Here is a 144,179-nt window from a genome sequence, read left to right on the forward strand (position 1 = left end):
AATGGCCACCTACATTGTATTCTTGATAACAAAACTGACTTGTAAATTTTTCTTCCTTTAAAAAAAAAAATTGGCGTAGTCATTTCCTAGTCTTCTCTTATCTAGGTTCTCACTGCGTCCAATTCATAGAATACAAAAGAGTTAGACTGGTTCCCATATACCAAACAAAACAGGGAAAATCCTAGAAAGAGCTTCATAATCATTATGGATAAGGCACTATCCATGTGGTATTTTTTTTTATAACCATGACTAAAACGATTCAATAACGGCATAAAATGACTTCCGGCAATTTTTGCTAATGCTGCTCAATGTGCACAGTGATTGGAAAATATGGTGGATAACAGACACAGTTGGAGAATTTGCTGAAAATTGCCGTATATAAACAGGTTTCAGCCCCTCTATGATTCCGTACTGAAAGGAATTTCAGTCAGACATAAATATTAAGGGGTTGTTATGTATCTGGAGCATGTCAATCGCATATTAGGGATCTTTAAGACCGTATTTCTCTCTTTTATACAACTGAGTGACTTGAATGTATTTTGAACTGGAGATATTTCGTAAGTGCAATCAGGTTTGAGAAATAATTTGACATTGCTTTTTTTGCTTCTATCTATAATGATCAGCTCAATATAACATCTTGTATGGGAAGTGTCTGCAACTTAGTTTGTTTCAGAGGGGAGGAAAAAGCAACATGGGAAATCAGACTGTGAATGTAGATTTTTACTGATTCCGCAAAAGAACATAAAGTCACAAAGGGTACCAGTTTCTAGCAAACTTGTTCTGATTTCAAAACGTTAAAGAGCATCACACTTAATGAGCATTTGAAGCCAACACTCTGGAAGATAGGCTTAAGACACAGAAGGATCTTGACAGGCTTAAACATTGGATGCTATCCAACAATATGAAATTCAATGGTGAAAAAAGTAAGGTTCTACATTTAGGCAAGAAAAACAAAATGCACAAGTACAGTATATGTGGTATCTCGCTCAATAGTAGAAACTGTGAGAGGGATCTTGGAGTCCTAGTGGACAATCACTTAAATATGAGCCAGCAGTGTGCAGCAGCTGCCAAAAAAGCCAACACAGTTCTGCATAAACAGAGGGATAGAATCAAGATCACATGAACTGCTAATGCCACTTTATAATGCCTTGGTAAGGCCACACTTGGAAGACTGCATTCAGTTTTGGTGGCCATGATGTAGAAAAGATGTGGAGACTCTAGAAAGAGTGCAGAGAAGAGCAACAAAGAGGATTAGGAGACTGGAGGCTAAAACATATGAAGAACGGTTGCAGGAACTGGGTATGTTTAGCTTAAGAGAAAGAAGGACTAGGGGAGACATGATAGCAGTGTTCCAATATCTCAGGGGTTGCCACAAAGAAGAGGGAGTCAAACTATTCTCCAAGGCACCTGAGGGTAGAACAAGAAGCAATGGGTGGAAACTGATCAAGGAGAGAAGCAACTTAGAACTGAGGAGAAATTTCCTGACAGTTAGAACAATTAATCAGTGGAACAACTTGCCTCCAGAAGTTGTAAATGCTCCAACACTGGAAGTTTTAAAGAAGATGTTGGATAACCATTTGTCTGAAGTGGTGTAGGGTTTCCTGCCTAGGCAGGGGGTTGGACTAGAAGACCTCCAAGGTCCCTCCCAACTCTGTTATTCTATTCTGAAAGGGTTCCATCCATGTATTTACTGGGAGATGAGCTTGAATAAGAATGGCTTTGAACTCTAATCATGGCATAAAGGCTTCTTAGCAACCTTTCCCCTCCATATCTACCTGACATTGCTGCCCTAGCAATTTATAGCCCCTTCCAGAGCAGTGTTCCTCAATCTTGGCAACATTAAGACACGTGGACTTCCACTCCCAGACTTTCCCAGCCAGCATACTGCATGCACTGCTGTACAGCCATCCAGCCATCTGTCTTTCTACCGAAATGACAATAATCCTATCGCTTCAGTGATGGCTGGGTAATACTCCTGGCCACTAGTGCAGAAATCAGTCTCACACACAGCCCGTAAATAAGGCAGCTTAAAGTCATCCTTCACTGCTGTGGAAATGCTCTGGCACGCTTCACTGCCTATTTGGTTGCTGACCCAGTCAGAGGATGGAGCTGACCCTGACCTGTAGAGGGAAAAACAAAGCCAGGCCCTGCCAAATGTGTGTTGTTCGCTGTTACTATTCAATGCATCACAAGCTTTATGTTGCTTTGGCTAACATGGGATTGCTCAGCCATACTTTTTAAAAAAACTTTGATTTGCTCTGAGGACTTATACAATATAATACAATACAATAGGAGAGTTGGAAGGGACCTTGGAGGTCTTCTAGTCCAACCCCCTGCCTAGGCAGGAAACCCTATACCCTTTCAGACAAATGGCTATCATTGTGCAAGAGTACTGTGGCTCTGTCTGTGCAACACCCCAGGGTTGAGTTCAGTAGAGCTGCTGTTCCTAGGACTGTATGTGCAATGGTCTTCAGCTACACAAGTGCCCCCATAGTGATGCTGGTGCCTTGTTTTGCCTGTTCATTTTGTATCTGATAGCACTGAGTCCCACAAAGATGACTGTTGTTACCAGCAAGCCAATTCTAATTCTGAAAGTCTAACTCTAGTACATATCTTCATTTTATCTATCCTTAGGCTACTTCCAGATGTTGCCAGCTGTAAAATCAGAACTGGGTTCTCTTTATCACTCATTGCTGCCACTACCATCCTTCTACTGCACTAAACAAGGGGGAACTTGCTTGCTATCAATCACTCCCTCCTGCTCTGCCCTGCAACCTCTATTGTCAGGCAAACTAATTTTGAACATGGGTTTCATGGAAGACTACACCAGTTTCTTGAAATAACCTGATGGTCAGTGTTAAATATAGATGAAAGAGCAGGAGCCTAAGGAGAGTTCCTTCTACTTCGCTCTGTATCCCCCTCTTAGTTCTGTCACTGGTAAATCAGAATTTAGCAGATGACTAAATCTGCTATTCCAAATGTCTGTTAAAGTCCCATATTAGAAGACGGATTAGTAGTTGTTTTTCAGCAGGCAAATCAAGCTGACCGACTGGGAAATGAAACCAGGGGACATTTATCAATTGTAGAGAGTAAGGAAGAGGACCTTTGCTATATATATATATATATATATAAACTGTTAGCGAGGCAAAAGGGGATGGAACATTTTTTAAGTCCAGAAAGAGATAACATTTGGAAGTGGCTCAGGCAGACACCTCCCTAAGTCACTGGGGGAGTATAAAAAGGGGGAGAAGGCACAGATTTGCCAGAATCTGTTATTGTAGCCAATCTCAATAAAGCAGTTTTACCTAATGGGGTGGACATAATCCCTTCTTTAACTGGCAGCAGTAACAAAAGACAGTTTAGTTTGCTGAACTCCTTATAGATCGACCACAAGGGCAGCAACATTTACGCCATTTTTTTCAACTGGCTCAAATTAGTGGATAACACTAATTTGGACACAAGCCCTTGATCTAAGGGGGAATAACTTCTTGGGTGTTTTCAGATATATAGATATGTATTTGTGTGAGCTCAGGAGAGAAATAAGTTAGAGAGAGCTCTGGCCCAAAGAATTTATGACACAAGTCATACAGAATTCACTGGCATCAACAATTGTAGAGGAGCTATCAAAAGTTCATTCCCACTAAGAGGTTTTTGCCCAGTTCTCAACTTGAACTGTACTCAACTCGAGTTGGCTGTATGTTAAAATGAGGCAAGGCATCCATCACATGGTTGTGCTATCATTGTGACCTTTTTTTGACATGCAACTTCATAGACACTCCTGGCCAATTTCATTTTTCCAGAAAGGTTGCCCATTAATTTAAAAAAATAAATAGTGGGTCAACTTGTTACAAACAGCCATGGAAAGTGATGGGTGCAGCACTGCAAACATTGTGTACACTACTAGAACTTCATGATCTACCCAGAATCTGTTGGAGTTAAGCAGCAAATAATATCCAACCAATCAATCAAAAGAACCTTGCCAATTAAGTAATGATTTTAAATCGGTGTTTCTCAACCCTGGTAGCTTGTAGATGTGTGGACTTCAACTCTCCAAATCCCCCATGCTGGCTATCCACACATCTTCAAGCTGTCAAGATTGAGAAACACTGTTCTAAACAGTATCGTGTGACTGTTAGTGGAAAAGGAGACAGCAAAGGGAACGAGATTATCTCTTATAACCTTTTCCCAGAGGCAAGATTTTTAGTCCAGTTATGTGGTGGATTTCCTTGTCATTAGAAATCAAATGTTTGTTTATTAGAGAGAAAGGCCTACCTGGGGTGGCAGCAATTTGGACGTCCAGGGCATATCCTGGCCTTAAAACCACCATCCTAATGTTATGAAACAGAACAACAATTGAGTAAATTGGCTTTATAATTTACTACTGTTTCGTCATGTCATTCATGGCCTCTCTGGGAATGTCCAAGAGGTCCTTGTTTACGTCCCTCCATCCTCTCCAATTCCACTTGAAAATGGTTACGATGGGCCTGAATGGATTGTCAGCCTGTAGCACTCACAGAGAATTGACAGGCAGCAAAGATGCTCTCTGTCTCTGCCAGCTGAGCCCAGAGAATGGCAGGCCTTACCTACTACCCAGGAATTTATTGCCTCCCATCACTCCCTGTTGCTTTCTCTTCTTAAACAAAATAAATCATGGTGAATCCCTTACATTTTTACTGGCCATGGTGGCAAAGCGCCACATCCTTTAAACGTCACCGTGGGGCTAAGTGCAAGAGGCTGGATATGTGAAACTCTCTCCCACCCCACCTTCTTAACAGCGCCGAATGTCCATTGGAACTCCTGGCAGCAAAACATGACTACTCCTAAGCAGGTTTCTCTTGTTGGAGGAGAGATGATAACAGTCACACAAATGTGCTGGGAAACATCGGAATGGCAACTGTCCAGCTGCAGTGTCAGGTGATCATCAAAGATCTGGACTTCCATCTGGAAGCGTCCCAAGTTACAGATGTGCTTGTTTTCATTACAAATGGGAAAGAAGGCTATGCAATGTCTTCATTAATTCATTGTCGTCCCCATTAAACACAATATATTTTGGGTACAGCCCTTACTCAAAAGCTAAGATCTGGTATATCAGACCGGCACAAATGAAGCCTCCTAACAATAAAGTGTAGACAATTAAGAAATAAGCCAAAGCTCTTTGGAGTTCTTGAAGAATGTCAGCTACCAGCCTTGTGAGCTTCTTCTTTCCAGGCATATCTTTTGGTGCAGATATCTCCAAAGAGCTGTGGAGCGTGCGGCCTTCGGGCGTCCGTGGCAGGAGGGCCGGGGGATGAATTTTGAGATCACAAGAAGCCAGAGACTATGCTTTGCCTTCACTCAGTTTCCATCATCTCTGGCGTGGGATCTTCCTGCATACATACAGGGAAAAAAATGATGTTTTATTTCAGCCCTTCTCTGTCTTCTCCAGAATGGTGAGCAGACGATATGGAAGAACAAGTGAGAGAATATGATTGCCTTCTTTTTTTACAATAAAAATAAAAACTTCCCAACTTTCTCAATACTTTTCATGATATAAAGAAAATGAATGTTTTTGTAAAAAAAATATGAGTGTCTGATAAAAGAGAAAGTTGATATATCAGTCCACTGATAGGCTTTCTTACAATCTGAAATAAGTGAAAGCAATCCATGTTACTGTTTAAAAGCTCCTCTCTCCTGTAAGAACATTAAGCTCATAATCTTAAGGTTAGCTGCATTGCAAAGACTGGGAAAATCTGGATCTCTTATTTAAACCTAACTAAATTCCATTGTCTATTTCCACAACAAAGATACTTCTGCTATCCAGAAATTTAGCCTCCAGAGATTCTTCCCTCTGACTTCCATTTATGAGGGACAGCTGACATCAACCTTATCTGTTTACTAGAGAATGCTTGACCCCTTGGGCTATTGTTTCAGAGATATTTCCTTCCCAGATTCCTCAACGTGGGTCAACAAAGGCATACTATCTAATGTACTGGAAAAGTTGTCAAAAATTCAGGGAGATATTCAGAGATGTGTCTGCCCTGGAAATAGCCCATGTTGATCTGCATAGCACAGTCAAACAACAGAAGTTGACCATAGAAAATGTTTGGGGATATTTTATAACATTTGCAAAATTTCAACTCTGTGGGAGTCTTGTGTCCCAGATTTTGGATGCGTTCAGTAACTTAGCTCATTTGAGGTACCTTGGTTGAAAAAAAATCTTGCCCAATGATGCATCATTTCAAGTTACAGATATGAGAATTTTAGTGGGCATATAGACTGCTAGGTTTTCATATCACCATAGTCAGTGGTTGGATACAGTCGGTTCGCGCTGGTTCAGATGAACCGATTGTTAAATTACACCACCACCACCCCTGCTATCAAAGTGGATCCTGGGCGCTGTGTTGCAATGGAAATGGGAAATGGAGCGGCCAGCATGAGGGAAGGAGGCTGCTTTCCCTCTTTCTTCTCCCTCCTCGTTCTTCTTCCCTCATGCCAGCTGCTCCGTTTCTCGTTTCTCCATTGCAATGCAGCACCCAGGATCCACTTTGATAGCGTAGGTGGGGGAGGTAATTTAACAACTGGTTCACCCAGGGTCAGGTTGGTCATTGGGGGTGGCTCATCCCGCATGTGCAGCAGAGCTGGAGGACAGGGATGGGCCACGCCTCCCACAGCAGCCAACCTGACCCTGGGCGAACCAGTTGTTAAATTATTTGAATCCCACCACTGATCACAGTCAATGCAATAAAAACATAAACATTAACATAAATATACAATTCATAAAACAAACTGTAAAACAATGAGTTTATATTAACCACAGTCTATCCCAATCCATGATCCTCCAAACGTTATCCAAAAAGTTCAGTTGAAACCAATTTCCATGGAGTTGTCAGGATGGATGTCAATCTGGTCTCTGACTACTAGAGACTATTCCATAATACAGGAGCCAAACACCCCAGCATCCCCAAAATTGAGAAACCATCCAAGAAGAATGTCCTTGATGGGTTAATTCTACTGGATGATTCCTTTGAAGAAAAAGCGATTTCATATTTTAATAGCACCAAAAAGCTTATTCACGAATTGTGACATTTGATTTAAATTATCTCTCTGTATACTATTTTGGGCCTGGCCCTAGCTACTTTTGGAACTTATCCTCTAGGGCTCAAACCCCATATCCAGTCCCAAGTTCAAAAAAAAAACACCTGCACAGATGTACAATTATCTCCATCTTTATTCATATAAAAGTTGTTTGGTTTGTCTCTTCTTATTTGCGGGATCGCATCCTACCCCATACATCCCTGCGACCAATTCGCTCTCACAGGGACTCCTCCGGGTGCCATCTGCCAAACAATGCCAGCGGGCGACGCCCAGGAGTAGGGCCTTCTCTGTGACGGGCCCGACCCTCTGGAACGACCTCCCCCCTGACATTAGAATCATTACTGACCTCCGCTCCTTCCGTAAGGAACTCAAGACCCACCTGTTCCGATTAGCTGGCCTGACCCAATCGCAATCATGATCTAATCCCTTGATCTTCCTGACTGGTTATTTTAAATTGGGGTATTTTAATTTGGTTTTAATCATTAATTAATCTAGGCATTATTGTACAGACTTACGTTTAATTTGTTTTATGGGGTTTTGTAATTTGCTGTATATAATGTTTTTTATAATGTTTTTATTCTGTCTGTACACCGCCCCGAGTCCCCTAGGGGAGAGGGAGCGGTTAATAAATCCAATAAAAGTAAAGTAAAGTCTTCATCTTGTTCCAACCTTTTCACTGGAAAATGGTTGTTTATGAAGACAGTTTTGAGTAACAAGTTGATTTTATATTTAAAAGAGGGGTGGGGTGGACAGTTTGGTTCTTTATTTCTGAAACCTGTAGGAGAATTTTAGATGTCCCTTGAAATCATTTCTGCACTTCAAATTATATCCAAATTTGAATACATATAGTCATATGTCCACTTTCTTTGTTGAGGCCTCAGATGCAGACTTTTATAAGATGGTTGGATGACACTAGCAATCCAGTCTATAAATTTTACAGAGATAATGCACAGTTTGCCTGTCTGGAAGCTTGTCACAACTATATTTAAAAGTGTTATGTCTTGAATGCCAACAAATCACCCTTTTCACACTATTCACTATTTTGCCCAATCAACCATTTGGTTGGTCTTTGAGTTGTTCTAATGAAATGACTGCCTTAAGATTTGAAGTTCTCTTTTTGTTAAAGCTATTGTGACTACTTTTTTATGCTTTAGTCATTACAATGCTTTTATTTAAGCTTGCACATCTAGTATCCAAGCCCACTTCCTTCTAGTACCCAAGCCCACTTCCTTCTATCTATAGATGGTATATAAAAGCAATAATATAGAGAATATATTCTCAATAGTATAGAGAATTAGAGATATTGCTTTAAGCCACCAGGATGCAATACAATACAATAGACTGATGCTGCTCCATCTTTTTTTTAAACAGCACTTTTCCCCCCTAAAAGGATGCATGCCCATGTCCAGTTTAAAGAAATCTAAAGTAAAGATAGAAATAGTCAGAAAGGCATGGAGAACAAAAGCAGGACATTCTGGATTACTCTGTTATATCCATTTATTTACTTTTAAAACCCTCATTCTCTTCTTTAAAACAAACCATTCCCAGGATTGCTTACAGCACAGTAAGTTAAAAAAAAAAGGTTAAGATTAGTTGTTGAAAATGAAACAGAGGAAGCATAAACAGCAGGCACTGAGTAAAAGTTTCATTGCAGGATAGAAATATAAGAGATGATATCAACATATTAAAATGTTTAATAGAACAAAAATGCCTTTATTCTGTTTGATACATTAGGGAAATGATCTGAAAGCAAATGAAATGTATCAGAGACAAATGAAAGGTGGGTTTTTTTTCCCCCATTTAGGGAACAAAAATCAGATGCACAGGTACACAAGGCTTGGCTTATAATGAGATTTGTCAAAACCAGAATTGATTGCAAACTGAATGTGAGCTGGCAATATGAGGCAGTCGCAAAAAAAAAAAAAGGTAAATACAATTGGAGGCAGCATCAACAAAAATATAATTTCCAAACATCAGAAATATAATTGCTTTGCACAGAAACCCCCCCTCCCTTTGAGCGCTCCAGCTCTGGGCAGCCTACTTTTAAAAAAATCAGAGAAATCAGAACAGGTTTTGGGGTAGAGCAATGAGAACAATCTGGAAAAGATATTCTCTCAAGAGAAATTGCCAGAACTGCTGGGTATGCCTTGACTGGGGGGGGGGGGGGGTAGATCTTTACAGCTCTGGACTGTAAGCCATCCACAGTCACTTTATTGGGGAGATGAGTGCCATATAAATTTAATAAATAAAAAAAATTTAAAAACAGATGGGAATACGCTAGCAATCTTCAAGCACCTGGAAGGATGTAATCTAGAAGGTCAAGACCTGTTCTTCATCATTCCAGGACAAAATAATGGATTTAAGTTACAAGAAGATTATGGTACAATACTAGACAAAAATTCAAAATATCAGAGCACTTTTGACCATGGAAACAACAATCAAGATAGGTAGTGGGAACCCTTTTATTAGAGGCATTCTACTGAAGCCAGGTGACTATCTATTTGGTCAATGTTTTAATGTGGATTCCTGCAAAAGTAGGTGGTAGGACTTGATACCCTGGATCAATATTTCTCGACCTTGCCAACTTGACGATATGTGGGCTTCAACTTGGCATGCTCGCTGGGAAATTCTGGGACTTGAAGGCTACACGTCTTTAATCTGCCAAGGTTGAGAAACATTGCAAGATTACTCCTTCCAACCAGAAGATGCCAGAGGTTCATTCCAGAGCCAAGTGGCTACCACTGAAAAGGCCATTCCTAGATTGCACACTTTTATTTTTAATCGCCATTAGTCGGGATTTTTAATGTGCATCTTTGTCTTCATTCATTGTAAATATCAGCATTCAACTGCATGTAAAATCTAGCAAACTCTTAATCACATGTAATTAAGCAGGTACAAAAATTAGGCATGGGATCTATCTGGTGCTTCAGGATAGTGGCTTTCCTGATGGTGCTCCAAGCATACCATTCTGGGAAGCTTGTACATTCATCTATTTGGAGACTGTGGCTCCTTCTTCTCCAGCCTACCCTTGCACTGCCCCTTTAAAAAGTCAAATGAGAATAAGCACAAAAAATAGCAAATGTTTACATATACTGCACTGCCAACATACCCTCCTTTCAATTACATGGGATGAGGTTAAGGCAAAACTGGTATGAGAACAGCCATGCTGCTTCTGACAATGGTCCATTCAGTCTGCTAGGAAAGCCCACAACCAGGAAATTAAGGTGGTGATGTCCCTTTCTCGCGGTTGCTTCATAGCAAACAGCATCTAAAAATACACAGCTTCTGGACAGGAAGGATCCATCTGGATGGCAGATCCCTCCTTTCATTTTCCTTTAAGTTTGGTTCTGCCCACCTAACTGAGTTAAATAGGAAAGATGAATTTGGAAGCCGGAGAATCTCCAAAGGCCCTTTGACCTGCGCAAATCAGACAAGCAAAAATAATACAGACACACACGCACCCCCCCCCCCCCATCCCCAAAGAGGAAGCCCGACAAGAGGTCTTTAATGAACGTTCGAGCCTTTCGCTTACCTTTCCTTGCTCCTGAACTTTGGCCACTTGCATCCAAAGATCTCCTCCTTCAGATCCCGCGTTGGGAAAACCGGAGGTGCCCTCCCATTCTCAGCGTTTTTCCAAGCCTCCCCTGGGCAATTAGGCAGGATGCTCTCCTCGGCTGGCTTGCAAACGATCCGCTCTGCTGTGCAACAATGGGGCTGGGTGAGCGTTCAAGGAGGGAGCCAGACAAAAGGTGGTGGATCCGAGCCACGGGATGCAATTGTGTAGCTCCTAGATTCCGAGGGCGAAAAAAAAAAGAGGTGGTGATTTACTGGCTTCTTCTGAATGCTGCTTCTTTCATCTGCCATTCCCCCATTCCCTTTCAGAGGAGCTAACTGCTCTCGCCGCCGTTGCTTGGAGACTCTGCTACAGCATTGCCTGTCCGACGCACCTCCTCTCCTATTAATCTCCAGAGTCCAGAGTGATCGATGCCCCAAAGAGAAAAGGGCTGCCCGCTTTAACAAATGCTACAGCTTTATGTCGGACTGCTGGCTTGGCTTTGGGTGAGATGATAATCTGAAGCCTGGATCAGGAGAGGGCAGATAATGCACTGACTGAGTACTCCACACTGATCCCATGGCTTTCTTCTAATCTCTCCTAAACACCACAGGCAGCAGTAGCAGCCCTTGCTAAGATCTAGGATGAGGCACAGCTTCCATAATGATGGTTTCCAAGATTCACCTGTTTGGAAACACGCATATTTTTTCCAGCCCATTTATGGACCTCGTCCATTTTAAGGCAACCGCAAAGATGTTTCGAAGTGTAAAAGTTGTGAGGATTTGGAAAGGGAAGGTGAGGGCAACCAATCAGAACCGGGCACAGCTGGCTTCTAAACCACCAGCCAATCAGAAGGCTGGAAGGAGAGCTATCTTGTATATTATTTCATTTCCCCAAGGCATGCTCGGGGCTAAAGGCAGCCCAAGAGAGAAGACGTCAGGCATAGAATTAAAATATATGGAAATGACTTGTTTAAAAATAAGGTGCAGCAGGGCCAAATTAGAATAAAGGCCCTTAAGACAAAGATATTTTGTTTAGACCTGCTAAAGCATAATATTATGAACATGATGGTGTGCCTTAGACTGAAGCTTTTCTTACTTATTTCTGGTTGTAAAGAGAAAAAAAAATCCAAGGACGTTAGTCAATGTTACTTTCTCTTTTTAAAAAAAGAAGAAGAAAAAAGCATATAAAACAACACAATCACGTTATTGAAGCTCCAGAAATATTTAATAATGTGGTTCCTACCAGAATGGACTCGATCTGACAAGGTTAGCATGCTCCATGCTCCTTCCATTAAAGAATGCTATTCTATCAGGATCCAGAAAGTAGGCTTTCTCTGATGCAGCACCTGCCTTCTGGAAGAAAGTTTCCTCTGAACTCTCATTGGTACCACCCTGCTGGCACTCTGAAGCAGGGGTCTCCAACCTTGGCAACTTTAAGCCTGGAGGATTTCCAACTCCCAGCTTTTCTGGCTGGGGAATTCTGGGAGTTGAAGTCTGCCAGGTTTAAGGTTGCCAAGGTTGGAGACCCCTGCTCTGAAGAGCCATAAAGACCAGGCTCTGGGCTAGCATGGTTTCTGCCCTTTGTCAATTGCTAGTGGGATCTTCTGGGGTTTGCTGGGTTTACAGCTTCCTCTTGTAGGAAGTTAGCACCCACCCCTCTCCTAGAAGAATGAAATATCCTAGACCTAGGAAATATTGAAAAGGCAGCATATTATACTTCCCTGGATAAGAAATGGAGAAACATGTTTTAGTCAGGAAACAGACTCACTCTTAATAGCCCCCACCTTTGTCAATGGGCCATTAAAATGCCTGAGCCAGTCTATTCTACATAACAAATATCTCCCCCCTTTCAGCTCCAGGGTGATGGGATTAAGGCATGATAGTATTAGCCCTTTACCCATCTCAAGACAGGGCACCTGGGAAGAAGCAATGATCAACCACACGTGGACTCAAAACACAGCCTAGAGAGTTGCCCCTGCAAGGCCGCATGGGAGTCTGACAACCAATCAGAATACATTTCTTACACAGGAACAGGAAACAGAGAGGTGGAGGCCGAACAGAAGAGTATAAAAAAACTCAGGAACTCTCAGCAAACCTCTTCTTTTTCTTTTTCTTCTTCACCCAACATTTTGAAGAATGTGATCATCTTTTTCCCCAGGACCTCAAACCATCTGGTCCTGTCCACCATTGAAATCATCTTTCCAAGCAACCTCCATGTTTCCAGTGACTTTTCCCCCACTTGGAACGGAACCCAGAAGGACATTTATTCCAACACTGTCCTTTTGATTTTGTTGTTCTTGATCTTTATTATATGGCTTTTATATTGTTTTGGTGTATTGTGAGCTGCCCAGGGCTTTTTAGAGTCGGGCAGCATCAAATGGAATGACATAATAAATAAATAATAAGTATCTTATTATACACTCAAATGATCTTCACACATAAGCAGCACACATTTCTCACTGCTACTTTTTTCAAAAGATATCAGGCATAATTACAGAGGGAGGCACACACGCTCCAACAATTATTCACAGATTTCTTGTCCTAACGAGAAAGTACATAATTCAATGTCCCCTGGGGGGGATAGGTAGGATACAAATAAATATTATTGTTTCAAAATTCTGAGACATACAGTAGGTCGTTCACCTGCAAATGTTGTTTGTCCTCTTGCATCCTCTGATGTTTCTTCAGGTACTGTCTTTGCAGTATCTTCTGATGTTTTCTATCATTTATTTCCCAGAAGAAATAAACATTTCAACAGGTGAACCATACAGTGACAGAATGCACCTTTTGTACCTTCTGGATGGAACATAAGAAAAAGTAAAGTAATGTTCTCTGCTTTCCAGATCTCGTGAGTTTAAATTAGTGGAGCACCAAAACTAACTAAATTTGATCATTGGATAAAAAAATATTTTGATTACTTCAACCATGGACTTACACAGAGAAAACAGATGTTCTCACTGGAAATGCTTTTTTGAAAAAAAGGTTTTTTTTTATTTTTTGTTCTCTGTATACAATTATAGATATACATTCACAGTTATTCTTTTTTACATTCGTCTTTCGTATACATTTGTCATTCCATTTACAGGGTTATAACACAGTTTGAGTTGCTTTGTTTACCATCCCTCGCTTGTTTTGACATCACCTTCTTTTCCCTTTCTTTTCTCCCTCTCCCTTCTTTACTTTCTTCCTTCCTCTCTCCTTTTCTTTCCTTCTTCCCTTACCTCTCCCCTACTCTTCTCTTCCTATTCCCCTTCCTACCCTCTCTCCTTCCCTCCTTCTCCCTTCCATCTTCCTCTTCTTACCTCCATCTTCCTTCCCTCCTCTTCCTCTCCTCTCCTCTCCTCCTCTCTTCCTTCCTTTTTCTATTGTTGTAGGTGTCTCTTCCAGCTCTTAATTTTTATTTTCTTGGGGTGGTATTTCCGCAGACCCAAAAATAGTTGAATATCATTTCTTGTTCCCTTTCCTTCTCAAAGCTATCCTGATTGTTTCCCCCCCTTTGTATCTTACTTTTGAATATATACTTATATACTGTTATTTTCTTTCCTCTTCCCCCCCTTCCATCCCCTTTCTACTTAATGGGGTATCGTCTGGGTTTCATATCTTTTCCTTATTTTCTTCTCTGTATGTTTTTCTCTAACCATTCATAAAATCTTCCCCATGTCTTGAAGTACACCGATTCCTCTTTATTTTCAAAGTCAATCTGTTCATCTCTGCACAGTCTAGAATTTTACTGGAAATGCTTGAGAACATTCTTACTCTAGATGTTCCAACCCTGGAAGTTTTTAAGAAGAGATTGGACAACTATTTGTCTGAAATGGTGTTGGGTTTCCTTCCTGAGCTTCCTGAGATGAGTTGGATTAGAAGACCTCCAAGGTCTCTCCCAACTCTGTTATTCTGTAGATTTTCTATAAGGACCAGAATATTTTCCCGCACTACCAACTCTGTGATTTAGAAACATGAAACCTTGTGGAATAAACTCTGTAACCAGGGTATATAAGACAACAGAATTCACTTGTAGAAGGTGCTCTTTCCTACTGGATGTTATCAAGATAATATCCATTTGTTGTGCTGCAATGCCACCTTTATGGTGGCCAAGGCTGAAACTGCAGCTTTTCAGTCCAGTCACGGTTCAGCTGCTAGCAGCTGGATTTTGAATTAATTTCCAGTTTGCAAGTGCTCTTCAAGAGCAGACTCAATATATTGCAGTAACACATCTGGTGGCTAAATCAACTGTTACCAAAAATATACACTTTCTCATTGCCCAGTAGTTGTACTACATTAAAAGCATGAAATCTTTACAGATGATTCATCAGTACAAATAATTCTTGCTAGATTGCCTGTGAAAGAGCAGGCATAACTGGCACTACACAGGCAATCAATCATACAGAGAGAACCAGTTTGATGGAGTGGTTAAGGACTAGGACTAGAACTAGATTTTATTTATTTATCAAATGTATTTGCCATCCATCTCGTGGTTCAAGGCGACTCTGAGTGGCTTTAATCACAAAACTCCCTTAAGTATCGTAAGAAGTTAGCACTCCCCACCCCTCCTAGAAAAATGAAATATTCTAGGAAATATTGAAAAGGCAGTATATTATATTTCCCTGGATCAGAAATGGAGAAACATGTTTTTAGGCAGGAAATAGACTCTTAATAGCTTCCATCTTTGCTAATGGGCCATTTAAAACACCTGGGTCAGTCTATTCTACTTAACAAAAACCCTTCCCCTTCAGCTCCAGGGTGATGGGATTAAGGCAAGATAGTATTAGCCCTTTACCCATCTCACCACAGGGCACCTGGGAAGAAGCAATGCTCAACCAAACTTGGACTCAGAGCACAACCTAAAGAGTTGCCCCTGCATGGCCCCATGGGAGTCTAACAACCAATCAGAATACATATCTTACACAGGAACAGGAAACAGAGAGGTGGGGCCGAACAGAGAGAATAAAGCCAGGAACTTTCAGCCGTTCTTTCTCTTTTTTCTTCTTCACCCAACATTTGGAAGCATGTGATCACCTTTTCTGTTCAGGAGCTCAAGCCATGTGGTCCTGTCCACCATTAAACCTTCTTTCCAAGCAACCTCCATGTTTCCAGTGTCTTTTTCCCCACTTGGAGCTGAACCCAGAAGGACATTTCTTCCAACAGTATAAAAGCTGGCTGGGTGACTTTTGACCATTCACTCCGTCTCAGTCCAACCCATTTCAAAGGGTTGTTGTTGTTGCAAGGAAAATGGAGGCATAAGTATTAGATATGTTCACTTCCTTGAGTTATATACAAAAAAAGTATAAAATAATAATAATATAGTAAGATTTGCCATGTCACAGAGACTTCTAATGACAATGCTGGGTCAATGAACGGTTGTATTCAAGCAACACGTTTAAAGACGTTGCTGAATTAACATATTATCTGGGCCATGAATCACAAACTAATTAAACAAGCTAGATTTGCAGGACATATCAATGTGCTGATGTACAATTTAAGAGAGAGAGTGTGATTTTTTTTTAATTCAAGGGATGTGCTTTGGCTTGGTGTGCCTTATAAGGAAAAAAGGGTAGTCTTTGATATCAAAATTTGTTTTTATAAGAACTTCCCTGCTTTGTCCCTGCCAAACACCAGCTGTTGTAAAAAAAAAAAGCAGTTTTGAAATGTAGGGGGGCAGTTTATAAGAATGCATTTTTGTGCTGACTTGAGGATTTTTAATTATTTGGTTTGCCTGAGAAATCTTGCAATTTGAGGGGTGTTGTTGAATGCAGGGTCTTTAACCACTTGCTGTTTACCTAGGTCGGCGGTTCTCAAACACTGGATGGTAGAAGTAATGTATATCTACTGAAAATCAGCGCGAAGGCATTGTAAATTACACAAAGAGGTAAATATCTTACTGCTATTGCTTTCCAATCCAGCTGGAAGCATGCAGGTGGTAACTTATATTACAAAGCACGTTACCCAGGCAGTCTCTGGGGGAATGGCTGCGTTAGATAATCAGAACCTCCATTTTCAAAGGCATTCTACCCATTTCAACTTCCCGATGCCACCGACTTTCAGTCCTGCATAGCGATTTCTCCATCTTGTACTCCATAGAAAAGAAACTCCTGCTTGATGAGATAAACCACCAGCAGGTCTTTTTTGATAGGCATCAATTCAAGTACATCTATCTTGTTTCTGCCTAGCGGGGCTCATCTGTTTTTCATTTCTATGCAGCCAATCTGGATCTGCAAACAAATCCCCTTTGAAATAAACTGACAGCAAACAGAACTCCTTACTAGCAATGATGATGCTACCTACTGTATGGTGGTACAGTAGTATTCACTACTGTATAGTGAAATATAATGCAATATCAGGGGTTTTCAATTCAATTGTATAGCATGTGAAGAATGATAAGGTGACCAATCATCCACCTTTAGGGAGGACAGTCCTTCTTTTGTAAGTTCTGTCCTCCCTCGAAAAGTGTCCTCCTACATGTCCTCCTTTTCGATATTTGAAGACTAATCTGTTGCGCGTTATGTGACGTATTTGTATTTGACACGACAACTCCTCAAGGCTCGGTATAGTGCGGCAGTGATGTGCAGTCAGGTGAGGCAAGTGAGGCAGAGCCTCACCGCTCTCATCATGAAAAGAAAACAAATGTAAAAGGAAAAAGCTGAGCTAGTTGCTGCCTCACCATGGATGACTCTGCTTAACTGTTAAAAAAAGCCTCTTAAAAAGCGCCCTCTACTATGAGGCAGGAGAACTGCATGCCTCCTCTAGTCTGACTTTAGGTGTTTTATGATCACTCGAGCAGAGTTAAGCAAGGGTTAAAAGCCTAAAAATTCCTGACGTAGGTGAGGCACGCAGTTCTCCTGCCTCATAGTAGAGGGCGCTTTTTTAGAGGCTTTTTTTAACAGTTAAGCAGAGTCATCCACGGAAGCCAGGCAAAGACACACACTTTCCCCCAGTCTCTTTCTTTTGGAAGGCTCGGATTGGCCCCCCTCCGGCTTCTCTGCCTCTCCTCTCACTCCAGCCTGTCAGCAGGAGGTGAGTGGGTGGGTTTTATTGCATTCCAGGCATTTCCCACCAGACAGCAGGCTGCATTTGCAATGGTGGAGGTGTTTGGGGAAGGCAGTAGGGGAATGGGGGGATGGCAGAGGAGCTGCTTTCGAGCCACTGGAAAATATATCCAATCCAACTTTTGTGTGTGTGTGTGTTTGTTTGAGAGTGAGTGAGAGAGGGAAGGGGGTAGGAGAGATAGTCCAATCCAACTTGTGTGTGTGTGTGTGTGTGTGTGTGTGTGTGTGTGTGTTTGAGAGAGGGGGAGGAAGGCAGAGAGAAACAAATGCTGTCATTTTAAATCGGAACTGAGCATGCCTGGCTGTGGAATTCTGGGAGTTGAAGTCCACAAGTCTAAAAATATTTGAAACCCACCACTGTCAGTGCCTCACCAGCCATAAACCTCACTGCACGTCACTGTAGTGCGGTATAAGACGTGATTATGAGACGCATGCGCTCCGCACGGGAGACCTTGAGAGAGAGCGCCGCGCGCAAGTGGCTTTGTTTACTTCTTACCGAAACACGACATGGCACATACGCACGCAGTAGACTCACAGCACGTCGGCAATTGAATGACTTACGGTAATTATTTCTTTCTCAGTGAATATTCAATTATACAGAGGTAAGTACATTTCACATTTTATTAATTCATTATCTATTTAATAATTTCCAAATATGTATAATTTTATTTACAAGTTTATACAACCCTGTTGTCAACAGAAATGTAAAATAATTTAAAATTAAATTTTAGTAAAGTTTATTTGCTTATGTTATTAAAGTTTCAGTTGTAATAATTAATTTTATTTATTCATAATGTGCTTGCATCGTTCGTGTGGCTTTATATTTTATTTTTAATTTTAAATTTCATTTGGGGATGAAAAAATCAAAAAAGAGGAAATGCCATTTCAACAATCAATTGAAAAAGGAATTTCCATTCCTCATATCAAAGAAAGATGCCATTGTTTTCTGCAATATTTGCAGAGGAGAATTTTGTATTGCAGTTGGGGTCAGAGCAGCTATAACGAAACACTTGTCCACCAACAAACATAAGCAATCATTAGATGCATCAGCTTCCAGTCGTAAAGTAACAGGTTTTTTTAAAACTTCAAATTATTCTGAAGATGAAAAACAGTTACTTGCAATGGAGGGAACATTTGCATTTCATACCATAATTCACATTGAAAAAGTGTCACAATGCTAAATTCTCATGCACCAGGACAAAATGCGAGGCTATTATTAAATCAGTATTTAAAAATTACTGTGATAAAATACTTACAGCAGACTTGAAAATTGCAGCATTTGTAACGGTTTTATCTGATGCATCAAATCATAATGAAACCAAATTGTATCCAATACTAGTAAGATATTTTAATGTTACCAAGGGGATTCAAGTAAAAATTTTAAATTTAGAATCCATTGAGGGTGAAACTGCTGAAATTTTGACAAACCATCTATACAGAGTAATAAATGAAAACAATTTGAAATCCAAAGTTGTTGCACTAACAGCTGATAATACAAACACAAATTTTGGTGGGCGAAGACACAAAGGGGTGAATAATGTGTATGTAAAATTACAAGATTTACTCCAAAAGAAAATACTAGGAATAGGTTGTAATGCACATATTTTGTCAAATGCAATCAACATGGCGTCATGTGCCATGACAATTGATGTAGAAGTAATAACAACTACAATTTATTTGTACTTTAGTGTTTTTACCGTTCGTGTGGCTACTTTAAAACAATTTTGTGAAGAAGCGAATGTTGAATACAAAAACTTTTAGGATATTCAAAAGTTAGATGGCTTGCTCTAACACATGCTGTAGAGCATGTTCTACAATTATTTCAGCCTCTCTGTTCATATTTTTTAAGTTTAGACAAATGTCCTAAAATCCTGGAATCGTTTTTCAGTAATGAAATATCTGAGATATTAATGTATTTTGTACATAATCAAGCATCTATTTTTCACAAAACGATTGAAAAGATTGAAGGTGAACACATTTCAGCTACAGAAGTTAGTCTTATTTTGAATGACTTTATCCTTCAATATAAATCTCGATTTGAAGATAAATTTCTTCCTTTAATTATAAAAAGAACATTTTCAGACTTAGAGGAATCAAATCTGGGCATAATGGAAAAGTTTATCAAAGAAGTGCAGAATTTTTACCAAACATGTTTTCAATATATCGAAGAATGATCTGAAACAAACATCACGGGAAAACAGTTTTCAATGGTGTTTTTTGACTTCATCGCAAGTATATTGGACAGATATTGAATCTTGTATTGAGTTTTTATCTAAAGAAATGCCAGACATTAAAATAGATGACAATTGTCTCTTTGAAGAAATTGGAAGACTGAATGTATATTTAAATTCTGAAAAATTAATACAATGGGAAAATCAACACGAAAATGATAAAAGATGGGTGGATATTTTCAGCCATTTCAAAAATGAACATATTCCATGTGAAAATTTATTTATACTTGTTCAATTTACGTTGTGCTGCCCTGGAACTAATGCAGCAGTTGAAAGAGTTTTTTTTCAATTGCCACTGATTTTTGGACAAGTGAGAAATCGAGATTGAATGTTGATACTCTAGCTGCAGCACTTGCTGTAAAATTCAATATGAAGGATATTTCTTGTTCAGATATTTCCAATATATTGTTAGAAGATGATATATTGACAAAAAATATTAATTCAATGGAAAAGTACTCATTTAAATAATAATTAACAGGCATGTAAGCATAATTACAATATAAAACGTTACAAATGTTTTATTATGCATATATCATATTTTAGTGTATTATTGCTGCAGTGAATAAAATATTTCTTTTATTTATGATAATTTTTTTCCAATTTATTTGTCCTCCTTTTCATTGTAAAAAAGTTGGTCACCTTAAGAATGAATGTGTTTTGTTCATTTTATTTTATTATAGTTATTACTGTGTTTCCCTTTTGACCCCCAGAATAAGCACTTGGCCTTATTTGGGGGAGGGGGTGTCTTATTATTTTTGAGGTGTAGGAGGCAGTGAGCGTGATCACCTCATGGCTGCTGCTGTGTTGCAATATTTTTCAGGGAGGTCTTATTTTCGGGGAAGGTCTTATTTTAGCACATGCACTCAAAAGCCCAACAAGGCTTATTATCTGGGGAGGTCTTATTTTCAGGGAAACAGGATATAATGTACACTGAAGATGGCATCTAATTTCGTTGTACAAGGTGCAGTGACAATAAAGTAAACTACTATAGTCTAGTTTGGGTAATGATTTCTTGGGTAATCTCCAAGAAAAACACAAGCATAGAGAGCACCAAGGAGCCCTCATTTCAACCCTGGGCTACAAATATTCTCCTTTATTGGTGCCCTTTGAAATAACCAGGTGACTCTTCCCTTTTCTTATCTCTATGCTGCAAGTTTCCCTCAGCCAAAATTAACACTATCGGACAAAGACACTCTTGCCTCTGCCGCAAAAGACGAGTCCCGCTCGCCTTTTGCGACATTCTGAGACGCTCGCACCCGTTAGGTTATCATGGCATAGACTCTTAGCTCTAGGCGGCTGTGATTTTTTGCGACTCTGCCACAAAATGAGGCCAGCCCTCCGTTGCTGTAGAGACCCCCTCCTCCCCTTGCTCAGGTTTGCGGCGTTGCCGAAAAGCGATGCTATCACTTTATTAGACGACAGGGGGCCATCTTTCGCCGTGCCGCTCGGGCCCTGGACCTCACCATATTTTTCAGCTCTGCTGTACGGCAGGGTCGTAAACCGCCACTGGGCGAGCGGCCTTTGCGACGTTTGGGCGGAAATGTGTCCTGAGGGAAGAAGACGCGCGAGAGAGAGAAAGAGCGAGGCGGCCCTTCCTGATCCGTGACAGGAGTTCGCCTGAAGGGAGGGAGCCGGAGGGCATAAAGGCGGCCCGAGGGCTTCATGGGGAACGTGGGTAGCCACAGCGAGGGCGAGGAAGAAGAGGAGGAGGCGGCAGCGGCAGGAGGGGGAGAAGGAGGAGGAGGAGGAAGAGGAACGGCGAGCATCGTCACCTGGAGCAATAGTAACGGCAACTGGGCCGCTGCCACCAGCGAGTCCCCTCCACCGGGAGCTATGGAGGCCGCCTTCCCGGGCATAGCTTCCCCGCCGCCGGCTTCGTCGTCGTCGCCTTCCTCGGCCGCCTCGACCCTCCCGCCGCCGGCGGTGTTGCTCGGACAGGCCCGGCTGCGCGAAGAAGCCGCCGCCCGCCTGCGCGAGGTGCCCTCGGCCGAGCCGCTGCTCTCGCGCCACCACGCCGCCCTGGTGCGCTGGCTAGAGGAGCGCCTGGGCCGCGGGGAGCACGCCATCAGCCTCGAGCAGCTCTGCGAAGCTCTGGACATCCGCGCTGGACCCGCGCAAGGGACGGCCACCGCCGGGACAGGAGGGGACTCTGCGGACGCTGCGGCCGAGGAGCGAGTCAGGAGCGAAGAGGTGAGTGCGGGAGGGAACGGGAAGCTCAGGCCGGCTGGGGGTCAACTGCACCTGCAAGGGCGAAAGGGCTGCTAGCGTAACGCTTCTCTTCCAAGACTGGCAAAAAGACTTGTTGCGCTCAGAGAGGCTTTCAGGGCAACTTTCCGTTGGGGCATCTTTCTTCATGTATATGATACCAGAATCATCAAACAATCAGAACAACACAGCTGACAGGGACCTTGTAGGTCATCTAGTCCAACCCCACTCCTCCCAAGCAGGAGACTTACACCATTTCTGACAGATGGTAGTCCAGTCACTTCTTGAAAGCCTCCAGTGATGAAGGTCCCACAACTTCTCAAGCTAACTTCATTGATCAATTGTTCTCACTGCCAGAAAATTCCTCCTTATTTCTAGGTTGAATCTCTCCTTGTTCAGTTTCCATCCACTATCCCTTGTCTGGTCTTCAGGTGCTTTGGAAAATAGCTTGACCCCTTCCTCTCTGTGGCAGCCACTCCAGTATTGGAAGACTATTAATCATGTCTCCCCTGGTCCTTCTCTTCACTAGACTAGCCCTGCTCAGTTCTTGTAACCATTCTTCCAATGGAATAGCAATCAACTAGTGAAATAGTTTGCCTTCAGAAGTTGTGGGTGCCCCAACACTGGAGGCTTTTAAGAAGAAACTGGACAGCCATCTATCAGGAATAGTATAGTTCTTCTGTGAGAACAGGGAGTTGGACTAGATGACCTCCAAAATCCCTTCTAACTCTATTACTGTTACTGAACTGCAGTCTAGAGCTCACTTCCTGCCAGCTTCCACCATGCTCAGACCTAAAGAACAATGTTCAAAATAACGGAATGAACTCACTTTAAAAAAAATCAGGCTTTGTGTGTGTGTGTGAGACAATGTTTTTGTTTTCCACTAAAGTTGCACGGAGCGACTCATAAACTCTGGGTTACATTTAGTACTAAATGTATTATTGGAATTTCATCTTTGACTTTCTCCTGAACCAATTAGCAGGCTTCAAGCATGTGCAGTTTTCACCAAGGATGCCATTAGGGAATACATTTGAAATAATGAGATATGGAATGCCTACAAACATATTTTTAAACCATGTCTAGTTGAACGGTAAAGAAATGAAGACCAATTGTCAGTATGATTTTAATGGAGCCCTTTCAGCATGTTTATTTCTAGATAAATACAGAGTACTAATCCTAGTGCTTCCTTTTGGGGCATCAGTGTTATGTTGAAAAAAATAGTGAGCAAAATAAATTAGAATCTACTGGAGTTGGCTGACAGTAAAATTTAGGTTGAGTAATGATGGCGATAAGTGAAAAAGGTAAGTAAAATCTAATGAAAATATTTATACCTTTTCCACCTTACCTATCATGTTTCTACTATGTCTGTATACTGTCTCATACATTACTATTTGTTCTTTAATCCCACTGTATTCAACTTTTCATTTTTTTTCTGACCAACTCTTTTGTATAACAACATAGTTAGAAGCATGTTCTTATATGGCATCATTTTCTTCTTCTGGTAAACATTCATTCACAAACCATGTATTTCCCCTGCCTATCCATTTTTCTTAAATTTCTATCTATTTTCTCAGGTTTAATAAATTTTCTACCAAATTAGACAAATTTCATCTACTTATTCTATTTTTTTATTTATCTCTAAAGCTGGCAATTGTTTACTGCATTTTCTTTGTCCAACACATTTTTGTTATATTATTGTAGATCCATATTCTTTGTCGCATCATATAGTGCAATATTTGTGGCAACTTCTTTAGGTTCTTAGCCAACAACTTCATTGTTGCATATAAAAAGTACAAACCTGTTTATGTAATCAATGACTCACACCAAATAGCTGTTGGCTACGCTTGATAATATTCTCTTTATCACAGAGAAATGATCTGATAACAGGAGGCTTTTGCACCAGTTCTTGTTATAGGCAGATCATTCCTCATGACAAAGAGTTTAATGGGGGTTGCTAACTTCCACAGGGAGAAAGCATTGATTTAAGATGACCTGCCTGAAGTGCTTGATGAACATACAGGGTTTTCAGATGGGTTTGGGGAATTCAACAATTAGGGCAGCTCTATGGAAAGTATTGATAGCCTCTTGAATATGAAGGCGGTAAGTATACTACTTAGGGCTGCTTCTTTCAGAGTGACTGAGTTTTCTGATGAGTTTTGGGAAATTAAGAAAAGAGATACTTGGAGCAAGCTTGGGGAAAACTAAGTGTGAATACAGCTGAAAATAGGCATGAGCAAAAATTTGAGCCTGCCTCATGTAATAAGGGCAACAAAGCAAGATTACATTTCTGTGAGATAGGCAACATATAAATATGATTCAATAAATAACTTTTCACTCTTGTTTTGTCTGCAGAATATTTGCCCATTCACGGTGTCCTAAGCTCCTCTATAAAATTATAGCTAGAAGTCCCTGCTGGGAAACTGCAATTACCTGGCTAAGCATTTCAGGGTGCTCAGATTTCTCTTTGAAGCTGGGCAGATAGTATCTTGCTAACTACAATGATGTTATATCTAGTAGGGTAATGAAACATCTGCAAGAAAACAACCAAGCTCAGGGCACCAAGGATCCCACAGTATCTTAAAATATTGCAGAAATGACATATTTACCTGAGTTGGTCTTTGGGCCTGTGGCATTTGAGGAAGTGAGGAACTTGTTGACAAAATTGTTGGAGCAATAATTAAAGCTCTGGAAAATATGTGATATCTGGCAGTTGAGAAACAGGCCCCGGTAAGGAGAAAAACTGATTGTCCTCATGGTTGTGGGCTATCATGATGACTGTCCTTATCCTCTCAGTGATAAATACTGTCAAACACTAGACTGTCTGTGAGGATAGGGAATTGGAGGCATTTTTGATTGATTACACTTTTATTTGAGTGGGTGGATCTGACCCTGGCCCCCAAAACCCTGGCCTTATGCTTGGAGTCTGTTAGACCCTTGATAGGAAAAAAAAAAGGTTTATACTTTAGCCAAGCAAAATGGAGTGGATGTTAAGTCAGAAGCCAGCTGAATCCAAGTTAATAACAAATATAACTTTTTGCAGGGTTATGCTTACTCAGCACAGGTTTACTACCACAGGTTTCTTTTGGATTCATAGTACCTGCTACAAAAGCAGATGGAAGCTGTAGCCTATACTGCCTTTTGTTCAGCTCCAGTCAATGCACAAATTGTAGATTGGATTACTATAATTTGTTCTTAATGGAACTGCTCTCAAAGACCACCCAGGAACTTCAGCTGGTCCTGAATGCATCAGCAACAGCAGTTAAACTTACTGAGAAATCTAGACATTGCAAAGTTACACTACTGTTCTGAGAGCTACATTGATTAGCATGTGTTTTCTGAGTGCACCTTAAGTTGTTGGTCATTAAAGTTCCTTTTGGTTTGGAGCCTCAATATCTAAGACATCTCCTTTCCCAGTTAGAGCCAATTCTGATGACTGAGATGGATGCTAAAGATTCTTTGGTTTTAAATGATTATAACCAAGAAAAATGGCAAAAGCACCTGAAGTCTAGATTAAATCAAGTAAAATTGAATCTGCAAAATATTTTGTTGCTTTTGCGGGAAGGGCGTGAAAAATAAATAATGTAATAAAAGATAATGTCAAGAGAAGTGCAGTATTGCTTCTGGGCAAAGGTTCAGTGGACCACACCCTGTTAAAAAACAAGTTATTCAGATAGGAAAGCTGGTTGATTTACATGCCTTCAAGCTGTGGCAAATGGCAAAGTTATCTTCCTTACTTATATTTTTGGAGTCCATTTCTGCAAATCCAATCATGCTATGGAATTATGCTATGAAATATATTGAAATGAGGTATGATCTTTAAAAAGTATATCTAAACATATATCTAGTTAATTAAACATTAGAAAATTCAAATGCAATTCACAATATATGGTACATGAAATATTAAGACATACCATAAATAATGCTTGCAAATAGAAATAATCAAAGCAGCACTGTAGCAGACAAAAACAAAATTATTGATTATTAAGTAGATAAAATCTACCAGTACCTGAACAGAGAGAGCTCTGAATAATAAATATACTGCCTACTCTGTTTACATACCATTGATATCAGAAAATTGCTGCTTAAGGTGTGGTAGGTGCTGAATACAGGTGAAACAAATATATTCTGTATAAATAGTTTTAATTACACTACCGCTAAATCCACCCAGAGCCAGGTAATTATTAGTGTATATTTCTTCTTTGTTTCCTCACAATATCCCTTATGATCATTTTTGTGGATTGAGACAGATTCATCAGAAATTACCCAAACTTTCAAGTCTTGTGTCCTCCAGCTGGGCTTTTTTTTTTTTTTTTTTTTTTTCAAGAAGTTTTATTGGTTTTTTTAAAAACATTTATGCGGAAAAGGGTAAGTGGAATAGTTACAAATTTTGGCAGTTGCAAGTATGGCAGACGCCCCCTCCCTCCAGACTCCTAGGTTACATCAAAATATCAAACCTTATTACATAGTCATAAAAAAAAATCAGCATATTAATTCTAGAAAAAATACTTTTCAATCAGTTTATATAATTATAATATATAGTCTAGTTGTAAATTCATTAATACTTTCGGTCTGTTTATAACATTGTGGTTTTCTTATTTATTTTTGTGATCTGAGCTTTCTTGGTGTTGCCCCTTCACCCCCCGCTGGCAGAGCTCCGGCCCCTCCCGTGTCCTGCATAACCGTTGTAGTGTCATCTGTTTTTTCTAGGTTCGCTTTGTTTTTTTCCATAAAGGCCTGTGCCTCTATGGGTGTGTTGATTCTGATTCTTGTCTCCTCCCAGAATATCAGCATACCTTCAGGCATCAACCATCTAAACCACACCCCCTTCTGGTATAATTTATTCGCCAATTGCGAATAGCTTTTCCTTTTTTCCCTAATTTTTTTGGGAATCTGCTTTAGAATGGTTATCTCCCTATCGTGGTATGTCAGTGTTTGCCCCCTTTGTACACCCAGAATTTCATCTCTTGTGGTTTTCCTAAGAAATTTAATATGAACCTCCCTGGGTACATTATGTGTTCTGGCATATGCTGAATTCACTCTATAAGCTAGATCTATCTCCCATTCCATCTGCTGTTTATCTTTGTGTATGTATTCAGCTAAAATGTTAGTCATAATGTCCCTTATATTTTCCCCATCTGCTTCTATTACATTTTGAAATCTAAGATAAAAGGACATTCTTTCAAACTCTGCTTTCATTTGTTGGATGTCAAGTTCTTTGTTCCCCTTCTGTAAGGCCTCTACCCCCCCCCTCGCCTCCGCCACCCCACCCTCCACAAGGTCCAGTCTCTGTGAGTTCTTAAAGATTTGGGCTTGATTCTGTTTAATTTCATCTTTCATTTCCCTTAACTGTTTCTTAATTTCCTCCTGGCCTTGTAAAATTTGTTGAAGCATTTGTTGGAAGTCTATCTCTGTAGTCTTGGGTTGCATCAGTTCTGATATCTTTGACTGTGTAGCTGGACTAGACGTTGCAGACGTTGGAGCAGAAGTAGCAAAGCCAGGCTTTCCAGGAGGTGGTCTTTTTGGAGACATGGTTTATGAAGCAAGGAGATCAGTCAAAGTAGAGACTGGGCAGCTCCTCCAGCTGGGCTTGAACTATCATAATTGCCATTCATTATGGTTACCATTCTCACTAGCAATTCTTAGGTTTAGAGTTTTAACACATTTATTTGGAGAACACATTTCTATGTTAAATGAATGTCATCTAACACAGGAATGGATAGGCTATAAATGTTCTCCAAGATTATTTGCTTTCATCAGACCAAGCAAATCTGCTCAGCAGTATATTTACATTCATTGAAGATAGAAACTTAAATAAATAGGAGATTCTCTCAAAGAGTCAGTTCTTTGAGCTGAAACTGCCATATTCAAGGTAGCAAAATATATATTCTTATGTTAGACCATTGTGATATCAGTTAATATATTGTTTCATATATATTATATTTATAAAGTTTAGTTGCAGCAGCATTCTGTATGCATCAGTTTGCAGTGTTGTGATCCCTGTGTCCTGACAATCAGAATTTATGCTGTTTGGAAAACAACTTAACATGTTTCAGAGAAAGATCTTTGAATGCTTTATTTCTTGTCATCACATATTTGCAGTCAGTAAGGGTACTGTAATCTAAAATTGTGGTTTACAGTTACCTTAACTGCAGAGATCAGAAAATCTGAGGCCTTCATCACTATTAATATCAATCCTTTCTGGGTTGGACTGTGGTAAGTGAAAATAGGGAACAGTTGCCAGGAGAAATATGAGCATTTGTTTCTTCAGGCTGGGCATACTGAAAACCTGTCACTCAAGTTTGTATATGTTGTGTTTTGCTTTGCATATTATCTCAGGAAAACTAATTGTCATTTATTTGTAATGACTGCAATTCTTGATTTCTCCTGTGAGAGACCTTTTACAGAATTTAATTTTTTAATAACTATTGTGAGTGCTATTATTATTAGAGATAATTATATGAGAGTTATTTCTTTAGAAACTCAGGAAAGTGTTTGAGCAAGATGGTGTTAATGTTGACCAAATTCTAATCAAGAATTTGTTGGTTTCCAACTGCTGATGGATATGATAAGTACTGAGAGGCTTTTCTAACTTTTTCCCCCCACTAGGCTTTAGCTCAACTTGATCCTGAGGGTGATGGCACAGTGGATGTGGAAAATATGCTGGAGGTTCTCAAGAATTCCAGTGGTGCAAATTTGCAAGGAGAGCTTAGTCACGTAATCCGGCAGATGCAGAGTTGTTCACTTATTCCAGGTAAGAAAGAAGGAAGGAATATGTTCTTGTCATTTTCACTTAAATTATCTTTGATTTATGCACTGAATAAATCTTTTCACTGAGGCCTTGGAGAGTCCTGGTTTAGATGGATACAGCTTTTAAGAAACGTGATGTTTCAAGTTGTGTACGTGCATATATACTTGTCTACTGCCTGAAATAAAATATTATTTAAGTTCATGGAGCTCTTCCAAATTTCTAGAGAGAAGAGTGGAACAAAATTATATTTTCAATGTCCTTATTTTATCTCCAGTTTTTTTTAAAAAAGCTAACTGAATCTTACAACTTAGAACCTGAAACTTTTATAAAAATGCCTACAATTATGACAATGTGTTCATAGGTCCTTCTAAGATAAATTGGACCAGGAATTAATTGTCAATTTAAGATATTAATACTGTGGAACCATTTATTACTTTTTAATTTTAATTTAATTTAATTAGCACTTCTAGACCGCCCCCTCTCCCAAAAGGGACTCGGGGCAGTGTACAGTCCATATCAAAAACATCATACATAATAACAAATTAAAAATTATTAAATGGATAAATACATAAATAAGAGGAGGATAAAATAGACAGAACTGTAATTGCTAAATAAATAATTTAAAATATACAAAGTTTAAAACCCCAGTGTCTTATAAAATTAAGTCCCCTAAAAAACCAGTAGGAAATATATATGCCAGGAGGTAGACGTTAAGAATTATGCCAGACCAGCCAGTCGGAACAGGTGAGTCTTCAGTTTCTGCCGGAAGGAGCGGAAGTCAGTGGTGGTTCTAATGTCGGGGGGGAGGTCATTCCAGAGGGTTGGGCCCATCACAGAGAAGGCCCTACTCCTTGGTGTCGCCCGTTGGCATTGCCTAGTGGACGGCACCAGGAGAAGCCCCTCCCTGTGAGAGCGAATTGGCCGCAGGGATGTATGTGGGAGGATGCGATCCCGCAGGTAACTAGGCCCTATGCCATGGAGCGCTTTAAAGATGGTGGTCAAAACCTTGAAACGCACCCGAAAGACCACAGGTAGCCAGTGCAGCTCGCGCAGGAGCGGTGTTACGTGGGAGTACCTAGTACTCCCCATGACTGCCCGCGCGGCTGCATTCTGGACTAGCTGCAGTCTTCGTGCGTGTCCCAAGGGAAGCCCCATGTAGAGAGCATTACAGTAGTCCAGGCGAGACGCCACCAGTGCATGAGTGACCGTGCGTAGGGCATCCCGGTCCAGAAGGGGGCGCAATTGGCGCACCAGGCGAACCTGGTGGAACGCCCCCCTAGCCACGGCTGCCACATGGTCGTCCATTGACAGCCGGGCATCAAGGAGGACGCCCAAATTGCGCGCCCGTTCCACAGGGGGCAGTTGTTCGCCCCCTATGGCCAGCGTTGGAGTCAGCTGACTGAACCGAGGTGCCGGTAGCCACAGCCACTCAGTCTTGGAGGGGTTGAGTTTGATACATAATCAAATCACGGATAGCATTTAAATCATAAGTTCCTGCTAAGCAATAATATCAGATTCCACACAGTCAAAATTAACCCATGCATTTATTATAGCATTTATGCTTAAAATAATCTTTTCATGAGTTTTACCAGAAATAGCTTTTCCCTCTTTTTTTCCAGCTCCATTGATTGATTATGTACTATAAAGTTGTCAATTCAAACACCACATAGATAGATTTTGATAATCTGTCCCTAACCTGGTTTTTTAGGTCATCCAATGATGCGCTCAAAGCCACTATAACTGAGTCCATCTCTTTGACTACTAGTCATCCTCCTCTTCTTTCTTTCCATCTTTCCCTGCATTAACAGTTTTCACCAGAGAGTTAGGTCTTCACATAATGTGTCCGAAATAGGATGATTTGAATCTGGCCATTTATGCTTTGAATGTGAACTCTGATTTTGTTTGTCTTCTGAGGGTATTCTCCAGCACTCAATTTAAAAGGACCTATAATTTCCATTTGTGATGAGGTTTTATTAAACTCCCAGAGTGAATATATATGGGAAAGGAATAAAATGAGTAGAATAAAATGAGTTTCCCCACCAACTTTTATATGCTTTTCCTTAGGGATCTTTGCTTTTTCTTGCAGGTTTTATAGATATATTTTCAGACTCAAATGAGCGCCTTAGTCTTCATGCTACTATGATTCTTAGATTCCTGCATCGGCATCGTATCACCAGCACTGTTATTCCATATCCCGTCTTGGAATACTTTAACAATATTTGCACTATGCGATCGTCTGTGCTAAAGGATTCTTTAGATCGACTACTCCTAAAAGAAAAGGGTATTAAAAATTAATTTTTAATAGATTTACTTTGGGCTTGCTTATTTAAAATATTTATATCCTGTTTTTCTGTTGCTAAGTCTTGAACATAGTTTTCAAAATTGGGTACCAATGCAGTCTATATTGAACTGACCATCAAAAAAAAACATCAATTGCAATTGATTTGTTTATCTTTGGAATGCACCACTTAAACACACATACACATACCCGTTCTCACTCCTATGTCCTTCATCTCACGATGGCATCCTAAATATCAGCATCCAATGCTGATATTACAAAAAAGACAGGCTTATATGAGAGAAGGAATTTGTTTAGAAATTCTGTCATGAAAGTAAGTATCAGGCTGACAGTTGGGATTTATAATAATATGACTTTTGTATTTGGTTTTGATAAAATTAGTTAGTGATATGTTGCCCTATGTGCTTTTCTTCAATTCCCCTAATACTTACGAAGACAATGATTCAAAGCAGGATTCTCCATAGTGGTCAGTATCAACCCCCAAGGGTCAATGAGGGTTGACCAAAACTGGCTGATGATACCATTATTATTTATATTATTAGTTAAAGTAGTATTTATTAAATTGTTTTCATATAATAAATGTTTGGGGGGAACAATCAAAGAACAATCTCAAAATTCATGAAAAGGTTAATGAACTGAAAAATTTGGGGATCCCTGATTAACAACATACTTATAGAATTATTTCCCCCTCGGTGCTCTTTTTTTCCTGGAAGGATTGTGCAACTAAAGAAGCAAGCTGCAGCATTGTGTAATTGTTAATTTAGGAAAGTGGATTTGAATGCTTTTAAGTGGAGCAGAGCCAAAACCACTTAGTGTTCTAGGTGTTTCCTTCTCATTCCTCTTCTAAGGTAAAGGCCATTTTGCAGAATTTTCCTTAAGGGTTCTGCAGCATTTTGGCCATCTCTTTACTTAAAATGCCCTAGAACAATGCTAGGGTTGAAGCATGAAGGAAGCTACAAAGCAACAAATACTCCGGGACCATAGCTAGTGCTGTCCTTTGCTCCTTTCCTTCTTGAAAAACTTTAGAAAAAGAATTAATTTCTCTTTCATTGCAACAGAGACCCATTCCTGAGAAACCATTAAGGAATGTTTCTCACACTCTGAAAAACTGAAGTAAAATTATTCCATACATTCCTTTGCCCATAAATAGTGTGGTAAAATTTGATTTGCGCAAATCAGTCAACAGTTTCATTTGGGTTTTTTGTTTCGTTATTCAGACGAGTGCACATTAGTCAGCAAAACTGGGGAAGAGGTACTTCCTTCATTTTTTTATCAAACTGAATAGAGACAGCTAAAGATGTCAAAAACCACAAACAAGAAAAATATTAAAAATTAAATGTAGAAGTAGTAGGCTCAGTAATCGCTATACAGGGGTGGTGGTGAAATTCTTTTCTTCAAATTTTAGTTGTATTCCCTACGGGCTGAGGTGAACTTTACAATTTGTGAGAATGCAATTTTTATAAGTTTTTAGCTAATGGCTTGCACACTGTATTCTGAGATTCTGGTGCCACATTTTGAGAGTAACCACCATGAAATGAGAAAGTAGACATTCACAAAGAACAGCGAACAGATTTATCTGTCTGTCTGTCTGTCTGTCTGTGTATCTGTCTATCTATCTCAAATGCATATCTCTAGGAAGTTAACAATAAAAGCAAACCAGTATGCAAATTAATAGTGAACTCTGTTGATAATGAGTGCTTCCGATTCTCCTCTTTGTCCCTATATCCGATCATTTTACAGAGAGCCCTAGTGATTTAAATGGAAACCAGGAATTGGACAAACTCAAATCAGTTTCTAAGTGCTACACCCATATAGAAACCTCCTCTAATTCAGCCGATATAGACAAAATGACAAATGGAGAAACTTCCTCCTTCTGGCAATCGGATGGGAGTGCTCGATCACACTGGATACGGTGAGGCCTTCTTGCTAAATATTAACGAACTGCCTAAAATGGCTTGAATAAAATCTGACTTTCATGGAAGTTGATCTATAATTTTGTCAATAAAAGACTCCTAGATGTTAGGGGTGGTACAACTGGATTGTGTTCATTTAACCAGCCACATTTGTATAATACTCATAGATTGGTCCTAGCCCGAGACTAATGCTGGCATATACTTAAAACATGAACTCTGACCAGATAGAAATCTGACCTGGCCAAAAAAAACAGAAATCATTTCTCTCATACCAATTGATGGATCTGAACTAGCATACTATGATTCTCTTTCAGGACTATTAATTGACTGCTTGATATATTAAATGACAAATGTTTAAATGACAAATGTTAAATTTGCATAAGAGAAACCTTTTTCTAATGGGAAAAAACTTTTCTCTTTTTACAGTCTTCAGAATTATGCCTTCTTGTATCAGAGAAAATTGCAGTTTTAGCTTGATTTTTATGCGTAGTGTATATTATATGCACACATATAATATACATGCTATTTATTACAAATAATTTGATAGAATAAAAATTACAAAAATATTTTAAAGGAAAAGCAGGAAAATGATAAAAGCAGTGCATTAAAAGACCAGGGTTAATGACTAACACACATTTGGAATTTTTAAAAGATTAAAAGATTCTTTAAACATGTAACTTTTATCAGTCTACAGTGCAATTCTATACATCTCTGATAACCTGCTTTAGGTAAACGGAATTTTATATTTTTGAAAGTGTGTGCTTGTTTCTTCTGTTTACATGGCAACCCATCTCCGATATATGACTTTAGGCAACTGGCAAGAAATTAAAAGAGTTAAAAACATAATAGCATAAAAAACAAAAACAACAGCCATGATAAAACCATCCATCACAATCGGTCAATATCAGGGGTGTGTTTGACCTAAGGGGGGCCAGGGGGGCATGGCCAGCATAGGCATGGCTAGCTTGACGTCACTCGTGTTGGGGGCACTTGTGGAGACCTGAGTGCTCTGTCATCAAAAAGGGAGCAAGTTGTATTTTTGCTGGCAGAGGTTGCAGGAGGCACTCCATTTTCACTGGCAGAGGCACCGCGGGCCAGTCCTTCACTGTTTCCATGGTGGCCCCGCAGGCGAGATCTGACTCACGGGCCTTGAGTTGACACCCCTGGTTTATATATCTCTATATATTTATATCTCTAAATGTTGCAGCCTTTTGTTTTCTTAAGATTCATTGAAATAGAAATATTGTAATAGATATAGTCACACTTGCTATATTATACTGTTTTCTGTCAAGTTGACTACAGTTGAACCTATTTTTGTATTGGTTACTGAGAAAGATGAGTATCGAAGGCATTCCTCTTGATTTCTTCATGTTTTCATGAATAATGCTTCTATTAAAAAGTTTCCATAACAGTGATGTATCATCACACCTTAATTGTCCTGTGCTTGTGTTTTCATATTTCATATATTGCATATATTCTTACTTTGTGAGCCAGTGAGGCCTCTGTAGTTGCAGTTGATAGATAAATTCTTTTCTTTCTGCCTTGCAGTTTAAAGATGAAGCCAGATGTCATTCTGAGGCACCTCTCCATTGCTGTCGCAGCAAACGACCAGAGTTACATGCCCCAGCAAATTACAGTAGCAGTTGGAAGGACTCCCAACAATCTCCAGGAGGTCCGAGATGTTCACATTCCCAGCAATGTTACTGGATACGTGACATTGTTGGAAAACGCTAACATTAGTCAGATGTGTGAGTCAATAACAATACAATTGGCTTTTTTTAACTTTTTTTTAATTTTAAGTAAATTACTGAATGACTTGGAAGCTAAAGGGAGACCTTTGCAAACAAGGTTTTAAAATATTGCTTTTTCAACCAAATTATATGAATATAATCGCAAATACATTATTTGTGTTGCGGCTTACTCTTCCTGTCCCTGAATAGGAATATGTAGGGAACTTGAGGAAGGAAGTTATATTTGATGCACTTTTAAAGAAGGCGCAAGCAGCCATTGCTGTTATTTGCTAAAGCTGAATGAGAAAAATCACTTTTTTTCCCTTCACCCTGGCTTTCTCTACGCGAAAGAACATTTCTTTTTTGTTAAAAGTTTGAAGGAGATAGAAGCAGCAAAGCACTGCTGTGGCTCTCTGCAAACGTGGAACCTGAGGAAGCTTCTCCATGGAGAAAATAGATGGTTTTATCCCTGTAAGGTTAGCCTTTTCAGAAGCATCAGGTGTGCCAATCTGCCATTCCTTTTCTTTGTAGAAGGTAGGGAGCTATGGGTGCGTTTTCTCTCTTCCATTAGAGTTTTGCAGGCAAGAGCAATGAGGTCCAACAAATACTTTGTAACGGTGTTGATAGAGAAAAATCATCTTTCTTTCTGTTTCTTGAGTAGGAAGTTAGTGGTAGTTGAGTCTTTCTGCAAATTGGGCTTTTCAAGAAATTGAAACCACTATCTCCTGTTTGGCTTTTTAGAACGAAAAAGAGACTGTCCTCAAAATCTTTTTTCTTTGTGGTCATGTTGGTTTTTTTCAGGAAATACTGTAGCTGAGTATTGCGTTCTTTAAAAAAGGAGCCTGTAAAATAGAAAATAGTTTCTTTTCTGAAGAACCTGAAAGGAAAGCGGGGTGGGAGTTTCTCACAAGTAGGAGATAGACATACAGATGTAAAAGGGGTTCATCTCTTAATCAAGAGATGACAATGTGTTCACCACCTCTTCCATCAGATATTTTAATTACAAATATGTTTCCTCCTAGCAGAACCTTCATCCGTTCGTAGAACCTTAGAAAAGTACTTGCACAAGTGAAATTATTTGTCAGAATTCTGTCCTGAGATTGTAGTTTGGTCCATTGCAAGCATCATTATCTGTGCAAACAGCAGCCTTGAATCTTCGGCTGTTTATTTGTGTAGAAATGGAATAGGGCCACCTAAAAATAAGATAGTGACTTTTACATAAGCAGGCACTTTAGTAGTAATAAATGATGTCAGTGGAGACAGTGCATAGATTATTGGGAGCACTAACACGAGAACTACTCTGGGTTTTATAATACCCAAATATGGTTATATTCGGGACTCCATATGCATACGTGTGTACACATCTCTAAAAATAAGAAAAAACTCAAAAATTATTTTGAACTTTCCAGTATCTACAGAATGTTGATATACCAGTTTGTTGTAAGGAGGAAAATTTCCCACACTTAAATAAGTTTGGGTTTCTCTCGTATGTTTCATAACGTAAGAAGAGGGTGACAGCACCTTCTGTTATTTTTTGAAATCTCCCTCCTTTGAACTTTTAGGTTTTCAAGGTCAATCAGCTCTAAACAGGATGATTTTTTACATATAGAGCTATATTGGGACACATGATTGCAGAACAAACTCAATTGTTTGTCTAAATTCTTGATTGTGTGAATATGCCTAAAACATTTCAGGGATCACTAGAATTTCTCTTTGGGCAATAGTCATGTATCATAATTATAACTAACCCTTAAATATATATGCTGGCAGTGACAATCAAAAACAAAATCCTTTTTTAAAAATCATGAAATGGTTGCCTAGGCTGGATAGATCAGTAATGTTCAGAATCACTCTATGAGATCACAGACAAGAGAAGTCCCATTGGAATAGATATGACAGGGTTGAAAGAATTACATTATGTGGAGTATTTCTTGGGTTTGTCTAAGAAATGTTTTAACTTTAAAGAGTTGTGGTAGTAGTGGAGCCCTGTTTCAGAATAATTAAACAATGATACTATAGGAATAATGGAGGCCAATCCATTCTGTTCCCTTTTGCCATTTTTTTAAAAAAAACTATACTATTATCTCCCCACCCCAATGCATTATTGCTGGGTGTATACTTTCCTCTGTGATTAATACAATGCAATGCAATGCAATGCAATGCAATACAATACAATACAATACAATACAATACAATACAATACAATACAATACAATAGTAGAGTTGGAAAGGACCTTGGAAGTCTTCTAGTCCAACCCCCTGCCTAGGCAGGAAACCCTATACCGTTTCAGACAGATGGCTATCCAACATCTTCTTAAAAACTTCCAGTGTTGGGGCATTCACAACTTCTGGAGGCAAACTGTTCCACTGAATAATTGTTCTAACTGTCAGGAAATTTCTCCTCAGTTTTAAGTTGCTTCTCTCCTTGATTAGTTTCCACCCATTGCTTCTTGTTCTACCCTCAGGTGCTTTGGAGAATAGTTTGACTCCCTCTTCTTTGTGGCAACCCCTGAGATATTGGAACACTGCTATCATGTCTCCCCTAGTCCTTCTTTCTCTTAAGCTAAACATACCCAGTTCCTGCAACCGTTCTTCATATGTTTTAGTCTCTAGTCCCCTAATCATCTTTGTTGCTCTTCTCTGCACTCTTTCTAGAGTCTCCACATCTTTTTTACATCGTGGTGACCAGAACTCAATGCAGTATTCCAAGTGTGGCCTTACCAAGGCATTATAAAGTGGTATTAACACTTCACGTGATCTTGATACAGTCCCTCTATTTATGCAGCCTAGAACTGTGTTGGCTTTTTTGGCAGCTGCTGCACACTGCTGGCTCATATTTAAATGGTTGTCCACTAGGACTCCAAGATCCCTTTCACAGTTACTACTACTGAGCAAGGTATCATCTATACTGTACCTGTGCATTCCGTTTTTGTTGCCTAAATGTAGAACCTTACTCTTTTCACCATTGAATTTCATTTTATTAGATAGTGCCCAATGTTCAAGTTTGTCAAGATCCTTCTGTATCTTAAGCCTATCTTCTGGAGTGTTGGCTATTCCTGCCAGCTTGGTGTCATCTGCAAATTTGATGAGTTCCCCATTTATTCCCTCATCCAAATCATTGATGAAGATGTTGAAGAGTACTGGGCCTAAAACAGAGCCTTGGGGTACTCCACTGCATACTTCCCTCCATGTAGATGCAGTTCCATTGAGGACTACACGTTGAGTGCAGTTGGTCAGCCAGTTACGAATCCATCTGGTCGTGATGCTGTCTAACCCACATTCTTCTACTTTATCTAGTAGTAGGTTATGGTCTACCTTATCAAAAGCCTTACTGAAGTCCAAGTAAACTATATCGACGGCATTCCTCTGGTCCACTAATTTTGTCACATTATCAAAGAATGCAATAAGATTAGTCTGGCATGATCTGTTTTTGACAAATCCATGTTGGCTTTTGGCTATTACTTTGTTTGCTTCTAGGTGTTCGCAAATTCGTTGCTTGATTATTTTTTCCAGAATCTTTCCTGGTATTGAGGTCAGGCTGATAGGTCTGTAGTTTCCTGGATCTAATTTTTTCCCTTTTTTGAAGATGGGAACCACATCAGCTCTTTTCCAGTCCTCTGGTAGTTCCCCAGTGTTCCAGGATCTCTGAAAGATATAGTTCAGTGGTTCTGAGATCTCGTCTGCCAGTTCCTTCAGAACCCTGGGGTGTAATCCATCCGGTCCTGGTGATTTGAACTCGTCTAGGGTAGACAGTGCTCACTTACCATTTTCTTCCCTATTTCAATTTGTGTTCCTAATCTGATTTTTGTGGTGCTGCTTTTGATAGGTTGGACTGTTTTATCCCTTTGTGTAAAGACAGATGCAAAACATGAGTTAAATAGTTCTGCTTTCTCCCTGTTGCTTGTCACCTTCTTGCCACTTTCTCCTAGCAATGGACCAATTGTTTCCTTAACTTTTTTCTTGTTTTTAACATGTTGGAAGAAGCTTTTTTTGTTAATTTTTACTTTTGTGGCAAGCCTTTCTTCATTGTGAGCCTTAGCTTTCCTCATTTCATCTTTACAGGCTCGGGCTATTTGCTGATATTCTGCCTTAGTTATGTCCCCCCCCCCCCCTTTCCACTTTTTATACTTACCTTTTTTGTCTTTCAGTTTGTCAGATAGTTCTTTATGCATCCATGCTGGTTTCTTTTGGGAGCTGTTATTTTTCTTCTTTTAGTTTAATAGTTTGAGGAAAGGTAATTGGATCAGAAAAAATAGTGCAGGTTGACTTGTATCCTGATCCAAATGGAATTCTACTTCCCTTTGTAATTTCTGGTTTTATTTCTCCCCCTAAGTGACTATTTTAGCAGATAGTCTGGCCATCTGTCAAAGTTCTTGGCCTACATCCATCTGCTGTTTTGCTGTTGATATAATATACTATCTTAATTCCTTGTAAATTTGATTGATTACTTAGATGTAGGAATTTATTCTTAATTTTGGCAATTGAGTGCTGAACTCCAACCTTATAATCATTGAGAGGAAATAATGTTCTAATAAGTCAGAGATGGTAAATTAGTTGTTCTGGTTCCCCCCCCCCCTCTTTTTTTTTTAGTACAACTCCAAGAATTGAACTTGCAAACATAAGACACATCAGCCTCAAGTGGCAGAACATAGTTCCTACTAAGTTATCAGGGTAGTTCTCATGGTGCTGGGACATCCATTTGTTGAAATTTTGGGGTGTTGTGCTTTTTATTTCAATAGACTCATTCAGAAGGATATACCAGATGATTGAATTTGTATTAATCCAGTTAGAAAATTGCATGCCATTTTGCAATTCTCCAAAGCCCCAAAACTAGAACTGACATTGTCACAGGAGTATTGCTGGTCATTTAAAACTCTTACATTTGACAGACGTGGGAACTATGTAGGTTTCCTTTACTTTTTTGCCCTTAAATCATCTGTATCTTTTCCCATTTAAATTCACTGGGGGATGTTGAGTATTTGTGTTCAGCACATGTACCGATACAAATGTACCCTGCTGGAGATGATGTTGCAGTGTGTGCTTCCCTTTAACTTGCTTGCATTCCCACTGTTAAAAGATTGATGCTTCCTATGAAAGCATCTATTCATTACTCTTGGCATGAGAAATGATTAGAAATCAATATTTAGAATGACGTCCGAGAAAAAAAATACTATTACTACAACAACAAAAAAACAAAGATGTGTAGTTTTCCCATTGTAACCTAATTATGAAAATGGCTAGACGTTTACTTTTTCTAGATTATCAATTTTTCCCACTGCTTCAGGAGCACAATCTTACCTTTCACATTCCCCATACAAACTGTCTGACAGAGGATCTTCAGAAAGTAGTCCTGCCTCAAAAGACACCATGAGCCAAATGAGCCTACCTTTGGTTAGATTTGCTAACTAGGAAGACATATTAGTATTGAGATTATACCTAGATGCAATTGTGTCTTTTAAAAAGATTCATTCAACTGTGTAGCTACGTGCCTTCAGAACTGTTCTTAAATGATGTATCAAGAACTGGCTGACTTCTGAAATTTTCAGTTTGGCCCTTGACTGGAAGAAATTACCCTTGTTTGATATTCTTGACAGATGTACAGATTAACATCAAGCGTTGCCTTAGTGATGGATGTGACACAAGAATTCATGGTCTCAGGGCCATTGGGTACCAAAGAGTGAAAAAAGACTGTGTCTCTGTATGTGATGCTTCAGCAATCTGGTATTGGTCACTTTTGACTTCTCTGGTCACGGCATCCATGGAAACCAACCCTGCGATTGTTCACGCCATTCTGCAAAATACCCAGTAAGTTCTCTCCTCTTTCAGCATGTTAACTCTCCTTAAATCACTTTTTTTTGTTTGGTCATTGTGTACCTTCTTATGTATTCCTTTATAGCATTAAAGAACACTATTCATCTATATTCACATTTAACCTAGGTCAGGGGTGTCCAAACTTGGGAACTTTAAGACTTGTGGACTTCAACTCCCAGAATTCCCCAGCCAGCTGGCTGGGGAATTCTGGGAGTTGAAGTCCACAAGTCCTAAAGTTCCCAAGTTTGGACACCCCTGACCTAGGTATTCAACCAGGTCAGCCTTCCCCCAATTTGGCACCTTCCAGGCTTTAACTCTTGGCAGTAATCATGCTGGCTGAGAAAATATGGGAATTGGTTCAAAAGGTTGCTCTGCAGCTTATGTTAGGAACTTTGAACTACAGCATGTAAATATCTTTAATCCAGAGATGCAAAAATAATAATAATAATGATTGGTTCGGAACAGTTTTCTTTATTCATGCTTCTCATAGCCCTACAGCCTATACATTTTATAAATGCATGCTTCACTTTTATTAATATAGTATAAACCTTCAAAATGAAGCAGGCAATATTTAACTGCTCTTGTGCAAATAATAAGATAGGAAAATCAGGTGTATTATCCTCTGCTGGTTTGTCTGCCTTAGAAGCAATGCAGCTCATTAAATAAAATACCCATTTAGAACGATCATTTTCAAGTGATTTTATTTTATGCATCATAATGAAAGTTAAAGCTCCAAAACAGTTTTAAAAATGTAAGCTATTATTTTCAAAAATAAAATTTATAAAGTTATGCAATTAACTTAACCACTAACTATTTTTTTCCCTGCCTCCATGGAGTGGAGGAAAAGCTCCAGGCAACCTAAAGATATTAACTGCTAGCCTAGTGGCCAAAAAATTCAAGGTCTATATACTGCAAATGCTACTTTATAGATAACCACGTTGATGATCAGCCAGTTTTTAAATGCACCTTCGGGGCAATACTAAGAATTATATCACAGGACTGGATTGCATGGATTAAACCAATTTGATCGCAAGCTGGGATTTTTTTGTTTCTTATAGAAGTTAATTTCCTTGAATTCTCTGTAGAATAAGCTCTCGTGATTGAGCCTGTTATAGGGCAGGTATCCGAGTATTCATTAACAATCTGCTTTTAGGAACCTGAATGGCTAAAAACAAACAGAGGTTGCTAAAACACAAAGTAAAAGCAAATGTAATTAAGTGCCTTATTCCTTTGTTGCCAGATCCTTGGGCAAATATTACCCATTGTGGCTGTCTTTTTGTGATGGGCTTGAGGCAATTACTGATGGCCTCCTTTCTCTTCCCCTCTAGGAAGGCATTGCAACATATGCCACCTCTGTCTCTGTCTCCAGGCTCCACAGATATTTCAAGTTTCTTATCTTCCAATGTTTTGGAAGAAGTGGACAATTTTCTCCTGGGAATTACCAGGTATGATAAGGTTTAAGCTGGAATATAAAAAAGGGGGAGTATGGTGGCAAGGTAGAATTTTTTTTTTTAATTTAAACTTTCTTTTTCCATTCCAGTTACTGTGCCTCTCCAGAAGTAGAACTTACGCTGCTAGCTTTTTCTCTGGCCAGAGGGAGCCTGACCAAAGTGTTGAATTCACTTTGCACAATTGCTGGCCACTTGGAAACTACTTATAAGGCTGCTTCTCTAATTACTTCCATGGCTACAGTCAGGCAAAACCTGCTCTACAAATATGGTAACTATCGCTGGAAACTTTGGGCTTGTTCTGTCCTCTCTGTGCCAAACTTTGACAGATAACCTATTGTTGCCACCAGGAGTTTGTTTTGTTTCTCTGCTAGTCTTCCACAGCCAAACCACAACACAGGGAGGCAGCCTACAGGCCACCTCAGCACCCCACACACATATCTGTGATTATACTAACAAGATCCAGTGGCAAGATGGCCCACTTTATACTGTATGGTGCAATCTTTTGGAAGCAAATTAAAGGTGGGAATGAATGTGGGAGGCTTCTGAAAGTCAAATCATTTCTATTCCTGTCTTTAATACTCCCATTTCCTACAACCATGAAAGCCATTTTTGTGCTAAGTATCTTGAGTGTCCCCACCCACCCCACCCCCGGTCTCGTGTTGGGAGGTTTAAGGATGAGAATGAAAGAGTGTTGCCTTTTAGAAGCTCTAACCCCCTTTCTACTCTTTTCTCAAGCCCCCAAATGATTCTGATCCCAATTGAACATCTTAAGCTCTGTGCTATGCTGACTTTCATGGAATCAAACCATCAGGATGTTTCTGAGCAGTGACTCAGCCACGCAATTTTTTTATAGTAGTAGAATTTAGTTCAATCTTTTGCGTGCACATCTGTACTTGATTCTCCTTCCCATTTCCCCCTGAAGTTGACTACTTTCCACAGCATCTGTTGTGGGGGGAAAACACAGTTATTTATCTTCCTTTGTTTCACTCAGTTTAACAGCTTACTAGAAGAACACACAGGTGCTCCTTGACTTACAACAGTTCCTTTAGTGACCATTTGCAGTTAAATGGCACTGAAAAAAGTGACTTATGGCCATTTTTCACATTTACGACCGTTGCACTATCCTTATGGTCATGTGATCAACATTTGGCGGTTTGGTAACTGACATGTACTTAGGATGGTTGCAGGGTCATGTGATTGCCTCTTACAACCTTCTGACAAGCCAAGTCAATGGGGAAACTGGATTTACCTAACAGCCATATTACTAATTTAATGACTTCGGTAACTCACTTAACTGTGGCAAGAAAGGTTGCAAAATGGGGCAAAATTCACTTAACAGCTGCCTTCCTGAGCAACAGAAATTTTGGGCTCAATTGTGGGCATAAGTTGAGGATTTATCTGTATAAGTATTTCTTGAACAGTGAGTATAATGCAGCACCTGTACTGTTGGACATATATTGGGAAGAATAAATTTAAGTTTTTCTTTCAATCACATGTTGAAAGAAAAATTCCGCTTGTAAATGTTGGACCTGGAGTCATCCTTGTGAACTTAAGCTAAAAGAGTAGAGGTTATTCTGAGTCATTCTCGTCCCACTCTGTTCAGTCAGACTCCATTGGGCGCCCTGTGTCTCTTCATAAAGCTTCTCTGCTTTTCCCAGGAACTGCCCTGCACCTAACTCTGCAAGCTTGTGATGTCAAAGGGAAGGAAGACAAATCAGGACCTGAGAATATGCTCGTGGAACCATGGACAGGAGATGGTAAGGGCCTCCTTTGATTCTCATTTTCAACTCAGTAAAAAATATATCAATCTTGCTTTTTTTCTCGACAGAAATATCAAAGAGCCGTACAATAAAATAGAATATTAAAAACCCAATAAATGAAAGAGCAATGATGTCAAACAGCAATATAAATGTGTGACATGTATGACTTCATAAAACAGCCATCATCACGGTAGAAAGTGGTTTTCACTGATCATAGTATTTAGTATAGTGGTAAAAGTCAGCAATTTAAATTGAGGCTGGAAACAAAAGCAATATGCCAAATAACAGGTGTTTTAAAATATTTTCTCAGATGTGTTATGATCAACCAAAAACTTTTAGATGTTCTTCAGAGTCAACTCCGAATTCAGCATACTGCAGTAGAACTGGACATTTGTAACAGTGGCTTGAAATACCCTGTTTCCCCCCAAAATAAGCCCTACCCTAAAATAAGCCCTCCCTGAAAATATTGCAACACAGCAGCAGCCATGAGGTGACCACACTTGCTGCCTCCTGTACCTCAAAAATAATTAGACCTCCCCCAAAATAAGGCTAAGTGCTTATTTCGGGGGTCAAAAGAAAATAAGACCCTGTCTCATTTTCGGGGAAACACGGTACAAGTAGTCCTCGGTCAACAACAGCAATTGGGACTGGACTTTCCATCATTAAGTGACATAGTCATAAAGCACAACTGCACAATGACTATGCTGCTTAGTGACAGCAATTACACAACTTCCGGTTGCTGCTGTTAGGCAATTCCTGCAACATCACACAGCTGCCAATTGCAACCTCCTATTGGCTGCCCCATTAATTTTGCTTGTTGGAAGCAAGCAGTCAAAGTCACAAATGGTGGTCACATGACCATGAGACACTTGTGATGTAAATGTCAGCCAATTACCAAGGACTGAGATTATGATCACATAACATATGTCTGCCCAGAACTTCGAGGACCGATCATAAGTATCACTTGTTCAGTGCTGCTGTATGTTTGAATAGTCACTGAAAGATGGGTCAATAAGTGAGGATCATCTCTGCATTTTATGCACTAGCCAGTCATCAGGAGTAAAACAAATTCCCAGAGAACACTCAAATTGCAAACTTAATTCTTAGACACAGTTAAGTTTTAATTAATGTGCACACCAATTGCACAGTTTCAGGCAGACATATATCAAGGTGGAAAAGTTTGTTCTGAACCTTCCAGATAAGTTGTTGCATATTTTGCTTTATCCAAAGGCTTCCTGACAGAGGCCGGAAAAAGACAAGCCAGCATCATTCTCTCAACTGGGACAGAATCAGCCTTCCAGGTCACACAAATCCGAATAAAGGTCTGAACGCACTTCTTAAATATTCTTTGTGAATCTCTTTGTTTTGCTTTTAATTGCATGGTCTCTTATCAGTAAGATAATGTTTTGCTCATTTAGCTTCTTCTAAGCGTTAAGATTTAACCTGATATTTAAAAATGGTGAAAACAAGTTTGTAGAACATATATTTCAAACAATAAAATATTAACAATAGGAATAGGGGTTTTTTGGAGTAGGAAACCCATAATAATAATATTTTTTAAAAAAAATTGAAATGGAAATGGGCTGTTCACATAGCAAAAAGAACTGATGGCAGGTGGACCAAGGCAGGGACCACAGAATGGATCCCACTTGATAAAAAGTGTCCATGAAAGAGGCTTAAAACAAGAGCAATTGACAACAGCAGCAAGTATTGCAGGCCCAATTGGCAAAGGAAAGCTCAGGACCATATTGCTTGGAAACATGCGGAAGAGGCTTTCATCCTACAGTGGGTAGACAATGGCTATAAGGATGAGGATTATGAAATTAATAAGCAGTGAATATCTGTATCCTCTACTTTTATGAATGAGCTAGATAATGCCTCAAATCAATTTGAAAGTTTAGAAGAGTATTATTTATGTAGAATACGGTTATATGGAGTTTATAGGAGCTAATCTCAGAAGAGTCATTTAGTTTTTCTCCTCTTGGTTTATGCAATGCTAAACATCCTCCCCCCCCCCCCCGCCCCCTCCTAGGTGCGGAGAGGAGCAATTGGAGCTCGATGCGGACTGGTATTTGCTTACAATTCTTCCTCAGATAAATTTCATGCAGATGAGCATTTCAAAAGATTTGAGAGCTATGACAAATGGAAACTAGATGATTTCCGACACTTCCTAAAAACAAGGTAAAACATTAAAACAAATGCGCCTCATTAACACATTGTGTTAAGCTGCCTTTTCCTAAGTTAGCCTATAAGCTTCTTTCATTGACAGTAACTCCCCAGGAGCTCAGTAGACAAAAGCCTCGCCTATCACTGCTTGCTTGTTCTTTTTAACTGAAAAGACCCAACAACTGACTCGGGGGCTTTCTATGCAGACTCTTTGATTCGTGATGTTTCCCTGACAACTAAATGCTGGCAGCCTGTTGGGACAGAAAACCCAATCCCAACAGTCAATTCCAGCTTCAGGTGTCACATTTGACCAATTGATCCACAAGATCAGTTCTAGCCCATGCTTCTTGTCTTGTCATGCTGCACAAATCATGCTAAAAAGGAATGATAAGCATGAATATCTTCGCCTTAAAAAAATACAGGTGGTCCTTGATTTACAACCACACTTTGAACCAGGAAGGGTGGATTTTAGTTATTACTGCCTCTGACAATTCTTGCTAACAGTAAAAGCAGTGTGACAATGGAAGCCATTACACAGAGAACTTGTGGGCTTTCACAGAATATGTTCAAGACAAAATAGAAATTAGTTGTAGATGGTTTAGTTTGGATTTCCGCACTGATCAGGAGGCCGGGCACACTTTGCTGTCATTAGCTCAGTAATGCTTTTTGTTTATTCAGCCAGTCTTTCCATTCCTTTGAATCTTCCCCAGAAAAAGATGTTCAGTACTGGAAACTCTTTATTTTAGCCCCCTGGAAGTAAGTTGTTATAAAGTATTTTTTTTTAAATACTGCCTGTTTTCCAGAAGTAGCACAGCATGTGATGAACTTGGAGAGGAAGATCCTGTTGGATGGTTTGAAATGGAAGAGGAATGGGATGAAGTAGAAGTCAAAATGCAGCAGTGTAGAATATCTAAGGTAAAACAGACTGTCTCTTTGTCTATGGATATATATATATGGCGTCTTTCCTTTGAAAGCTCAAGATAACTTGTGGCAGGCACAATCCAGAAAGATCTTTGGGCACCTCAGCATTTGTGATCTTGGCTTCCTTGTTCAGAGATTTAATAAACAAACCACAGGAAATGTATCTGTAGTTAGCTACATCCATTGTCAGAAGAAGCCAATTGGGTCAATGCTGCAGTTCATTCCTTGTTCCTAGCTAAGCCAAAATCCTGGCTAGCTTTGTCTATCCATATTAAATGAATGTGGTCTATAACTCAACTTTGTTGTTAGGCATTGCTAGGAATGTAGTACTACTTAATGTAGTAGTTCTGTTTCAGTGGTGCTGAAATAGAAAGTGGAAACTGGAAGACTGTGGGTTATGGTCCTCATAGATGTGAAAGTTGACTGAATAACTTTGGACCACTTAACTTTCTGTTTACCCACTTCACTAAGTTGTCATTATGGGAAAAGTAAGAGGCAGAAACATTTTCTATACCTTCTACAAATATTCAGAAATAAAGGTAGGGTACTAATCTAATAAATACGTGAATTATATATCAGGCTTGATGGGGGTAGGTATATTAATTTGCTGTTAGATATCTCTGTCATATCGATCTAAAGGCAGCATTACGAACAGCATCATCATTCTATGGTTGCTTTTTAATTTTTCCATTGTTATGCCAATTTGGTGACTGTTATTCTGTGCAATTCATATGGTTTGTATTAGGGACTGTTGTGTTGTTGCTGTTAATAGACTAAATCTAAATATATCATAACAAAGTATAACTTTAAGCAGAGATGTAGTCTGGGGCCACAAATGTCCTATTAGCTTCTCTTATATCTGTCCTTGCCTAACACATATTGTGGGTGGTCTTTTTTGTTATTTAGTTCAGGCTTTTTTGTTATTTTTTGAGGGTTTTGGATAGTGATTTAATGAGCAAAATGTATACCTTAATTATTGTAAAGTTTTAAGGTATTTAAAGCCTTAAGGACTGCCCTCCTGATCCTGCCTTCTTTTGCACTAAGTGCCTTGATCTAAAGGTAATTGCACTTTACTGGTCTAATGTAAAAAATCACACACTATTTTAGATGTGTGCTAAATTCTGCAACAAGCATTGTGTTAAAGGCATTACCCCCAACAGGAAAGAAGCTATTCTGTAATGACCTGAATCAAACATTTTAGTCTTATGGATTCAGAACTCATATGTTGATATTAAAAGAACTAAAAATGGATCAAACAGAACAGCAGACTATATTTCATAGTAGGATTGTGTTTGTAAATCTTAGTGTGAAATGATTTAGGTTTTTTTAAATGAAAATTGTTTAGATTCATGATTGTTTTCTGTTCTTTTCTAGTACTTAATGATAAAGTTCTTATGCACCAGGCAAGAGAAAGCTGAACGGCTCGGAGTACAAGGCTTAAGTGTCTTTGGTTATATTCGGTCTGCATCTGAAGAACCTAGCAGAAACAAAATATGTAGGGAATGTGACAGACTAAATGATGATACCGTTTGTGGGATGACTCTTCTTCTAAAAACTCTGTCCTTCATTCAACAACTAGCACAAGACTTGGTATGTGGCGTTCTGTTCATTGTAACTTCTGTAGAGTGTTTTGTAAAGACACATTGAAAACAAGTTTTAATAAGCTCATAAAAGCAAAGGAAGAATGTAAGAATGACAATAGAAACCGGTGCAAATTTTCAATGAAACCCATTCTGTATGGAATTCAGACATGCAGAGGAATTATCAAAGGAGCTTTGTCGTGGCACAGTGGTTAGAAGGCAGACTACTTCTGCTGCCTGCTGGCTGCCTGTAATTTGGCAGTTCAAATCTCACCAGGCTCAAGGTTGACTCAGCCTTCCATCCTTCCGAGGTTGGTAAAATGAGGACCCAGATTGTTCAGGGCAATATGCTGACTCTGTAAACCACTTAAAGAGGGCTGCAAAGGACTGTGAAATGGTATATAAGTTTAAATGCTATTGCTATTAAACCGCAGTGAGATTGCACTCTCTTCAAAATGCAAATTTGCAATTTGAGGCATTTCTATTTGGCCAGTTGCATTTAAATTTCTGAGTTTCTTCCACATTGGTTGGGTATGGCAGTGGGGTCTGGTTAGAAAGAGATGATCTAGAATGATAATGCAAGTCCTAATGACATCTAGACTCAATTATCCTAACATTTGAATATACTTCAAAAGTACTCAAGAACTAGATGGTATAGCTTAGATAATGACAAGTTCATAATTATAGGACCCATTTCAGACCTTTGGATGTATTACGCAATTAGCTTTCAGGGATTGGATTCAGGGGTGAAATTCAGCAGGTTCTCACAGTTTCTGGAGAACCGGTAGCAGAAATCTTTAGTAGTTCAGAGAAACGGCAAATACCACCTCTGGCTGGCCCCAGAGTAGGGTAGGAATGGAGATTTTGTAGTATCCTTCCCCTGCCACGCCCACCAAGCCATGCCCATAGAACCGGTAGTAAAAAGTTTTGAATTTTGCCCCCGATTGGATTCCATTTCAACAAAAAGCAGATCAAGTGCGAGTCCTTTCGGGGAGAGGGGGCGGTCTATAAATCAAATAAACTTAAACTTAAACTTATGATGCAAAATTAGTTCCCACTCATTATATTTAAAAGCTGTGCTTTCTGTCCCAGCAAAATCTATTTCATATCAAATTCTTTTCCATTTTATTATTTAATAATTCCTTTTACAGGTTCAGAAGAAGGAAAGTGGTCAACGGTATAAATCATATCTGGATTTCACAGGCCTGGATTTAAAGCTTTTCTGGAATTTTTATAGTAAACTTCACCAAAAGTAGGTCCCTTTCCATTATACTAAACAAAAATCAATGCAGTTAGTTGAATGTTTGATTATCATTGTGGTGGTTATTAATAGTGAACAAAACCTTCAGCTTTGGTCTATTGTCAAATACGTGAGTACAATCACAGTGTCCTGTTGGGTATAAGAAATCAACAGATTGGAAGGCGTGAAACTGGTATGTTATAATAAGTGATAAATCACATTTGCAATTATCAGTAGACACAATGCTGTTGTTAAAAGGAAATCAATGTACAGTTGAGAAAAATAAAAATCTAAAGCAAGTATTGGATTTTCCAGAACTCTGTGTTACACAGGGCCTTCTGGAGGCATTTATTAACTCCCACAACCAAGTGTTATAAAGATTTTCTGCTGATTCCCATATAGGAAGTTACACAAAATAAGGTTCTAGGCTTGATTATGTTTAGGGAAAGCTTTTTAAATGCTGAATTACTGTCTTAACCATAGTTTCATGGCAAATGTTTTGTGGCTTCTCCTTGTAGCCCAAGAGAAGAATGCATTGATGCCCAGGCCGTGCTCTTACAGCTTCTTCAGAGTTGTTTCTCAATGCTTACATCAGATCCCAAGGCTGCAAAGACTGAGAAAGCTGCTCAGAAAACAACACTTGAAAGTACAGAAGCAGCAGAGAAACTTTATAAACATTTGTGTGAAGGTAATTATATCCATCTTTCACTGCAGTCCATGGATTCAATGCAGTTGTGACTTCTTCCTTTAATATAATAATATGAGGCATTTATAGAGCAGAGTAGCTGGCAATTCTTCGAGGAGTTGTGGGAAAGGGAATGCACTTGCTATGAAATTCCTGGGAACAAGGATCTCATACCGATCCTTGATTCCACGACAGATACCTAATCTCAGATCTCAAGATGACTGGCACTTGGAGTTGAGTTTACTTCCTGTTTAGGGAAGGAGGAAAACTAACTAACTGTACTTGAAGTTCACCCATTTACAGGTGAAACTCAAAAAATTAGAATATCGTGCAAAAATTCATTTATTTCAGTAATGCAACTTAAAAGGTGAAACTAATATATGAGATAGACTCATTCCATGCAAAGCAAGATAGTTAAAGCCATGATTTGTCATAATTGTGATTATGGCTTACAGCTCATGAAAACCCCAAATCCACAATCTCAAAAAATTAGAATATTGTGAAAAGGTGCAATATTCTAGGCTCAAAATGTCCCACTATAATCAGCTAATTAAGCCATAACATCTCCAAAGGGCTCCTGAACCTTTAAATGGTCTCTCAGTCTGGTTCAGTAGGAATCACAATCATGGGAAAGACTGCTGACCTGACAGCTGTGCAGAAAACCATCATTGACACCCTCCATAAGGAGGGAAAGCCTCAAAAGGTAATTGCAAAAGAAGTTGGATGTTCCCAAAGTGCTGTATCAAAGCACATTAATAGAAAGTTACATGGAAGGGAAAAGTGTGAAAGAAAAAGGTGCACAAGCAGCAGGGATGACTACAGCCTGGAGAGGATTGTCATTCAAAAGTGTTGGGGACTTTCACAAGGAATGGACTGAGGCTGGAGTCAGTGCATCAAGAGCCACCACACACAGACGGATCCTGGACATGGGCTTCAAATGTCGTATTCCTCTTGTCAAGCTGCTCCTGAACAACAAACAACATCAGAAACGTCTTACCTGGGCTAAAGAAAAACAGACCTGGTCTGTTGCTCAGTGGTCCAAAGTCCTCTTTTCTGATGAGAGCAACTTTTGCATCTCATTTGGAAACCAAGGACCCAGAGTATGGAGGAGGAACGGAGAGGCACACACTGCAAGATGCTTAAAGTCCAGTGTGAAGTTTCCACAGCCTGTGTTGATTTGGGGAGCCGTGCCTTCTGCTGGTATTGGTCCACTGTGCTTCATTAAGTCCAGGGTCAACGCAGCCATCTACCAGGAGATTTTGGAGCACTTCATGCTTCCTTCCATGGATGAGCTTTATGGGGTTGCTGACTTCATTTTCCAGCAGGACTTGGCACCTGCCCACACTGCCAAAAGCACCAAAACTTGGCTCAATGACCGTGGGATTACTGTGCTTGATTGGCCAGCAAACTCGCCTGACCTGAACCCCATAGATTCTCTATGGGGTTCAGGTCAGGCGAGTTTGCTGGCCAATCAAGCACAGTAATCCCACGGTCATTGAGCCAAGTTTTGGTGCATTGCCAAGAGAAAGTTGAAAAACATGAGACTGAACAATGCAGAAGAGCTGAAGGCCGCTATTGAAGCATCCTGGTCTTCTATAACATCTCAGCAGTGCCACAGGCTGATAGCTTCCATGCTACGCCGCATTGAGGCAGTAATTGCTGCAAAAGGGGCCCAAACCAAGTACTGAGTACATATGCATGCTTATATTTTTTAGAGGTTTGATATTGTTCTATATACAATCCTTGTTTTATTGATTGCATGTAATATTCTAATTTTCTGAGATTGTGGATTTGGGGTTTTCATGAGCTGTAAGCCATAATCATCACAATTATAACAAATCACGGCTTGAACTATCTTGCTTTGCATGTAATGTGTCTATCTCATATATTAGTTTCACCTTTTAAGTTGCATTACTGAAATAAATGAACTTTTGGACAATATTCTAATTTTTTGAGTTTCACCTATATAGTCTCCCTACTAGCTTCTTATTGTGATCAGTTCCTTCTTAACTCACAGAATAAAAAAAAAAAGCAGGGACCTTGTGCATATGATTTTCTGTTAATCTTTATTTGAATTTCTACTTCATCTCCTGTTTGCTGGAGCCCAAGCCTCATTTCATCCAGGTTGAATCCTAAGCCACTTCATATTAGCTGATTTCTTCTGGGGTGAGAGTTGTCATAGCATCTTCCAGCCCTTTGCAGATATCCCAAATTGGTACAGCTGCTAAAATTGTTGCATACAAATTGTGGACTATAATTTATCTTCCCAAAACAAAGATGCCCTTAATTATCTTCTTCTTGCTGGTTCTTAAAGAAAAAAGGAAGTACAGATAGTCCTTGACTGACAACAGTTCGCTTAGTGACTGTTCAAAGTTACAATAGCACTGAAAAAAGTGACTTGACTGTTTTTCACACTCATGACCATTGTAGCATCCCCGTGGTCACGTGATCAAAATTCAAACACTTGGCAAGTGGCTCATATTTATGATGGTAGTAATGTCCCAGGATCATGCAATCCCCTTTTACAACCTTCTAACAAGCAAAGTCGATGGGGAAATCCATATTCCCTTATCAACTGTGTGTTACTAACAACTATGACAAGAAAGGTTGTAAAAGGAGGTAAAACTCACTGAACAACTGCTTTGTTTAGCAACGGAAATTTTGGGCTCAATGGTGGTCATAGGCTGAGGAATACCTGTATGAGATGAAATCATAATGGAAGTTAGAATAGAAACATCAGGAAAAGGAATTGGAATTCAAAATGGTTTATTAGGTCAGCATATTTTTATCTTTTTTAACACACAGTTGTTAACAGTGACAGTGAGTCCACACCGTTGAAGACTCTGAAGCAGGAAGTGACTAACACATTACTCAATGGAGCGGCCATCTTTTTCCCCCATAGACATACCAGGCGGGAGCAGCTCTTTGCAATGCTGGTATGTTGTGTAGATCGGTGAAATGTAGCTTTTGTTGTATCTCCTACCTAAAAGTACTTTTTAAGATTAGATTCTTTAGATACATGCATCTTCTGTCCAATCTACCTCAACCTTTCCACCAGCAACTTATTTTTATTGGTTATAATATTGATTAACTTTATTTTATCTTGTACATGTTCATTGTAAATAACGTTATCTAGTTAAGTAGATTCCGTCACTGCCATTTTGTATCTATCCAACAATCCTTTGAGGCTTATTTTTTCTGTTGCTAAAAGTGTATGTTTCTGAGATTTATTTTTAAAAGAGCCTTTTCTATTCTACAGAATAATATTACAGAGCAGAAACACAAGCCATCTGCGCAACTTACTTTCAAATCACTTTGTGCTTATTTTAGGTAAGCGAGTTAATCTTTGCATTTCTTGACTGAATTATCTCTTTGGCATTTTTTTAAACATTTTCAAATCTGTCATTTTGTGGTATTGTGCAGATCATCAGAATGAGATTGCTGGTTCAGGAAACAAAACAAAAAAATAGAAATGGTTAATATAGGAAATACATCTGAATTACTCAAAAAGATAAACTGTGGCCATAAGGATTGAAAAATACATGGCTCTATTTTAGAACCTGCAGCCATTCATATGTTTGTTATATTTTTTGTTTGTTTCTATCCCACTTTTATTATTTTTACAAATAACTCAAAATGGTAAACATATTTAGCATACCTTCCTCCTCCTATTGTCCCCACAACAATAGGCCTGATGTAGGTTGGGTTGAAAGGGAATGACTAGCCCAAGGTCACTCAGCTGGCTTTCACGGGCTAAAGCGAGACTTGAACTCACATTCTCTTACTTTCTAGCCTAGTGTGATAACCACTAGACAAAATTGGCTGAATGATAGATCCATTTTTAATGCTCATACTGGCTGGGGTGGCCGACATTGAATTCTGCATTATCTAGAGCAGTTTTTCTCAACCGTGGCAATTTTCAGGTATGTGCATTTCAACTCCCAGAATTCCAGAGCCATATGGCCATTGATAAGAATTTTTGCCATTGAAATACTTATGCCTGGAAGTGGCCATGGTTGGGGAACACTGATCTAAAGATTAACCAGTTGCCAATTCCAATTGTTTGAAAATGGATGTTCTAGAGCAGGGGTGTCAAACCCAAGGCCCGGGAGCCAGATGCGGCCTGCAGGGTACTTATAATTGGCTCACGGGGCTGCCCTGGAAACAGCAAAGGACTGGCTCGCAGTGCTTCTGCCAACAGAAATGGGCTCCAGAGCTCTGTTTTCAGTTGCCATGGCATGCAGCCCTCCCCAGCTCCATTTTCACTGGCAGAGGTTTGCAGGAGGCCGTGGCAGCCGAAAATGGAGCTCGGGAGCCTGTTTTCACTGGCAGAGCACTTGGGCCACCACATTTGCCCCCGACAGAATTGATGTTGAGCTGGCCACGTCCTCCCCTGCCCACCCCGATGTCAAACACAACCCTCATGCTGCCCTCAATGAAATTGAGTTTGACACCCTTGTTCTAGAGTATTTGGTAATTAATGATACATTATTGTGGAAATGTTCTTTGTCAGTGATCAGGATCCAGGTGGACTTCTGCTATTACCAGATAAGGGAACTTCTGCAGATGTTGATGTTACTAAAGTGCTAACAGTGATGAAGACCCTCCTGATGGTGATGTCAAAAGAGGTTGTATTTTTTAAAAATATTTTTTTTCCCTTATAGAAGTGATAATTTATATATACATTATTTCTGAGAAGTCTGTGGAAGCTACTTCTGACAATATGCTCCAATAGTTGCAGAACAGATGTATCCGGTATTTTTTTCCAATAAATACTCTTGAAGTGACAATATAGATTGAATTTCCAGAAAATTACAGGCACATTTAATTACCAATCAAGCTGGGTTTTTGTTAGTCATAACTAAAGCTGAACAGAAATTTTGTGTGTTTAGTAATACGTTCTGCTTGATATAATAGCACTATTTTACACCATTTTTAAATTAAACAATCCATTATAGATTGTGAAGTAATGGTGAAGTAAGGATGCCTAATTTTTCTGGGTAAAGTGTCAGATTTGACATTTGAGATCTGCATTAAGCATTGCCCTTCCCAAAGCAGGAGAAAAACCAGCAGAAAACTGTTTTGGTTTCATTTAAAATTATATTTAATTACAATTAAAAATATTTGAAAGAACTGTGACCAAGTTGAAATGGTAGGTAGCTAGCCAGCAAACTGTTTTCATTTTGATTTCTGATAGGAAATCAAGTTAAATTTAGTGATTCAATGCTGTTTCACAGATTTTTTTAAAAATCCAAGTGGCCGTATCCAGACTACTTATATGATGTTATCCCACCCTCTTTATGCCCCTTGATCCCTTCATCTCAGTCAGGTTTGGCTATTGACTACCAAAATATTGTCTACCCTGTTTAATTATTCTTGATGTCACACTTAGACTGTAAAAAGTGCAGTTTCTGTCATGTTGATGCATTTTAAAAAAATTAATGTGGAAAAATGAAAACATATGATTTTGAATATCTATTCTTCCAATTAGTTAGTTGTTCTAATTCAAGAGTGGCAGTTCACAGGTAACAGCCCCTAAGATTTCATTTGCACCTGGCATACTCATTGAGAAAATGGAACTGAAATTCTTGGATAAAGATTTCTTGTGGGGGATCATAAGGGATTGAAATTGTATCCATTTAAAACCCTGGAAGCCTTCCCCAAATCTGCCAGAGAGGTGCTAATTTTGAGGCAAGGATTAAAGGGCAGGCAATATTAAAGCACTGGTTGTGTTTCTTAAATTCTCTAAAACCCCAGGAAGTAGAGAGAAATGTGATGACCTGGGGCGTGGCAGAAAGGCAACATAGCCAGAGAACCGGTATGAGTCCTTTATTAACACCAACTGTGCCCCCAAGTTCCATTTCACTCTCCAGCCTGGGGAAAATCTCTTCCACAAACCTGCAGCCCAAACACTGTAAGCAGAATGACTGCAATCAATCACTCCAGCAGGGCAAGATAGGGAGTTCCAGGAGTGAAAGATAATTCCAGCAAGAGGCGATAAACATACAGAAGATCATAAATACTTCAAACAGTCGGGAGGAATGCCAGGAATGTAGGCCACAATTCTACACTAGGTGAACTCAGTGTTTGTTCCCGACAAACACCCCTCCCAATTGCCCCTCCTTTAAACTCCATCCCCAGGTGTGCCTTGTGAAGGGAATCTGGGCCCTTTTCTTCCTTGTAAGCCACAAAATCCCCGTTGCTCTCTTCTGCGTTCTTCCCTGCACTCCCTAGGATGAGGAGTGGGCCGGCTTTGACCTTCATCTGAACCCCCTCTCCCTTGTTCTACCTTTCCCCTGCTCTGGCCAGCCTGATTTTGCCCTTCCCCAGTTTCTTCCACAGCCAATGGAGCCACTTTTCAGCTCTCTATCAGCTGTTCGTCTTCCATCTTAGAGTCAGACTCTGACCACATGACAGGAAAGTATCTGAAAAGCATCTATCTGCTCATTGGTTCCCTACCTCTTCTGATCCCCAGGTAGAAAATGTGATCCCTCTCAGGCCAAGAAAAGGGTGTGCATTTTATTCTAGTTGCTTAATTTTTCGTTTTGATTTCTAACAGCTTTGAACTTAACTGATTTTCCCCCAGTGTGAAATGTTGATGAAGGACGTTGCCTTGCAAGATACTGGCCCTGTTCTCTCATCTTTATTCTGGTCAGTACAGGGTAGCCTCCTGTCTTGGTGTTACTTGCAACTTAAAGGCAGTGATGCAGCATCTAAAAGCCTTGCCAAAGAAATCCTTACAAAATGTGAGTAATGTATATCAGGTAATAACCATATGTATTACCAATCCTTCCCTAAAGCGATGTATGTGTCAGTCTATTTGAAAATGAAGAGAGATGTAATCCAATATAGTTAGTGGGAACCCAGTGACAGGATCTTGTTGCTGATATTTCCTTTAACTGCTGCCTTGTACTCTTTTTTTTTTGTCTAGATGTGCAACAGTTCCTGTCAAATATTAAGACAATTTTAGAATCTCTCCTATCTCAATACAGTGTGAAAATCATTGTGGAAAAATTAAGCAACTCTGTTTTTGCCATGGTAGTCCGTCAGCTGGTGAGTGAGCTGAATGAGTTCCTACAACAGTTGCCTATTTTCAGTTTGGTGCCTCTTTTTGTAAGTGTTAACATCAGATGCATTGTGTGTTTCCTAGATGATCTTTCTGCAGGATTTCTGCATTTTAGACATCCCCCATGGGAGCATCCTGCAGGATGTTGGCACATTGACAAAATTATTGAATGATCTGTCTGCAGAGTCTGAAAATTGTCCAAATAAGGTAACCTGGGAGAGAAAAAAGTATAAATGCTTAACAATATTTCATTTTTTGATTAAATGCTGGGATTGTAATACTAGCACTGTGGATAAGGAGTCATAGTGAAGCTCTTTGCAGGCTCCTGGGTACTTAGGAAATTCTTATCTTCATTCTTCTGGTATCTCAGCTTTTTGGTTACCTGTTCTATTCCAGGATCTGTTGCAAAATGATGATAGGCTGTTGAAAGATGTTAGGACCAGGAAAATATGTGGAGTACATTCCTGCGAGTTTAGAGAGATAACCTGAGATTCTGGGAACGAAGTGTGAGGTAGTGGCTCACATGTTAAATAAGGAATGACAGACCTAGTTTCTAGTTTATTCTGAATCATAGAATCTCCTTGGGCCAGTCAGGTTTTTTTCCAGTTCAACCTACCTCATGCTAATATTATATTGAGAAAAAATAGGAAGAATGAGTACTTTGTAAACTTTACCAAGCTCTGAATGAAAAGATGTATTCAAAAATAAGTATGTATTGTAGCTGGAGTAGCACTGAGAGCTCTGTTTTTATTCAGTCATTAAATGAATCTTAGCTCTGTACTGCTCTGTTTTTACAACTATGCTACTTGTGACTGACATTTCTTTGTCCTGCTTAAAGCATGTGTCAAAATCTGTAAAGCATTAGAGAGGCTTCACTTGAATCACAGATTTCTAGGCTCTGACATATGAAGATCTGTTGTTAATCAGCTTAGGAAAACCCAATTTTGAAAGCCAGATGCAGCTTTTAAATGAGAGAAACAGATCCCTGAGTGAGCAGGCCTATAGCTATCAAACAAGTCAAGATCTAAAGTGAGGGTCTAGATTAATTTTTCAAGTGCCCACTGCATAAGTGGTCACAATTGTTTTTTTAGATAAAAGCTTCAGAGAGTTAACTAATATCTGCTCCTCCTTTGTGGTTTTGTTTGTGTCAGATGGGTATAGAAAGCTGGCAGCAGGAGCAGCCAGTGGTACTGCGAACATGGACAGCAGAATCTCCCCATAACTATGATAACAACTGCCATGATGTTACTGTCTTCCTTTGCCCAGGAGCAACTTCCTTCGAAGTTGAGTTTGACGAAAGATGTGAAACGGAGCGGAGGCAAGTTGATTAATCCTGTATTAATGTTTTTTTGGTTAAAGCTACTGAAAAAAAAAGAGGCAGTTCATAGATTGTTTAGGTAAGACCAGTTCTAGGTCTGCTTCCTCAAGAGTCGGAAATTTTAAATCTAGAACCAAATGTAAGAAGACAAATGGATGGTTTTGACCAATAACATTTGTCTCACATGGTATAACTTCTCTCATCAAGTCCTTTACTGTTTGCCACCCAAGGAAATATATTGTGGTATTCAGTTTCTTGTAGCGATTGCAGTTTATTGCATTCAGGTAGTCACTAAGTAGCACCTTCAATTTAATCTAGTTAAAAACTATGAGGTATCGACTAGGGTCCTTGTAGAGGAAAGAGGGAATGGCCTTGAAAAACAGGAGGAGGAGCTGCTAATAGGCAATGTCTATGGAGGTTCTCAATCTTGTCCCAAAGGTGCTTTTTTCAAAAAGCAATGGGCATTCTTGGTTTTTTCCTTGAAAACATTTCTCCTCCAAGAAGCGAAATGTTTTCAAGGGGAAAAACCCAAGAAAGTCCAGTTGCTTCTGAAAAGCATCTTTGGGACTGCCAAGGCAGTGGTCAAACAAAAAGGGCCCTGAGCCCAAGCCAAGAATAAAACACGAGGAAACATCTGAGATAAGTGTCCTCTGTATCTCCAAGATCACTTCCTAATTTGGGGGGGGTTGGGGGGAAACAACTCACGTGGCAACTTTACAACAACATTCTTGGGGAGAGTAGGCTTTCTGCTGTCCTGCTAGTGGACATATCAACATATTTTCCATATCAACTTTCTGTTTTCCTTCAGCATCATAATGGGCCTCTTCAGAAGCATTGGTGGCCAATAACCATAATTTTTAAAATGTCTTGCGGTTCAGTTGCATGTCTTCTTTTCCAGATTAATCACAGGGTGCCCAAACCAGCCCATTTAAAACTTGTTCTTTTAATCTGTTCAAAAAAAATTGTAGGTATGATTATCTGGAATTTACTGATGCCAAAGGCGCCAAAACTCGCTATGATACCAAAGTTGGCACAGATAAGTGGCCCAAGGTGAGTAATCTCCAGATTCTAAGCGAGAAATTCATATCGATGTCATCCCTATCCCCGATATCTGATCTTAACTTCTGACATGATAGCACCTAAAAAAAATTGACTGTTTTATTGTTCTGTAGAAAGTGACCTTCAAAACTGGTCCTCGGTTGCAGTTTCTCTTTCACTCTGACAGCAGTAATAATGAGTGGGGTTACAAGTTCTCTGTCACAGCCTCTGGATTGCCCGATGTTGACATTTCTTGGGTCCTGGATTTGCATCTTCTTGTGGCCAAGTTAATGGGGCGCCTCGCCTCACAGAGTATGGTGTTAAAATCTTCACAGGGTGAGTAATTATTAGTTTAAATTTCTTCATTTTCAAACTCTTCATACTTTTACAGATGGGAGTTGGATGTGATATGAGACCTCTGAAAACTATTGCTGACTTGCAATTTTTATTTTCAAGGTTTATTTTTGAAATGCCTATACATTTAGGAGACAGTTCAAGAAAAGCTAAGCAATGTGCTTTGAAACAAATACTCAACATCAGAGCTGAATTTGTCATTTGTCTAAATTTGTTTAGAACTTCTGTGTTTTCATATCCCATCCACTCATTTATCCTCACGGGATTATCTTGTCTGAAGTGATGTGCATCTCTCTCCCTCTCCGTCTCCCCCTCCTCCCTCTCTCTCTGAGTTGTAAGCCTTGCTGGGGGGCACTTCACCCTGACAAAAAAGGAACATATAATAATTTTGCTAGAAAATGGATTAGAATAGGGATATCTATCTATCTTTAGTGCTTTATTTTAGCCACTATAGTTCCCCAAAAAGTATTGGTCTGGCATGAAATCCAAGATCCAATAAAAAGAGTACCATCACCTGTTCTGACCCCCCTTCCTCCTTTGCCCACACAGAACACGCTCCGGAACAGTACAAGGTAAACAATGTTTATTTCACAAACAGACAGAAGGTTCCGTGGCAGTAAACCACCAAGACAAAACTGACAAATACAAAACACGAAAGCAGCTATCCAGCTTGCTAGGATTCCAGACTAGAACTTCTGGCATAAGTCCTTTGTTGACTGCTGCAAAGGGCGTATGCACAGTCAACCCTTTTATAGCCTGGAGAGGAGTCTCCTGGTCAACAGCTGAGAACCCTTACCACCGATAATTACGCCCACGCTCCTTGCGTCTATGGGCACGGCAATAACGAGCGTCCAGGAACTCCCTGTTCAGCTCTGATTCACTGTCTCGTGACTCCTCCCCACTGCTCCAAGGCATGGCATCGGGAGCCCCCCTCCTCTGGCTCTCACCGCTGCTCCATGCCTCAGGCGCCTCCTGGTGGCCGACCAGACTCTCCGATCCCTGCTCAGAGTCGGAACCCTGTCCAGGGTCCTCCACCTCCTCTTGAGCCGACTCATAGGGACCCTCACTCTTGGAGTCTGGTGGCAGCTGCAACGGCTCCTGCTGGGCCACAACAATCACCTATGGCAACACTGAATGCATATATTGAGAATCTCAGAAGGAATGGAGCAAGGGTGCAAAGAGTGCCAATTTCTAACATTTTATTTGTATTGGCTGGCTTTTATGGTGAATTTACTTTTCGTTTTCTACTTTGTAGAGATCTTTGTAAATATAGATTACAAACTATAATTGTAAAATATATTAAATTTGATAAAGCCTCTGCTATTCTAACTTAGTATTTATTCTCTTCAGGAGTAGGAAGTGAAATAGAATTGCCTCCTACAGAAGCAACAGCTGTTCTTAACTCTCCTTTATGGAAACCTGTTTTCAAGCATCGGATGCGTTCTGAGCAAACGCCAGTAGACAGAAAACAAAGCCAAACTCAACAGGAAAATAAAAAGGTATTTAAGGTTGGTGGCTTACACTTAGTAACACCAGTTCAGAGAGCCTTTTAATCATTTCCCCCCCTTCTTTTCTGACAGCTGTTATATAATTCAGGGACTGAAATGCTATGCCACAATTTACCACATTTTGTATCAGAAACAAGTGATCAAGACTAAAGATGGGATCACATAGGTTTTGGATTAAAAGCATGTTTAACCTCTATCTGGGAGCAGCTGTAATTAGGTTAGATTTCATTCATGGCAGTGAGAGGAATCTCTTCTTTTTTCTCTACCCTAATTTTAAAATTTCTTCTTAGTTCATGTTCAGGTGTCATGTAATCTTTGTTTTCCTGGCAATTCTTTTACTTCCCTGCCTGGAATACTTAGGCTAATACAGTAGAGTGCTCAACTATAAATCAAACCCATGATTTATTCATAAAATATCTACTTTTTAAAAAGAATTAAAATTATAGGATTTTTTTATAAGAAATTGCAAGCCCACAACTCAAAGAGTGCTGAAATCATACTGATTTATCTCTCAGGGTTTTATTTCCTATAATAAATTGTGGCATTGTTACTAATACTTGAATAACCTAGTTGAAATCTTGGCTAGTTTGCTCATTTTCCCTTCTCATGGTAAAGCCAATTGTATTAATGTTGAGGTTGCAATTGGATCTTATAATGCTTATAGAATTAATCTTTAGAGACTTTGAGTTGGGTTGAAGTAGAAGTTAATGCTGTTCTGATGTTATTTTTTAGGCAGTCAACTCGGATGCCAACTGCTGCCATGATTTTCTCCTCGAGTTCTCAAAGTCAGACCCTACCCAGGAGTTCTGTGGGCCAAATTCTGAACTTCTCAAAGGACTCTTACAGGCATGTAATAAACAGGCCCCAAAGACAGATATAATTGCTGGTTCCACTATCGATCAAGCTGTCCAGTCTACATTTGCTGCTTTGGTGTATCTGTCTCCAGATTTGTATGGGAAGCTGCAAAAATATGGTAACTTCTACATTAGTGAATATATACTCATAACAAAGACTGCTGCTCTTATTACATAGCAGCCTTCTGTGTCATGATGTCCACATGTGTTGGACGACAGTGAACATTCAGAGGTTGTGGCAGCTGGAGGATTACGGGAACTGTAGCCTAGCAAATTAACAGGTCACCAGGATGAGAAAAGTGTTATTTAAATGTCACCAGCAAATACAGCTTGCATGTTTTTTCAAATAATATTTGATCTTGACACACATCACTTTATATACAAGGAAAACCTGAAGCATATGGCTTCAGTAATTAGTACTGTTACTGCCAGGGAAGGAGTACACAAATTAATTTTTCCTAGGAAGCTTGGTATAGAAAACCATTCTTTTGAACATTCTCCTGTAAATGTTTTGAGATATATTCAATTTCCAAAACACCATAATGGCGTATCGTATTTGATTGGGGTGCATTTGCAAGGTTGCTTTGTGATTCTTCTACCTCAAAAGATGGCAGCCCCTTCGATACCTTGGGTGATCCTAGTTGTCCTGATCTTCTTAGAAGACACATGTGTTGGGTTGTAACACATCATCCTGGTCCTTGATGTAATCAGTTGAAAGGGGAAGACATACATTCTTGAAAGAACTGTTAAGTCATAGACCAAGATGGTTGGGAATTCTGAAAGTGGTAGAAAGGCCAGTTTACTATTTTCTCCTCAGCAAAGCTTTGCCACCTCTTTAAGAAAGATCTAGAAAGATTTTGCACCTTGTATGAAGGATGTGCCTTGTTCTTTGACTGATTTAGGCTAAAATGATCTCTTCTTATCTCCACCTTTTTGTCCTTGCAGTGAATAATGGTGGCAAAACTCCTTTAAGTGAAGAATTTGCACAAGTATATTTGCTGGCAGATGGGATCAGAATATGGATGGTAAGATGTCTGCTAAATGCTATCGTATATTCCTCATTTGCTAAGTGGGTCACAGAGTTGATCTGTTTTTGCAGCTGTTCAGAATTGGTCAGATGTTGTTTAAATGCTTGAGTATCTCTATTTAATGGTATACCTGAGCATTAATCAACTTTTCTTTTATGGGGCAATTCTGCAAAGCTCATTTTTCATGGAATTGATCAACATCTGTGCAGATTGTACCCCTAAACAGGTGAGGACTCCCAAATAAACTTTCATTTAAAAATAGCATAAAATCTTGCTACTTGACATCAGAGGTTCCCAACCTCCAGTCTGTAGTCTTCTACCAGTCTGCCACCCATTGGGAACTGGGCTGTGCAAGCAGCAGGCAAGCACATGAGTGCATGATGCTCTATTTATGGAAGTGGCGGGCACACACAAAATCACCCCCTGCCGCCGCTTCCATTCCGCAGAGCCAGAAAGGTTGAGGGCTGCTGCTGCTCTACATGTCAGGGAGCATGTTTAGCGGGTGCTATCCCCCCGCCCCCCTCGGTATACTACCTTTCTAGAAGAAGAAGAAATCCACTTAAATGTTCCTGAGACAAGCATATCTTTCATGTATCAATTGGTTTTCCTGATAAATTATTGGTATCCTTTCTTGTGCAGGAAATGATATGAAAATTATGTTGTTAACCTACTAAGGGCCATATGCTTCCTGATGCAATCTGACTTCCAAAGACCAAGTACTTTGCTGAAATCTGAACTGGTCATTTTCAAACTTAGGTCTATAAACTGCCCATTCTTATATTTTTCTAGGATTTTTTTTTTAAAGGTGTGGACTTATAATACAATTCCATTGATCTGTTGATCTCCACTCATTGTTAGAAAATGTGTTTGTGGAGATGTCGTCTGAGAAAGGCAAATTTAAAACTCATTATTTTTTAAACACTCTTTTCTGCAGCTAGAAATGAAGCAGAAGTTCCTCATGGGCCAGAGAAGTAATGAGGAGGAACAGCAGGCTGGTGAAATGAGCGAGGTAAACCCAGAGGGTCTTGGTAAGTCTCTTTCTGCACGTGCCTCTTTTTGCAATCCTATTAGCTATTAATATCTCCATTTTCCAAAGAACTTCTTGAAGAACATTTGTCTTTCTCACAAGAAGTCCAAAAGCGGCTTCTTTATCAACTTGCCACTCTCTTTTAAAATACAACCAGATTCTGTACTTCGCCCTCTTTTCTATAAACCCATCTCTAAATCTTCAGCTGTCCTTATTAATCAGCAAAACTCCAGTAAAAATTAGCCATAAACATCCCCAGGCATTTCTATATATTATAATTGCGGAAATAGTAAAACTCACCAAAGAGAAATACTTAGTCTGTATCTGTAGAAAGTATCTCTTTAACTGAATAACAAATTATAATCCAAAAATTGAAGTAGGTTCTAGTGTTCATAAATTGGGGCACAAACTTGAGGGAAGACCCTGTCTCCCTATTGCTCACTTTACCAGCTGATTGAGGAAACCTCACTTGACTAGCTTTTCTGTCCCTCTATAGTCTCAAGGTCTTGTTGCCCACTGAGCCTGTGCTTGAATTACACCATCCAGGCTCACCATCAGTTTCCCATTGACAAAACAGTGCACTGATATGCTTAAGGCCAACCCTGAAATTTGCAGAAGAAGTCACCCAAGGCATTATTCTAATAGCTACTTTAATGTGTGTGAAATTTGTATTGGTTTTGTATAGTCTGCATCTTTCATTCACCTGGAAATGCTGTATTCCAAAGGTGGGTGTTCCACTTTTCTAAACAAAAATCGCAAGAAGATTCTGGAGTCCAGAGTGTTGCTTGTATTATTCTTACAAAACATATATTGCCTTCCATTGTAGCCCAGCAGTGTATCCAGAAAAGTCAGCTGTTGCTGAATTTTTTGCCTGTACGGACCAAGACTGAAAGTCTGCACTCTGATCACCTGGAGGACCCCGGGCAAGGCCTGAATGATAAACGCCATAGGACAAGTTCTGTAATAGAAGCAGATTTCCAAGCCTCACATCCATCACCTGCTTGTGAAACAACTGGTTTTCCTTTCCCAGAGGGAGGTCAAAACTCTGAACTCAAGAAAAAACAAGGGGCGGAGTCCCCACAGAGGGAACTGGCTTCAGCATCCCAGAATAGTTCCCTAGAAAAAAACTCAGAGCCAGAAGAAACCTTGTCCCCCCCTTCTACCCCGACCCGCAAGCCTCCATTCAGCCGTGGACGGCTAAGACTCCTCTCCTTCCGTTCAATGGAAGACTCTAAACCTGCACCCAGCATAAAGGAGAAATATCCCATCTTGAAAGACATCTTGGATTTCATTAAAGATCGGTCTCTTTCCCATGAAAGGTGAGCCCAATTGTACCCTGGATGCAAATCTGCATAGGACTGATCTTATTTTCTGCTTTAGAGTTCCAGGAGTGGATATGTTTTAACCCTGTAAGTTGTAGTCAAGAAAGAATTCAAAAGATATTATGGCAAGCAAATTATTAAATATATTTAATAATATATAATATATTTATGAAACAGGGAGGGAGCAAATGAAAGGAAAGATATTTTCATAGTTATTTCAGTACTCAAACATAGTAAAATAGTCCTTGTTTTAGTAAAGAAAATAGTTGTTTGTTTATAGTTCTAGAGTAGATATCAAGTGGATTACACTATAGAAGAGAAATGTAGGGAATTAACTTTGAAAGTTCAGCAACAGCCCCAATTAATGTCAGAACAAAGCAAATATGGAGCTTAATCTTCTCTTTGAAATTGCATAAGGCAACAGAAATAGTATTTTGTGTTGATTCCTTCAGGTAGTGTTGATCTTTGAAATATGGCAAACAAACTGAAAACTATGTTTCCAACAGTCCATGTGAGAGCATTGTTGTGAAAATGATAGTGGTTGTAACTGGCTCCTCAGGATTTGGGACTTGATTGAATAGTGGAAGGCAACCATTCAGGTGTTCCAGGATCCGGAATAAGCAATATTTGCCATTCTATTTATACTACTTTGGAAGAAAGATGTCTGTTTAATCTGAAGTTTAACCGACAACTTGAGGCAAGACTCATGTAGCTTTTTCCATACCAAGATTCTGTAAATTCTGAGTTATGTTCCATGCATCCAACATTTAATTATTACAGTGGTGGTGGTATTCTGTCGCCACATTTGGATATATGTGTCTGTGTTTTATCCACAGTGTCCTGAAAATCCTTGCTTTGAGGAAAGCTCAAGCCAAAAATATTTTGGAAGTGCTGAAGATGATCCTCCAGTGCCTAAAATCCCTCAGCCAACCTCACTGTTTTGTTCCACCTTGCATAATTTTCCTGCTGGAACTTTTAACTTGCCAGAAAGACTTCACAAAGTAAGATATGGTGAAAACCATTCCCCTGACATTTGATCAATTAGCCCATACATAATTGAACTGGTGTGTTTTGGAATGTCCACTTGTCCATGGAATGTCCAGCCTTATTTTGTTTGTTTGTTTCCAGTTATTTTGGACACTTAGAAGGGTGTGGGGCTGAATTACACCGAGAAATACGGGAATCCTTCTACCAGCTGCTTCACTTCTTGGTCAATGCTTTGAAAGGATTTAACAACTACAGTGACAAGTATGAGCGTTATTCATAAAGCATGCTAAATTACTCTTTAATCTTATTGCTTATCTTGGTAATTGATCTTCTTGGTAGCCATTGGTCCTTTTATGATGGTCTTATGAGTTTATAAACTGTTATTTGCTTTTCTTTTACAAATACATATACTTTTCTGAAACTTTTTGAGATACTTATTATTTTTATATGCATTTTTATTCATCTTTTTTTAATGATGTATTTGATCGTTAGCCTCTCAGAGCTATCAGGAATGAATATTACAAAAATATTATAAATAATTCATCACCATGTAATGTTTGTAGTGGATGAGAAGAAAGGGATCGTTTTCTCTGAGATTTTTTCATTGCTGTATTCAGATATTGCTGTTTTCTCTGGGAATTTTTTTTTTTTTTAGATTGCTATAAAACTGTTGATTTACAGGGCCAGACATGTGGATCTTTTTATTATATTATTCATAGAAACTATTATTCCAATTAATGAGTTATAAAAAAAATCAGCTGAACTGTCTTGGCCTATCAAATTAAACTTTCTTCTAGAAAGAGAGTTCCTAAAAATCCGATGTCCATTTTAGAAACCTGCCTTGCAAGCATTACAGCAGGTCTTAATTAAGCGGAATTTGGTTTTCCCACAATTCAGTTAATATCTAGATCAGTTTCTATACTATATAAAGATGATTTAGTGATATATTTACTGATTATATTGGATATATATAGCGATATATTTAGCTGAGAATTACACAGACTGAAACAGTTATGAATTACACAGACTGAAAACAGGTATTGTCTTTCTGAAGAATTTTTTTTAAAAAAGGTATTAAAGTAAAACATGGCTTCATTTCTGGTACATTTCAGACAGGCGAAGCTGCAGTGGTGCATTTTCATGTCGCATTAAATTTGACTAATCAAGCCTTAGGCAGACTGAGTGACTATGGTCAATATAAGTATGTAAAAATTTGCTGACTTCCATGCAATGGCGTCTTATTTGTTCCTTTGTTGGAATTCAATTTATTGTGAGAAATTTATCAACATGTGGAGTGAGATTCAGGAATTTTTAATGTTAATAGCCATCAGGTAACATTTCATTTTTTATATACCATTACTGATATAATAGAGTACAGCTGTTCCACTGATGGAGATGGTGAGCTATCATTACCTTGGCGTAGGAAGAACAAAAGCTATATTCTGCATACAACTAGATGACACTAAATGGGAAGAGGCTGAATCAACCAAATCATTAACATTGCCTCATCAGATCAGTGAAAGAGCCCCATTTTTTTTTACATCTGGATAGTTCTAAAAACAGAATGGTTTTCATGCTGTTCACCTGTCAACTTCTGGCTGTTCCTGTGCTTCAAAATTTAGGTTCTTCTCATTGATGAATGTGTCTAATTGCCGTGTAAAACCTTCTTAGTTGGCATCTATTATACAATCTTCCTGGCAATACTGTTAGCTAAATTGTATATTATATAAAGAAGATGTCTTGAACATAACAGCACTCAGTTTCGATGGATTATTATTATTATTGTTATTATTATTTGTTTAGATCATTACTGCCTGCCTTGTCCTGTGTACAGACATGCCTCCTTCACTTTTTGGATATGGGCTGGGAAGCAAACGATCTTCCCTTCTTCATTGATATTCAGCTACCACGACTCCTCCTCACCATGTCACAAGAAAATATAAGTACGCATGACAGGATAATTTGGTAAGCCAGGAAAACATGTAATATTTGAAAGAGAAGTCGGTAAAATAATTTCAAAACATGTTCTGCACATGGATGTTTTCCACAACCACTTTAAAACTCATTAAAATGGAGTAAAACTCTTTAAATGACTATAGAATGTGCTAATATTATAAAAAATTCTGACTTCACTATTAGTCACTTTCTGCAAAGAGGGAATAGAATTATAACCTTAGGTTTGGTTTGGTTTCATTTGATTTTATTTAGTTATCTAGAATAATGTAGTCATTGCTTAAAGCTAGATTTAGACTTATCTGCAACTGCATGCAGGTATCAATGCATACCTATCCTGCAAAGGGGTTGATGGGTGTGCATAAGTTGCAGATAGTTGCAGATGAGTTGACATGCACACCTCCCAAATCTCAACTACACATTGTGCAAAGATGTGCATCCTGCATGGTGATTGATTAATAAGGCTATGTTTTATGTGCTTTGTTGTTTGAGCGCCCTCCCCCAGCCAAATGGTTAACATTTTCGAATGTATAAATGCAGTAGCTATGCATCCATCTCCGAACAGCAAACATGTACATTCCCTCATGTGCAATGACACAGAAATCTAATCCTAGCTTTAGTTGGTTTGGGGCATTAGGCAAAGTTGGTCCTTATTTTTATTGAAAAGGAATAAAGTTTAAAAGGGGAAAGTTATAAACTGGGATTTTAAAAAAAGAATATTCCATAAGTTTTATGGGGGCATACTACTTTCTTTAAACACTATCAAGAAAAAACGACATCCCAAAGTTACGTACAAGTTTTAATGTAATATTTTGTTCTCAGCTCGTGCAACAAAGAAGAAGAACTTGCTGACTACAAGCAAAACTCAGAGTGGATGGATGAATGCCAGGAAGGAGTTTTTGAAACCTGGTGTGACAAGATAAGCCAAGCAGACCCTGATAAACAGAGAAAGGTCATAAGGATAAAAATGTTAACATGTTTTTTTTCAGATAGAGATTTTTAAACAGAGTGATGTACTGTAGCTTACATATGTTAAATGTTTTTGGACAGCAGTAGGCCTGGAAGGGTCTGTTCAGGAATCTCTGAACAGGTAGTCCTCGACTTATGAGTGTAACAGCATGGCAATTAGGGTCGTAAGTTGTGATAGTCATAAAACAAGTAATCACATGACCAATTGTACCATTTTTGTTTTTGTTTTTTGCAATGGTTGTTAAGTGAACACTGTGATTGTTAAGCAAGCCCATTGTTTTTGCTCTAGGCCAGTTTTTGCTGGACACCAGAAGTAAATGTCATAAATTGCAGTTTTGTCAGAAATATAAATCATGGTTGTGTGATTGCAGAAGGCTGCAAACAGCCATAAATACAGACCTGTTGCCAGGTGCTCAAAGTGCGGTCACATTACCATAAGGGAAGATAGCAGTCAGAACTTAGAAACCAGGTTGCAAGTTTTTGGAGGGGGATCTGTTTACAGCTTCAGATGGTTGCTAAGCGACCCATCATATGTCGAGGACTACGTATGTGGCTTTGGGAACCCTCTGTATCTAGGTCTCAGTTGAGCTTCAGAGAGATTAGATATGCTATTACACAACTTTTCCAAACAAAGCCAGAACATAACATGCATTTCTTCCCTTTGAAATTCAAAGCAATTCGGTCAGCGAAATTACTTTCAAGTTTTGGAAGATGCCATCCTTCTTGGATTCCCATTTCCATTTTATTGCTCCTGTGCTTTTCTCCAGTGTTCACTAGGTGGGAAGATGACACAACCCCCACTATCCCTGGCCATTATGTTATTTATTGTTCATCAGCGTTTTATCACTATTTCTTTCTAGATGCACATGTTCATTGCCCGGTACTGTGACCTGTTACATGTGGATATATCATGCGATGGGTGTGATGAGATTGCGCCATGGCATCGTTACCGCTGTTTGCAATGCAATGATATGGATCTGTGTAAAACATGCTTTCTGGGTAAGGTAGATTGATGAAAACTATATCATAAGCTCGATTTCCTGTAATGGAACTGTAGTTTAGCTTTCACTGGTTGGTTTGAGGGGGCATGTGGGATATACGCGCACACATAGACCTGCACATATAGACTCACAGAAATTCACAAAGTAACTCCACAATTTAATAAAGGGTAGAATGTTATTTGTTGAAACCAAATGTCTATGTCCATTAAGTCTAAGTGGGCTTTTTAAAATTTCTGTAGCAGTACTGACACATGTGATGTCATAGGCATTGCCTTGAAAAAATGGGAAAAATAACTATTTTTAAACTATTCAATAATACAATGGAGTCTAATGCCAATTATGACTTAGTTTCATGGCCAATTATTTATGATTCTGTGAAATAGACTTAAAACAATCTGCTGGTTTCTCAGGAGTAATTGGAGTAGAATAGAATTTATCAGCTTCTTATGGAATAACATTCATACAGCAAAGCAGAGCAGTTATCTGTGGCACAGTTTCTTAGCTTCTTCAATAGGAGGAAAATAGGCAGCAGGGCAGTGCATTTTCTGGCTCCCAGTTACATGACAACTTTGGATATGTGGCTTTGAGGCTTTAGACCAGTGTTTTCCAAACGATGCAACTTTAAGATGTTTGGACTTCCAAGTCCCAGAATTCCCCAGCCATCAGTGCAGAATGACTTGCAGGACAACAGTGTGAATGATGGAATAATGTGTTTTGCATTTGCCTACTAAAAGGTGGAGTGAGACCTGAAGGTCACGAGGCCAGTCATGACATGATTAACATGGAGTATGCTTGCAATCACTGCCAAGGTATTATTGTGGGCCAGCGCATTAACTGCAATGTGTGTGAAGATTTTGACCTTTGCTATGGATGCTACTCTGCAAAGAAGTACTCCGACAGGTACTGGCACATCAGAGGCTACTGAATGTCAGCCTATCACTTGGTCACATTCTCTATGTATTTACACTGTCTTTGCTATATGGAGAAAGATGACTGGGGGAGGGTGAAAGGAACAAAAGGAGGTAATTGAAAATATTTAATTTCTTAGAAAATCACTTTGGCTATTCCATTTCTACTTTGCTTAACTATCCTTCCCCTGTAAGCAAAGGTTTTCTATATTGATAGTCCTCAATGTATGACCATAATGGAGCTTACCCATTAAGGTTGTAAGTTATAATGGTCATAAAACATGTTGGTCACATGTGAAACCCAATTTTATAACCATTTTTGCTGCAGTCTATGAATGTCAGTTTTTGGCAAAACTATCATATAATGCAATCACATGATCAGAGGATGCCACAAACAGCTATAAATGCAGCCTGTATATCCTGATCTTATTTGTATAATTTCTGCCCATTTTTATTATAGTCTAACATTGTTCACAGTATTTGGTATACAGTCACTTCTGTCTAAGCAAAAACCTAGTATCTATCAATTCATTGATTTTCCACTGGGTGGTACAGACTGGGTGATAGCTGATGCCTTGCTCTGAAGTGGGTCACATGACTGAACCATTTATGTTTCATTCTTCACTCTGGCAGACAATAGGCTTCAGATCTCTCTAAACAGAGTGCAGGGAAAATTACCTTGTTTTTATTAATGTTCATATCAACCAGCTTTTATAACCAGGACTCTTTTGTCATTTTAGCCACCTGCCTACCCATAGCATCACTGCGTATCCAATGGTGACCTTTAGGATCAGTGACTGCCATAGGCTCATCCAGCCTTATCTTCACAACTATGCCTGGCTCCTTTTTTCTGCCCTGACTCTCTACAGCGCTGACTTAACTTGTGGGAAACAAGCAGATGGGGAAGAACTCAGTCCAGAAATCATCACTCATGCTAAAACCCTACAGCAAGAATGTATTCAATTGATTGGAGATTGCCTGATGAAAGTGCAGCATGGCAAAGGTGAGTTGAGATATTAGAACAGTCTGTGGGAATATCCTTGAGAAACAGGAGGAAGAAGCACCGCAGCCAGAGCAAAAAGTAAGAGATGAGACATCTCAGCTCACAAAAATAATAGGGGAAAGGTATAGAAAGCATCTCAGAAGGGACCCTCCTTAGATGCCTGGAAAATAAAAAAAGGGGGGCAGTGGTGAAATTCCAATTTTTTTACAGCCTAGTCTGTGAGTGTGGTATGGCTTGGTGGGCATGGCTTGGTGGGCATGGCAGGGGAAGGATACTGCAAAATCTCTATTCCCACCCCACTCTGGGGCCAGACAGAGGTGGTATTTGCTGATTCTTCGAACTACTCAAAATTTCCGCTACCGGTTCTCCAGAACCTGCTGGATTTCACCCATGAAAGGGGGAATGGTGTCCTTTCAGTCTTGCAAGATTCTGCTACTGTAACCTTACAATAAAGGCAGTGTTAGAACTCATGGTTTCCTACCTTGAAGGGGGGACAGACATGGTGACTATTTGAATCCAAGCTATTTAACATTCCGGCCCTGGCACAGCTTTGGTAGACATAAGAGTCCACAGACATGAAGGATATTTGTCCACCAAGAAGTATGTTCATCACATATCCTCTTCCAGCATTCCAGATCAACCTTATCTGAACTAACTCCCTCCTGAATAGCCTTTGCAGTCTGCAGAGTTGATTCCTTAAGCTGTTTCTGTTAAACTTAGTCATATAAAAATAGTAGGAATTAGGAACGTATGCTCTCCACACAGATACTTTCAAATTGTTCCACAGTGGTAGATTAATGAACATGTCACACGCTGAGGTTTCTCTGTGGAACGAAGGGGAGCTCATCTTTTCCCTTGTATGAACGAAGATGTTTTGACTACTCTTGCCACTATTTTGGTACCTATAACTTTTGGATGCTTGTCTTGCTTCAAGAAAAGTTCAGTTGCTGCTATTGATGGTTGACCTTCCATCTTTGTTACCACCATTTCTAGTGTGAAAATTCTCCTGGCAGTGACTCCCATTTTTTTCTAAATTTGTGAAAATTTGCCAAGAAAATTCAGGATGGCCTCACTAATATTCCAAATACCATCAGCAATGATATTTAATGCTACTGAGAATCAAGCAGGATGAGGAGGGCCATGTTCCCTCCCACTATCCACATTTTTGCAGGCCATCCACAAGCAATGCTATTCCTGACCCAGGTCCAGGCTCCAGCTCATGCCTGAAAGAGAACTTAGACAATCCAGTTCATCCCAGATCCTCTGAAGTAACTCCAGATGAGATAGAAGTTGTCCAGGATGGCTAGATAAAAGAATTCCCACTTTGTGGAGGATATATCACTCCCTCCCCCACATTACCATTTCCTATCATCCCTTCCCTGGCAGCTTGAACAAAACAGAGCAGAGTAGACACACAAGGAAGAGGAAGGATTTAGTAGATATGCGGTGGAACCAATTCCATGATGTACCCTGTCTTTCGGAAATGTATTGATTGGGGGTGAATCCTGAATTCAAACTGTTTTTAACCTGGCTTGAACATCTAAACTTTCTTTCTTCGCATCCAGGTCTGAAAAGTCAAACTCTGCTTAGCATGTTGCCAGAAGAACCTTTGTCTGAAAACGGGATGTCCTCCGTTGATTTTTCTACAGATAGCAATGTAGAAAATCACGCCAGTGAAGAAATCATGGAAAATAACAAGATGCCCAAATCTCTCATCCACAGCAATGTAAATATTTTTTGAAAACACACATGTATTGAGTAGTTTAGGTTATTTATGAATGCAGATCAATGCAGATCCTTGATATTAAAAAGATGTATGCAAACATGGGCATATGTGTTATGCACTCAACAGAGGGGAGATGGATTCTAAATGATCTTCAGTTTTTTTCTTGTTTTTTTACCCTGATTTTTAACTCAAGGCAGAGAACATGTTTAATATTCTTTCCTCCTCTTATTTTCCCTACAACAACCCTGTGAGGTGAATTGAGCTGAGAGAGAGTGACTGGGCCAAAGTCATGCCTTGCGCAGGACTAGAACACAATGTCTCCCGTTTTGTAGCCTAGTTCCTTAACTACTAGACAGTAAGCAGGTCAAGCTGTTTCCTTCAGAGGAAGGTGAATGAGTTCCAGCATTATTGGTTCACCTGCTCTTAGGCGAGATCTCTTTATGACCTCAACTACATCAAATTGAAGAGATCCTAAATAGTCTCCGAAGTGGGGCGTGGGAGGAGTCACATCTGGTATTAACACAGCCCTTTTGCCCAGAGACTGGGGTAAATCTTGAGGCCACACCTCTGCTCCTCCTCCTGACTTCCCCAGATTAACCACAGTCTTCGGCCCAGAGGAGTATTTCCTGACTCTCCCTTCATTTCAAAGACCTTACCTTTCAGCAACTCAGCTATTTCTATCGGATCACCTCTCCTCACTCGTGCTTCTCCAGTTGCTAGCTTCTCAAGCGGTGCTTGCTGCGCTAGCAGAAAGCCTCCGAGCGGCCCGACAGTCACAGGGGAGGGGCATTATCCTAGCCGCGAGCTCCGAGGAGATTCAGTCGACGGAGGATCACAGGAAGCCGACAGAGGACAGCCTTCTAGAGCTTCCCAAGGGATCAGAGCGGCAGATTCAGACCGCATGTTTGGCGGTCGCCATCTGGGACTGTGGCCATCTTGAATAAGCACGTGAGTGGAGCTCGTGGTCGGCATGACTGGTTACGGGTGCCCAGAAGCCACCGCCGGAACCAGGAGGAAGTTACTTGGGCCGGTACTCTGCCGGTAATCCGGGGAGGGCCCAGCTATTGGTGGTGGGCCGGCATTCGGGCCGCAGATCGGCGGTACGCTTGGGAGGCGCACGGAGCCTTAAAGCTGCAGGATGCGCAGTCGAGCCAAGGCCGGCACAACAGGAGGAGGTGGTGAACGTGAATGTGAGTACTAGCATGGCTGAGGCCACGAGGAGCGGGGGAGCAGCTGGCCCTAGATCCCCAGGGGACTCGGACCCAGGCGAGGGGACCTCCAGGGGCGTTCCCCCAGTCACCAGAGGGAGGTCTTCCTCCAAGAAGAGCACCTCCAAGTCCGCTAGGAAGGAGATCCCCAGCAAGGAGGTGCGGATCACTAGGGCCTCCAAGAGGAGGACTAGGGACACAATCAGCCTGTCCCCCTCTAGATCTTGCTCCCCTCACAGGCTTCCCACGCTGGAGGAGGCCCAGCTTGATTCCCTGGGATTCCCAAGGGGCTCTAGCAGAGGGCACAGATCCCTATCACCCCCTCTATCGTCTGCTCACCCCTCGGGGGCATGGGGAGACCCCTTCGATTGCAGAGTCCCTAGCCCCACCAGGCGCCGGCTGGCTTCGCAATCACCAGCCCCAGGGGCGCCATTGCAACCTCCTGACCTTTCTCCGTCTCTCCCAGAGCTCCCTGAAAGCTTTCAGGAGGTTTTAGCCAGAGCCATCACACAAGGGATTGCCACAGGGATGAAGCACCAGCCCCAGGGCTCCAGGAGAAGGCCTTCCCGGGGGAACCCTAGAGGACATCGAGACCAACCTGGGTCGCCTGTTCCTGGAGAGCCCAGGTCATCCTCTCCCTCTACCGCCAGCGAGGGCTCAGATCTAGAAGAGGGAGAACTGAAGGACATTGGGTTCTCGTAAGACGAGGACTCCCAGGTCCCTGAGGCACCCAGTATCACCAGTCTCTTCCCTCCCTCCTTGTTTAGCTCCTTATTACATAAAGCAAAGGCCACGGCAGACCTGGACAACCATTCAGAGCCCACCCAAGCTGCTGTCACCCCTGGCACGAGCGGGAGGAACAAGAAGGGGCCCTCCTACAGACCCCAGGTGGAGAAGGAGGAGATCCCCACCCCAGACCTCCTCCTAGAGGTGCTTAAGTCCCAGTGGGTTAAACCAGGCACCTTCCACAACCCAAGGAGCAATGACTGCAGGTTTTACAACCTTAGTGCTACCTTCACCCAGGCTTTACAGGTTCCTCCAGTGGACACTCCAGTGGCTAACCTATCCTCCTCTTCCGCGGTGGTGATTGAAGACATCTCTAACTACCTCAAGGTGGAGGACAAGAGGGCAGAGATGGTAATGCGCAAGACCTGTCAGGCAGTGACATGGGCAATTAGGGCGGCGGCGGACGCCTCCTTTTTCAACAGGTCCACCCTGCTATGGCTGGAGCAGCTTCGGGACAGGACACCGGCATCAGATGTGAGGCTGCTGGAGGACATCACCAAGTTAATGGCAGCCACTCAATTCTCGGCTGACGCCACCCTAGATGTGGTAAAGTATTCGTCTAGAGCCTTATCTTTCTCAGTGGTATCCAGGAGGTTGCTGTGGCTGCACCATTGGCAGGGCGAGTCCTGGGCAAAATGGCACCTGGCAGCAGCAGATTACACCGGGGACAGGTTCTTCGGCTCATTGCTGGACCCCATCCTTGTGGAAGACAAGAACAAAGTAAGGTCTTCCCGGCCACAAACGGACGCTCAGACCACCGACCGGCTCCTTACCCCAGGAGAACATCCTATCATCCTCCTGAGTCGGAGTTCCAACAACAGAGGTACCCTGCACCCAGATTCCCCAGGCAATTTTCCAGGGACAGATTCAGGAGCCAACCACAGGGCAAACGGCTCTTTCGTGGGGAGGGGGCGGCCGTCCTTTCCACAGGTTCAAGTGATCCGGCCCAGGATCACCCCATTGGCGGCTGCCTCTCCCTGTTCGCGAATACCTGGGAACTCATCACCACGGATGAGTGGGTCCTCCAGACTGTTAGGCTTGGGTTAAAGCTGGAGTTCTGCTCGCAGCCCCCGAATAGGTTCCGAACCTTCGGCTCCTCTAGGAATCCTGCCAAGCGCTCTCTCATGGGCAAGGCTATCCAACACCTGCTCGCTATCAGGGCAGTGGAGTTGGTTCCGGAGGGGGAGAAGGGATCAGTATTCTATTCAAACCTGTTTCTAATTCCCAAGAGTTCAGGGGGGTGGAGGGCCATCTTAGACCTCAAGTTACTCAACTCCAGACTGGTCTACCGCAGGTTCAAGATGGCCTCACTTAAGTCCATCCTAGAGGGCATCCGTCAGGGGGACCTCCTGGCTTCCATAGATCTCACGGAGGCCTATTTACATATCATGATCGCCCTGAGCACCGCAGGTTCCTCAGATTTTCCCATGAGGGTAATCACTTCCAATATAAGGCCCTCCCCTTTGGGCTGGCATCAGCCCCCAGAACCTTCACCAAGGTACTGGCCGCAGCGGCAGGACACCTCCAGTCCATTCCAGTCCGGCTCCATTGTTACCTTGGTGATATCTTTGTCCTGGCCAGGTCAGCGGCCAGGGCTGAGAGGAATCTGGGTTTCATCATCTACACCCTGAGGTCCCTGGGGTTCTCAATTAACCTCGAGAAGAGCCATCTGACCCCCTCCACCAGGCTCCAGCACCTAGGAACCATCATTGACTCTGTGGCCTGCGAGGTGTTCCTGTGGCCTGCCAGGTGGAGCGTAGGGACAGCATTGTTCAGCTGGTTCAGGAGATCCGCAAGACTCGTTCTGTCCCTGTAGCTCTTCTTTCCAGGCTTCTTGGGAAATTCATCTCCTGCATAGGAATCGTACCCTGAGCCTGCCTCCGCGCCAGAGAGCTGCAGTGATTCCTGCTTCCGCACCAGAGAAACGGGACGAGCGACACGAGCTTCAAGGTCCCCTTGATGCCCCAGGTGCTCCTCTTGCTCCGTTGGTGGCTGTCGCCAGCTCTAGGCAAGGGGTCCCTATTCAGGGAGCCAGAAAGGAGGGTCTTAACGACAGACGCGAGTCTGTTCGGCTGGGGAGCACACCTGGAGTCCCAGCTAGCCCAGGGCCGCTGGACCCCAACGGATCCACCTGGCTCTTCGACACTTCAAGGTGACAGTGTCTGGTCAACACGTCCTGGTCCTAACGGACAACGTGGCATCCAAGGCACACATGAACAAACAGGGAGGCACGCACTCCAAAGCGCTGCGCAACGAGGCTCTTCAGCTGGGGACTTGGGCGGAACGGAACCTCCGATCGATCAGGGCGGAGCACATCTCTTGAGTAGAGAGCCAGCAGGCGGACTGGCTCAGCAGGGAGACAGTGGACAACGGAAAATGGCAGCTCCACCCCAGCATCTTCCAGCAGATTTGCCAGAGGTTCGGCCGGAGGTTCCAGCAGATTTGCCAGTGGATCTCTTCGCATCCCCGTCGAACACGCAGCTGCCCAGATTCATATCAAGGTTTCTGACCCGAAGAGCAGTGGACACAGATGCCCTTCGCTGCAGATCGCCGGCCAGCCTCCTCTATGCCTTCCCTCCCCTTCCCCTCATCCCCGAGGTCCTGAGGAAGCTTGTAGCAGAGAGAGCAGAGGTAGTGCTGGTGGCCCCCTATTGGCCACGTCGCCCCTGGCTGGCAGACCTGGTGGACATGTCTACATTTCCCCAATGGAGCATCCCGCAGGGGGAGGTGGCTCTGCGCCAGGGGACTCTGGAACACCCAGATCCGGAGTGGCTCCATCTGACCACCTGGTGATTGAGCGGGAGCAGCTAAGGGGGGGCCATTTACCTGCAAGGTCATTAGAAACATTGAGGCCTCCAGGAGGAGCTCCACCATGCACATCTACAATGCGTCCTGGGTTGCCTTTGCGACCTGGTGCTGAACGGCGGGGATTGACTCGGCCTCCGTGCCCCAGGTCCTGGACTTCCTCCAGGAGGGCTTGGAGAAGGGGTTGGCCCACAGTACCCTCAGAAGGCAAGTCTCAGCCCTGTCCACTGTCTTGGGGGGGGGGGCTCCCGACCCTTGTCCCAGCACCCGGTTTTAAGGCGATTCCTCAAGGGGGCAGCAAATCTGAGGCCTCCCGTGGTTCACCGATTCCCGACCTGGGACCTTCCCACGGTGCTCCAGTCGCTCACGGAGGCGCCCTTTGAGCCCCTGAGGGAGGTGAGTCTTCAATTCCTGACCCTCAAGGTGGTCTTCCTGATTGCAATCACCTCAGCCAGGAGGGTGTCCGAGCTTAACGCTCTTCCAGCAGGGAGGATCTCTGTTCATTCCTAGACAACCGGGTTGTCCTCAGACAGGACCCCGCTTTCATGCAAAAAATCAACTCACCTTTCCACAGGGCGCTAGAGATAGTCCTCCCGGATTTCTGCCCGAACCTTTCCAGGGAAAGGGAAAGGTCCTGGCATCGATTGGATGTCAGAAGAGCCCTGCGCATCTGCCTGAGGCGCACGGCAACCTTCAGATGGTCGGAGGCGCTTTTCGTCTCCTTCCAACCTTCTACCTGGGAAGCTACGGTCTCCCTGGCCACCATCAGCAGGTGGATCAGATTGGCCATCTCCAAGGCCTATGAGGCACGAGGGCTCCAGGTTCCAGAGGGCATCACCGCGCACTACACCAGAAGTGCAGCCACCTCAGTGGCCTGGGCCCCCGAGGAGATCTGCAGAGCAGCCGCCTGGTCCTCGCCTCGCCTTTCATCAGGCACTACCAGCTGGATGCATACGCCTCCGCGGAAGCGGCCTTTGGGAGGAGGGTTCTTCAGGGAGTCCTTGGCTCTTGGGGGGCTCAGGCCCAGTAATTCCCTCCCACGGACATCTAGCTTTGGTATGTCCCAGATGTGACTCCTCCCACGGCCCACTTCAGAGACTGTCAGTTGGTCTTACCTGAACTGCATGTCTCGAAGGTGGCGTGGGAATAGTCATTCCCCACCCATTAGGGCGCCCTGCCTATAGGGGCCTCAGTTAGTTCTGGTCAGTCAGGGACCGGGCAGGAAGATGTGTGTGTGTGTTTTCTCTGTCCCCTTCCTTCCCAGGCTTCTCTGCAACAGGACCATCGGTTAATATGAGGAAGTCAGGAGGAGGAGCAGAGGTGTGGCCTCAAGATTTACCTCAGTCTCGGGGCAAAAGGGCTGTGTTAATTAATACCAGATGTGACTCCTCCCACACCACCTTCGAGACATGCAGTTCAGGTAAGATCAACTGACATTCCTGGGGCTAAACCTTGAGCCTCTGTGTCTCTCATCTCTCATGTTCTTAATCAGCTACTGAATAAGATGAAGTTGACACTCTCCCTTTGGAGATGTAGGAGAGAAGGTGTTCATTCAAAACAACCTTCTTTAACTCTGAATGCTCAAGATTTCCTGCCACTGCAGTTCCCCAGTCTGATGACTTTGCTAACTCTGAATTACAGACCCCGTCTAGCTGAAAATTTCTAAGTTGAGAAGGCTAGTTCAGGTATTAGGAATGATCCCTTTTATTGCTTAATGATAGGAGCATTTCTTCAAGAGCATTAGAATTTTACACTGATTTAAGGTATGTTATTCTATTGGAGAAGTGCTGTTTAACTCAATTGCAAATAAAATGGCTAAAATTAAAATAGCTTCTTTCTTAAAGTCAGTAACTGCTTAAAAATACAGTTTGAAGTTAATCTGTTATTTTGACTTAGGGAGATGGAAGCAGTACTGAAATTCAGACTTCTATAAACACTAAGCAAAAGAGTAAAATGAAGATTGAGAACAAACTTTCCAATGGTCTTCCACCAAATAAAGAAATGGTATCACAAGAAAAAAAGACACTTGCTTTTAATTCAGACTTATTTGCAAAAGAGAACATATCCCCAGGTAAATATTACTTTTTAGCTCCTTTATAAGAAAAAGCAATTGTTGTTCAATTTCCTTTTTCTTGCTTTTTTATGTACATTCTTTGCACCCAACTATATTACTATTGGTCTGCTCCTAATAGCAGTACATGATCGTTAATTTCTAAATTGCGTAATACTTTCTAAAAACTGACCCTAACTAGCAAATTTACAAGGAAAAATGAATAATTGCTAGCAAGCATAATATATGAAATGTTAAATGGAATTTTAGAGTAATCCATAGTTAATACTGCAAGTTGAAAGGGTGAGAAGGCACATGTGAGAGGAAGAAGAGAATGATCAGATTGCGAACTCATTTCCGGTTGTCTGAAATAATAATAATAATAATAAATTTATTTCTTAGCCGCACCCTCTCCCGAAGGACTCGGGGCGGCGTACAATAAAAGACACATAAAATACAATATGGACAATACACACACAAAATAAACGAATACGTGTACATGGAGGAGGTAGGCAGATGAATAAAAACAATTAAAAACACAATTTAAAATCCCCTAATAAAATTCCAAAAACCACAAAATTAAAAAACCCGTCAGGAGCAGTGTGAACGAACTATGGTTGAGCCAGGCCAGCTACTTGGAATAGGTGGGTCTTGAGCTTTATCCGGAAGGCGCGGAGGTCAGAGGTGGTCCTAATATCCGGGGGAAGGTCATTCCACAGGGCTGGGCCTGCCACAGAGAAGGCTCTGCTCCTAGACGCCGCCCCCCGACATTGTCTGGTGGACGGCACCTGGAGGAGTCCCTCTCTGTGCGAGTGAATTGGTCGCAGGGATGTATGGGGCAGGATACGATCCCGCAAGTAGCTAGGTCCTGAGCCATGGAGCGCTTTAAAGATCGTTATCAAGACCTTGAAATGCACCCGGTAGACCACAGGGAGCCAGTGCAGCTCGCGCAGGAAAGGTGTCACATGGGAGTACCTTGTACTCCCCATAATTACCCGCGCAGCCGCGTTCTGGACCAACTATAGTCTCCGAGTGCATTTCAAGGGAAGCCCCATGTAGAGAGCGTTACAGTAGTCCAGGCGAGACGTCACTAGCGCATGAGTGACTGTGCGCAAGGCATCCCGGTCCAATAGGGGGCGCAATTGGCGCACCAGGCGAACCTGGTGGAACGCCCCCCTTGCCACGGCCGTCACATGGTCATCCATGGACAGCCGAGCATCCAGGAAGACGCCCAAATTGCGCGCCCGCTCCACCGGGGCAAGTTGTACGCCCCCGATGGCCAGAGATGGAATTAACTGGTTGAACCGGGGGGCTGGAACCCACAGCCACTCCGTCTTGGAGGGGTTGAGCTTGAGTCGGTTGTCATCCATCCAGACCCGTATGGCTTCCACACACCGGGACATCACTTCGACGGCCTCGTTGGGGTGGTTCGGGGTGGAGATGTACAGCTGAGTATCATCAGCATACAGATGGTATCCCACCCCGAAACCACGGATGATCTCACCCAGCGGCTTCATATATGTGTTGAACAGGAGCGGCGAGAGGACCGACCCCTGTGGCACCCCACAGGTAAGGGGGCTTAGAGTCGACCTCTGCTCCCCTGTCAACACATGTTGCGTCCGGCCGGAAAGGTAGGAGCCGAACCACCGTAAAACGGTGCCCCCGACCCCCAACCCCTCCAGTCAGTGCAACAAGATACCATGGTCGATGGTATCAAAAGCCGCCGAGAGGTCTAATAGGACCAGGACAGAGGAACAACCCCTATCTCTGGCCCTCCAGAGATCATCCACCAACGCGACCAAGGCCGTCTCCGTGCTGTGCCCAGGGCGAAAGCCGGACTGGCGCGGGTCTAGATAATCATTTTCCTCCAGATGTCGTGGAAACTGATAAGCCACCACACTCTCTACAACCTTTGCCAGAAAGGGAAGGTTGGAGACAGGACGATAATTGGCCAGCTCCGTAGGGTCCAGGGAAGGCTTCTTGAGCAAGGGTCTCACCACCGCCTCTTTCAAGGCGGCTGGAAGAGACCCCTCACCCAGCGAAGCGTTCACTAGGCCCAGGAGCCAGTCACGTGTAACCTCCCAGGATGCCAGTACAAGCCAGGAGGGACACGGGTCCAGTAAACATGTGGTAGGTCGCAGTCGTCCACGCACTCTGTCCAAATCCTCGATGGCAACCAAGTCAAACTCCTCCCAGATTGGTCTCTCAAGACTCGCCACAGACGCCTCTACAGGGCCACTGAAAGGGACCCAATCCTTCCGGATTTGAGCGATTTTATCCTGCAGGTATTTCCCAAATTCCTCTGCCCTACCCTGTAAAGGGGCCTCCCGCGGCCTCTGAAATAGGAGGGAGCGGGACACCCGAAACAGGGCGGCAGGGCGGTTCTCTGCGGATGCAATGAGAGTGGCACAATATTGACGTTTGGCCACTCTCAATGCCACAAGGTACGTCCTTAAATGGGCTCGTACCTGTGTCCGGTCAAATTCGGAGCGGGAGGATCTCCAACGACTCTCTAGGCATCTCTTGCGGCGCTTCATCACCCTTAGCTCCTCGGTAAACCAAGGGGCTAGGGTGGAGCGTTGCCGCCGGAGAGGCCGCAAAGGCGCCACCCGGTTCAAGGCCCCGGTAGTCGCATTGTTCCACGCGACCACCAGGTCCTCTACCCGAGGGCGGGTCAGGGCCGCAGAAGGTGGCCCAAGCTCCATCTGGAACCTCTCTGGTTCCATCAGGCGCCTGGGGCGGAACCATCTAGTATTTTCCGGTTCCGCCTCCCCGCAACGAGGGGTAGCACCAGGGAAGTCAAGTCGGAGGAGTGAGTGGTCTGACCATGACAGGGGAGTGATGGTTAAGTCCCCTTCTCCCAGATCACTCAACCACTGGCCAGAGACAAAAACAAGGTCCAAGGTGTGACCTCCCTTGTGTGTCGGGCCCTGAATCAATTGAGTCAGGTCCATGGCTGTCATGGAGGCCATGAACTCCCGAACCCCCTCGGATGCTTCTCCCACCGATGGCAGGTTAAAGTCCCCCATCACTAAAAGTTTGGGGGTCTCAACCGCCACCGATGCGATCAGCTCGAGGAGTTCGGGCAGGGCCGCTGATGTATAGCGAGGAGCCAGGTATACTATCAGCAAGCCCAACTGTCTCCCAGGGCCCCATTTCACAACAAGGGATTCACATCCGGACGTCTGTGGCACAGTGGACTCCCTCGGCTCTAAGTCTTCCCGAATGATCACTGCTACCCCACCGCCCCTTCCCTGGGCCCGAGGCTGGTGAAATACAACTTGATGCTAAGCTAGAAAACACATGATCCTCTATATAATGCTGAATATAAAACTCTTAGCAAGCCAATGCACAGACTTTGGTAAAGGTGTTGGATTTTGAAGAGAGCAGTATTTAAAGCAGGGGTCCCCAGCCTTTTGGACCACTAAATTCATAATTTTAAATCCCATGGACCACTAATAAGATCTGCCTAATGACCAGCTGGGTGGGCGTGGTTAGGTGGTCATGTGACTGGGTGGGCGTGGCCAACTTGATGTCACTCACATCAAGGGACACCTCGCCAGCCTCTACTGGCCCCTCCCCTCCCAGCCACTTCTCGCCTGCCCGCCCGGACTCCTTAAGGCCCCAACTGGAAGCAGTTGTTGGAGCTAAGCAGCCACCATGAGAAAGAATTGGCAAAACAGCTGGCTCAGTTTAAATTGGATCTGACCGAGAAGGAGGCTCAGCAGAAGTACCTCACTGAGGACTACAAGTATAGGCTTTACAAGCAGAGGAAGACCTGCGGGAGTGCAAGGCCAGGTATTGGCACCTGGAGGCTCAGCGGGCGGAGATGGTCAGCCAGTTCCCGGCCATGAAGCAGTCCCACTGGAACAAGGCCCTCTAGCCCTTCACCACCAGCAGCACTTCCTTCCAATCTTCACTCAAAGCCTCGCACCAGGAGGCTGAAGCAGACCCCAAGTCAGAATTTTTGCCCCCCTCCGACCCACAACAAAAGACTTCGAAGGGGGAGACTCTCTGCAGCAACACAAACATTCATTGCACGTATCCTACCCAGGGGCCGTAGTTTGATTTAGTGCAATATAAAAAATGTAAATATTTTTTCTGCAGGCCATCAAAATTTTCTCACAGACCACCAGTTGTTGACCACTGATTTAAAGGGCCTCTAGTTTAGTATTTTAATATTTTGTATGTTTATTTAGTGTGCCCTTATATCTAACCACAGTAGAAATCTTACTTTTTCCTACAACAAAAGCCCTGAAACATAAGTTGGGCTGAGAAAGTAGTTGGCCAAAGTTTACTCAGTGAGATTCCGTGACTGAGGTTAGATGAGACACCTTGTTCACTTTAACACACAGGCTCTTGCTCATTTCTCATTTGTAGCTTAGAAAACCAGTGGCATTGAGCCTAACTGCATACACAAGGACATTTTGAAAATTAATACTAGTATAGTTGCCCATCATACAATCAGAAAATTACTATTATTTTCCCAATCTTTCCCAACCCTATCTTTACAAACAGTAGTTAGTATATTACATGTGTAATGCCTGGTAATGCCAAAAATGATCATCAGCCTTCCAGAGGTAGATGCATGAGATGCGTGAATTCCTTGCATGCTCTGTCTCCCTCTCTACCAGACCTTATACAGATAGTCCTCAATTAATGATTACTTGTTTAGTGACAGCTCAGTGTTACAGGACTGCTGAGTAAAGAAACAGCACAGTATCTCTGCAGTTACATAATTGAAATTTGAGCATTTAGCAACTGGCTCTCAATTATGATGTCCACGACATCCTGCAGCCACATGATCGCCATTTGCAACCTCCATTGCCAGTTTCTAACAAGCAAAGTCAGTGGGGAAGCCGGCAGGAAATCATATATGGCAGTCATGTGACATCATGCTTAATGACTTGTTCAAAATTTCCTTAACAATGGTAACTGAAAATGCCATTTAAATTGGCTGTGTTGTTCATTGACCGAGTTGCCAGTCTCAACATTGTTCATCAAGGACTACCTATATAAACATAGAAATAATATCCATTTGGGAATAGTAGTGACATATTTTACTATGATATATATGATTAGAAAATGTGCACCGTTATGAAGATTGAATTAATGCATTGTAAATCTGCAGTGATTGTAATATTACTAATATTTTCAACGAAGCATAACTTGAGGAAGCATTTTTGTTTGTCGGTTTGCAGATGTTGAAGTTTCTGATGTTTTGCCTCCACCCCAAGCTGAAGAAAAACCAATGCCTTGTCAAGAGGAAGTATTTGCTGAATGTTCCCAGAAAAGGATTCTCGGACTACTAGCTGCAATGTTGCCACGCCTGAAATCCGTAAGGAACTATCCAAATTAGGGAAATCGGTAAAGGAGTTTAAGCGTCTGATAATTAAGGAAGTAAGAAAAGGGCAGTCCCTGCAGAAGATCATATGAATCATTAGTGGTTCCATCAAAGATTTTGAGAGTAGGAAGGAGCTATCTAGGACATCACATTCAATCCCTTCCTAAAATTGTTTGATATCCAGGAGACCTGTCATTGGTTCAAAAATGGAGGGAAAAATCCTGAAAATTGTCTGGCTTTGAAAAACTGAACTTTTGAAGTATGTTAATTAAAGTATGTTGCATTATCCCTTCAGCTGATTTCCATATTCTTCCCTGTTTTCTCTTTGTAGGGCTTAACAATGTCTCTGATTAACTTGGACCAGATCCTTCCTCTCATGTTTGATGTTGTGATCTCCAATGCTGGCCATTTAAATGAAACTTACCACTTAACCCTGGGGCTCCTGGGACAGTTGATTCGGAGACTGACTCCTGCAGAAGTGGATGCTGCTGTGAACAAGGTCCTCTCCACCAAGCATAGCCTTGTGGCTGCTGGTGATGGCTCCATCGTGCCGGAAGGTTGGAAAACAACCCATCTCCTCTTCAGTCTGGGAGCAGTTTGCCTGGACAGGTCAGTTTTCATGATGGCTTCACCTCAAAGGCTTTTAATATGCCCAGATGATGCTTTCTGTTATAAACCTGTCATGGAATGGCAGAATGTTAAAAATGTTTGCAAACATTTTATTGTTGCTGAAAACAAAACAAAACACCCCTAAAAGGCAGCAAATACTGCCTTCAATAAAAAACAAAATTGAAGCTCACAAGAAATTAGTAAGAGCTGTGATGGCGCAGTGGTTAGAATGCAGTATTGCAGGCTAATTCTGCTGGCTGCTTGCAGTTTGGCTGTTCGAGTCTCACCGACTCAAGGTTGACGCAGCCTTCCATCCTTCCGAGGTCTGTAAAATGAGGACCCATTTCATTTTTCATTTTCATTTTATTAGATTTATAAGCTGCTCCCTCTCCCCAAAGGGACTCGGGGCGGCGTACAATCAAAAGTCAAAAACGTATTATATATTACATGTTACATGTTACATGGAGGAGGTATAAAAAACTCACAACACCAATATTACATTTCATAAAAACAACACAATAATAATAGAATTAAAATGACATTAAAAACTACCCTAAAATTTAAAATTGCCAGGAGGATTAGAGGATGAAGCTATAATTGGGCCAGATTATTGGAGGCAAAACGCTGGCTCTGTAAACCACTTAGAGAATGATGTAAAGCAGTGTGAAGCGGTATATAAGTCTCAGGGCTATTGCTATTGCTATTGTTATCAGTAGTACTAATGTAAATATTTTTTTAAGGGAAGAGAGAAATGGGAAATGCTAAAGGTAATCCTGTATTATAGCTTATTTGAAAATAGAACTAAATTTTAAATTTTGCAGGACTTTCCTACCTAGAGCAAAGATCTCAAACTCACTGCCTGAAGGCCACTTACTATCCTCCAAGTCATTTTCTGCAGCTCATTACAATCCATGGGGGAAACAGTAAGTTCTGCAAGAAATGTCCCTCTTAGCTGGCAGGATCTACCCCAAGAGGAGGCAGCCCATTTCAATGGGAATTACAAGTGAAGCAAAACAGTCATTGCTCGCTTACAGTTTTTGAAGCAATGCTGATGTAAGGCAGGCACATGCAGGAGCACATGTGAAGATAAATAATTAATTCTAACTCTTGGTTTCTAGCCGTGTCGGGTTGGACTGGGCGTGCACCATGGCAGACATTCTACGAGCGCTGAACTCCTCCTCTCAGTGGCATGATGTGATTGGTGCCTTCACCGACCACTGCATCAAGCAGCTTCCCTTTCAGTTGAAACATACCAACATTTTCACATTACTGGTCCTTGTTGGCTTTCCAGAGGTGAGCATATTAAAAGCATGTGCTTTTCTAGGCCACTTTCTAAAACTGCAAGTAAAAATGCAGCCAAGACATGGAGTTTAAACTTGATTGATTTCAGTTTAGAGAACTTCAGATGCAATAGACAAAAGTTATATCCAGGCATTCTTTCAGAATAACAATCCAGATGAATCACATAAATTGATGGACTATAATTTGTGTCAATTTACATGCATATGTAATTATGTCAGTGTCATAAATTGATACAAATGATGTAAATATAGATTGTAATGGCTAAACCCTCCCTCAAATTGTCCAGTAAATCATAGTTTTACTTGTAGCTTGCTTGGATAGAGAGCAGATCTAGCTCTAATCTACCTTAGCTGAATAAATGTCATCTGAATGTCTCTTTCCAACTCTGCAGGTTCTATGCATGGGAACCAAATCAGTGTATATGGATAATGCAAATGAGGCCCACAATGTGATCATCCTCAAGCATTTCACAGAGAAGAACAGGGCTGTGGTTGTGGATGTTAAAACCCGAAAGCGGAAAGCAGGTTCATGTCATTCATGTTTGGATATTTATTTACATCTTGTCTATAGAAACTTTGTGTGTGTGTGTGTGTGAGCTAAGTGGAAAAATTGCATGATCACAACTGTGCTTTCCTTTTCCCCTCTCACAATCTAGTGCTGGGATAGTTGGCAAATAGATGCTACCTATAATTATTAGTTTCATAAATTCCAGATTTGTTTACCTCCTAGCCGTTGCTGCTTTGGAATGGTCATCCTAGTCCTGGGATAATTAACAAGAAAGGAATTAGTATTTGTAATTTACATTCATTAGAGAGGAAGAGATTACAAGAGAGTAAGGCAAGCACACATTGGGGACTATACCAGCTGTTTGTATAGCATGCTTGGTGCTGCCAGGGCCACTATGTCCATTGTGTGCTTTCTTAATCTCTTGAAATCCCTTCCTCTCCAATCTCTCTGCTCTGCAAATGTGTGGGGGGAAAAACAACATGATAATACGCACTGATCTGTAATGGTGATCATGTAACTGAAGGATGATAGATTGTAAATGCGAACATTGGTTGTAAAATTATTTTTCAGCACCATTGTAAATTGAATGGTCACTGAACAAAACAGTCAGTAAGCAAGGACTATCTATATTGAAATAAAATATTAGAGGTGGCTGAATGCGCATCATATGACAAAATTATTTACTACAAGCCTATTCTTAATCTATGTTCTGGCTACATCATCTTTCTGTGGATGTAAAAAAATCATAATTCTTTAAAGAATTTATTTTTGAGGTGGCTCTGAAAACATTTTTTAAAAAGAGTTTGTATTTTTTTCCACATTGCATCGTGCTAAGCCAAGGCCAGACTTAAGTAAAAAGAGCTGAACTCAGGACAGCTACCAACTGAAATCCTGTGTCTTCATCTATTTCTGTTCTAGTAAAAGATCTCCAGTTGATTAAGCCATGTGAGCAAGATGATGCGGAGTCTCAGGGCCAGCTCCACCAGTATCTCCAACATTTTGTGTTTATAACTAGCCATCTTCTCCAGACCAACATTGACAGTAGCTTTGCAGAGGCAGTGGAAGCAACGTGGGTTTTATCTCTCGCTCTGAAGGGACTTTACAGAACACTTAAGGTACAAAAATGGACAAAGATTCCCAAAACATCTTATGACCCAGGATTATATAAATCATTGTGTCGGAGGGGGGGGGGGTATAGAAAAAAGATCACTGCTGATTTCTGATAAAGAAACATAGAATCACAGAACTGGAAGAAGCCATGTTGTTGTTGTTGTTGTTGTTGTTGTTCAGTTGCAAAATCGTGCCCAACTCTTTGTGACCTCATGGACCACAGCAGGCCAGGCCCCTTGTCCTCCAGAGTCTTCCTAAGCCCATGTCCACTGTGTCAATAATACTATGTAACCGTCGCATCCTTTGCTGTCCCCTTCTCCTTTTTCCTTTGATTTTTACCAGCATCAGGGTCTTTTCAAATGAGACGTCTCTTCTCGTTTGGTGGCCAAAGTATTCGAGCTTTAGCTTCGGAGTCTAAGAGGGCATTTAGGCCGTCACATTCAATTCTCTGTGCTATAATCCAGATTAAAGCGTAAAATAAAGATGACTGTTTAGCCTTGACTTTGAACCAACCATCTTAGGTTCTTTAAAATAACAGAAGAAAGAATGTGCACTAAGAATACAACTTAAGAATGTTGATAATTTTTATTATCAAAATGTTACAGTTAAGACAAAAGCCAGCAGCCAAAAAAAACCCTTCACTCTTCTAAAAAGTTATTTTCAATCTTTATAATTTAATACACAAGCATTGCAATCCAAGATTATGTTTTCTGGATCAGAAATACTATATACCACACTATTTTTCTTTGGGAAGGAGCAGTGGTCTATGTCAAATACTGTAAACTGTAGATGAAAATGTGATCTTGATATGTTCAGTGCCTTTCTCATATAAGAAATCCTTTAACAAAAAATCCTGAAAAAAATCAGTACTTATAGACCAGGAGTGTCAAACTTGCATTGTCATGTGACGTATTGTGACTTTTTCTCCCTTCGCTAAACTCGGTGTGGGCGTGGCCAGTGCGTGACGCATCCAGCCTGCGGGCCGCTTGTTTGACCACCGTGGTATAGACCAATATGTCTCAACCTCAGCATTGTTAAGATGTGTGAACGCAACAGTGTTAAGACACATGAACTCCCCCAAATCCCCAGCATGCTGCCCCGGGGAATTCCAAGAGTTGAAGTTCACGCATTTTAACCTAGCTGAGATTGAGAAAACCTAAACTATCATTCTTAGTCACAGTGTTAATGGTTACCATTTTTTCCTGTGATCAACAGACCCATGCTTTTGAAGAAATCCGCACAGCCTTTCTGCAATCTGGTTTGCTTAAGCTATTGGTGAAGAAGTGTAGCAAAGGAACAGGCTTCAGTAAGACTTGGCTTCTGAGAGACTTGGAGGTAACACAACAATGCATTTAAGCAGCTGAGCAAGTTCTTCCCTACGTACTCAGTTGTTTGAATTATTCCGTACATCAACAGTTTCTTTTCATTCTTGGGGTTTTGTGTTCTTCATAATTTCGATCATTCTAATTGTGCTTCAACGAAGGGATGTTAAATGGACGTGTTGCTAGCTTTTTTGCTCCAGACAACAAACCTAAGCACGATGCAAATCGATGGAGGGAGGGGGCACTGGAGGCCTTGTGAGTCTGTTATGGGATTACATACAACTTTGAGACAGCCTTTTTGAGAATAAGAGTTCCACGGTACAATTCAATAAATGAATGTTCATTTTATCATTTACCGATATATTATTATTGGTTATGTTCATGCTTTATTGATCAACTACTAAAATCTGAGAGTATGGCTAAAGGCTAAAGAGGAAGCAGCCTTACAGAAGAGAAGCAAATCTGGTCTGTAATTTGTCCGGTAACTTGAGTGGTTTTCCAATGGAATTTGAGTTGTGCCGTGTCTTTGTCCTTGCAGATCTTGTCGGTCATGCTTTATTCTTCAAAAAAGGAGTTAAACTCCATGGCGGAGCAGAAGGACTTAGAATTCAATGAGCGAGAGCATGAGCAAGCAGTAAATGAGTCTGTTGACACTTCGGATGCTGAGCAGAATAGGCTTGACCCACTGGAGGGCTTGGATGAAACCACCAAAATATGCTTCCTGGTACTGTTTTTTTTAATGTGCAATGGGTGGGGCAGGGACAATGCTTCAGTTGTTGCCAAAAGCACAGCCCGTAAGCTTGGGTTGCACTGTGCATGTTGTTTGAAGTTCTCTTGACATAACAAGGGATTGGTCCTCATCGAGGCAAAAGGCAGGCCTAACCATACAAGCAGAAATTTCAGATTAGTGTTTCACTCAGGGGAGAAGGCTAACTGGGATAGAAGTCAAGGAGTGCAGCCATACAGTGTGTGTCCCTGAAGTTGTATTCCAATTCACCATCTCTGCTTCAATTCTCAACTTCAGTTTGTCCCAAAATCCAGATTAAAGGTCATGTCAGCATGTTACAGTGGCAAAAATACAAGACCCAATTATGCCTGAATGATCAATAGATTTAAGTGTACTATCGGTTCTCCTATGCACTGCTTGGATAATCCAAGCATGGGTTAACTTTGTCCATTAGCCTAGAGACTGAACTATGAAATTGTTGGCCACGCCGCCTCTGACTAGAAGGGTTCAGTTTTTCAACTCAGTCCAGCCTGAAGAGACATATAATTTTTCTCTCTAGATCAGGGGTGTCCAAACTTGGGAACTTTAAGACTTGTGGACTTCAACTCCCAGAATTCCCCAGCCAGCATGGCTGGCTGGGGAATTCTGGGAGTTGAAGTCCACAAGTCTCAAAGTTCCCAAGTTTGGACACCCCTGCTCTAGATCTATCTATTTCAGCTAATGCTAGGTTTTTAGTGTTTTTAATTCTTTGCTGTTTTCTGTGAAAGTAAATGTAATGAATTGACAGAAGTTGCATTGACACCCCAACACTTTGCAGCCAGATCTTATCTATCCAGCCAGTATAATGACTGTATAGGTTGGAGGTAGGATATTTGTGTTTTGTGGAAGCCTAACATAGTAATTCAGATTCATATGTTCACTCTACAATCGCAATATTTCCACAATGGTTTTTAGGGACATAGGGGGGAAAATGGATTTTTGGTGTTCAGTGGCAAGGAAGCATCTGGTAAAAAATATTTGCAGATGAAAACAAACAAACAACCAAGCCAAAACCAAGAACCCAACAATTCAACCCACAGCTACACTAGGAAGTATTTTTCCTTCTTCTCATCTAATTAGAGTTAAACCTATTTTCAGATGACACATGATGCTCTTGATGCACCTCTACACATTCTTCGAGCCATGTATGAATTGCACATGAAAAAGACAGATTCTTTCTTCCTAGAGGTTCAGAAGAGGTAAGAGAATTTCCAAACCTGATTCCGAATGAAAAGTTATGTATCCATAGTGACATAATCTATTAATCAAGCATACCTAAAGAGGAAACTAGCAGATGGTCAATAATTTATTTTTTTAACAATTGCAGATATTGTGCAGTGCGTCAGGGAAACTCCCTGCATTTCTAAATGAGCTATTGATAATTTTGAGGAAAACAAGAGTACCATTTCAAAGGACAGCTTTCTTGTTGGCCAGGTTTTCGTAAGGAGAAGTATTTATTGTGCAAGAAACATTCCATCATGGTCTTGCTCATTTACAAACTGAAATGGCACAATCCCAGAGATAGGCAGACCACTTCTATAAGATACTTTTATGCTATAATCTTTTGATAAAACAGCCATTTCCAAGCTGTTATCCTTTGATTCTTGCTATAAATCATGATAGTTCACGCCTGGCACATCCACAAATTTTCTTGATGTTAGAGGCAGGGGATAAATTACTTGCAATCAGTTACCTTGTCTTTGAAAATACGTTTATATTGCAAATTAAAAGTGTAAGATAAATTGCATAGAACATGGACACGGTACTTAGAAACAAAGAAAGCCACGTGACCATATAATTGCTAATATAAAGTAGCACTTGATGGGATGAAACACAGGGAAGTGGTTTTAAATGTAGAAATTGCTCAGCTCAAAGGTACTGTCTTTAAATTCTGACAGTAAAAATAATTTGTGTGCATTTCTTAAAGATTTGATGGAGAAGTACTTACCATGGATGAAAGGATTCGTACATTGGCTCAAAAATGGCAGCCCAGTAAGCATTTACGCACAGAAGAGCAGAACTCCAAAGCTCTGGATACAGATATGATCATTGTGCCATGTTTGGTGAGTGTACTGTTTTATGCAAAGCATTTTTAAAACTTTATTCCATTTATGTAGTAATATCTACCGCTACTTCCATCAAATGTGATCAGTAACCATATTACCTGGAACTGATTAGAATTGTAGTCTGAGCATCTCGAAGGACACGGGCATTGAGAAATGCTTGTTCATTGCAATGTACACTGAATTAATATTTCTATTCTTCATTCATTCATTGGCGTAGTTGTGAGATTTTGGGGGAAGCAGAAATTTAATACATCTATAGCCATGATGCCAAACCTATGGCACACGTGCCCGAAGTGACATGCGGAGCCATGTTGCCTGGCACGCGTGGCGTCGCCTGTTTCTCTTCCGGGTTTCTGGCATGCGTGCGTGACAATCAGCTGGCCTTTGTGCGCGCGGCAGTGTCGGAAACTGGAGGAGCTGGTCTTCTGTTTTCCGGCACAAGCATCTGCGCCAGCCAGCTGATCGTTGCGCGCGCATGTGTGCCAGTAACTGGAAGACTAGCTGGCCAGCACGTATGTGCGCACCGGAAACGGTAAGTTCCTTGTCCAGCATGCACGTGCCCCCTGGGCAGCTCCTCTTGTGGGTTGTGCACCCGACGAGCATGCAAAGCACATGCGCACGCTCTCCCTTTTAGGCACTTGGTGGCTAAAAGGTTCGCCTTCACTGATCTAGAGGATATTGAACTAGAAACACACAACAAGAAACGTAACATATCTGCAGTATCAATCCTTACATTCAGAATGTACTGTGCCATGTTAATGCATTTTTAAACACTAGTGTCCATTTTGCAGAGCTTTACAACATACTGTCTTCAACATACGTCCGGTCATTTAGGTGTCGATGATTAGCTGATTCAGTATGGTATGCCATTCAGGGTTTTAGATGTGGACAAGGAAGACTTGAGTTCCAGTCTCCACTTCATAAAGACCCGTTACAGTTTCTATTACTGACTGTTATTTTCAAAAAATCACACAGTACATGGGCAGCATCTAAAAGCAGGGTAGGTTTGGAAATGAGACAATTTCACATCTACTGAGACTCCTTGTATGTTACAGTCCAAGCCTGCTCCCTGCAGTAAAGCCACTGAAGAATCCAACCCAGTGACCCAGAAACTCATCACCAACACAGAAAGTGACCTCCAGCTCAGCTACGCCAAGCAACAACGCACCAAAAGTTCCGTCCTCCTGCATAAGGAGTTGGACTCCAGAAGCAAGAAAACTGTGCGGGGTTATCTCTACCGAGTGAATGAAGCTACTGCTGTCCTCTATGCCAGGCATGTCCTCGCTTTGTTGTTGGCTGAGTGGCCTGATGATGTAGCAATAAGCGAGGAGATGTTAGATCTCAGTGGCCCAGCGCACATGACATATATCCTGGACATGCTGTTGCAGCTAGAGGAAAAACAGCTTTGTGAAAAGGTAACTTGTTTTATCCCTCTGATTTGGGAGTGAACCAAGAAAAGTAGCTTGACACTAGCAGACAAATCAGTCCCAAGCAACAAATGCTACTCACTGGTTTTGTTTGGGACAATTTTCTTTTTAATATGCTAGAAGACGGTATATTTTAGTGTTCTATTCAAGTTGGATTTTAAAAGGGAAAAAAAGAAACGGAATATTCCAATTTTTCTCGTTTTGTTCCCCCTCCCCCTTTCCTTGTTACCTGACTGTGTCAGTTGCAATCAGATTATCCAGGAAGATTGTATGAAATTCATGGCAGAAGAGATCAGATGTAGGATGTCTGTAAGAAATTGTAAAGCGCCTACTTGGCATGTAGAAGATCATAGTTCCCTCTCAAATAAAGTGATCCTGGAATGCCTGAGTATTTGGATAGCTGTTAGTCACCTGTAAATGGAATTGGGCTAGGTGGACAATAGCTGCCTTATTTTCTCAGGGAGAAAGTATCCTTCCTGTTTTGAGCATAACTAATGTTACCGGAGCAGTCCATTAATACTAACAAAGAAAATTCCTTTAGATGATCAGAGTTTTTGCCTGTAGAAAAGTAGTTGCAAGGTGTTCTTATCCATGTATTCTAAATTTTGACTTCCACTTAGAAACAATCTCCTTCCTCTTAGTTTTCTTCTTTAAACTGGAAAAAAGGTTTGAAATTGCTTCCTAATCTTGTTAAGAATGATCTCTAATTAAACTTATTCATACTTAAATCTATGAATCCATTCCAAAGGAAAAATAGTGTATATCAAGCATACCTCTCTTAGTAATTAAGAGTAAGTTCTTTTCTCACTTTTAGACCTCACGGTCTTGGGCAAAAGCAGAAAGAGGCCAGCCAGTGTCTCTCTCTGTTTCTTCTCTTACTTTACTTTTCTTGTTTCATCACACCCACCTTTTTTTATTGATTGATATCAAACTTAACTTTAACCAGCATTTAGTTTGTGAATCACTTTTGCGTGGTCCTTCCCCCACCTTGATCTTTCCTACAGATTCTACTGAAAGTGCTCCGTGGATGCAGTGGAACCATGCTAGCAAAGATGGCACTTACAGCCTGTCAGTTCATGGAGGAGCCTGGGATGGCGGTCCAAGTGCGAGAGTCCAAGCATCCTTACAACAATAATACAAACTTTGAGGTACTATGCTTAGTAGTCTTGACGCCAGGTGAGCAAAATGTCAGTCATGCTTGCATAGGCCTTTGGCAGTTCCAAATGAAAAAAGACCATCCAGCTCGTATTGTTCCATTTTATCAAAAAGGTGGCTATGCAGGGGTGGGATTCGACCAGTTCAACTATCAATTGGGAGCGAACCGGTTCGCTCCGACTAGCAGCTGGGCCCGCCCACCTGCCCCTGCGCTATACTCACCTATATTCCCTTTTCTGAAGCCCAGCTGATAGACACGGCAGAGTGGATTGCCCTGCCTCAGCTGTTTTCCGCCCCAGCAGTAATGTGGAAGGTGATTTCTCTGTAAATTATGCAAGCGCGCATCAGGCGCATGCACTCAGCGAACCAGTTATTAAACCAGTAGGATCCCACCCCTGTGGCTATGGTCAACCCAATTAAATGCCTTACTGTAGATTTAAGTACAAGGCTACCGAAGAAGAAATGGCAGGCTGAAGACAGTTCCGCAAAAAGCGAAGCTGATGACTGAAGTGAAATGAAGAGCTGGTGAATAGACTCGCTCTTTGATCATTCATCTCCAGGCAAGGAGAAGACATGAGATCATTCACAAGTGCTACAGACTGTTGTTCCTCATGAGGAAACTGTGAGAAAGCAGTCTCTGGCAGGTTTAAAGCTCTGGGAGATGAGGGAATGGCCATTTTGCTCAAACTGTGATTGGCACCTTTGTTTTCAGCTATTAGAAACTTTTGGATTGACAAATTTTACAGCACCAGATGGGTTTCCCTTAATCCTTAGTGAAAGAAGTTTTAAATACACATTTAGGGGTTTTTAAAAATTGATTGGGATAAACAACAACAGGATGATTAAAGTTTTGAAAGTTGCAAATGAGTTAAGATAAGATATTTCAATCTTGTCTTGAAATAAGATTTTGATATTGATTGTAAGGAATCCTTCAAATTAGATTTTTTTTAATTCTTAAAAACATCTATAATATAATAAAATTTTAAAAGTTAGACTAGAAGGAAGTAAAGATTATAATTAAAGGAGAAAAACCATTAAAATGTCATTTTGACAAGATTGAGACTGATTTGAAAGTAAATTTTAAAATGTCAGGCAACAAGAATGATATAGAAAAAGATGTTACATTGGACATACAAAAGAAACTAGCTGATGTCTTAATAATTGAAACAAATAACAAATCAATAATGATCTGGATAATTATTTATATTTGATTTTAAATAAAGACTTATTAAAGCTTTGAAGAATTTTGTGAGAAATGACACAAAAGGAAAAGAAATCAAGTTCTGGGACATTATTTGAAAGGACTAAAGGTCAAGATTGTTAGGAGTAATATCATATTATTTCTGGTAACCCTTAATGGACTTTTGCTGACCTCCGGATAGAAATGATGAGGCTTTAAGGATTTATTTATTTATATATAAGAGATGGAATATGGGAAGAGATCATTTGTGTTTTAAAAGAAGATGGTAAATTGCTAAAATTATTTGACAAAGTTCATCATAGCCACTTCCTTGATGAAAGGAAACAATAGGTATGGATGGCCCCACTATCAGATGAATTCAGAGTTGGTTGAATGACTGTACCAATACATGGCCCTTAATGCATCTATGTCTACAAGGGAGGAAGTATCTCAGTGGTCTGCCCTAGGCCTCGTGCTCTTCAACAAGGGGATTGAAGGGATGGTCATCAGATTTGCAGATGATACAAAACTGGGAGAAATTGCTAATCCCTCGGAAGACAGGTTTTAGGTTCAACAGGATCTTGATAGACTGAAACATTATTTTTTTAATTCATTTTGTATGTATTAAAATTTTATACCATCTGTCTCCCCTTAGAAGATGACTCTAGGCCAGTGGTCCTCAATCATTCCAATGTGGTGGAGCAGCAAAGGTGGGGGGTGTTGTAGAAAAGATGGTTTTGTGTGAGTAGCAGGCATGCATGCACATGAGCACTCGAAACTCCATTTGTGCAAGCAATTCATTTAAGGGGAAAATCAGGAGGACTGTCAGAAAGTGGAGCAGGATAGCATCTGAGCTTTGGTGTGAGGTTAAAAACAGCGGACACAGAAACCCGTTGAAAGAATGGTGAAATCAATCATTTTATTTATTTAAAAATGTTTGATTCTGCATTCAAAAGTGACTGCAGGAATTGAAATGCTTTAACCTTTAGCTTTTGGTGAGGTGGTTAGATAGACCCATGGAACTTTACCTAAGGCCAAATGGTTTTGCTGGGCTGCATGTTCCTCTTCATGGACTAGGCAAGGATGCCTTTTACAACCTATCAATCATAAGAAACATTTTTAAAATTCTCCTTGCATCAGAGGCATGAAGCTATTAAACTTCCAACGTGATTTCCCCTTTTTTGAGCTGCAGGATTCCAGCAGGTTTTTTTTAGTCATTTTGGTTGATTGGCTTCTACCCATTTGGGTCATGTTGGTGTAGGACTGTGGAATAACACTCATACATTGTTTTATCCACAGGATAAAGTTCATATCCCTGGTGCTATCTACCTCTCAGTCAAATTTGACTCTCAGTGTAATACCGAAGAGGGATGTGATGAGTTGGTCATAGGCAGCAGCTGTGACTTCATCCATGATCGACATACATTCAGTGGGCCTCCACACAAATGGACTGATTTTGAACTTCCAGGTAAACTACAAAAGATTTCTTCAGGAAACCAATTGTCCCTTGTTTGTCAGAAATAACAGCATAACAGAATTAAAAAGTTGGAAGACACCTTGGAGGTCTTCTAGTCCAACCCCCTACTCAAGCAGGAGACCCTATACCTGGGATGGCGAACCTATGGCATGCGTGCCACAGGTGGCACACGGAGCCATTTCTCAGGGTACGCGAGGCCTTTTTTAAAGCCATTTTTTGCCCTCCCCAGGCTCCAGAGGCTTTATAGGAGCCTGGTGATGGCGAAAAGAGCCTCCCCTCCTCCCCCCGGAGGCCCTCTGGAGGCTTCAGGAGCTTCCTTGAAACCAGCCCTATCGGCAAACCGGAAGATCGGGAACGGACTTCCGGTTTGCTTGTAGGGTTGTTTTTAGTCCTCCGGAGGCTTCAGGAAATGTCCCTGAAGCCTCCAGAGGGCTTAAACAAGGTCCCTGAAGCCTCCGGGGGAAGCGGGGGGAGGGGGCTATTTTCGCCCTCTCCAGGCTCCTATAAAGCCTTTGGAGCCTGGGGAGAGTGAAAAAAGCATGCAAAAAAGTGGGGGAGGAGCACCTCTCATGCACGCATGTGCACTGGGGGGGGTGTCACAGGTTGCATTATGGGTGCGGCATGACCGCGCACGACCCGCCTGCGCTCCCCCCCCCCTTATGGCACGCGAGCCAAAAAAGTTTCGCCATTGCTGCCCTATACCATTCCAGACAAGTAGCTGTCCAGTCTCTTCTTAAAAACCTCCAGTAATGGAGCACTGACTTCTTCTGAAGGCAACTTCTGTTCCACTGGTTAATTGTTCTCACTGTTAGGAAATTTTTCCTTAGTACTAGGTTGCTTCTCTCCTTAATTAGTCTCCATTCATTCTTTCTTGTCTTGCCTTTCGGTGCTTTGGAAAATAAGTACCCAGTGTTTTAGGCCCAGTGGACACATTTTGAAATTTTGAAATGATGCTATGACAATTTTTAGAAAATGGCTACTACAGTGGATATAGACAGGCAAAAACATTCATATATCAAATATTAATTGATGAGATTATTTTCTGCCACCTCTCTAGAAGCTCCCAGATACTCTCAACTATCACAACTGACCTTTGTCTTTTGAGAAGCAAGTGGACACCCTTTCAAACAAAATACTAAGTAGTATACGCTCGCTGTTTGTAATTTCTAACAGTGCCTCTGAAATGCTTGTAAAAACTCAGTCATATATAGGAATTAGACCTACATTTTTTGCCAGAAATGTCCGGTTTGGGGCAAAACAAAAGCCCATTCCTGACAATGGGTACATTTAACGACAACCACACCTTGTTTGATGTATTCTCTGTTCTACAGTTTGGAATACCTCTCTATTCCCTTGCTTGCTTGCAGATTGGAAAGAGCCTTATGAATGAATTCTCTCCTTTATAACATTATTTCCATACTAGTGCTAGTCTGGATTCTATCATGATAAGCTGGGAATCTTAATAAAGTCTATTGTTTTTAAGTGCAGAAGGCTTGCTGTTAGTTTTCTTTGTTTTATTTTAAAATGCTATTTTACTACATCTCTGTAAACCAAGGGGACAGGAATGTAGGCCTTCCAAATTATGAAGACAATGTGTTTTTTAATTTTGTACTAAATATTCCCACCCCTGCTTTAGCTGTTACTAGATGTTATAGAGCCTATTAAATGGCTCAAATGATTGATTTGAGTGTGTGTGCTGTCGCCACGTGGTGGGGGGTGGGGGTGTATTATTTTATTTTTATTTTATTTTTTATTTTTTCTGTATTGTGTTTTTATTTGCCTGTATGTCACCTAGAGTCTCTGTGAGCGAGTAAGTGGCTATATGCGAGCAAGTAGGTGGTAAGAGCCGCGGTGGTATAGTGGTTAGAGTGCAGTACTGCAGGCTACTTCTGCTGCCTGCCTGCTGCCAGCAATTTGGCAGTTCGAATCTCACTAGGCTGAAGGTTGACTCAGCCTTCCATCCTTCCGAGGTGGGTAAAATGAGGACCCAGATTGTTGGGGGCCATATGCTAACTCTGTAAACCGCTTGGAGAAGGCTGTAGAGCACTGTGAAGCGATATATAAGTCTAAGTGCTATTGCTATATAAAATTTCTAAAATAAATATACAAATAAATAAATCTTGATTATTAATTTTAGAACCATCATCTTTAATAATTCCAATAAGTGTGTGTGTTTCATTTTTAATACAAATTCTTATGAAAACTACAAAGCAAAAATAGTTAAAGAGGTGAGTCTTCCTCCTGCAGGGGCATGAAAGAAAAAGAGAAGCCTTGTCAAACAGGTCACTTCAGGCTGTGTGAGAGAATCTTTCCTTCTTATTTGACAGGAGATACGCTATACTACCGATTCACCACTGACATGAGCAATACCGAGTGGGGTTACAAGTTTACAGTAACAGCTGGTCACCTGGGGAGATTCCAAACAGGTCAGTACTGCTTAGGTCGCACCTTGATTTATTGCTTAGTGGGTATCTTTGTGTAGAGATACTAAATGAAATAATAAATATCTATGTTGAAAACTTGAGAAGATCTAATTCAGTCTCCTTCCAACAACATAGAGAGTGACAGTCCAACACATCTAGATTGGGCAGAGGTGGTATTCAGCAGGTTCTGACCAGTTCTGGAGAACCGGTGGCGTAAATTTTGAGTAGTTTGGAGAACCAGTAAATACCACCTCTGACTGGCCCCGCCCCCATCTATTCTCTGCCTCCTGAGTCCCAGCTGATCGGGAGGAAATGGGGATTTTGCAGTAACCTTCTCCTGGAGTGGGGAGGGAATGAAGATTTTACAGTATCCTTCCCTGCCATGCCCACCAAGCCATGCACGCCACGCTCACAGAACCAGTAGTAAAAAATTGAGACAGGGGAAGTCAGAATGCTGTTCTAAAAAAATAAAAATAATTGTATTACCTACTGTATTTTTCGGAGTATACGACGCATCAAGGTTTTGAAGAGGCAAATTGAAAACAAAAAGTTTTTGCACTCTGCAAACCTCCCCAAAATGGCCCAGTTTTCGCAAAAACAGGCCCATTTTTTTTCAAAAAAAAGGGCATGAATAGCCTTTAGGAGGCTTATAGAGTGCTCCTGGGGCCTGAGGGGAGGGGGAATTAAGCAAAAAACAGCCCTTTTTTGCTCATTTCTGCCCGCCCCTTCCCCCAGGAGCTCTCTGAAAGCCTCCTAAAAACTATGCACGGCCATTTTGGTGATGGGGGCGGGGTTTCAGGAGGCAAAAAATGCTGTATTCAGTGTATAAGACACACCCAGATTTTCAGCCTCTTTTTTGAGGGAAAATGATGTGTCTTATACTCTGAAAAATACGGTATCTTGATTATTTTAACTTTATGAAACTGCTTTTCTAATCTCCTCAATTGTACTGTATGTTGTTCTTAAGCTCTGTACACCATCTTAGTAATGAACTTTTCTACGGATAAGAATATAAGGTTTATTAAAGAGAAGAATACATGGGACTTAAAAGAACACATAGAAAATGCAGTGTGCTTGTATTGAATTTCAGGCTTTGAGATCTTGAAGCAAATGCTGTCAGAGGAAAAGGTAATTCCTCATATTCCACTTGTGAAAGTTTGGGAGTGGCAGGTGGGCGTGGCCTGCAGGCAAATTGGACACCAACGATTGAAAGCCATCCACTTGCTCTTGAAGATCATACAGTGCAGCAGTGAGAGGTACACTTTCTGATCCCACTTTTGTTTTTCTAGAGGGCGTTCCTACCTCTTGTGTTTGTGCAGAAAACGCATAATCCACACTACTACTGTATATCATGTCATCTTACAATTTTTTAGGGCTATGCATTTTCATTTTAAACCCTTTGTTTAAGTTGGAATTGAGAGTGTAAAAAGTTGAGTTCTCTCAGTTCCAAATTGTAAATGGAAGAAATTGTTTTTGCTCACAGGTGGTTATTTAGTTCTTTTCATACTTCTTTCTTCCTGAATATTGACCTGTTTGTTTTTCCAATCAATCCAATGGTAAGACCCTTCCAATCACTCTGAAGGCAGCACTTCATTTTTTTTTGCAGCCGCTACAGCAGGGATAAGTTTGAGACTTATGGACTTCAACTCCTCACTAGCATGGCTGGCTGGGGAATTCTGGAAGTTGAAGTCCACAAAGCTTAAAGTTGGTAAGGATGGACATTCCTGCTCTAAAATGATAGTCTCTTATCCCAGTTGTTGCCTCGCCTTGCTCCGGAGACAATGCACAATGGTGAACTCTATGGGCTATTCATGTGACCAGAACGGTCAGAACTTTCCCCCTCTCTTCTGTTCCTTTTTCCTTTAACTTAACACAGGTGCCATAGTCAGCAGGCTCATGTAACTTACTCTGTCGAAGATAACTGCAGTGGCTGAGGCTGCTGGACACTGGGCCTAGTGGTGCAGCAGTACTCCCCATCCCCCCTCGTCTCAGAAGCGAGGCATGGGAGGAGTCACATGTGGGTATTAACACGGCCCATTTGCCCAGAAATGGGGGTAAATTTGAGGTCACTTCCTCTACTTCCTCCTCGTGACTCCCCAGATTAACCTCAGTCTTCGGCCCAGAAGGAGTAAAATTCTGACTCTCCAGTGGTTTGAGATTTGTTTGGTTACTAGATTTGTCTGTTAGTGTTTTTCCACTTGTGTTCCTCCCACCTCTCTTCCTTGCGTCTCTGTGTCAGTTTAAAGTTTTTTTCTCTGCACAAGCTGGGCTTGTTGCATTACAAGAGAGCCTCCAGGCTGCTGGCCGGTTGAGAGGGAGGCTCCAGGTTGGGCGCTGTCCGCGTGACCCCCGGATCCATCGGACAGGGACATCTAGCTTTGGTATGTTCTACATGTGACTCCTCCCACGCCTCTCTTCTGAGACTGTCAGTTGGTCTTACCTGAACTGCATGTCTAGAAGTGGTGTGGGAGCAGTCACAACCCGCCCGTTAGGTGCGCTCCTGCGCATGTGGGCCTGAGGGAGATTAGTGTTAGGTCAGTCAGGCCTGGGGGAGGGAGTGTTGTTTTGTTCCTTTTCCTGTTCCCTTCCTTCCCAGGCTCTTCTTGGACTGGACTGTCGGTTAATCTGGGAACTCACGAGGAGGAAGTAGAGGAAGTGACCTCAAATTTACCTCAGTCTTTGGGCAAATGGGCCGTGTTAATACCCACATGTGTCTGCTCCCACGCCGCTTCTAGACATGCAGTTCAGGCAAGACCAACTGGCAATCTCACCATGGTATTCCTTTCTATGTTTCCCCAAGAAGAAAGCAGGAAACATTGCCTTGGGTTGCCAGCTGGCACAAGTCACAAGGACTTTGGGGGCAGAGTGAAATATCACCAGTCCACAGCTCAGGCTGATATTCCTCCACCACAGTAGGCAAGCACCATTCTGCCACACCTGTAGGTGGATTCTTGCCTGCATCCTAAGGAGAGACTTACATTCACTATCTCAACTATCATGTGGTCAGATGCAGAACCAAGGAGCAGCAAGGTGCAAGGAAGTAGAATTATCCTTAGTTAAGGAACATGGCCAGCAATGAATCCCCAGGGCCACTAGACTTAGAAAGCAGGGTGGTTTTTTTTACAACTATTCAGGAACATCTAGACATCAGTACGCTTGAAAGACTCAAAAATCATAGGCCCCTCAGATGCCCCAAAGGTTCTAGCCCAGGGGTGTCCAAACTTGGGAACTTTAAGACTTGTGGACTTCAACTCCCAGAATTCTGGGAGTTGAAGTCCACAAGTCTTAAAGTTCCCAAGTTTGGACACCCCTGTTCTAGCCAGAAAAATAGGCAAGCACCTCAGGATTCCACCCCTATTTGCAGCAGGTTGTGTGTGGTTTTCACACATCAGTGCCTCATTTCTTCTGCATCTCTTTCTCTAGCTTTGCGTTCTAACACGGACGAAATGCTTGAGCCCTACCTTCATAACAAGTGGGCAGAAGACGCCTACTATCAATTGCTCCAGCTCCATTGTGGAAAATGAACTGTTGCTTTTTAAAGCTAATACTTGGATTCATAAGAACTACAAGGATAAAATGGCATTCGAAATAGTAACTTGAGAAATTAGTATGCGTGCGTAAAACAGCGGTTAGCGGTCATGCCGTTTGCGGGGTGCTGCTTTTCATGCTAATTCTAACACACCTTTTTTCCCCCCCAGGGACTGTGATCTCACTTTGCTGAAGCCACTGTGGCATCTGTTCAGCCACATGGAAAAAAACATGAAGTTTGAAGTGACTAAGCCAGGGGTCCTTCTTCCACTCCACCGGGCACTCACTGAACTTTTCTTTGTTGCTGAGAGCAGAGTTGGTGTAAGTCACTTGCTTTCCTTCGTTTTGCAGACCATAAATATGTGTCCCTATATTTTGCTTAGGAGCCTCACTTTTTCTGTTTGCAGGAACTTGGGTCCCTGCAGGATTACTTGCTTGCCTTAAATTCGGAAGACCATCTCTACCACTGTACAGCCCAGGTAGGGCAGCCTGTTCCTTCTATTCTAAAGCTCCTCCGTGGAGTACCTTGAAGAGTCGAAATAGATTTGAAATGGGAACAGTGTGAAGTCCTTTGAAGTGACTAAATTGGCATCAGGCCAATGAAACCAGAGACATTGCTCCCAAAGTTAGCTCAAATACCGTAGTAAGAAAACCCAAGTGTTTATTCTATTATTCTAAATCCACTTTCTCTTACTGGGGAAAGCTGGCTTTGACATTCCAATTAACATGCTGAATTGAACCTGACAAAAACTTAGCAGCCAGTGGCATTTCTCGACAGTAAATGCAATGTGCTTTTACCTATCTATCTGCTTTTAATTGTTGACTTTTTTGTTTATTTATTTTAACAGGCCCTGAAAAACATTGCTGCTATTAGTCTTGCCATTAACTATCCCAACAAGTCAACAAGTTCCTGGAATGTCTAGGAATGACTTTCGCTGCTCTGAATAACTTAGTTCTCATCCAGAGGAAGCTTGGTGCAGGCGTTTTCGCTTGGTTCACAAATCGGAGAAAGGCAAGAGGCCCCTCCTGCTTCAGTGTATGTGCACTCTGCAGCCAGCCAACCTTTCTTCCTCCCCAATCTAGATTCTGTAAGAGCAAAAGCGCACCTCTGGGGAAATGGGGAGAATTCCCTGGAGCACTTCCGGTGCCATCAAGAGTTATGTATGCACTTCATATCTTTGGAACAGTATTCACCCTCTGAATCTTGGAAGGAAAAAAGGCAGAGAAGAGGGGATGACGTTCCCCCAAAGAAGGAGAACTCAGGCCATCTTCTGGCAGTCATTGCATCCTTCAGTCATCCTGGGCACACCCTCTCCCCAGAAGGCGAATGAGCGAATGAACTGGAATTAGCAAGTAGCAGCCTGTAAATGCCTGAATGAGGATGGAAGAAGCAAGATGCTTAAGAGGGTTTTAGGCTACAGCATGGCAGAAAGCGAAATTGCTGCCTTGCACCCTTTTTCCTTTTGAGAGGTGGCAGCTTCCAGGATCCAGATCAGTTCCTGCAAATGAGCAAAAAGAAAGAATGCATTTTCTGGGAAGAACAGGGTAGATTTTGTGGGCAGTTATGGAATGATAGTGTTGGAGTCCGAATTCCTGGAGAGATCATACAATAAAAATCCCCGTGGCCTGGAATTTACAGTATTTGCTCATAAGGCAAGAGAAAGGAGGGGATTTTCTCCCCCAATAAGATCACATTGCGAAGAGAGGGGGAGTGCAACAGGGTTTCTTTTCCTCCCACAAGATCCTAGGAATACTGTGATGTAAACAAAGTGAACTCTCTGTCTTGCTTTTCACAACAGTAACCACAGAGCTCCTTCTGAATTGGGAAGACATAAGATCTCAAAGATGAAATACATAGGCTTTAATTTCTCACCTCAGGAGGGAAAGTTGAAGTGCAGGGTAGGGGAGATTTTGTTGTTGTTGCTGTTTTTGTCCTCTCCCAGGACAACTGCATGGGAAAAGCTAGGTGCTTCTATGTAGGAACCATATATTGCCAGCTGTATACTTATATTCTTATCAAGCTTGCCAGTCATCAGTTGTGCTTTGGTATGTCTTTCAGGATTTTCAGGATCCAGGGGGAAAATGCACCTGGAGGATCTGAACATTGTGAGGGCAAATCAGTGTAGGGAAAAACACATCAAATACATTACTCCTGCTGAAGCATTAAAAAAAAGAAACCAGTGTTTTCTTTATAAAATATCTTTTTAAAAAGTCGTTGATGTTTTGAAAGTGAGATTCAATGTTTTCTCAATCTGAGCAGCTTTCAGATGTTCAGACTTCAACTCCCAGAATCCCCTAGACAGCCTTGCTGTCTGGGGGATTCTGGGAGTTGAAATCCACCCATCTTAAAAGTGGCTAAGGTTGCAAAAACCCCAGGCTAGATATAACTGCTGAAGATGATGCTGGGTGCTTGCATATTGGTCTTCATGATTGTGCCAAGAGGCTGGAGCTTTCCTGGCTTAAGCAATACACTATAGGAAAAGCGGAGAGTGCTTGACTGTTTACAATGGCAGGTGTCAATCAATGTTTTTTAAAAAAACCTCCAACTCTTCTCTCTCATCTCTCTTCAAGAGCAGAAGCCATAACCAGCACAATCAGCTTTTGGCCAGGATGCATTCTCTCACACAATCAGATTTTCTATCCATCACAGGAGATGATCCCTGTTGTAGCAAAGATATCTATTGTCTTCCGAGCTGTATGTTGAGGCAAGCTATGGGTCCGGTGCAACCAGATGGGAAGCATTTTCTGAAGGAGGCCATTTCAATGATTGTTGTATCCAAAGAGGTCAAAAATCCATTTTGAGAGCAATGTTGCTTGCTCCTGTAAAAAAATAAAATAAAAAGTCCATCACAATTTTTAGAAAAACAGGATCTTTTGATGGATTGCTTGTTGAAAGGGAAAAGGAACTCATGACAACTCGAGTCTCAGCTTATTTTTCTCTCTCCTCTAAAACAAACTTGCAAATTTTATTCATGGGACGTAGCATGACCCCGAGACTTGTAATCAGCAGCGTCATGGTTTCAATTCCTCCTGTTTCTGTTTGGCTTATAATGTGTCTCTTTCTACATAATCACATGAATATTGAAAAGAAAAGAACTCTGTTATACCTTGCATATTGCTTTTCCTATGACCAATAAGTATTTGGAAGCTAGAAAAGAATTGAACCCATCTTTTTTGTTCTAACCTCTGTACAAGGAATTTACTGGGTCACCGCTGAGCATGAACATAAATCATTGCCTTACATTGATTGCTCTCTTCATTTCTTATTTTTCTCACAGGGAAGAATTATGGCCTTTGTTTTAGCTAGCGTGAAAGATGCACAGTATACATTGAATTTTAGACAGTTAACAAACATTGCAGTTCATTATCTGTAGTAGTTTCAAACGAATGCAAAACCTGAGATTTGAAGGGTGAATGGGGAGAAGAAAACAAGAAACGTGCCTACAAGTGATTTATTGTGTATCTTAAATTGCATCCAACATATCGAGAGACTATTTACCATCCTAATGCAACTTTATTTTCCCAACATAAAACTTAAATGTTAGTATTCATTAATTTTCTTACATGCTTATTTTTTTGGGGGGGAAGGGGGGGTTCAGAAAAAAATATTATTTTCGTTGAGGGAGGATAGTCTGTTTTGGTTTATCATAATTGAAATCAACTTCTTAGATTTATTCCTGTTTGGCTTAATATGTATTTAAAAAGAAGTTGTAAATGCGATGAATATATACAAATGAAGAGATATATTGTAAAAAATTATATTAAAAATGGAAGTACCAAATATGTGACTGATCATTATGTAAACGTATTTGTTGACAATCAACAAAAAGTGTTTGAATTGTAGGAATTTCAAATAAATGTTTTTGGACTACCGGAGCTTTTGAGTATAGCATCCTTCTCCAAACTGACCCCTTCTAACTGTGTTGAATTAGCTCCTACCTTCGCCATCCAGTATGATGGGAAGTATATCTCAACATATTTAGAGGGCATCAGGATTGGAAAGGTTATTCTATAGAGAACTGCTTTAATCTCAACACGTTGAAAAATTAAAAGAATCAACTACGCGGTAACATTTTGGGTGTCCGAAAAATTGAAATGAACTAGAATTGTAAAGTTTCAGTCAGTAGATCATACTGTTTACTTGTTGGGACATGGAAACAAGAAATTGCGTTGTTTTCCTACAGCAAAAGCAGTACTTGGATGCAGTGCAGTCAGTAAGTAGATAACATCAATTAGATTTCACAGTCAGTCCTTTAATACAGCATTTCTTAACCTTGTGAACTTTTAAGATGAGAGGATTTCAATTCCAGGAATTCTTCAACCAGCATGGGTGGGTGGAGAATTCTGGGACTTGAAGACACACCTCATAAAGTTCACAATGTTGAGGAACCCTGCTTCAGTAGCATTATTATTCTGGTGTATGCGCCAATAGATGCAGAAGAGGAGACTGACAAACTTCATGGTCAAGTTTAGTCTGAAATCCATAGTCTAAATGCAAGCAGGACGTGCAGTTTTTTCGTAGTATAAGATGCACCTTTTTCCCCCAAGAAAGAGGATGAAAATCTGGGTGCGTCTTATACACTGAATACAGCATTTTTTTGCCTCCCGAAACCCCGCCCCTGGTTTTTTGCAAAAAATGGATGCGCAGAGGGTTTGGGATGCCTGCAAAGTGCTCCTGGGGGCTGGGGAGGGCAAAAACCTTTTTTAAAAATTTACCTCTTCAAAATATTGGTGCGTCTTATACTCGGGTGCATGTTATAGTATGAAAAATACGGTAGTTCGAAACTGGAATGCTGAATTGGAACAATATGGCTTAAGTAACAGAAATGAAGCAAGATAATGACCATTTCAGGCAATCCAATACTTTCTTCATTACTGATGAACATTTTTTAAACAACATGGACATCCCCAGAAGAAGCAAACAGAATCAGACTGACTATATTATTGATAACAAGGATGTGGAAGAGCTCAGTTAATTGGGCCGACTGTGGAATGGATCATGAACTGCTGATATGTAAGATGCAAATCTAGATGAAGCCAAAGAGCAAACCCTGTGAGTTTCCACAATAAGATCTTGAGAGTTATTATGGTCCTCATTTTCAAAGAGAAACTCTGAGTCACTTTGAAATCCTGATCCTCACTGATAGGGAACCAGATAGGAAAAAGCGTCCGCCAAAGATCAGGGAGAAGAAAAGTTGGGTATCCGAACAAACAGTGGAAAGTGCAAAGAGGAAAAGCCAAAAAAGATAAAGATCTCAGGAAGGAACCTAACAAAGAATTTTTAGACAACTGTTAAGAGGAGACAAGAAGCAGTATTATAATTAAATTATAAAGATATCAAAGATGAAAAAAAAACCACAGAAAAACAAGGAGAGTTTTCCAAAACATCTCCAGATTCAGAATCATAGGGCTGGAAGGGATGTTGGAGGTCTTCTAGGCCAACCCCCTACCCAAGGTAAGATTCCTCATACCATCCCTGACAAATAATTGGACAATATTTTCTTGAAAACCTCCAGCAATAGAGCACCAGTAATGTCAGTAACCTGTACAGGGGTGGGTTTCAATTTTTTTACTACCGGTTCTGTGGGCGTGGTTTATTTTGTGGGCGTGGCTTGGCAAATGAAGAGTGCGTGGTTTTGTTTGGTGCCTTGAGCTGGGGGGTGGAGGGGGAGCAGCCGAGCGTGCAAGCCAGCAGTCTGCCGTCTGTCAAGCACTCTGCTCATAAGTAAATCACCCAGAAGGCTTTTGTGCCTAAGGTGGAACTAGAACTCACCGTCTCCTGGGGATTGGTGCTCATGAGTAAACTACAGATTAGAGGCAGCCAGCAGATCCTGGCATGCTCACTTGGCTGCTGCCCACCCCCCTCAGAGCTCACAGGCAGCAAACAAAACTGCCGCCTCCTGCCTCCATGCATTGAGGAGGCAGGGAGGCTCGATCCCACTTAGGAGGTGGTGGTTGCGAAGCCTCGGGACTCCCTGGGCAGCCCATGCTGCTTACCTGTGTGTAGGCACTAGGAGGCAGTTATGTGGATGCACGTGGCGAAGACGAGGCAGAGCGAGTGTTGGAGCGAGCCGGTTCGGGGGTGTGGCCAGCCAGCCATCACTACCGGTTTAGCAACCCACACCCAATTACCACTACCAGTTCTCCTGAACCGGGAGCAACCCACCTCTGAACCTGTACAATGCTGATGATATTACTTGGATTAACTGAAAAAGCAGATGATCTGCAAGTCCTAATAATGAAAGTCAATGGGCACAGTGAAAAAATTGTGCTAAGGGTAAGTATGAAGACAATCTAATAATAATAAGTAAAGCCTTAAAAATGAGGGGTCCTCACTGCTCTCTGAGCTTGCTTGTTTTGTTGCAGGCATTTCATTATCCAAACTAGGTAATATCACCAAACTAGCAATGATGATGTTATCTAGTTTGGATAATGAAACGTCTGCAACAAAACAAGCAAGCTCAGAGAGCACCAAGGACCCCTCATTTCAGCTACAAATATTCTCCTTTATTAAAGCCTTTAGAAATGACAATAAAATTATTTAAGCGATAGATGGTCTCTGTTCTTTAGGATTAAATAACAACAACAATCAAGAAATATCCCCCAGGCAAGCATTTGGTAGAGTAGCAGTTGAAGGCTTTGGAAAAGATATTCATTAGACATTATGGAGTTTCTGTACCCCAAAAAAGATCAGAATCAGAACTAATGCAGGCAACGTTTTTCCCTGTGACCCACTATAGAAGCAAAAATTAGACTTTGAAGAAGCAAGATAACAAGATGGATAATTCTAAACTTTTGGTCTTAGAGAAAACTCCTGAGAATCCCACGGAAAGTGAAGAAAAGAAAACAGTGGATCATCAAACAAATCAACCCAGTGTTCTCACTCGAGGCACAAATGACCAGGCTCCAATTATCATATTTTGGACATGTTATGGGAAAACAGCTCTCTTGAAAGCCTGCGATGCTGAGAAAGGTAGAAGGAAAGAGGAGGAGAATCAGCAACCACATGAATGGCTTCAGCTGCAGTGGTGATGGGTACATCATTGGAAGACCCAAAGGAGCCGACAGGAAACCGGTCATCCTGGAGAAAGTCTATGCGGCTGTTAAGACATCCCATAATGCCATCAACCTGCTTCCCAGCCTATTTCTCATTCCTTGGCTCATTTAATAGATTTGACACTCATGACATCGTGTCTCTCCCAGGGACTTACAGCCTAATAATAGAAAGGTGGAGGGGGGAAAAAAATAAGTATTAGACTGTTCAAATATAATTGAAGTGACACAATTTGTTAGAGAGGATAATGGGCTCTTAGCAGGAGATCACAACATTTATGGAGTCAAAAAGAATTGCCTTCAAAGATAACGAAATGGCTCCAAATGAAATTGAAGCAGCAATTTACAGTTAAATTGGTTACTCCTCATTTAATCATCTAATTCAGGGGTCAGCAACCTGTGGCTCTGGAGCCTCATGTGACTTTTAACCAGGGGTGGGTTCCTGCCAGTTCTAACCTTTACTATAGAAGAGGTTCCACAAATCTACAGTGCCGTTTAGAAGCGGTTCCAGCTTCCTCCCCCCGCCCGTCCGCACATCACCAAGATGAAGAGCGAGAGGAGGAATTCTGGGAGTTGAAGTCCACAAGTCTTAAAGCTGTCAAGTTTGAATACCCCTGGTTTTTTTTTCTAAAGGGTGCAAGGGTCTTGTAACTTGACAGCTTTAAGACTTGTGTGCTTCAAGTGCCAGTTTCTGAGCCAACATTTTGGTTGCTAAGCAAGAGCGTTGTTAAGTGAGTTTCACCACATTTTACAAGTTGGCCAAGCTCACCCAGTCACATGGCTGGCAAGCCACTCCCACCCAGTCACATGGCCGGCAAGCCACTCCCATAAAGCAGGCCACACCTACAGAAGAGGTTCTAACAAATTTTGAAACCCACCACTGCTTTTAACCCTCTGCTGCAGCTCCCTGTCACTCAAAATATGCATCACAGCCACCAATGTGCGATAACTGCCGGCTCATGATTTATTGAGTTTTTCGAGCCCTGGTACACCGACCATAGATAAATCCAAGAAAAGAAAAGTTTCAGAAGAAAATAGAACATTTCACATTTAATGCTAGTTCTGTGGCTACTCAGGAAATAGGCACGGGAAGGTTTTTGTGGCTCCCGGTGGTTTGTTTTTGTTTTTTTCTGTGGGAAACGGGTCCAAATGGCTCTTTGTGTGTTTAAGGTTGTCTGCCCCTGATCTAATTTCTCCACAACCTTTGGAGAGAGGGGAGTTGCATCCAATGCTTTCAAGATGCACATGCAGCCTGGAAACATCAGTGTGTATCCCAGGCTTTGAGAAAAGTTCAAAATTTAATGTTGCATGGAATTTAATGTTGGCCAGTTTTCAGGCCTTTGAGTCTTTCTTCTTTATTTTCTCTTTTATCACTTTGGGTCTTGAGGTAGATAGGAAGTTCTGGCTCTTGGTCTTCTGGCGGCCTCAACCACTGACGTTGTTGAGTGTTTTTGATGTTGTTTCTTCATCTTTGGGGTTTGCCTCATGTTCTTTGATCTTCTCTTTTTGTATATGCCTTGTATGGCATAGAATCCCATGACATCCTTTCCAGGTGAACAAACCATTTTATTTGCTATTCTTGAATGTACTTTTAGATCGGTTTTATGCCAAATCCTTTTTCTTATGGTCTCAACTTCTGATTTCATCTCTTCTGGTCACTCCAACGCCTTTCCTCAAATATTTGATTTCTGTGGTGGCTAACTTTCATTTATGTTTTGTTGTGTCTATGTTTGGCACTGGTAACATAGCCTTTGAGTACCTCATCTTAGAGCAGCGGTTCTCAAATAGTGGGGCGCGCCCCCCTGGGGGGGTGCGAGGCTCCGTAAAGGGGGTCGCGAAGGCTCCCTTTCCATCTGGGTGCAACGGCGGCGAAGGCGTGGGCGAGGCATAATATATGCCGCCTGGAAGTGGCAGCACTTCGGACTGTGGATTTTCATTGGAGCCGCGGGCTGGAGCTGTGCAAGAAGCCTGCTCGGGCAGGGGTGGGAGAGAGGGAAGCATGGGACCGCCCGTCTTCGCCACCGCGTAGCTCGCCTCCCCGCTAGCAGCTCCACCGCCAGCATTCCGTCTGGAAGCTCCACCGCAACAGCCGCTGTTGGGGAAGGGACAAAGGGGCGGCGGTCGCCCGATCTTGCCACCGCCACCCCTTCGCCCCTGGTAACGGCGACTGTTGTGCTGCTGCTTCCAGCTGGGATGCTGGAGGAGCTGCTGGCAGGGAGGGAGGGAAGAAGGGCAGAAGGGAGGTGGAAGGAAGGAAAGAAAAGCAGACACGCCGGAGGGAAAGAGGAAAGAAGGCAAGCAGGCAGGAAGGAGGCAGAAGGAAGGAGGGAAGAATGGAACTGGAAGGGAGGCAGGGAAGGAGGGAGGGAGAAAGGAAGGATAGGAGGATAGGGAAAGAGGAATGAAGGCAGGCAGGCAGAAGGGAGGGAGGTGCAAGCAAGGAAGGAAGCATAGATAAGCAGGAGGGAAAGAAGGCAGGCAGGCAGGAGGAAAGAGGAAGGAGGGAACTGGAAGGGAGGCAGGGAAGGAGGGAGGGAGAAAGGAAGGATAGGAGGATAGGGAAAGAGGAAAGAAGGCAGGCAGGCAGAAGGGAGGAAGGTGCAAGGAAGGAAGGAAGCATAGATAAGCAGGAGGGAAAGAAGGCAGGCAGGCAGGAGGAAAGAGGAAGGAGGGAACTGGAAGGGAGGCAGGGAAGGAGGGTGGGAGAAAGGAAGGATAGGAGGATAGGGAAAGAGGAAAGAAGGCAGGCAGGCAGAAGGGAGGGAGGTGCAAGGAAGGAAGGAAGCATAGATAAGCAGGAGGGAAAGAAGGCAGGCAGGCAGGAGGAAAGAGGAAGGAGGGAACTGGAAGGGAGGCAGGGAAGGAGGGAGGGAGAAAGGAAGGATAGGAGGATAGGGAAAGAGGAAAGAAGGCAGGCAGGCAGAAGGGAGGGAGGTGCAAGGAAGGAAGGAAGCATAGATAAGCAGGAGGGAAAGAAGGCAGGCAGGCAGGAGGAAAGAGGAAGGAGGGAACTGGAAGGGAGGCAGGGAAGGAGGGAGGGAGAAAGGAAGGATAGGAGGATAGGGAAAGAGGAAAGAAGGCAGGCAGGCAGAAGGGAGGGAGGTGCAAGGAAGGAAGGAAGCATAGATAAGCAGGAGGGAAAGAAGGCAGGCAGGCAGGAGGAAAGAGGAAGGAGGGAACTGGAAGGGAGGCAGGGAAGGAGGGAGGGAGAAAGGAAGGATAGGAGGATAGGGAAAGAGGAAAGAAGGCAGGCAGGCAGAAGGGAGGGAGGTGCAAGGAAGGAAGGAAGCATAGATAAGCAGGAGGGAAAGAAGGCAGGCAGGCAGGAGGAAAGAGGAAGGAGGGAACTGGAAGGGAGGCAGGGAAGGAGGGAGGGAGAAAGGAAGGATAGGAGGATAGGGAAAGAGGAAAGAAGGCAGGCAGGCAGAAGGGAGGGAGGTGCAAGGAAGGAAGGAAGCATAGATAAGCAGGAGGGAAAGAAGGCAGGCCGGCAGGAGGAAAGAGGAAGGAGGGAACTGGAAGGGAGGCAGGGAAGGAGGGAGGGAGAAAGGGAGGGTGGAAGGAAGGATAGACAAGTAAGAGGGAAAGAGGAAAGAAAGCATGTGACTACGGTGGGAGACGAGGAAAGACCGGTGTGCTGTTATGCAGAGGTGTACTTATAACAATTTTATAGACAAATGATACTATTTACAGTCGCGCGGGGGGGGGGGGGCGCGAAATGTTTTCTTCTTCCTAGGGGGGGCATGACAGAAAATAATTGAGAAGCACTGCCTTAGAGGGACGCGGTGGCTCAGTGGCTAAGACGCTGAGCTTATGGATCAGAAAGGTCGGCAGTTTGGCAGTTCGAATCCCTAGCGTCGCGTAACGGAGTGAGCTCCCGTTACTTGTCCCAGCTTCTAACAACCTAGCAGTTCGAAAGCGTGTAAAAAAATGCAAGTAGAAAAATAGGAACCACCTTTGGTGGGAAGGTAACAGCGTTCCGTGCGCTTTCGGCGTTTAGTCATGCCGGCCACATGACTACGGAGACATCTTCGGACAGCTCCTGGCTCTTTGTCTTTGAAATGGAGATGAGCACCGCCCCCTAGAGTCAGGAATGACTAGCACATATGTGTGAGGGGAACCTTTACCTCACCTGAACCACAATTAGTTCAGAAGGCAGCTCTAGAACAGGAGGGCAACCTTGTTCTGTCATGCTTTGCAATCCTACATAACCTCAATACCAAAGGTGGATGGAAATGAAGCAAGTGCTAGGAAGGCATTTACACACTGAGTATCTTCTTTGTTATCTCTGAATTGGGGTTGGGGGGGGGAGGACACTTCCTCATCAGGCAGTTAAAAATGCACAAATGGCTGCCTTTGAAGATCAGCTTTTGATTAGGGTTTCTTACTTGGTAGGTCTGAACAACTTTGGTCTAGTGGTGAAGGCACCAAGCTAGAAACCAGGAGTCCGTGAGTTGTAGTCCGTGAATTCTAGTCCTGCCTTAGTCAGCAAAAGCCAGCTGGGTGACTTTATACCAGTCACCCACTGTCAGGTCAGCCCACTTCAAAGGGTTGTTGTGTGGAAAATAATAGGACAAAGGAAAACTACATAGACATGTTCACTGCCTTGAATTATTTATAAAAATAATAAAGGGAGGATATAAATTTTAAAAACAACTATGTGTAAATGCCTAAACAAAGTTTCTTCCCTCTCCCCCCACCCCCCAATTATCCAGTTATCTTTCATTTTATCTTGATTCCCCATTTCTCTTTCTACTGCAGGGCCACTTGCTTTAACCCATGCTGGCTGGGGAATTCTGGGAGTTGAAGTCCACAAGTCTTAAAGTTCCCAAGTTTGGACACCCCTGGAGTAGGTGAATGTCCTCCCCTTTTTTAAAAAAAAATTCTAGCAGAAGGTAGAAGAGAATTGTATTGGTTATAGAGTAAAATAACTAGTAGACATTTGGTGGAGAATCATTTTGTCAAAGTAATTTGCTACACTGTGTCAAAGGGAGATCCTAGCTCTGCCAATTTTGGGTTGGCTTTCAGCAAGTATGTATTTGGAATTTAGAATGTTGGAAGGGACCTTGGAGGTCTTCTAGTCCAACCCCCTGTCTAGGCAGGAAACTCTACACCATTTCAGACAAATGGTTATCCAACATCTTCTTAAAAACTTCCAGTGTTGGAGCATTCACAACTTCTGGAGGCAAGTTGCTCCATTGATTAATTGTTTTAACTGTCGTTTGTATGTGTATATATCTCTCTCTCCCTCCCTCCCTCTCTCTCTCTTTTATTTGTTATAGTTATCTTAGATATAATGTACACTGAATATGGCATTTAACTTTGTTCTATGAAGTATAATGACAATAAACTACTACTACTACTACTACTACTAGTAGTAGTAGTAGTAGTAGTAGTAGTAGTAGTAGTAATTTCAAGCTCCTGAGTTACAGAGGAGGTGAAATTTGTTTAGTCATTGCCCTTGCTGGTCTACTCATCTTTGCAAGTGCGCTCAGTAGCAAACCCCTCCCATCCACCCGCCGGGACGCCATCACGTCTGTTTTTGACGCTCTGCGCATGCGCGCTCACATTTGCGAACCGGTAGCGAAGGTAAGTAGATTTCACCCCTGGGTCAGAGGCTGGGTATTACGCAAGATTTTGTGTGATTCCTTTCTGTGTGCATTCTTCTTTGGTTGAGAAGGATTCTCTCAAATTCAGATTGCTTTCCCTTTCAAGGAAAGAGAATTGTTTCTTTTCCTCTTCATCCGGCAGGCTGCCAAGGAAGGGACAGATCGTTCTTCCCACGTTTCTTCCCAGAAATCTTAAACGGATGGCTTAGAAAGCCCTTTCAAAATGAGATTGAGGACTGTGTGGCATTTAGCCAAAGGCTGTCCTTGCTGTTCCTACCTTAAATGGGCTAAAGGACCTTGTTCCGAGAGGCCTTCTTTCATTTAATTCAATTTGAGGGGGGTGAGAAGGAGACTGGCTATGCAAAAGTAAATATTTAGCAATAAATACTTGTATGATTCATCAAATTAGCTTTCCTGCAAAGAGCCCAAAGTGGCTCAGATGGGTTTCCTTCACCGCATTCTCGGAAAGACTAACTGACTGACCCAAGGCCAGCAACATACATTGAGGCTGAGTGAGTGGGTTGAGCCAAATCCAATTATTGACACCAGCCTTTAAGACATATCCTGAAGCCAGGTTAGGATTGTTGGTGTTTACATCTAGTCTGAGGTGGGTAACTCCCGGTTCGGCCGAATCGATAGTGACGGCGGCAGGAAGCTCCGCCCAGCTGCCCGGAAGCTTCTGCGCATGCACAGAAGCAGTGCATACATGCACAAGCGCACACGCGACCCCGAGCGAACCAGTAGTAAACTGGTTAGCATCCCCACCACTGCATCTAATACTGTCTTCCCTAACTCAAAGAAAAGAAGCAGGGATCAATTTCATCTTACACCAAGGGAGTCAAACTCAAAACCCACAGGCCAGCAGTGATGTGCGGTGAGACTTATGGCTGGTGAGGCTGGTAACGACATCAGGAAGGGGGGGGAATGGGACCACGTGTGCTGGAGGCTGAGGCTGCCTCAGCCTCCAGCACACGTGGTCCCATTCCCTGCCTTCCTGAGCGTACTCTGCCGGCTCGCGCTCCGCAGTCCTCGAAAGCGACTGGGGAACGACAAGAACCTTCCTGCCTCTGCTGGACTTTGCGCAAGTCCAGCAGAGGCAGGAAGGTTCTCGTCGTTCCCCAGTCGCTTTTGCGGCTTCGTCATCCGGGAGCGCTGACAACATTTCTGCCTCCGCAGCTCGCGGGCGCGGATGGATGGAGGTAGCCAGAGTGGCGCCGAGGCAGTCGGGCGAGCAACCGAGGATCAGGCTGCTTGATCCTCCATCGCTCGCTCGCTCGCTCTTTCGTCTGCCCGGACCGCCTCGGCGTCGCTCTGGCTACATCCGTCCATCTGCGCCCGGGAGCTGTGGAGGCAGAAATGTTGTCGGCGCTCCCGGATGACGAAGCCACGAAAGCGACTGGGGAACGACGAGAACCTTCCCCCCGTCGCTTTCGTGGCTTCGTCATCCGGGAGCGCCGACAACATTTCTGCCTCCACAGCTCCCGGGTGCGGCCGGACGGATGTATATAATATTATATATATATATATATATATATATATATATATATATATATATATATATATATATATATATATATATATATATATATATATATATATATATATATATATATATATATATATATATATATATAGATGATAGATAGATAGATAGATAGATAGATAGATAGATAGATAGATGATAGATAGTATAATATATGCTATTATTTCATGAAGAGAGGTGAAGCTCTGCCTCCCTTGCCTCCCCTGACCGCACGTCCCTGCAGGCCAGATATGGGCTGCGGGGTGCTTAGATCCGGCCCACGGTGCCTCTGACAGCAGGGTCCTGAGCGCCATTTTTGGCTGCAATGGCCACCTGCAACTCTCTGCCAGTGAAAATGGAGCTCCATTTTCACTGGCAGAGGGTTGCAGGAGACTGTCGCAGTCGAAAACAGAGCTTGGGGGCCTGTTTTCACTGGCAGAGCACTTGGGCACCACAGGGGCCAACACGAGTGACATTGAGCTGGCCACACCCATCCTGGCCATGCCCCCACCCACCCCTGAAGGTCAAACACAACCCTGATGTGGCCGTCAATGAAATCGAGTTTGACACTCTTGTCTTATGACAGTAGAGATGCCAAAAAATAAACCGGGGGCTTTTTACATGATATCTCATTTCCTTATTTCTTCAGAACCTGTTATCTGTCTGAGCATGCCCTGTAAACATGTCCATCATCCTCTAGGATGTCCTCCATGAAATCTTCCTAGCCTGCAGTGTTCCTGACACCTATATTAAAGATAAAGGTTCCCCTGTCCAGTGTGTCTGACCTAAGTAATGCTCATCACCGTTTCTTAGTCTAGGGAGCCAGTGTTGTCCGAAGACACTTCTGTGGTCATGTGGACAGTTTGACTCTACACCGTGGGCGCACAGAACACTGTTACCTTCCCACCAAAGTGGTACCTATTTATCTACTTGCATTTGTGTGGTTTCAAACTTCTAGGTGAGCAGAAGCTGAGGCAAGAACGGGAGCTCACCCTCTTCTGCAGTGCTCGGGTTTCGAACCTCAGCTGTCAGTTTTTCAGCTGACAAGCTCGGTGTCTTTAACTACAGAGTCATTGCACCCTGATAACTGTATACAGCCTCCTTTTGATCTTTGTGCATCTGGTTTCTGCACCAAATGTCGCTTCAAATAGATTTTTTAAATTTGGCATTAATTTCCAGCTTTATCCCCACGACCGTCACCGCCATTCCCAATGCTAGGAACTTAGCTTTTTCCAGTCACGGTGGTTGAGATTGGCTGCTGGGTGTCTTGTATCTAAGACACAAACTTGTTTGCTAAATGGCACTTTGGTGTTAGCATGGCAACAAGTTCTCAGAAATCTGACAGCAACCTACTGATGCTCATGTGTTTATTTTGTTTCTCACAAATCTGGGGGGGGGGGGAAACCACCTGGATTTCCACAAGTTGGGCAGACCAAGTTTTCAACTGATCTTTTGTACCATCCATAGCCATGTCATAGGAAAGTTATGGAAGGTGGAACTTCAAAGTTACAAAGAGATAGCCAGTGGAAGCCTGGCACTCAAGCAAATCAGCCATCCATAGACACACAGAGATAAACAACATCTACATATACCACTCCTAAGAGACAATAAAAAAAAAAACCAAATGGAAACAAAGAGATCAAAACCAACAATCGATGCCCAAATGAGCAGAGATGAACATCAAGATTAATGCTAAACCAACAATCAAGAAGCAAACAATACCCCAATCAAGAAACTACCAATTCACACAAGCAAGCTACAGTAAACAACAGCCCAATCAAGGAACCACCAGGTCTACCCCCACCAACACTGACAGGGCAAGCAACTAGTACATAAAATGAGGACAAATCCCATTCCCTACTAGTACTGATGATGTTACCTAGTTTGGTAATGAAACATCTGCAAGAAAACAACCAAGCTCAGAGAGCACCAAGGACCTCACAGGTGGCCAATTATTTTCTCCTCTTAATTAAATTGCATTAAAAGAATGGGAAGGGGGGGAAACCTTTTTTTTAACCTACCACCAAAGGGATCGAGGACCTCAACACTGATTGGAGCCTAATGTCTATTTCTGTTTAAGATGGTAACTGCATGGATGTGTCATACTCCATTTTCCTGGAACAATGTGGCCATTGCCTTCTTCCAGAATGGGTTTTGACCAGGGGTGATATTCACTTACTTTCACACACGTGTGGTTTGCATGCATGGACGTGGCTTGAAAACATGCCTAAATAGGGCGACATAGAGCCTGGGTGGTCTGAACTGACTGAATATCACCTCTGGTTTTGACTTCCCAGCCTAGTTACAGACCTTGAGGGTAGTCAAGTACCACTGTATGCCTGATCTTACTTGGCTTTTCTGAGATTAGTGAAGTAGCTAAATACAGACTCTAGCAGTAGTAGACAACTTGGCATTTTTATTTTTCCCCCCTTTTGGGAAGTTGGTATATTGCAAAGCAAACTACAGTAGCCACTGCAGCCTAATTTTGCCTTTTGGCAGGATTTCTCAACCTCAGCTGTATGGACTTCAACTCCCAGAATTCCCCAGCCAGCGTGCCTCTGGGCTTCTCACGAATGTTGTGTGCCCAACTTGGTCCCAAGAAGACAAAGAAGCTTGGAAGGTCAAGAGTATCCTAGAAGGATGAGACCAAAAGTAATGATGTATCCTACTCTATTGTTTGAAAACAGCTGGAAACCAGAAGATTGATTGGAATCTATGTGTGCATCTCTAGAGGATTTGTCCTCAAACAAGACATTTAAAATGCTCTGTAGATTGAAGAAAGTGTCTTCGTGAGGTCACAGCATCAGCCAATTGGCACTGTGCATAGTTGCCTTGTGCCTTAAACTTACAGGCCTTTTTGTCTTGCCGAACTCAGCTCTAAAAAGATAACAAAGGATATCTAATATGAGAATATATGCCTCTCCTGCCAAGAATTTTCTGGTGACTGTAAAAGTTGCAACTTCTGCCAAAACAGGTCCTTCCGCTCTAGAAAGCAAGCCTTATAAATCATTCAGAGCTTGTCCATCCAGCTCTGTACTGTCCTTACTGGGAAAGAAGCCCTTGAGGGTTTAAGACTTGACCTTTAGCATTCCTTCCCTAAGATGTTGGGGATTTGAACCAGAGTCCTCTTGTTGCAAATCAGCTCTCCTAATGCTCAGCTCTTGTCTACCCACCTGCTTTCCATCCAGGGTCTGGGGCAGCCAAGAGCCAGGGTGCTTATCCTTGATTGGTCCAGTTGCTGCTCACAAGTCCCTTGGCTTGACTCCAAGACACACAAAGGATATGAGGAACACCACGTCCTGCAGCCAAGGATGGGTAGGTCTGTTCCGGGAACTTCAGGAACTATGACATAAGGCCTGCAGGCAACTCTTTCTCCACCTACATATCAGCTGTTTGGGTGAGGGCCTCCTAACATGAAATGCAAGCAGCTGTTCTCCTGTGACTTCCTTCTGTCTCTTCCTTTCCTGTTCGTTGATGCTGTTTTCTTTTCCAAAACCATTTTTTAACAAGCATTCCAGTGGTGGGTTCCTAACTGGTTTACTACCAGTTCGCTGAGAGGGTGTTTTGCATGTACGCTGCTTGCTTCACTTGCTTGTGCGCCCGCCACGCATTGCTGCACATGTGCAATTGACTGAAAACTGTTCTGCGGATGTGCAGAAACATGCCGGCGACGGCAGAAGAGATTGGAGAACTGGTTCAGGGGCATGGTAGGCCTGAGTCGCTGCCAGTTCCATTGACCCAGGTCGCCATACCACTACCGGTTCGGCCGAACCGGGCCGAACCGGTAAGAACCCACCACGGAAGCATTCCCTACCAGGTTTGCCTTAAGACCATTTGCCTCAGCAAATCAGCTAGCTTGGAACAAAGCAAGAAATGAACCTGTTCTAATCCTAAATAAATGCATTTCAAACCGATTTTAAACATCCTTTGCTTTAGATGCTGAGATGCAGAAGCAAATCAAACATAGATATGCAATGTACCCTCATCGCTTCTGAAGGTATTTTGAGTAAAAAGCAAAAGCAATCCAATGACAAAAGTGAATTTGTCTTCAACCTTTGCAAACAAGTTGACTCCAGTGCCTTGAAATATTGGTTTGACCTAAATGTTATTCATTATTTTACTTGGGTGACCGCCAGGCTGCAGGAGGAAGTACTTGAAAAGGGAAAATGGCAGAGAAACCGACTCAGATGGACTCAATAAGGAAGTTGTGCCAGCTCAGGGTTAAATAGTTTCAGTGGTGGGATTCAACATTTTTTACTACCGGTTCTGTGGGTGTGGCTTGGTGGGTGTGGCTTGGTGGGCATGGCTTGGTAGGCGTGGCAGGGGAAGTATACTGCAAAATCCCCATTTCCTCCCGATCAGCTGGGAGTCGGGAGGCAGAGAAAAGATGGGGGCAGGGCCAGTCAGAGGTGGTATTTACCGGTTCTCCGAACTACTCAAACTTTCCGCTACTGGTTCTCCAGAACTGGTCAGAATCTGCTGAATACCACCTCTGGATAGTTTACTTAGTATTGCTCAACAAAGTAACTATAGCATTTGTGCATGTACACACACATTATCTCTCCTGGAAACTCTAGGTTTCCATCATGTTTTTTAAAAATTGCTGTCTTGATGTACCTGTTAACATTTTTGCTGAATATACCAGTACAGTTGCTGGAATTTCTCAAGTTGAGGCCACCTCATTAAAGTCATAAGACCCAACTTTCTTAACCTAGGACCCTTCCAGATACATTGAAGGAAAATTTCAAACACTTTCACTTCACGATATGCTTTTTCCTTCATTCAATTGTTAGAAGAAAAATCCAGTCCAATTCCAAGACAGGAGAAAGACACTGGAAATAAAAAGGAAATAAAGTGTCTGTTTATTTGGTTTCCAGAAATTTCAGTGACAGCAGCATGTTTCTGGAGTGGCTGGCCAATTGTCTGGTTGAGTGGGTGGATTCTTATAGGGTTCTGGGGTTTGGTGTTTGAGATGCTCCAGAGGGCTGTGCAATGTAGTGAACCTTGTGTCTTTTACTATTTCAATGGTGGTGGGTTAAACCTTTTTATGTCATAAAGGCAGTGGTAGGATTCAAATAATCTAACTGGTTCTCTGCCCTAATGACTGGCTGGGTGGTCATGTGACTGGGTGACCATGGCCAACTTGATTGGTCTCACCCTTAGGAAATTTCTCCTTAGTCCAACGCACAATAAAATAGCACTGTTTCAATATTTACAATAGAGTAGAGTAGAGTAGAGTAGAGTAGAGTAGAGTAGAGTAGAGTAGAGTAGAGTAGAGTAGAATAGAATAGAATAGAATAGAATAGAATAGAATAGAATAGAATAATAGAGTTGGAAGGGATCTTGGAGGTCTTCTGGTCCAATCCCCTGCTTAGGCAGGAAATCCTATACCATTTCAGAAAAATCGTTATCCAATCTCTTCTTTAAAATTTCCAGTGTTGGAGCATTTACAACTTCTGGAGACAAGTTGTTCCACTGATTAATTGTTCTGTCAGGAAATTTGAGGGGCTCCTACAAAAATGAGGGAGTCAATCTATTTTCCAAAGCACCAAAAGGCATGACAAGAAACAGTGGATGGAAACTAACTAAAGAGCGAAGCAACCTAGGACTAAGAAGAAATTTCCTAAAGGTGAGACCAATCAACCAATGGAATAGCTCGCCTTCAGAAGTTCTGTGGCACACAAGCAACACAGTTACAAGATTATTTGAAATCTTTACAGTCTAATACTGTAAGCTAACTCTTAAATGCTGAAAATGCAGGATCAAAATGCATAAACATAGAAACAGCATTGCAACCCTATTCCAAATTAATAAAATCAATTCTGCTAATTAGAATGTTTAAAAAGACATAAGAACTCTGATAAGAACCGCCTGCTCTGTATTAACATTTTAAAAAACCCTTCCCTGACCTAATCCTGTCAAGAACAAGGAGAGATTCAAGCTGGAAATGAGGAGAAATTTTCTGACAGAAAAATCAACCAATGGAACAGAAGTTGCCTTCAGAAGTTGTGGGAGATTCATCACTGGAGGCTTTCAAGAAGAGATTGGACTGCTATTTGTCAGAAATGGTGCAGGGCGGTGGTGGGGGTGGGGGTTGGACTAGATGACCTACAAAGTCCCTTCCAACTCTGTTAATCTGTATGATCTGTAAATTTCTATTGTTTCTGTGCTGACTGCATTCCTGCGGTTTTGTCATCGCAACTAAGTATTCGCCTGTTAAATGGTTCTTGGCTGTCTGTAGCTATTAACTGAAGGGAGAGAAAAGAAAAAAAAACCCTCTCTTTCACTTTATTTTCCGCCCTGAGTTTTAAAGGGGCTAGAATTTTTCTGCTGAGGAAATGGCTACGTGGTTATTTCTCCTTCTTCTTTTCCCTTCCTTTGGTTAATTACAAACGAGCAGGGAACATCTGAGGTGCGTGTGAGCTACTGGAATCGTTAGGCAGGCAGTGACTATTCAGCCGCTTCACAGAATCCCACAAAGAGTTAACAATCAGTTCTCATGAACCGGTGCGAACCGGCTGAATCCCACCACTGCCTAAAGATCATGTCATGTCCTTAGAATTTGGATGGGGGAATGTACAATCTTAATCCCATCAGCTTCAGCCAGGGGGAGCTGTGGCTGAAGGTGTTTTGTTTGTGAATAGTTTCTCAAGAGATAAAGTATCTCATTCATAAAACCAAACTATTGGTTTTATGACCAATAGTGGCTACTGCCACTATTACTACTGCCTGGAGTATTTTCATGGTAGTGGAGAGAAGCGAATGATTTGATCCTAGGAAATTCTTCTTTCGGGAGCGGGTGGGGCAGTGGTGGGTTTCAAATTTTTTTAGAAACTCTTCTGTAGGTGTGGCCTGCTTTGTGGGAGTGGCTTGCCAGCCATGTGACTGGGTGGGAGTAGCTTGCCAGCCATGTGACCAGGTGGGAGTGGCTTGCCAGCCATGTGACTGGGTGGGCGTGGCCAACTTGTAAAATGTGGTGAAACTCACTTAACAATGCTCTTGCTTAGCAACCAAAATGTTGGCTCAGAAACTCTGGCATTTGAAGCACACAAGTCTTAAAGCTGTCAGGTTACAAGACCCTTGCACCCCTAGCCCTTTAGAAAACAAAACTCCAGGGGTGTTCAAACTTGACAGCTTTGACTTCAACTCCCAGAATTCCTCCTCCAGTCATGTTGGCTCAGGAACTCTGGCATTGAAGTGTGCAAGTCGTAAAGCTGTCAAGTTACAAGACCCTTGCACCCCTAATCCCTTAGAAAAAAAAAACCCCAGGGATGTTCAATCTTGACAGCTTTAAGACTTCAAGGTTTAAATAGGACTCTTAGAGGTGGGTGGGGCAATTGGTGAGCCAGCCAATCAGTGAGAGGTGGGCGGGGCAAGTGTGGTACAGACGGGCGGGGGGAGGGAGCTGGACCCAGTTCTAAACAGCATGGTAGATTTATGGAACCTCTTCTATAGAAGAGGTTAGAACTGGCAGGAACCCACCCCTGGGGTGGGGGATGCGGATGTGTGTGCTGACTTCCTACACAATGATGATCCAATTCTTTGAAACTACCCCTGACAAGTTTTTTCAGAAGTGGTTTACCATTGAATCCTTTATAGGCCTAAGGGAAAGCGACTGGCTCAAGGTCACCTAGATGGCTTTGTGTCTAAGGCAGGAGTAGAACTCACAGTCTTCTGTTTTCTACCCTGACACCGTAATCACCACACCAAACTCTATTTGCGCTATATTGCGTTTGTGTATAAGTAAACCTGAAAACAAACAAACATACATACATACATAGGTGCATACCTTTCAAGAGAACTAACACTCTTTGAGAATTTTTATTTACCATTATATATCACACCAGTATATATTTTCTCCTCCCTTCTTCTTAAAATACCTGCTCTGCAATGGTCGTATTTGTATTTTCATGCTCTTTTTTTTTATATACCTATGATTCTTCTGGTATCTTTTGTTAATGTGTATAGATAACCCAAGGGGGATGTGGGGTCTCAGTGGTTAAGACACTGAGCTTGTCGATTAAAAAGGTCAGCAGTTTGGTGGTTCGAATCCCTAGCGCCGCGTAACGGAGTGAGCTCCCTTTACTTCCCCCAGCTTCTGCCAACCTAGCAGTTCAAAAGCAAGTAAAAATGCAAGTGGAAAAATAGGGACCATTTTGGTGGGGAGGTAACAGCGTTCTGTGCACCTTTGGCATTTAGTCATGCTGGCCACATGACCACAGAGACGTCTCTGGACAGCCCTGGCTCTTCGGCTTTGAAACAGAGATGCGTACCACCCCCTAGAGGCGGGATCGACTAGCACATATATGCGAGGGGAACCTTGACATTTATAGATAACCCAACAAGAACTTTGGTTTAGATGCCAAATTCGAGACCTCTTCTGGCTGTGATTTCACCTCCGATGACCCATTTTGTTTCTTGCTGGGAAAAATGTTTCTTCTTGGCATGGGGAGCGGTGACTCACTCACGTGTGAAACTCCCACTGCTTCTTGCCATGCTTTTAACAAAATGAGTTGGCAAAGGGACTCATTCGTTTCTGCTTCACAGGGCTCAGGACCCTTGGGATTCAGAGTGCAGAATAACATTTGGCAAAGGCTCGCTCCTGAACCTCCGTGTCCACGCCAAAGGAACACGGACAGGCACACTTGATCTTGCGGAGAGATGTGGTAAGAGATAGCAAGACACTAAACCCTGCCTAGGTTTCCTTGCAGCCGATCCCTAAATACAGCTGAGATTTGCAGGAGAGGGAACAGCAAATAGAATGTGTTGAATGGGAGGCCTTAAGATAAGATAACCTTTATTGTCACTGTTTTCTGTGAACACAAGGCACAGATTTTAAAAAATGAAATTTTAGGAGGCATTAAGCGGCTTTTCGAGTGTGGTTTTTAAGCTTGTATAACAAAATAAAAGAGCTGAAAAGGGACCTTTTAATACAATACAATACAATACAATAGCAGAGTTGGAAGGCACCTTGGAGGTCTTAGTCCAACCCCCTGCCTAGGCAGGAAATCCTATACTGTTTCGGACAAATGGCTATCCAACATCTTCTTAAAGACTTCCAGTGTTGGGGCATTCACAACTTCTGGAGGCAAGCTGTTCCACTGATTAATTGTTCTAACTGTCAGGAAATTTCTCCTCAGTTCTAAGTTGCTACTCTCCTTGATCAGTTTCCACCCATTGCTTCTTGTCCTGTCCTCAGATGCTTTGGAGAATAGTTTGACTCCCTCTTCTTTGTGGCAGCCCCTGAGATATCGGAACACTGCTGTCATGTCTCCCCTAGTCCTTATTTTCATTAAACTAGACATACCCAGTTCCTGCAATCATTCTTCATATATTTTAGTCTCCAGTCCCCTAATCATCTTTGTTGCTCTTCTCTGCACTCTTTCTAGAGTCTCCACACCTTTTTTACATCGTGGCAACCAAAACTGGATGTAGTATTCCAAGTGTGGCCTTACCAAGGCATTATAAAGTGGTATTAACACTTCACGTGATCTTGATTCTATCCCTCTGTTGATGCAGCCTAGGACTGTGTTGGCTTTTTTGGCAGCCGCTGCACACGACTAGCTCATATATAAATGGTTGTCCACTAGGACTCCAAGATCCCTCTCATAGCTACTTCTATTGAGCAAGGTACCACCTATACTGTACCTGTGCATTTCGTTTTTCTTGCCTAAATGTAGAACCTTACTCTTTTAGGTCTTCTAGTCCAACTCCCTGATCAAGCAGGCAAAAGCACTTCTGAAAAACTCTTGCCAAGAAAACTCCAGGGATCTGTCCAGGCAGCCTTGGAGAATCAGATGTGATTGAACTGAAGAAAAAAAAATCCTCGGACCAGGATGGCGAACTTATGGCACACGTGCCACAGGTGGCAGGCAGAGCCCTCTCTGAGGGCATCGAGCTCGGTGGTTCGAATCCCTAGCGCCACGTAACAAAGTGAGCTCCCGTTACTTGTCCCAGCTTCTGCCAACCTAGCAGTTTGAAAGCATGTAAAAATGCAACTAGAAAAATAGGAACCACCTCTGGTGGGAAGGTAACAGCATTCCGTGCGCCTTCGGCATTGAGTCATGCTGGTCACATGACCATGAAGACGTCTTCAGCTTTGAAACAGAGATAAGCACCGCCCCCTAGAGTCTGGAACGACTAGCACATATGTGCGAGGGGAACCTTTACCTTTTAGGTTGAGATAGAATACTGCAATACATACAATTTGGCACTAGGGGGAGCTTTTGTGCTTCCTGGATAGCTCTAAGGCTAAGCCGTTAGTGCTGTCAGGATTGTCTTGCCAAGTTGCCTTTCTTTCGTTCTGTCTCTATGATAGAAAGTTAAGAGTGCCTACTGAGTTTCTCTCCAGAGAAACGTAAAAATTGCACTTTACAGAAAAGGATTAAAAAGACAAGGACTCCGGGAATGCTGCAGGTTTCTGTAGTTAATTTAGGTTTGAATCAAAATTCCCCGAATTTAAAAAGAAAGAAATAATCAGACCACTTGCCGTGTATTTTTCCCCACTTGATACAAATCCAAAGTTTGATACAAATCCTATATAAATAAATAATCCCAAATAAATATGGCGTAATATTGCAAGGCATGTTCAGGATGGTTTAATATGGGGTTTTCGTAATAGTCTCTGCTATGCTGCTCTCTACAATTAAAATTGGAATAAGTATTTGCAAGTAGAGAAAAACCAATATGCTCTTGCCTGATTTGCTTTGGTACAATGCCAACTTTCTGCACTAGACAAGCCTTTACCAGTTTCTCCCCCAGTAATAGTGACTGGAGCTGGGAATTCTGAAGACCAGAACATCTGGAAAACTACACTAACCACAAATGCACTGAACACTGAAGTTTTTTTTTTTCAAACTTGGCAACTTTAGGAATTTCAATTCCCAGAATTCCTTGGCCAGCTTGGAGTCCTGGCTTCCCTCACTCCACTATTTTTATTTTTTTTACAACAAAGCTTGTGCAAAGATACAGATACTTCCAATGTTTTCCTGATGGACAGGCTTGTGCGTACACAACATCCCAATATTCTGATTACAACGGGCATTGATACAAGAGCTATCTTTTGCATACATATGTGACTTCTAACGAAGTTGTGTAGAAAGTCAGCACCCACGCTCCTAGAAGAATGAAATATTTTGAAGAATAGCTTTTTTTTTTAAAAAAAAAAAAGGCAGAATATTGTATTTCCCTAAATGTGAAATGGAGAAACATGTTTTTTTAGAGGCAGGAAGCAGACTCAGTCTTTTTTAATAGCCCGGGCAGATATTTTGTGCCCATTAAAAAAGATTGGGTCAGCCTATTCAGAAACCAGCCCCCAAGCAGAAACTGAGGAGGCCACCTTTTAGAAATGCAGATTTGGTCATCCATTCAAGGCAGGATATTTTGAAACCAGCGGTGGGTTTCACTTATTTTTACCATTGGTTCACCCCGTGCACACACTCTGTGCACGTACGCAACTTCCATGCATGTGCCCAGCCTTCCACACATGCGCTTTGCTTGTGCGTGCACCTTCCGCGCATGCTCCTGGCCTAAAAGAACGTGGCTAAATAGGATGGCATAGAGCCAGGGCGGGTGGGTGGACCCACCTGCGATGTCTGCTACCGGTTCGCCTGAACCAGTCCGAACCAGCTGAATACCACCTCTGTTTCAAACTCCCTGAAGCAAAGTCTGAACAAAGGCGGAATGGTAGGATTAGCCCTCACTCAAGATGCAACACAGGACAAAGCCATTAAGACGCAATAGGAATTGCCCAACACCCTTTGAGAACACAAGTCCCTGCGTTGCACCATCTCAGAGCAGTCTAAACCTCAACCAAACCTGGGATCTCAGACAAATACCTAGGGTTTGCATTTCCTCTTTTGCCTATAGAGCCAGCTATGGCCCCTACATAACCCCTACATGACCCCATAGGAATCTGACAACAGCCAATAGAAGACATGTTCTTGCACAGGAACAGGAAGCTCAAATACAAAGCCCAAAGGAGGTATAAAACCCCGTCACTCTCAGCTCCATTTTGTCAGCTGCCCAGAATGACATGTGCTTGATGGTTCTGCTTCATCAATAAATGCATCCTCTTTCCAATCAGCCTCCAGCCTCCATTTTATTTTCTGTGCTTTCCTCCCGGATTGGAACTCAACCAGATGGACATTTCTTCCCACAGTTGGATAGCTTTATCCAAGCGTTGTAGGCTGTATTGGGTTGGTACAGCTCTTCTGCAGAAACAAACAAGGATGTTGATCTGTTAGCTGAACAGCTTTACTGGGAAGGAAAGATAGAGCAATACACTGGTGGTGAATAGCAAAATGAGGCAATAATGGCAATAGCTAAACATCAGTGGTAGGATTCAAAATTGTTTACTACTGGTTCTGTAGATGCAGCTTGCTAGGTGTGGCTTGGTGGGTGTGGCAGGGGAAGGTTACTGCAAAATCCCCATTTCCTACGGATCAGCTGGGACTCGGGAGGCAGGGAATAGATGGGGTGGGGCCAGTCAAAGGTGGTATTTACCGGTTCTCCGAACTACTCAAAATTTCCGCTACCGGTTCTCCAGAACTGGTCAGAACCTGCTGAATACCACCTCTGCTAAACACCCAGAAAAAGGAGCAGGCACTGGAATCTGGGTGAGACAAGTAATCCTATCAAGAACATCAACTCGGTGAGTTATGGGTCTTGGAATTCAGCACATCTGAGTAGCACCAGATGAGAGAAAATTGGACTACATTCACCCCACTGCTGATAATACTGCCTCGTGGTTATATTGGCAAGGCTGACTTTTCCAAGGAGTGCTATCAAGGACTGTGGTCTTCCTGTTCAAAAAAGGGAAATTTTCTGAGAAAACAATGCTATACAAGGCAAGCTTTCACTTGTTCTGGCCAGCTGACTTTAAAATAAGGTTGCATTGTTGAACAAGTCTTACAGAATAATGCGCAGACCGCTGGACGGTTCTGCCCAGTTCCTGTGGAAAGGGCTTGCTCGGTTTGATTTATGGTTTGTTTAGGTGATCCTTGAGTTGTTTTGTTAGTGGGGGGGGGAGGGGGGGTTGAGCAAATGTACCAAAGTGGAAAGCTGAAGCATCCAGCAATATCCTGTAGGTGTCAAATTGTTTTTTTGAGATAAGGGCAATAATTTCCAACCAGCGTGCCAAGACATTTTAGTCTAACACACACACAAAAAAAAACCAGATTTAATGTCAATATTGAAACTTAAACTCTATTGCTGTATCTAAAGATGACTGAAGAGGGGGTCAAAATCTGCTGGTTGGGACAGGAACTTTCCCCCACTCTTTTGGTTCATGCAGCCGTTCCACATATATACGTAGAAGAGATGAGGCTTGTATCTTGCAGGGACGTGCGATCAGGGGAGGCAGGGGAGGCAGAGCCTCACCTCTCTTCATGAAATAATAGTATATAATATTATATACTATATAATATATATATATATATATATATATATATATATATATATATATATATATATATATATATATTATAATATTATATACATCCATCCGTCCGCGCCCGGGAGCTGCGGGGGCAGAAATGTTGTCGGCGCTCCGGATGACGAAGCCACGAAAGCGACTGGGGAACCCAGTTACTTTCATGACTTCGTCATCCGGGAGCGCCGACAACATTTCTGCCTCCGCAGCTCCCGGGCACGGATGGACGGAGGTAGCCAGAGTGGCGCCGAGGCAGTCCGGCGGGCGAGCGACCGAGGATGAGTCTGCCTGATCCTCCATTGCTCGCTCGCTCACTCTTTCGTCTGCCCGGACCGCCTCAGCATCGCTCTGGCTACATCCGTCTGGCTGCGCCCGGGAGCTGTGGAGGCAGAAATGTTGTCGGCGCTCCCGGATGATGGGGAATGGGATCACGTGTGCTGGAGGCTGAGGCAGCCTCAGCCTCCAGCACACGTGGTCCCATTCCCCGCCTTCCTGATGACGTCACCAGCCTCACCAGCCATAAACCTCACCGCACGTCACTGGCTTGATGTGCCCATATCTTACAAATTTGACTCTCACACATGCAAACAGGTGTCCCTGCTCTAGTTACCTTTTTCCATTCAGAAGCCATGTTCTCACCCACCCCTGGCAGCAGTGGTGGGATCCTGCCGGTTTAACAACCGGTTCGGTGATCGGGCGCTTTGCACGCATGCACAGTTTTAAGAAAACTTACCTTCCCCGTTACTGCTGGGGAATAACACAGCTGAGAGGCAGCAATCTGCTCTGCTGCACAAATCGGCCGAGAAGATATAGGTCAGTATATTGCAGGGGCAGGTGGGGCCACCTGATCATCGGAGCAAAGTGGTTCACTCCCAGCTGATCGTTGGAGCTACCAGTACGAACCGGTAGAATCCCACCCCTACCCGACAGTAAACAAAGTCTCTTCTACTTGGGGAAGGGATATGTTCAATATTTCACATTCCAGAAGGCAACTTCTCAATCTATTAGGAAGACCCAGTTCCTCTCTCTTCTGCATGTGGGCTGTTCTGGGCACTTAGGAAGGGATACTGGGATCTAAAATGTGTCCGGAAGAGAGCCAGTAAGATGGTAAATGCTATGGATGGAAGGTAAAACAGATAAGCAGTGTTTCTCAGCCGTGGCCACTTGGACTTCAACTCCCAGAATTCCCCAGCCAGGTTGCTAATATTTGACAGTGTTGGGTATGTTTAGCCTGCAGAGAGAAATTATGATAGCTCTCTTCAAGTATTGAAAGTCCAGTGATGGGATTCAAAACATTGTTACTACCAATTCTGTGGGCATGGCTTGGTGGGCTTGGCAGGGGAAGGATACTGGAAAATCCCCATTCCCTTCCCATTCCAGGGGAAGGATACTGCAAAATCCCCATTTCGTCCCCACTCCAGGGGAAAAATACTGCAAAATCCCCATTCCCTTCCCATTCGAGGGGAAGGTTACTGCAAAATCCCCATTCCCTCCTGATCAGCTGGGACTCGGGACACAGAAAATAGATGAGGGAGAGGCCAGTCAGAGGTGGTATTTACTGGTTCTCCAAACTACTTAAAATTTCCGCTACTGGTTCCGGTTCCGGCGGCTACGGCGACGGGCAAGAACTTTGCCCGCTCCCGCTCTTCGGTGGGCTTCCCCCGTCCTCGGGGGGGCACAGGACGCCCCGGAGAGGCGTCCTGCCGAAGGAGCGGCTCGCGGAAGGCTCTGGCACCGGCGGTGGCTGGTGGGGGCTTCTCCGCTTTGCTCCAGGCACCGGAGAGCAGTTTCGGAGGGCGCGCCTGCGTCTCGCTCTATGCTGATCGGAGAACGCAAAACTGAAGGAAGCAGCGGCGGTGCGGTGAGATGCTTCCTCTCTTCATTCCCTTACTCTTGAGCTGATGGACTTTTCAGTAATTTTAAAAGTCAATCTTTCGGATCTATTCTTGGAGGAGCGGCTGGAGGGGAGGGGGATTTCCCCCCCCCCTTGGACAAGCGGCTTGTAAAAATTCTGCTCTCGCCCCCAGGGGAAGGAGGAGGGGGGAGAGCCAACTAATGATGCCTCACCCCAGTAAAAGTGTTTTTCATGGGACTTAGTTCCAGAACTTATTGATGACCTGAGAACTTTGTGAACTTTTAAAATTTTTCCTATGCCTCTGAGCCCAAAGCTGGCAGGGCAAGATGGCACACTTCCGTTGTCTTCATGAACTGTGAAACCTGACTCCACCTTTAAAATTCAGGCTTCCGGTCTTTGTCTCCGTGTCACCCAGAGGAATCTCTTGTGGATTGTTATTTCCTGAACTCTTTGGAGAAAAAACTTTCATCTATTGCTAGATTGACTAAAGAAACTCCCACCTTGTTTGGATCTTCTGCCTTCTGGACTCATCTGCCTGCTCTACTTCTCCAGCTGCCCAGTCTCTACACTGACTGATCTCTTTGTTTTATAAACCATGTCTCCAAAAGGACCACCCCCTGGAAAACCTGGCTTTGCTACTTCTGCACCGACATCTGCAACATCCAGTCCTGCCACACAGTCAAAGATTACAGAACTGATGCAACCTAAGAGTACAGAGATGGATTTGCAACAAATGCTCCAGCAACTCATACAGGGCCAGGAAGAAATTAAGAAACAATTAAAAGAAATGAAGGAAGAAATTAAAGAGAATCAAGTCCAAATTTATAAGAACTCACAGAGACTGGACCTTGTGGAGGGTGGGGTGGCGGAGGCGAGAGGGGGGGTAGAGGCTTTACAGAAGGGAAACAAAGAACTTGATATCCAACAAATGAAAACAGACTTTGAGAGAATGTCCTTCTATCTTAGATTTCAAAATGTAATAGAAGCAGATGGGGAAAATATAAGGGACATTATGACTAATATTTTAGCTGAATACATACACAAAGATAAACAGCAGATGGAATGGGAGATAGATCTGGTCTATAGAGTGAATTCAGCATATGCCAGAACACACAATGTACCCAGGGAGGTTCATATTAAATTCCTTAGGAAAAGCACAAGAGATGAAATTCTGGGTGCACCAAGGGGGCAAACATTGACATATCATGACAGGGAGATAACCATCCTGAAGCAGATCCCCAAAAAAATTAGGGAGAAAAGGAAAAACTATTCGCAATTGGCGAATAAACTATATCAGAAGGGGGTGTGGTTTAGATGGTTGATGCCTGAAGGTATGCTGATATTCTGGGAGGAGACAAGAATCAGAATCAATACACCCATAGAGGCAGAGGCCTTTATGGAAAAAAATAAAGTGAACCTAGAAAAAACAGAAGACACTACAATGGTCACACAGGACACGGGAGGGGCCGGAGCTCTGCCAGCGGGGGGTGAAGGGGCAACACCAAGAAAGCTCAGATCACAAAAATGAATGAGAAAACCACAATGTTATAAACAGACCGAAAGTAATAATGAAATTATATCTAGACACCTAAGACCCACCTATTCCAAGCAGCTGGCCTGGCTCAACTTTGATTTAACCATATCGCTCCTGATGGGTTTTTAACTGGGTATTTTAATTACATTTAATTTCTAGGGGTTTTAAATACAGTATTTTAATTGTTTTTATCAATCGATCTCCTCCTTATGTATGTATGTATGTTTTAGTGTACCTTTGTTATATGTTTGTTTTGTTTACATATTTATTTCGAATGTTTCGTTGTACGCCGCCCCGAGTCCTTCGGGAGAGGGTGCGGCTAAGAAATAAATATATATATATATATATAGACTATATATCATAACTATATAAACTGATTGAAAACTATTTTTTCTAGAATTAATATGCTGATTTTTTATGATTATGTATTAATGTTTTATATTTAGATGTATCCTATGAGTTTGGAGGGAGGGGGCATCTGCCGCACTTGCAACTGCCAAAATTTGTAACCATTCCACTTACCCTTTTCCTTATAAATGTTTTAAAAAACCAATAAAACTGTTTGAAAAAAAAAAAATTTCCGCTACTGGTTCTCCAGAACTGGACAGAACCTGCTGAATACCACCTCTGATCAAAACGTTGTCATGCAAAAGGTGGGAGAGAACTGTTTTCCAATACAAGGCAGGAAACAAAGGATTCAAATGCCATGGAAGTAGGTTACACAAAAACAAATGCCAGAAAATGGTTCCTGACATTAAGAATAGCTTAGCAGTGGAGCTGCCCCAAGAACTGAAGATCCTATTCTTTGCTGGAAGTGCTCAAATAGAAGCTCGGAAACCATTTGTCAGGGATGCAATGATAGGATTCCAGCTCAGGGAAAAGGGTTGGTCTAAATGACCTCCCAACTCTCCTCCAACCCTTCTATGTGAATAGGAACATGAACAGGGAGAGGAAATGTTTATGCACCACTGTACAGTGTGTTACAGCCCTCTCTAAGCAGTTTGTAAACTGCTTAGAGAGGTATATAAACTCTGTATATACAGAGTCAGCCTCTTGCCCCCAACAATTTGAGTCCTCATTTTACCCACCTCGGAAGGATGGAAGGCTGAGTCAACCTTGAGCTGGTGAGATTTGAACTGCCAAACTGCAGGTAGCTGGCAGTCAGCAGAAGTAGCCTGCAGTCTACACTCTCACCACTGCACCACCGTAGCTCACAAGATGAAGCACCCGCAACTTCTGATGGCAAGCTGGTCCATTTGTTAATTGTCTTCACTGTTAGGAAGTTTCTCCTTAATTCCAGGTTGCTTCTCTCCTTGATTATTTTCCATCCATTGTTTCTTGTCCTGCCCTCGGATGCTTTGGAAAATAAATTGATCCCCTCCTCTTTGTGGCAGCTTCTCAAATATTGGAATACTGCTCTCATGTCCAGAGGTGGGTTTCACATGATATTACCACTGGTTCGCTGCACACTGAAAATGTGAGCAAGCATGCATGCGCACGGCTTTCCACGCATGTGCTTTGCTCACGCGCGCGGCTTGCACACATGCATTCAGCTTAGAAAACGTGGCTCAATAGGACAGCATAGCGCCGGGGCAAGTGGTCAGCCCACCTGCAGGTCGCCACTACTGGTTCGCCTGAACCAGTCCGAACCGGCTAAATACCACCACAGAACATGTCCCTCCTAGTCCTTTTTTTCTCTAGACTAGCCGAACTCAAGTCCTGCAACCGTTCTTCTTATGTTTTACTCTCCAGCTTTTAATCATCTTAGTTGCCCTTCTCTGCACTTTTTCCAAAGTCCTAACATCTTTTTTTTTTTGTAACGCAGTGACCAAAACTGGATGCCGTATTCCAGGAGTGGCCTTATTAAGTCTTTACAAAGCGGTACTTATGCTTCAGGTGATTTTAAAGATTAAAGCCGGTTGAGAAGCATTGCGTTAGACCAGCCTGCCCTCTCCGTCCAGCTGACCTTCCCAAAGGAAAGTTGGCAGCCTTCCCTTCTATTGTGAAGGCCCTGCTTCAAATAAAGAGCTAAGATGAAGGGGACCTTATCGGGGCTAACATGTTTTTTGGAAAAGAACGAAAAAATTTCTTCCTGCCAAGTGTTCCAAAGTCTCGTGTAAACAAGGGTTCTGGGGAAAAGTCTCCCACCTTCTTTCATAATGGCTCCTCCAGAGCCCACAGGGAGACCTTCAGGGGAAGGAAAAGCACATTGATCATGGCTGCCCCCTGGATTTCCAAACTCCCTTTCTTGCCTTCTTTTGGCCTATTCCGTTTTCTAGGGTTTTTCCAGGGTTTAACCCAAGCGCTACCACTGAGCAGAGTCCTCCCCCCCCCCAAAAAAGATGGAGCCTTAGTGCTGATAGAGCAAGGCTGTCGGACTCGGAGGAGTCAAGTACTTTTTTAATGTTTTTATTTAGCTTGTTAAACATGTACAAGATAACAGGTGTAAGTATGAACATGGACCTGAACCAGTGGTGGGTTCCTGCCGGATCGCACCGGATCGCGCGCTCCCTTTCAGCGCTAAACCCGGAAGTACGGTCTTGCCCCGCCCCTGGCGACGGGACGACGCTTGCCTGCGCTCCACCAGCTCGGCTGGGAACGGAGACGTTTCCTCAGCAGAGCGGAGCGACTGAAAGGGACGCAGGCTCAGCCTGCCAGGCTGCCACCACTCCACTGAAGACATTGCTGAGCAGAGAAACGTCTCCGTTCCCAGCCGAGCTGGTGGAGCGCAGGCAAGCATCATCACGTCGCCAGGGGCGGGGCAAGACCGTACTTCCGGGTTTAGCGCCGAAAGGGAGCGCGCGATCCGGTGCGATCCGGCAGGAACCCACCACTGACCTGAACAAAGGAAATGAGTACAAATAAATGGGGACAGTAGGACAGGGATGGGAGGCACGCTGGACAGGGGTGGGTTGCTACCGGCATTACTGCTGGCTCGGTGTGCAATTTTTTTTTAAATGCATGCGCATTTACACCTCATGCGCAGAACGTTAGAAAAGGGGGGGGAGTACATTTCCGCAATGGAGATTGTTCTGTGCATGCGTAGAACCCAAAATCAAGATGGCGCCGCCAACAATAGAACAGGTTCGGGTGCGTGGGCAGATTTACTACCTACTCGACCGAACCGGGCCGAACTGGTAGGAACCCACCTCTGACACTGGTGCGCTTATGCACACCCCCTTTACGGACCTCTTAGGAATGGGGTGAGGTCCACGGTAGGCAGTTTGAGGTTGAAGCTGTGGGGGTTTGACGATGTAACAACGGAGTCAGGCAGAGCATTCCAGGCGTTGACCACTCTGTTGCTGAAATCCTATTTTCTGCAATCAAGTTTGGATCGGTTTACCTTGAGTTTGCACCTAATGTTTGCCCGTGTATTATTGAAGTTGAAGCTGAAGTAGTCATTGACAGGTAGGACATTGTAGCAGCAAATTTTGTATACTATGCTTAGGTCAGACCGTAGGTGGCATAGTTCCAGGCCCGTTTCTTGCCTTGCCAACCTGAGAACAAAAATAGGCGTAATACAGGTAGGGCTACCTACCTGTATCAGGTCCTCCTTTTGGTTCTCATGTCCTCTGTCCAGCAGGCATAGCCTCAAAATAACATATTATCTGGCTTTTTGAATATTATACCCAACTGAGCAGCAGCCTTTCTCCCCACTTCCCTAAATAAGTGCTAACTGCAAGTTAACTAACTTCGCTTGGAATTGACAAGACTTTTTAATCATTTACATGCTGAAAATCTTTAGCCTCCTAACCAGCTCAAACCACTTGTCTCAAGATTGTGTGCTGGTTTATTCACTTGCAATCTCATCCTTTCCAATTGTCAGGCAGGCAACATGACCGGATGAGCTAATATTACTTTACTATTTACTTTACAATTACTTTACTTTTATATTACCATTACTTGCAAGGCTACCTGTACAGAATTTTGCAAGTCTGAAAGTACAATTTTCCCACCAGCTCCTTTGCAGCCTAATTTAGGGTGGGGTGGGGATGTCCTGTCTGAGCTTCTTGATCTACCCATTATGCAGCTGTGGTAGGTTATGTCCTTTCTTATCTAACCATTCCCTAAGCAGCAGCTTCCCTCTCCCCATCTCCCAAGGTCATTCTCATATACCTTTACACCAATGAATGTAAATACAAATATTAAACAATTGGTGTGTTCTCCCCCCCCACACACACAATTTCTCTCTCTTTTCAAATAGTTGTGTCAAGTGCAGGAAATCAGGAGTCCAGGGAGTTAAAATGAACATAGGTTTATTATAAGCTAATGCTATCTGCTAGAATCTGAACTACTAACAGTCAAAGTAAATTGGCGGCAGATAAGAATCAACAGAATTGAAGATGGACTTAGCTCTTAATCCATTTGACCTCTCCCTCAGGATCAACCTGGTCATCTGCTACAGGTCCATTGTAGAGGTGGTATTCAGCAGGTTCTGACCAGTTCTGGAGAACCGGTAGCTGAAATTTTGAGTAGTTCGGAGAACCGGTAAATACTACCTCTGACTGACCCCCACCCCATCTAGTCTCTGCCTCCCGAGTCCCAGCTGATCAGGAGGGAATGAAGATTTTGCAGTAACCTTCCCCTGCCACACCCACAGAACCGGTAGTAAAAAAAATTGAATCCCACTACTTGTCCATTGCCTGGTTAGATATCTGGTAACCCTAGATATGGGAGTTCTGCTATCAGATAGCCTGACATATTTTAAACTTTTTATGTGTGGCTCTGCGCATTACTCTGTGTTTCTCAACCTTGGCGACTTTAAGTCCCATGGACTTCAACTCCCAGAATCCCTGGGGTATTCTGGGAGTTGAAGTCCACGGGACTTAAAGTCACCAAGGTTGAGAAACACTGTTCTAACTCATGGTTTGACTTCAATTCTGAAATCCACATTTGGCTTGGTTTCCAGAACCTACTGTACCACCATTCACAAAGCACACGCTAAGCTGAGGGCCACAGGGAGCCACCCCTTGAGGTAGACATGAAATCAGAACCACGAGTACCAACAAAATCTAGACTATTGTAAGGTCACAGTAACAGAATTGTGGAAGTCTGGAAGCACTTCTCTTCCTTCTTGCCTTTACCTTCCAGAGAACTATAGAGGGTCCTTTCTGAGACTCTTCCCACACCTTTTTCCCTTCTGTGGTATGAGATATCTTTTATCTGACTTTTATCAAGACTGTGGCTCCTCAGCCTCCCCCTGCCTCCCAAGGTTATGCTCCCTGCCCATTACATTCGCCCAGAGCTATTTAAGATAGATGAGAAGATGAGATGAAGAGAAGAGAAGAGAACCTTTATTGTCACTTTTTTTCTGTGGGCGCTCTGGCACACATTAAAAATGATATTCTGTTGCCTGCTCTCAAAAGTGTACACATATATCACACACATACTGTATAAATATGATATATATGTATCAGTGACGTGCAGTCAGGTGAGGCAAGTGAGGCACAGCCTCACCACTCTCATCATGAAAAAAAAAAGTAAAAGGAAAAAGCTGAGCTAGTTACTGCCTCACCGTGGATGACTCTGCTTAACTGTTAAAAAAAGCTGGAAAAGGTACGTGTGGGTTGGAGGGAGGGGGAGCAATTCAAACTTCATCCTCCTGGTGCTGTGCAGGGCTTTGGGCAAAGGCTGGAGGGAAGGACCCTGGCTCGCTTGTGCTCTCCCTCCCCAAGAGTAGTTTGATTGCAGGCAGAGCCACGTTGTGGGGCCAGTGTGTGTGCTACAGCATGGCTCTTTGCCTGGCTTCCTGCCTCCTCCTGTGGTCTCCTCACTGGTGCTCTCCCTCCCCAAGTGTAGTGACTTCCTCCCCAGGCCCCATTCATTTCTCTCTCTCACACACACAGCTGGATAAAACTATATAAAAATCTAGCCCAGCTTCACTGATTACAAGTTTGAAAAGGCAATGTGGCTCCGCCTGCAATCAAACTACACTTGGGGAGGGAGAGCACAAGCAAGCACTGAGGAGACCACAGGAGGAGGCAGGAAGCCAGGCAAAGAGCCATGCTGTAGTACACACACTTCCCCCCAGCCTCTTTCTTTTGGAAGGCTCGGATCGGCTCCCCTCCGGCTTCTCTGCCTCTCCTCTCACCCCAGCCTGCCAGCAGGAGGTGGTGGGTGGGCTTTATTGTGTTCCAGGCATTTCCCACCCAGACAGCAGGCTGCATTTGCAATGGTGGAGGTGTTTGGGAAAGGCAGCAGGGGAATGGGGGGGATGGCAGAGGAGCTGCTTTCAAGCCACTGGAAAAGATATCCAATCCAACTTTTGTGTGTGGGGGGGTTTGTTTGAGAGTGAGTGAGAGAGGGAAGGGGTAGGAGAGATAGTCCAATCCAACTTCTGTGTGTGTGTGTGTGTGTGTGTGTGTGCGCGTGTGTTTGAGAGAGGGGGAGGAAGGGAGAGAGGGAGGAAGGAGGGGAAGGAGAAGAAAAAGAAAAAGAAAGAAGGAGCAAAGGAGAAAAACAAATGCTGTCGCTTTAAATTGGAACTGAGCATGCCTGGCTGTGGAATTCTGGGAGTTGAAGTCCACAAGTCTAAAAATATTTGGAACCCAGCACTGTGTCAGTGCCTCACCAGTCATAAACGTCACCGCACGTCACTGATATGTATATACCTATTCCAGTGATGGCTAACCTTTTCCGGACCGAGTGCCCAAAGTGCACATGTGTGTGTGCATGCCAGAACCCCCCAAATGCAATCTCTGTGTAGCCCCTGCACATGTGCCCTGCCCCTGTGCATGCACGCAGCCCTGCCGCACATGCCCTGTGCATGTGCCTGCGGGCCCCTGCACATTCCTCCCCCACACACTCCCCGCCCCCCAAGCATGTACATGAGGGCACCCACACACACTCCCTGCCCCTCATGCATGTGTGGCAGAGTCCCAAAGACCAGCTGGCAAATGGGAGATGCGCGCACATGTACAGCGGAGCTGAACAGGGGCAACAGCTTGCATACACACCCAGAGAGCACTGCTTGGTACCTCTGGCACAGGTGCCATAGGTTCGCCATCATGGACCTATATCCCTAACACAGGGGTGTCAAACTCACACCGTCATGGCATTATCACATGACATATCGGGACTTCCCCCCCCCCTTCGCTAAACTGGAGATGGGCGTGGCCAGTGCATGGCACATCCGGCCCGTGGGCCAAGAGTTTGACAGCCCTGCCCTAACATAGTATAAATACTAATCACTCTCCATCTTGGATACATAGCAGAAAAGGGAACCCTGAGAGTTCACAAGGTTGATACTGTATGGAACAAAGCTATGGCTGAATCTGGATGTTCTGCTTCGGATACCATACAGCCTCTTCCCAGAAGGTAACAAGGAGAACAGAACAGGAAGAGGATGTGTGGCATCCTAGACAATCCTGTGGATTCTGCTCAAGCATCCCTTATATGCCATGTCCTGGATAGAAGGAAGTGAACTTCCAATAATCTTTTCTGCCGTCCTCACCACTTTCTGCACTGCAGTAATGCAGTGTCCAAAGCAGTGTCCAAAACAGTAATGCTTCCAAGCCAGACTGTGACAGGATGCTCTTGATCGTCCCTCTATAGAAAGTGGTAAGGGCAGGGGGAGGAAGGTATACTTTAGGCATGATTGGCTACGACACAAATCAAAGAAATCAATTCATCAGA

General features: G+C 42.4%; 1 protein-coding gene across 3 annotated transcripts; it reads left to right on the forward strand.

The window, feature by feature from the left end:
* Positions 1-21,415: 21,415 nt before the first annotated feature.
* Positions 21,416-109,406, forward strand: ZZEF1 (zinc finger ZZ-type and EF-hand domain containing 1). Of its 3 annotated transcripts, XM_081940388.1 has the most exons (56): positions 21,416-22,093; positions 28,715-28,859; positions 30,943-31,137; positions 32,896-33,067; positions 34,617-34,816; positions 40,393-40,603; positions 41,938-42,054; positions 42,150-42,328; positions 43,719-43,817; positions 45,051-45,142; positions 45,853-46,001; positions 46,790-46,901; positions 48,282-48,497; positions 49,639-49,739; positions 50,246-50,415; positions 53,218-53,348; positions 53,672-53,742; positions 54,926-55,040; positions 56,999-57,158; positions 57,344-57,465; positions 57,563-57,685; positions 58,630-58,796; positions 59,765-59,846; positions 59,969-60,170; positions 61,539-61,696; positions 62,429-62,669; positions 63,496-63,575; positions 64,513-64,606; positions 65,432-65,541; positions 65,635-65,924; positions 66,764-66,928; positions 67,056-67,175; positions 68,718-68,879; positions 69,690-69,819; positions 70,697-70,835; positions 71,572-71,737; positions 72,486-72,748; positions 74,314-74,474; positions 81,170-81,344; positions 86,525-86,661; positions 86,999-87,276; positions 88,395-88,569; positions 88,970-89,102; positions 90,004-90,200; positions 91,411-91,530; positions 92,056-92,241; positions 93,382-93,482; positions 94,211-94,346; positions 95,405-95,764; positions 96,781-96,924; positions 99,411-99,579; positions 101,916-102,014; positions 103,102-103,267; positions 105,710-105,860; positions 105,947-106,018; positions 106,388-109,406. In XM_081940388.1, exons 1-56 carry the CDS (start codon positions 21,566-21,568, stop codon positions 106,460-106,462), a joined length of 9,012 nt encoding a protein of 3,003 aa, XP_081796514.1. In that variant the 5' UTR covers positions 21,416-21,565; the 3' UTR covers positions 106,463-109,406. The 3 variants fall into 3 exon arrangements, with proteins under 3 accessions (XP_081796514.1, XP_081796512.1, XP_081796513.1); XM_081940386.1 differs by having other exon boundaries at positions 65,432-65,924; XM_081940387.1 differs by having other exon boundaries at positions 61,539-61,687; positions 65,432-65,924.
* Positions 109,407-144,179: the final 34,773 nt, after the last annotated feature.

This window comes from Natrix helvetica (genome assembly GCF_964273705.1).
Source record: "Natrix helvetica genome assembly, chromosome: 2".
In the NCBI taxonomy this organism is placed as follows: Eukaryota; Metazoa; Chordata; class Lepidosauria; order Squamata; family Natricidae; genus Natrix; species Natrix helvetica.

Bases quoted from the DNA above. Each gene is read 5' to 3' on its own strand.
- ZZEF1 (XM_081940386.1), top strand. From the start codon at position 21,566: ATGGGGAACGTGGGTAGCCACAGCGAGGGCGAGGAAGAAGAGGAGGAG. The intron at 63,576-64,512 runs GTAAGATGTCTG...TCTTTTCTGCAG, and splicing joins ATGGGATCAGAATATGGATG to CTAGAAATGAAGCAGAAGTT. The intron at 90,201-91,410 runs GTACAAAAATGG...TGTGATCAACAG, and splicing joins GACTTTACAGAACACTTAAG to ACCCATGCTTTTGAAGAAAT.